Source organism: Trachemys scripta, chromosome 10 (genome assembly GCF_013100865.1).
Source record: "Trachemys scripta elegans isolate TJP31775 chromosome 10, CAS_Tse_1.0, whole genome shotgun sequence".
NCBI lineage: Eukaryota > Metazoa > Chordata > Testudines > Emydidae > Trachemys > Trachemys scripta.
The window spans coordinates 61844318-61988496 of NC_048307.1; the positions used below are offsets into that span (position 1 = coordinate 61844318).

Consider the following 144179-nt stretch of genomic DNA (forward strand, 5'->3'; position numbering starts at 1 on the left):
AGCTCTTAAGTGTTTACCCCTTGCTTATACTAATCAGACTTACATCTGCTGACCGGTTCAGATTGGAAATCATTTTCTTTGAATTCCCAAAGTGAGAAGAGAATTTTGCACTTTTGAGTGCCTTTCAGCTGATGCTAAAACACTAAAAAACAAAACGAAACATACAGCATGGAGACTTGTCAGTTCAAGGCAATTATGACTTTATTGATCTGCCTTGGAATTAAAATGTCATAGAGAACTTGTTTTATCCAGCAAGATGTTGATTTTGCTTCTAACAATCCTGCCTGATCCAAGAGTTTTACAGATGTGCATACAGTGATTATTTGTAACAAGAAAGGCCCAGATTGACCCTCACAAGAGGTGTTTTGTATTTCTATTCACATGATTCTAAATGTCCCTTGCATTGGAATGACATGCACAGTTCTATATAGTAAAATCTCACCAGTGTGTCACCCAACATGTATGGCGCAGAAAGTCACCCAGACATCATAGCTCTTTGTGCCATTAAATGTCCCTGGTAAGCCTGTGAATGGAGTGATTGTGTATTAGGTCTTTGCACCCCTGTGTTCCATGGAGGGGGTCTTCATGTCAGTCCTGAATAGGCTAGCACAGAAGGGCAGTTTGGAGATTGGCCCTGAAGGGTGAATAATTGCACATACCCAACAACTTGGAACCCCAGGCTTTCCAGCCAATTGCTGCCTAGGGAGGGTGACACTGCAGCCCTGAAGTCTCCTGCTAGATTAGAGGGAGGGTTTCCATCTTTCCAAGCAGAGAACTCCTGAAAGAAAGCTCCATTAGATGGACTTTATGCATAGGGAGGGAATTTCACATTGTATAATCTTTCTACCCTAACAGTTATGTTAGTACAGCAGCTGGTATTTTGCACACCAGTAGTTTACACACCAAGTCTCCTCCGACAGAAAAAACAAAACATGCAATTAGAAGAACGTGTAGAAAGGAAATTCTGCCTACTTCCTTTGTCCTGACTCAGAGGACCAGGCCTTCCATACTAACAGTGACAACACCAAAAAAAAAAACAAAAAAAAACCCTCCATCTTCTAAGGGCTCTCATAAAAAGCAAATAGTGATCAAGAAATAAACTGCCTTAGAAAATATAATCCTTACATGGGCCAAGCAAGGTGAAAAGATATCCTTGTTCCTCCCACCTGACTTGCATAAAAGCCAGTTGGAATCTGGTTGTATATGACTACCTGTGTAGTCAGTGTAATGGTTGTCACATGAGAGAAGCATTTAATGACAGAATTTGGTAAATCATACCCAGCTGCCCTCATTTGGCAAAAGATACCAATAGGGATGAAAAAACCTTAGCAGCCATGAAAGGGAGTGATTGTGGCTGACTGACATTTTATATTGTAAATGATATTTCATGGATTCTACTGCCAGAAGAGACCACTGGGTTCATTTAGTCTTACTGCCCTTTTGTCCACAGCATTGCATTGGGAGCTCATGTTCAGCTGATTACTCACCACGACCCTAAGGGGGTTTTTTAGCGTGACTGTTTCCAAGGATGGAGTCCCCTATTCTGAAAGTATGGCCTGCATTCTTTGTTCCTAGATGTATAGATTTAGAGTTTGCTGTATTAAATACGTTTGCTTACTAAGTGATCCAGATTGCTCTGAATCAGTGACCTGCCCGCACCCTTACTTAGAGTATATCTACACTTACCGGGGATAAACACTACAGTGATTGATGAACCAGGGGTCGATTTAGCGGTTCTAGTGAAGACCCGCTAAATCGACTGCAGATCACTCGCCCGTCAACTCTGGTACTCCACCGGAACGAGTAGCGTAAGGTAAGTCAACGGAAGAGTTTCTCCCATCCACCCAGTGCAGCGTAGACACCGCAGTAAGTCAACCTAAGCTATGTCGACTCCAGCTATGTTATTCATGTAGCTGGAGTTGCATAACTTAGGCGGACTAACCCCCATAGTGTAGATCAGGGCTTACTTCACCATTCTGTGTGTCACCTGCATATTTTATGAGTGACGGTTTTATGTTTTCTTCCGGGTCACTGATAAAAATATTTGAGAATCTGTGTTTGTGTAAGGTAAAAAAAGAACTAATTACATCCCACAATGCAAGACACACTGGCAACATCATCATGTGGGTTTGATAGTATTGTAACTACTTAAATGATTAGGTACCTTCCCCCATGTCATCTTGCTCCCACAAGAAAAACAGACACCAAAGAACATTCTAAATTTAATTTTTAATGACTGTGTAAAGTACCAATTTAATGATCCTGAAAAATTAGGTCTTCTGTTTATCCACCACAAAGGGATAGCATGGAAAGCAGTACTGAAAAAACTTTCACACACAACTCTGCCTGTGAGTCCTCTGTCCTGGAGGTCATCTGCTGTGAGGAGGGGGCTAGTTCAGTCCTCTGGCTCTGCACCCTACGTTCTAACAATAGTACCAGTTAGTGTTAGCTGTGATGTGGACAACTGTCGAACTGGAAATAAACTGAAACCACTAACTCATTTTCTCATCAGCCATTGAACTGTCATTAAACAGTAACTACTTTCAGTCGTTGCCAGCCTGTACCTGACTCAAATTAATAACCTACGGTGAAAAACTCTATATGCCACAACTACACCCCTGAGGTAACAAGTTCCCCAACATGAACTTTAAAATGTAAAGTCATATTCATTATACACTTCTACCTCGATATAACGCTGTCCTCGGGAGCCAAAAAAATCTTACCGTGTTATAGGTGAAACCGTGTTATATCGAACTTGCTCTAATCCACCGGAGTGCGCAGCCCCAACCCCCCGGAAAAAAAACAAAAAAAACCAGCTTTTCGGGGGGGGGGGGGACCTGAAACTCTGAAACTGCAGTTGGAATCACACTGAAAACTCCCCACTGACTTCAATGGAGTTCCACATACAGAACTACTGTAGCATTCAGGAGTGCATGTAATAAATGCCTTTCACTAACAGTCTGTAGATTCAATAGGCTAAACCCCGAAGCTCTTTTTTAGGCCAAACTCATTTTTTCCCCCAACTAAGGCTTTCTAGATTAAACTCAATGTTTCAGAAGCGATACCATTTTTTCAAACACACTCCAGTTTCTTGTACACTCTGAAGAGTGAAAAATATCAGTTTGCACTAGTTATGGGATTATTCACTTGATTCTGAAGAATACAGAATCTGTAACCGAATTTGCATTTGGGTATAGACTAGACAAAATCCCAGTACAGAGGTTAATATTATATACAAAGTGATATTATAATGGCTGAGCCTAATATTCCATTGTAAATACAAGTATTTCTCAATTGTATGTTATTTATAGGAAAATCTCTGACAAAAATATATCAGTTAAATATAAGGATTTATGTGCACAATATCTCTGTATGTACTGCTTAGGGAAAATTTCATATTATTTATTTTTAAAATAACTTGGAATATCAAACCTATTGAATGAACTTGCGCTGCAGTAATTTATGTCAGTGTTATACAGTGAAAGAGAAATACTTGTGTTTAAATAATTTATCCAAATCACGTCTTATAACAATTACATCTCCATTACATAATACTCACACTGTAGTGACTTCACAATAGCTGGGGAACTAGTAGCTTAAAAATAATTTGCTTTTTCCTCTGTGGATTTCATCCTGGAAGGCTGCAAAACTGACAAAAATGAAGTCTTATCTTTCTCTCCACCTGCTTTAGGGGCAACCTTCTTTTCCCTCCATTAAGGAAGGCTACTTCTGTCACCACAATTAAGATAAGAGTTGATCCTTAACTCTAAAAGACAACATTCCAACCTAATCAATGTCATTAACTTCACACATGTAAGGTTAACTATGTTCTGGGGGTGGGAATGGAGGAGAAAACTTAAACAACTAAATTCTCCATTGAAACATTTTAGCATCACCAGATACACAAGCATGATATTTAATCCAACTGGGGATTTGAGTAGTAAGGAGCTGGGGATGTACTGTATGTGTTTATAAGGTTTTGTTTCAGTGAAAAAGGAAAGTGTAGCCATTGCGCTCTTACTGCATCCCCTGCTGGCCACTTTATGGACTGGCACTGACTTCTTGTATGTTTATTTTGCTTTGCTTTACAGCTTGGAGTAATTTACAGAAATGATTGCATAAATATATTAATAATATGCTAATGATCTCAAACAAAAATGAAGTTATACAATCTGAAATATTAACATTGATTTGTCAGATCACATTACTTTTTCTGAACTAATCATGTGCTTAATACAGGAGGTGTTCAGATATTTGTAACTCAATACATTGTAACATCTGCTACAATACTTTAAAAGTCTTTATAATGAAACGCTTCCACAGTGAGGTACAGAGCATTGAGCCATACGGGGAACAATCAGACCCTCAATAGCATCAGAGGAGATTTTTTTTTTAATTTAAATAGAAGTCTTCATAGTAAAAAAAAATTGATTATTCAAGAATGGGAGACATTATCTTGACACTTATGTGTGTGACTTTTGCTGATACATAGTTCTAAGCTGCTTTTTCATTTTGGCTTTGGTGATACTGATGATTCCTGAGTTTTGGAGGTGATAACCTTTTTTCTTTCCCTGACAAACATACTCAAAATATCTGTAACCCACAATGTGGGACCAACCTCTGTTGGCGAAAGAGACAAGCTTTTAAACTGCACAAAGGTCTTCTTACCTGATTATTACCTTCCGTAAATACCAAGCATCTCCGAGTCACAGTTTCACACACCTGAAGAACTAACTCAAGCACACACAGGAGATGAATAAATGGGGTCTTTTACTTCTGAAACAATATACAAACGCTATAGACTTTATGCTCTCTCAATCATTTGCTTGCTCTGTGGTTTTTCTTTTTTGCATTTCTCCATTCTGTACATACTAATCACGCTCATATTACATTAACTCAGAGAGACTGCTCAATGTTTTCTCAAAGAACATTCCTCTAATTAGAGCTGCATTACTTTTCTTCATGTCCACTCATATTCTGACTCCGTTGCCCGGGCCATACGCATTAGGCAAACAAGAATTCTTGATAATCTGGTCCTTCTTCCTACAATCACCTACTTTTTCCTTCGTGTCTTTTGGAAGCAGTAGCCTGAATTCTTTAAATGGAAATTAGCAAACAGGCCAGAACTGTTCCTTCGTTTTAGTGAATTTACTCTGTGTTACTGTGCATTTAGGAATCCTGCTGTAATTATGATATCTATTGTGCTAACTGGCCTCTCAGGGGTGCGACTCTTAATTTGGGGTTTCACAAAAAAAAAATTTGGTGGCCGCAGAGTGCAGCCACCAACACTTGCTGGTGGCCACTTTGACAAACCTTCTCTCTGTCCCTGCCTCCCCCTGGTCCTTCAGTGAGAGCCATGCACACTAGCCCCACATGTCTTCAGAGGTGCTGGCTGGAGCCCCCAAAGAGGCTGAGCACTGCAGGGCACCCTGCTGGCAGCACCAGCACAAACACGAAAGCAGCACATCTCACTGCCCTTGGTAACAGCTATTCAGGAGCAACGGCTGAGTGCTGCAGGGAGGAGCTGTTGCTTTCCAGGAGGGGAAACTGATTGTAAGGGGAAGGGCCTGCCCAGGGGGGCTGAGACTCAAGCTGTTTGGGGGGCAGCCAAACATTTTAATTGTGCCCCTCCTCCATCAATGTATATACAGTTTGGCAGGGCAACTCCATCCCATGCCACACCCCCAATCTCCACCCATGCTTTGGAGGCTGTTGTGGCTGCAAAAAAAAAATCTGCTGGTGACTGCATTTGGGAAATGCTGTAGCAGCAGGCTGGTTGACCTGAAGGACATATTAGAAAAATACTGAAATGAACAACAGGGCCATTGCTTGTAGATAGTTAACAAAGCCAAGGTACTAGAATCCTTGACATGTAGGCCTGTATTGTTAAAGAGTCAAGAATAGATACTAAGTGTATTTGTCTTAGTATCTATGTATTTGTCTGAACCCACCTTCACTGACCCTTTCCTGGGTGGGGTGTGGTAGGACCCTGGGCTTCAAACACAGGGGCTTGAAGGGCCAGGTACACCTTGTCACAGTTATACAAGTCCCTGCTTTTTTTAAACTCCAGTACAGTATTTGATCTAACCTCTTGAAGCATTGAATTCCACAAATCTGCTATACTGTGTGCACAAATTTTTCCTTTTATCTGCCTAAAATTATCTGCCATTATTTTTACTGCATGAACACTTGTTTTTTATTTCACGTAGACTTATGGGAGTTAAATCATTAATGTTTGCAAAATATTTTGAGATATTTGGCAGGAAGACTCTACAAAGTAGCATTGTGTAACGGGCCATGGTGAAAACCAGAGAAGTCAATTTTCACTCTTCCACCCTTATTTCTGAATAGTTCAGTCACATTCCCTCTTTATGACAGGTAGAAAGAAACCTCAGCAATATGCAAGCATGTAGTACCTCTAACTATATTTTTCTCCTCTTTGGAACTTTTCAGTCTCAGCTCTGTGTGCGCACCAAGGCCCCTGTTCTGGGAAGCATCCTGGGTACAGGACAACACTTAAGCACTAAGTCCCATGCTTAAAATTAAGAATGTGCTTGAGTTCTGTCCTAAACAAGAATGGTTTTAAGCATGCACTTGAGTACTATCCTAGATTGGGGCCCTAAAACAGATTCTTCAGCAGTTGTGACATTGTCTAATTAAAATATAATCATTCAAATCATTATTGCTATCACAGTTATATAATTGCAACGAATCTTATGCGAAGTACAATACAAAGCCAATCTTTAAAGTCATGTTAGAAAGCATGCGAATGGTAACGAGGGCCATTCAATGTTAGATTGGCTAGAATTTTGAAATGCAAACCGATATTGTTAGAAGTGATACTAATTGTCTGTGTGTCCTCAAAGGTTAGCCATGTAAACAGATAGTTCCTATCTGTCACTATAACTATTAATAAAGAGATCAAAAAGGAATATTAACACTGAGATGAATCTTGGGTGAAAATGTCATTGTCTATATATCTCTTTGAAGTTTGTGATAGACTGCCTAATAGATAAATTGCCATATGTTAATTTGTGTAATTAGTTACCAGTAAGTTTTAGAAAACAGAAGGTTACATCAAAAACGTATTGTTTACCCAGGACTGTATGGTCAAGTGGATAAACTGTATAAAAGACCCTGGGGTCCCAATCCTTTTTTATCTCAGATCTGCTCAAGCTTCATCAGCGGAAGTTTGAGTCGTAAGATTGAGATCCCACTTAATCTGGAACACCCTGAATTTGATATTGGACATTGGACTATAACCTATGGACTAAATTCTAAAAGAACTGTTTGCAACTACAAAGCTCATCATCTCTGCTATGAATCTGCACCTCAAGAATTGAACTCATGTATGTATATTGATCTTTTAACCATACTCTTTCTCTCTCCTTTTTAAATAAATTTTAGTTTAGTTTATAAGAATTGGCTATAAGCATGTATCTGGGTAAGATCTGGAATATTCATTAACCTGGGAGGTAATGTGTCTGATCCTTTGGGATTGGTAGAACCTTTCTTTTTATATGACAAAATAAAGTTTTCATCATATCTGACTTGGGTAACTAGGCGGAGGCCTGAGGCTGGGTTACTTTAAGGGAACTGTCTTTCGGGCTTCTGATTAACCAGTAAGATATAACAGAAACTGTTAATGCTGGCTAGGTAAATCTAAGTATTGGAATATCCACCAGCTTTGTGGATTTTCTGCCCCATTCTTTGCAGTTCACCCTAATTGAGTGATCTCAGATGGCTCCCCTGGGAACCCAGTCACAGCAGTAAAAGAATTAAGAAAAATAATTTAAGCTTAAGAGTTACGCTAGCAGCGGATGTGGGCAGTGTGGTGCTGCATTTAGAAAGGATAGACGGATGAAACAAACAGAGAGGAGGCATCAGTCTGAAGAGGGATAAGGATGGAAAAAAGTGGGTAGCATCAGGGGAGGTCATTGGGAAAGGAGTGGGAAATACCAGGCCATGAAGAAGATGGAGCTGGCATTCTGTATCACTAAGGTTGCTTTAAAAGGTCACTGTGATACTGTTGCCAAGGCAGAGGAATGTATAATCTACCATAAGTATGGTGGCAACTTCATTTAAAGTGCCCTAATGGGTTTATGTAAATTAACAAGAAAACATTGAATTGTGGGGTCCTGGTTTCATCTTAAAGTTCTGGTGACTACATCAACCACTCACACTTTGCTTTCATGAGTCATGATTTCACCAGAAATCGATAATGGTAGTACAGCCTCATAATTCAGTGAGCGGTTATTCTCTATATAGATATGTACAAAACTCCACTATACACTGTTTACTAGATACTGCAAATCCATATGCAATCAAAACCATGAAACAAAAAAGAGAAAAATGTCAATTTCAATTAGAAAATGATAGAGACTTCGATTACACTTACCACAAGCTAATTAAATAAATTTCTCTTAAATAAAATCCTCAAACTATGGAAGGACTAGAATGTATTAAAATCTCCTCTATTTGCATGCAAGTACCTGAATGTAGCATATGTTTCAACTCCACGTGTCTTCAGCTGCAATTCTCAGGAGACACTTCCAAGTCTATAAACATCAGTGTGATGTCTGGGAGATCTCTCTCTTACAATTTGGTGTTCTGAATGTTTAGTAAAACAGGCTTTCTGCATAAAGTCTTAAGGGGTCGTATGCAGTACAATATTTTTTGCTTTTGAATGGCTATTGATTAATGGAAAACCTTGGAGCTTTCTGACTGGATGCCATATGTATTTTTATTAAGGACAATAAATACATGCATCTGACTAATTTCCTTCCTTTTATGCTTACATTTTATTTTGGTCCACTCCCTCTGGGGCACCTGGTATTGGCCACTGTTGGTAGACAGGATACTGGGNTATTATTGCCCTTATATAAATTGATGGTACGCCCACATCTCGAATACTGCATACAGATGTGGTCTCCTCATCTCAAAAAAGATATACTGGCACTAGAAAAGGTTCAGCAAAGGGCAACTAAAATGATTAGGGGTTTGGAACGGGTCCCGTATGAGGAGAGATTAAAGAGGCTCGGACTCTTCAGCTTGGAAAAGAGGAGACTAAGGGGAGATATGATAGCGGTATATAAAATCATGAGTGATGTGGAGAAAGTGGATAAGGAAAGTTATTTACTTATTCCCATAATACAAGAATTAGGGGTCACCAAATGAAATTAATAGGCAGCAGGTTTAAAACAAATACAAGGAAGTTCTTCTTCACTCAGCGCGCAGTCAACTTGTGGAACTCCTTACCTGAGGAGGTTGTGAAGGCTAGGACTATAACAGCGTTTAAAAGAGAACTGGATAAATTAATGGTGGTTAAGTCCATTAATGTCTATTAGCCAGGATGGGTAAGGAATGGTGTCCCTAGCCTCTGTTTGTCAGAGGACGGGGATGGATGGCAGGAGAGAGATCACTTGATCATTGCTTGTTGGTCCACTCCCTCTGGGGCACCTGGTATTGGCCACTGTTGGTAGACAGGATACTGGGCTAGATGGACCTTTGGTCTGACCCGGTACGGCTGTTCTTATGTTATGAAAGCAGTACCATTCTTTCTAATACTTCTATTATCGATTATCCTTTGTTTTTTATTTGTACTACAGGAATACCTAGGAAACTGAATTAAGGATCAGAGCTGTATTCTGCTAGGCGTTACACAGACAAGTAACAGAGACAGTTCTTACTGGCAGTGAGCTCACAATATACATGAGAAATGGGCTACAATATGTGGGTGAAACAGACAAATAGGATGGGGTGGTTTGGATCATTAGCTTAACCAATGTCAGGTGGGAGTCATTTGTAGTCATCCTGGCACAGACAGGCTTTAAGGAGTTTCTCAAAGGAGGATAGAAAAGTGGCTTAATGAAATGTGAGGAGTAGCATGGGACAACACATGGAGGTGCTTGAGGGAGAAGAGAATGGGGGGGTGATCAAAGCAAACATCATTGGCAGAGCAAAGGCAAGGTTTGAGGGCTTGCTAAACTAGCTGATCTGATTAATAGAGTTGGGCTAAATGATGAATAGCTGTAAAGCAAAGGCACTGAGCTTGCATTTAATGGGGTAGAGAAGGGGATGCTAAAAGAGGGATGCAACAGAAGGATGATGTGGTCAGAGCAATGAGCCATGAAGATTACACGGGCAGCAACTTTTAAGTAGACTTGAGAGGGGCAAAAAGGCAGGTGTGAAGGCCAGAAAGGAGGAGAGTAGTCAAAGCAAAGTAGTCAAAGGGCCTGAACAAAAGCCTTAGCAGTCTGAGAAAATGCCAAATCTTTAAAATTGTATATAGACAGGAGCAGCAAGACTTTGGATACAGATTGAATGTGAGAGTTTAGAGAGGAGGCTAACTCAGAGATGGCACATAGATTACAGGTCTGAGCAACTGGGAGGATGGTGGTATTGTCCCTGGTGATGGAGAAATTGAGGAGAGGGGGGAAAAAAATCAAACATTTGATTTTGGCTATATTGAGCTTAAGATACTGGATGGTCATTCAAGATGAGGTGTCAGAAAGACAGGCGAAGATGCGGGATTGAATGAAGGAAGACAGGTCTTTAGTGGAGAGGCAAAGTTGTGGGTCATTGGCAGAAAGATAGTATTTGAAGCCATACTTTTGGTTAAGAGCACCCAAAGGCAGAGTGTACACAGAAAAGAGCAGAGAGCCAAGAAATGAGCCTTGTGAGATCCCATTTAGAGAGAGAGAGAAAGAGAATCCTCCCCGCAGTACTCCCTCCATCCCCACTGAAGAATCAATCAAAAGAGAAGTAGGAAAGGATGGTGCCGAAACATCCTACAGAGGACAAGATTTTAAGAAGTGGAAAGTGATCTCTGGTATCAAAGGCAGTTAAGAGATCAAGGAGGATGAAGATGAAGCAGAGGCATCAAAATCAGGATAGGAAGAGCTCTTTTAAGACTTTGATGAGCACAGTTTTAGTAGAGTGAAGAGGGCTGAAATCAGACTGTAGGAAATCACGGACACTATTGGAGGAGGGAAACTCAAGGCAGTAGTTATTCAATACATTTGGAAGTAAAAGGGTAAAGAAGATGGGATGCTAATTGGAGAGGCAGGTGTGGTGAAATGTGATTTCTGTTAATTGATTCATAGATTCTAACGCCAGAAAGGACCATTGTGATCATGTAGGCTGATCTCCTGCATAACACAGACCATCAAACTTCCCCCAAAATAATTCATACAGCAGATCTTTTAGAAAAAACATCCCATCTTGGTTGAAAAATTCTCAGTGGTGGAGAATCCACCAAGACCCTTGGTAAATTGTTCCAATGGTTAATTACTTTCAATGTTAAATATTTACACCTTATTTCCAGCTTCCATTTCCAGCCATTGGATCATGTTATACCTTTCTCTGATAGACTGAAGAACCCATTATTAAGTATGTATAAATTATTAAATATTTGTTCCCCACATTTACAGACAGTATTCAAGTCACCTCTTAACCTTCTCTTTGTTTAGCTAAATAGATTGAGTGCTTTGAGTCTATCACTGTAAGGTATGTTTTTAATCCTTTAATCATGCTTGAGGTTCTTGTCTGAAACCTCTCTAATTTATCAATATCCTTTTTGAATTGTGGGCAACAAAACTGGACACAGCATTCCAGCAGCAGTTGCACCAGTAAAATAACCTCTCTACTCCTGCTTGAGATTCCCCTATTTACACACTCCAGGATTGCATTAGCTCTTTTGGCCAGTGTCAGATTGAAAGTTTCAGTTGATTATTTACCATGATGCTCAAATCTTAGTTGGAGTCACAGCTTCCCAGGATAGAGTCCCCCATCTTGTAAGAATGGTCTACGTTCTTTGTTCCTAGATGTATACATTTAACCATATTAAAATGCATATTGTTTGCTTACGCCCAGTTTACCAAGCAATCCAGATTACTTTGAATCAATGACCTGTTGTCTTCATTATTTACCACTTCCCAATTTTTGCGTCATCTGCAGACTTCATCAGTGATGATTTTAAGTTTTCTTCAGGGTCATTGATAAAAATGTTAAATAGCTTCGGGCCAAGAATCAATCCCTGCAGGATGCCATTGTAAGCACATCTGCTCCATGAGAATTCTCCCTTACAATCACATTTTGAGACCTATTGTATAGTCAATTTTATATCCATGTAATGAGTGCCAAGTTAATGTTTTAACCTTCTAGTTTCTCTAATTAAAAAGTTTTGTGGCACCAAGTCAAACTCCTTATAGAAGTCTAAGTATATTACATCAACACTATTAACTTTATCAACCAAACTTGTAATCTCATTAAAAAAAAGAGAGAGAGATTCAGTTAGTTTGACAGGATCTATTTTCCAGAAACCTATTCTGATTTATATTAATTACATTACCATACTGTAATTCTTTATTAATCAAGTCCCATAACAGCCATTCTATTATCTTGCCTGAGATTGGTCTAAGCCTGACAGGCCCATAAATATCTGGGTCATCCCATTTACCCTTTTAAAAAATTGTCCGCCTATCTCCGAGTGCTTAGGACTTTCCAGGAGGGAACGGGAAGGAGAGGGGAAATGGCACGCTCAGGGGAGGAGGTGGAGAAGAGGCGGGGCCGGGACAGGGATTTGGGGAAGGGGTTAGAATGGGGGCAGGGAAGGGGTGGGAAGAGGCAGAGCAGGGGCGGGGCCTCATGGATTAGAAGAGCAGTCTGAGGTATGATGTTCAGCATGTATGATTCTTTGCTGTGAGTAGTTGGGAAGAAAGTTTGTTAAAAGTGACAACGTATTTTATATGAATAGTTACTTTTAAAAGTTCCTGCCATTACAGCTATTTTGATAGACTGTTAGTGTAGATCATCATCAGTGTTACTGACCACATAAGGAATAGTTACAGGTGTTTATATTTTATTAAAACCCCTCTTTGCATTACAGTTTTAAAAGAGTTAATACATTGACTTTTAATAGCATACTATATTACTCTTCATTTTTTTCATTTTTGACTATACTTTTGTATCGTTGTATGAAAAGCTTTCAGTGATGCAGCCCTTGGCCCAATGTACTAGTCCTCATGTGGCCCTCGTGGTGATTTGAGTTTGAGATCCTTGCTCCAGAGGTAGTAGTGGAACGGAAAGAGTATGGTCATCACCATATTAGACGATATCATCTGTTTTTCCCCAAAATGCAGAACAGAAATGTTGAACACTTCTGCCTTTTCTGCATTATGATTGACAATTCTGTCACTTTCATCTAGTAATGGACCAATACCATTGCGAAGATTTTTTTTTTAAACCTACTATACTTTTAAAGCTTATTATCCTTAACTCTGCAACCATAGTTTTTTTCTTGTGACCCTTTGCTTCCCTTATCAATTTTCTACTATAACTAATTTTAATTTATATTAATTACTATCAAGTTCCCTCCCCCCATTTAGCTCTCTCTAATTTATGTATGTATAATTTTTTTTACAGCTGCCTTTACTTCCCCTCTGAACCAGGTCATTTTTTAAACCAACACAGCTTTCTTCCTCAGTTGCGGGATTAGGGCTTTGGGGGCACTTAGTAAGGTATTCTTAAATGATTCCCAATTATCATTCATATTTTTCTTATTAAACTCTTCCTCCCAGCTGATCTGGCTCAATTGTTTTCAGCCTTGTAAAATTGGCCCTATTAATGCACCAAGTATATATATTATTGGTCTGGACTTTATTCTGCTTACACATTATAAATGCAGTCAAGTCACAATCACTTGCACTTAAGCTAACATTAATTTTTAGTTCAGTGATCAGTTCCTCTAACTGTTAAGACAAGGTTTAATAAAGAATTGCCCTGTGTTAGCTACAACAATTTGAGTACAGAAATTGTAATCTATGAAGTTTCAAAATTCCAAGGATGTTTTAATACCACCAACATGAAACCTCCAGCATGTGTCACTCAAACTGAAGCCCCCCATGATCACACAGCTTTTTTCCCTACACATTATAGATAGGTGCATAAGGAGATGGCCATTCTGTTCCCTGGTGTGATTCGGTGATCGGTAGTAGACACCAACTAATACCCCATCTTATGTTTATCTATGTTAAGATGGAAGACACTAAGGACTCATCTAGATGAACAGTTAGTGCATGGCAAGCTGGGGAGTAAATCTACAGTGCACTAGCAAGCCGCACACAAGTGTTCATATGAACCCTGCTCCTGCGCACTGAATGCTCCCGACTGCACTTTGTTCTACAGGGTTTTGAAATGGGAGCAGGTCAATGCACTCTAAAGAACTTTTTGTGTGTGGCAGATTTACACCACGGCTTGCTGTCCCCTAAAGGTTCTTCTAGACAAGCCCTAAGGTGCGCTGGTATTGTGAGGGAAAGGAGCCTGAGGAGAGAGACCACTTAAGGAGAAGGATGAGACTGGGGGAAAGGGAAATAAGGAGGCAAAATGGAATGAGGTCCCTGGGGCAGGGTTGGGGGCAGGGCCGGCTTTAGCAAGTGCGGGGCCTGATTCCTGGGGCAGCACTTCGGATTGCCGGCTCGGGAAGAGGGGGGCCGCGAGGCTTGCCACAATCTGGCCGGCACTCCGGCTGGGAGAGCGGGGCTGGCCGCGCTCCGCCAGAGCTCCAGCTGGGGTCACAGGGCCGCGGGGCTGGCAGCGGTCCGGCCGGAGCTCTGGCCAGGGGAGCAGGGCCCCTGAAGACAACTGCTGCTGGGGTGAGCGCACGGGGCCTGATTCCTGGGAATCAGGCGAATCGGCCTAAAGCCGGCCCTGATTGGAGGTGAGGAAGAATATACAAAATAGAGTAAGAGAATGTGGTAGGAAGAGGGCTGCAATGGTGGGGGAAGAGTAGGTTACACTGGATCTTGTTGACCTTAAAACATCCTGTCCTGAGAGGAAAGTGGAGCAGGAGGCGGAGGAACTATTTAAGGAATTATTCAAAGGAATATTCCAGCTCAGGCACACACTTCCAGTTCTCTGAACTCTGCTTGGCTCAAATTGAGGTATTCTTCTAGATTGGGGTCTGTGTAGAGATAGTGTGTGTGTTCTGAATTAGCTTCACCCCTTCAGTTCTCTGAACTCTGATGTTCTGTATAGGAACATTGTTTAATTCCTAGGAAGCACAGCATAACATAATTATTTTGCAAAGCCCAGAACTGTGATTCTTTTGATAGCTGCATTAGGTCACCATGCTTTATGCTTGTCATTTTGGAGGGGAAAAAAATCAATAGTTAATAACAAGCAGCAACCAAAAAAATAAATAAAAAGAACGGCAAAAAACTAGTAAAAAATAACAGAAAAATGTATTAATCACATATATTTGAGAAACTTCACCATCATCTTTCAAAATATGTTAATACATAGCATTTGGCCAGTTACGGAGCTTGTTTGTCATTTTTTGTGACATCTATGAACAAACTATTAGAAGAAAAGCAGTGACCTTTGAGTAACATTCACTGAATATTGTTCCTTCAACTGTCATAGCAAGTTCTTCTGTTTGATAATTTAGTGAGCTGAAAATATAATGAAATCATTTCTACTGAGGTTAGTAATCTAACTATTCTGCTGAAACATACTGCGAAGAAGGTCAAAAAGAATTTCTGAAAAGATACAACAGCATCCTTTTGGATAGCTTGAATATTTTCATAAAAATGCCTTTGAAAGCATAAGGAAAGAGGTATCCAAAACCTGCAAATAGAGATTTTGAAAGCATTTCCTAATATTTTAGTATGTCAATAAAGACTGCTGCATAAGTTCTCCACAAACATAATACTGTTGCCATTCAGCCAAACAGAACACTTCAGGTTACTCTCGAAGAGGTGTGAGATAATTTTGTTCCCAAATTACATAAACAAACAGGTCATATGCAAGAGGAAAATATGGCTCGTTTGCAAAATGAATCTTTTGGAGCAGCTCTCTTTTAGGTAAAATATATTTGCAGAGTGTGGATTTTACTCCTTTAATCTTTCTTTAGAGCCGTGTTACTACTGCTGAAGATATCAGTACTGCTATGAATATATTGCAGTTTTAGAAGAGAATGCACTGCATGCTATGCGGATTGCTGGCTCACAATCTACTGGAATCTCCCCTCACCTCCACACATTCAGCACAACCCATAGTAAATTGAAATGTTCTGTACTATGCTGTATAACATACAGCACATTCTGTAGATTGTGACCTATTCCCTTACAGTCTGTTAATTGTTGTCAATTTTCACACATATCTGCAGAATATGTGCAGTTCAGATGATGTGCAAATGACTAAAGTTTCTGAAACTGTACAAACACAAAAAGTGGGCAAACATTATATATGGGCATATGCAAGTCTCAGCCAGTTTACTTAGCAATGGCTATGCACAGAATGGAAACACTCCTCTGTGTATGACTGGATGGAGATCTATTCAGCAAATTGAAGAGCATAAGAACAGCCATACTGGATAAGACCAAAAGTCCATCTACCCCAGTATCCTGTCTTCCGACAGTGGCCAATGCCAGGTGCTTCAGAGGTGAACACAACAGGTAATCAACAAGTGACCCATCCCCTGTCGTCCATTCCCAGCTTAGGGACACCATCCCTGTCCATCCTAGCTAATAGCCATTGATGGACCTATCCTCCATGAATTTATCTAGTTCTTTTTTGAACCCTGTTATAGTCTTGGCCTTCACAGCAGCCTCTGGCAAGGAGTTCCACAGGCTGACTGTGCATTGTGTGAAGAAAAACTTCCTTTTCTTTGTTTTAAACAAAGCAAACAAACAAACAAACAAACAAACAAACAGCTAAATTTTCAAAAGTAGCCTTTGATTTTGGGTGCCTATCTTGGGGCACATTGGGACAGATTTTCAGAGGTATTTCGCAACTGCAGCTTCCATTGATTCCAACCGAATGTTCAGCTGTGATGAGAGATCAGGCTGGGCACCCAAAAATTCAGGTGCCCAAAATCACTGTCTGATTTTGAAAATGTGTCCTTCAGTGTCTGATTTTGCTAGTTAGCTTTAGAGTAGTATAATTATTCTCTTATTTACGTTTGAGTGGTTTTCATTCTTCTCATTTCCTACAGTAGTTTAGGTAATTCCACGGAAGTTAGAAGAACTTGGCAGTTATCAAAAATGGAGTGATAATTTTAAAGTGTTCTCCCTCCTCACATTTTTCTCATTCAGTTTTAATCCAACATTATTTCTTTACTGAGTTGATACAGTTTGAATTTCACTGTACTTGACATTTCTGATTAATTAAATACCCAGTATGCAGGTTAGCTAATTGTATTTCAGTTACATTCTTCTCTTATAATAACCATTAGAATAATGAGATCTCAATTTGTTGAACATTCCTAACCCTTTAATCTTGAAAAGGGAATCGTACACAATGGAACATCTTACTAGATGTAACAATGGAGCATTCAATTATGAATATACCTAGGGGAGAGGTCAAGGTTTATTAACTGTAAACAATTCAAATGTTTTGAATTTTGCCAAAAACAAAAAAAACAAAAAACAAAAAAACCGAAAACCACAACCACCCTGTTTTGCATTCAAATGCTATGATTCTTGCAGGTAGCTTTCTAACTGAGACACAGATTCTCACATTCAAACTTTGGCCATGAGAAATCCACGCTGCTTCACAGCTCTCTAACTGTCAGCCTGAACACTCATAAGACACCCTATAATTCAACTATAAATATGCTCTGGGAGCCATATAATTCAATAACCCACTGACTCGGCCACAGACTGGCAATAAAACAGGCAATAAATCATTCAAGAAAGTTCAAACACACCCCACAAATCTCTACAACAAAAATAAATAAAAAAATAAAATAAATAAAAATAAGAACAGAAAAAATAAGGCTGCAGAATCTGTCTCTGAATTTTAAATCTATAAAAGAGAAGAATTGAGGCTGCATTGTGGGAACAAGGGTGCAAAGTCCATCGAGGACTATTTTATCGATATTGGATTAAAAAATTAAAGCTACATATGTGAATATTGGTTTATTGCATCCCAGTTTAGGACCCTCAACTTCTTCAGTAAACTCCTCCAAGCTCAGTTTTATGTTCATTAAAAGGTGACTTGAGACATGTAACAAGTTAGATGCTTGCAGAATGTCTGCCCTGCACCTGTAAGCATGGGGGTACTTGGCTAGCTGACTACTGTGCTTTATGGTGAGGGATATATCTATCTATCTCATAGAACTAGAAGGGAGTGTGAAAAGTCATTGAGTTGAGTCTAGCCCCCTGCCTTTATTAGCAGGACCAAGTACTGATTTTTGCCCCAGATCCCTAAGTGGCCCTCTCAAGGATTGAACTCACAACCCTAGGTTTAACAGGCCAATGCTCAAACCACTGAGCTATCCCTCCTCCCTTAAAAATGTCTGGAGGGAGATGAAAACTGCTGCAAAAGGGTCAGGATGGCGACTGACTCATCTTCTGGGAATGAGGGGCAGCCCTGTGCCTTAACCCGCCCTTTTGCAGAGAGCAGGCTGAGGCGGCATTTGTTCTACAAAACATATTTTTCAAGCATGCCTGAACGTACAGATGCTGCAGAAAACAACTGCTATGGTTAAATGGAATGGCAGGGAGCCATCCCCTCCATCATTATTATAGCCCACCTTAACCCTCCTACGAGGGTGGGCCAGTGAATGGTGAGGTCCTGGCAATAGATCTGCTGGAGGTATCTGAATGGAAAAAGAAGGGGAGCTGGTGGAAGCCCCTTGGTAATTACAGAATAAACAGGGGTTACCCACACTGTACACTTATCTGCTGGGTAGTCCCAGACATCTAATAAAGTTGCAGGCAGATTAAACCCATGTCAAATGTCCCAGTCCTTCTTTTGGTATAGACAGACAAAGCATTTTCACCAAACAAAAGGGAAGATAATCCTTTCCATTTCACAAATCCATTGTCTAAGGCCTGGTCTACACTGGGTGCAGGGGGGGGGGAAATTGATCTAAGTTACACAACTTCAGCTACATGAATAACGTAGCTGAAGTCGAGTACTTAGATCGATTTACTGTGGTGTCTTCAGCGCGGTGAGTCAACTGATGCCACTCCCCCGTTGACTCTGCCTACGCCTCTCGGTGGGAGAGTGCTTGGGGATCGATTTATTGCGTCTAGACTAGACGCGATAAAATCGATCCCCACTGGATCGATCGCAGCCCGCTGATCCGGCCGTAGAGACCGCAAGACCACCCAGAACACCCAGGAACTCACATTCCCCAGTGCCTTGCTGTGTATGAATACAGGTTTATATCTTCAATCACATCACTTATATCTAAAATTTCTCATCAACCCTTATCTCCTGCACCACACTGAAAAAAAAGTTGGCTTTCCTTTTATGAAGCTTAAGAGGGAACACTGTACTTCAATGTCAATCATGATTTTTTGGTAATGGTTTTTGAAGCAGTGCTTGCAAGCAGACAGTCATTTTTGGATAGTCACATACTCAGTTTATTTTCCCAGGCTTTCAAATATCTGGATGTGTGAGGTCTAGCTGTGCCCTCCATCCTGGCCTCCCAGATTCCTCAAATGATATTATAAGAAGCCCACACAAGACTCCTCCTGAGGAAATGCTCTCACCAACTTATCAAGAGCTTGATTAATTTAACTTTGAATTATAAACATTAAAAAACAACATTAATGATACCAATATAGGAAGATGTTAAAAAGAACATTAAAAAAAACATTCTATCCTTCTAAAAGGTACATAAAGTCCATTTGGGTTAAAGGCACATCCCCATTTTCCCATAAAGGAGTCAGACCGATTTTTATCAAATATTAGCAAACATGCTTTTCATTAAGAATCTCTGTTATGCCTTAACTAAGGAATTTATTACATGTCTTATAAAACATGAAATGTTTGTCCCGAAGCAGAGCTAGGCATTTCCTTACCTTTCCAGGTGATAATAGCCACTGAACAGAAACCTAGGGCAGAATGATCTGGTCAGGATGGAGAAAAGGATATGGAAGAATTTATTTTTAAAATAAAATTTAATTATAACTAATCTGGGCTGGTTGATTTACTAATTACCCAAAATCTGTAGTAACTTCTGCACAAGTAATTATTAGGCCAGATTATCATTGATCCCATTCCCTTCAGATCTCATTTACTTGAATAGAGTCACCCTGATTTATACCAGTTGAGAATCTGGCTCACTATCTCTACTCCTCCTCAAACAATCAAGACCACATTAACTACTGAACACAAGAAATGATCATGCAGTTCATCCTCTTAATGCTTCAGGGGTAACAATGGGCCCTTTGCCATCAATTTTTAACCAGAGTTTCCCATTGAATTAAAGAGAATTCTGCTTAAAATCAGAACTTCCTCATACCACCAGTTAAGGTCCTATTCTGATATATCATTTAACATTTCTACCACTCCCTTTCCTGCTCTCCAGGATCATTTAAAAATGACAATTTGAGCTATTGAAAGGCACTTGGAAAAAATGAGGATACATTTGTCCTTTAGGCATAAATATTAGCATATGTAAATTGACTGTCCTTCCAGCTCAGCCTGTAAGACCAGAAAAGCACCTCTTTGAAAACCAGGCCACTTTTATTTAATTTAATTTTGAATTTAAATTCCTTAATTTAGGCACCCACATTTGAGAATTTTGAGTAATGTTTTCAATTGGGTTGCAATACTAAGATGTCTTTTGTTACCATATCTCTAACTTTCATTTGATAATATATTTAGAAAATTAAAAATAAATCAAAAACACTTTTACTCTCAAAATAACAAGCAATATTGGATTGAGAGCAGTTTTCTTCCTTATTTCAATAAAATTCAAGTTTTAATAGGGTGACAAGAAGCCTTTATATTAAGAACTCAACTTAAACAATATACATCTACATCACAGGACAATCATATTGGCAACTTACTAATTGCAAACTCATTTTGTCCCTTTAATAAAAGCTCTAGCCCAATAACAAGGTGGTAAACCTTTTCTACAGGCATTAGGGAAAAGCACCCGTTACCTATTTCACAGTCCTTTAAATCATCAACGATTTATGCTCTCATTTAATTTTTGATCCTTAAACTAAATTATCCAGAAATAAGAGATGTAACCTGTCTGCTGACAGTCTTTAGACTCAATCAGTATTCTCCTGGTAGTTTGAACATTTTCATTGATTCTTAAACTGACTCAAGATATGCAACATCCATTACCAATGATTTATCTAAAAAATAAATAGCTATTTATTCCTACTTGGAAACCTACATTTGCATTCAAACTGTAACCTGGGGCACACTAACAATGTTAAGAATCTATTTAGCCTTCATGTGTGTGAGAATGATGTTTTGTATAATTTCTGTAGGCTTATCATGGTATGTAAGCCATTCAAGAGGAAAATTTGCCTTAAATTCCATATCCTCTTGCCTACTAAATACAATGTTTTTTACTTTTTAATCCTGGTAATTCGGACTGCCATCACTGAACAAATTCACCCTCAGTGTTCATTCATCTAGTTTTGTTTCTGAATAAAACAGCAAATCAATATTGTAGACAAAACTAAAACTTCAGTGGATTTTCCCTCTAAGTCTGTCTACTGCATTCATCCTAATGTTGACCTGGGAACTTATGGAAGAGTAGCAGAGAAAATAAGCAAATGCTAAGTTCTCCGTCACTGTTATGTTGGAGCACATAATTTTGGACTTAACCTTACAAATATCCCTATGGTTTTATTATTCCCCTTTTACAGTTGAGGAACTGAGGCACAGAAGGATGAGGTGATTAGCCCCAGGTCATCTAGGATGTCTGTGGCCTGATGTCACTGGTAACTCCTTGGTACAATATTAACAGTGTCCTGCATAATGCTTCCATTAGAGCTCAAATTGCCATGTTCCGCATTTTCTAATGCCTTTTCGATCATAAAGAAGTGGTAGTTTTGTATTCAACTGATTATAGGTCAGCAACCAAAACAGGGAACCGCCAGTGCATAATAGTATTAGTAGCTAATAATACAGTCACAATTATATAATAAAATAAATGGAGATATACCTAGCTCATAGAACTGGAATGGACCCTGAAAGGTCATCGAGTCCAGCCACATGCCTTCACTAGCAGGACCAAGTAGTGATTTTGCCCCAGATCCCTAAGTGGTCCCCTCAGGATTGAACTCACAACACATTAGTAGGCCAATGCTCAAACCACTGAGCTGTCCCTACACAGTGAAGAAGGGGTGGGGGGCAGGGGAGGAACCATTTGATTTAACTCATGGCTAATCTTTATTTTAAAGGAGAAAAATCCCTTGAATATATTAAGTCATCCATTATTATTCTACTAACAGTTTGTTCCAGTGATCTACTACTGGAAGAAATTGTCTCTGCCCACAGATTTAGGATGGCCTTTTTTTCCCTTTAAAAACAAACAAACAAAACCACACACACTACAAGGAGCTAAAATAAGAGAAGCTTCCTTATTCCCATCTTAAATCTTTTTAACAGACCACCCCCGTAAATACATGCATTTTAGCCCGGTTCAAATTCTTTTTTAATTATTATTTCTTTCAGAATGGAGTTCCAAAATATTTTTACCATCCAACATTCTCATATCATGTGTCTGAAAGAGGTCCTGACTGTTTTATTGTCCTAGGTCTCTGTATTTATTGTACAGAGATGGAGAAACATTTTGCGAACTAGAGTGTACAATTTCATTACTGCCTGGTCAGTATTGGAGCTAATATAGTCTGTATGATCTCATTCCATTCATTTGCTGTTATTTCATATATACAGTTTGCACTCAAACCTAATAGCATTATTCAGTGTGTCTTAAAAACAGCCATGAAGTTAAATGCTCTAGATAAACTAAATTACTGAAACTTGGAGCCCTTGGTATGAAATCATCTAAAGCGGATAATTTGAGGGTTCCTTTCTTCTCTGAAAGCGTTTTTTTAATAAAATAAACAACTGGTATAAGCTCATTTTGCACTTTGTAGTCTCTCTTTCTTTTTTTTTTTTAAACTATACTGCCTACATCTGTTTGTTTTAAGGGTTGTCCATCCCTGAAGAAATCCCTCTGCTTATAATAGTGATATTTGACCCAACATCTAAATACATTGGTGTGAAAGCACTATTATTTTTAATATTACTGAGATCTGCTCTTTTCGATTGGTCAAATGTCTCACATATGCCCAATTAGTAACTGTTCTTCTAAGTAACAAGTGATGTCTCATGGGTGCCCAGCATTTTGGAACTTGGGTTTAAGCATATAATTATATAATGAGATCATGCTTGCTAGTTTCTGTTCTCTCTCTATCCACGATGGAGACTCTCCATTAGAGATCAACTCCAGCACTGCTATGATTTGTGCCACCCTAAAGTATTTCTTGAAATGTGACAGTGTCCAGGACTCCCACCTCCAATGGACATCCCAGCCATTCCATTCTGATATTCTTGGTTTCCAATTTGAGCATAGAATTTTTAATAACTTTTTATAACTTGTCATCTTTTAAATACCTTTGGAGCTGAGACATGCTATCTCTGATTTAGAGTAACTCAGTCTGTACCCACTTCCTGATGAAAGCTTCAATTATTTCTTCTAATATTGACAAACTTGTGATTATATTTTGTATGAAACACATAAGCCCATCAGCATATAATGAAACTATTCTTTTTTACCAATACACTTATTTCCTGAATTTCTGATCTTTTGTGCAAATGGTTTCATAATTAAATCACATAGCAAGGGTGATAAGTAACATACTTATTTTGTTCCTCTCTATAATGGTATCGGCTCAGTTTTTGCAACATTTCCACAAATACATGCTTTAGGATTTGTATAGATTATTTTGATCTGCTTCTGAAATTGTCTCCCTGAACCATGTTTCTCCAATATTCTGAATGTAAATAGATATTCTCCAAGTCAAATGCCTTATCTGCATCTATAGTTAGAAAGGAAGCTCTTTTCTAGCGCTGTATCGCAGAAAACGTTTTTTGCTTTATTTTTGATGCACCAGTTTAGGCATTATTGTCACTAATCTGGATGCAAGTATCAGAGTCAGAATCTTACTGTTTATATTTATTAATAAGATAGGTTTGTAAGATGCTGGATCCAGTAAGTCCTTATTTGGTTAAGGTATCAAAACTATTTGCCTGATAGAAGGTATCCAGAAGACTGAAATGCACTCTAATGAGGGAATTACCTATATTTAAAACATTTTATAGGATTCACAGGTGAATCCATCTGGGCCAGGACTCTTTCCTGATTCTAAATGATGAAATTGCTACCTATTTGTTCCTGTATTATTGGACCATCTAGCACCTTTCTTTCATTGTGTGTCAGTCTGGGTAGTTTAAGATCCTGCAGTATACTAGCTCCCAATATTTTCCATGTATACGTATCTGCTTGTGTCTATGTCCTGGAGAAATATTTCACTGGTATTTTGTTAACCCATTTGTTTTATTTGGAGTGCTCCATTTTTGCCCATAAAGTATGGTATCGCTGTTCTGATCCTTCTATTAGAAATCAATCTGGTTAGTACTCTGCCTGACTTGTTCCCCCATTTGTAGACCCTTAATAGGCAAACAGGAGAGCTGTCTGGTTTTTTAAATGATCAGTACTTCTAATGCTATTTTCACATTCTTAATCTCTGTGAGCAAGTTTGTTAGTAGTCATTTAAAATATTGCTTCTGCAAATCATAAATTTGTTCCTCTAAGTCAGTCTGCTTTTGCCTATGCATTTTTTCCTATAACTGTCATGAGATATTATGTCCCCTTAAAGGCTTCCCAGCTAGTTCCCGGGGATATAGCCTGTAAGGGATTGTCCTTAATATAATTATCAATATGGTTTTCCATTTTATTCTCGAAGCCTTTGTCTTTCAGTAACATATTACTAATTCTCCAGCGTCTTTCTCTTAGTCCTGAATTGGATTTTATTTTTAAGAAAACAGGTGCACGGTCAGAGATCTGTATCATTCCAATTCTAACATTAAGGATTTCAGCTCAGAGACATTTTGATATCAGAATTCAATCTATTTTACTATGTGTTTTGGCAGTTTCAGAGAAAAAGAGTGATGCCTCCCCCCATTAGGATGTAGGAACCCTTCAAATATCCATTGTGTCCTGTTCTTTAAATGCTGATTCCAGTATTTGAGCTTTTTTGAGTATGAGGTTCTTGCCCAGTTGGTTAAATCTCCAGTGAAGAGCTTTGTGCAGCCCTACACAGATGCTCCTGCCTTTAGCTGAACACCATTTTCAGCATAGTCAGGTACAATTCAAGCTCTCTCAAGATTTAGCAGAGATTTATTCTTTGTGCCAGTTTATTCCTTAGGGTTTCCTGGGCAAAGACTGGCACTTGTGTCATATCAATTGTACTGATTCTGTGATGTGGACTAAATGATGATTGGGATTTAAACAGAGATCACAACCAGACTGCAAGCCAATTTAAAAGGAAGTTCCTAAAGGTGACAGTTCCAGAAATTTACTTTAAAATAAAGCCATTGCTTTCTAGACCATTTCACTTAACTTTGTTTCTAACCCAAAGGGGACTTACACTTATTTCAAGACACTTTAAAAATATGCTTTGACTTAAGATCTATCTTCTATGTCAGATTGTTTGCCAGGTTAATTTAGGGCTATATTAATGGTCACTGTAAAACCCTTGGATTCTGTAATCACTGGGCATTTCTTCTAAGTTCATCAGAGCACAGCCCTGCAAGCAACACACCATATTCAAAAGGACCCCTAAGTCTGTGTTCCCTTGGGACCAAGAATCCAACACCTTTCCTTCACCACCTCCCCCTTAGAGGCTAAACGTGGTTTCCTCTTTCTGGAACGGCCTGCATGAAATTCTCAAACAGCAGCCTAAAACTCAAGTAGTGTAGTTACAAATAAGAACACAGAGACATGATCAAATGAATGCCGAATAGATGACTTACAGAACATGTCTAGTGTGAGACGCAAACGCAGCTGGTCAAAACCTTTATTAGAGCTCATCTAGATGGGTTTACCTTAACTTTAGTTACTGTGAATTAAAAACACATCATATTGCTAGTGGCTCCCTCTTTCTCCATTCATTAATGGAGCCACTAGCAATAGAAGATCTTTTTAATTCACTGTAATTGAAGCTAAGGTGAACCCACTGACCCATTGTGTTGCGTAAGTGTAACAAAGAAGAATGTACCTTAACTTGCTGAAAAGTTGCTGTCAGGAAGACATGCTTTAGCCAAATAAAAGTTATGACATACATACACACAAGATATTGGGCTCAATTCAGAAGTGACAGGGTGTAATTTAATGGCCTGTGATGTACAGAAGGTCAGACTAGATGATCTAATGGACCCTCTGGCCTTAAACTATGAATCTATGAAAACAGTATTAGATCAGAGCGTGAAAAATAAGAGATTGTGTTTTGTTGCTTTCATACTGCACACTAGCTGAGGCCTGGCCTGACAGGAGAAGTTAACACCTGGAGGGAGACCTCATTTCCTGCAGGATAGAATTGGGGAGGTAAACAGATCATTAGCACAAATGTTTTGTTTTCAGTCTAAGTCAGATAAGTAAACAGGTCAGTAAGGCTAAAAAAGACAGATTGTCTGAGCCAGCTAAGATAAGAGGGAGAACACCCAGGGGACCACTTATTAACAGTGGACAAGGTAAATTAGGAAAGTAGAGATGATGTAAAGATCAGGTTTTACATGAATAGCACATGGACAGAGCATGCTGTATAGGAATTGGTTCCTGAAAAGTAACCAAGTCAGTCATGAAGAATATGATGCAATGTAATGTATATAAAGGAAGGGGATTTCTGTGTAACTTTGGATATGTGGTACAACCTATATCCATTCCCTATGTTGAGTCTGATCAAATCAGCATAGCTTTACTATATGCCAGATAGAGGAACCCTAGTGACAAAATCTGGAGTCAAACTGCATTTTTTGGATTCCAGAGATTAAGTGTTTCCCCAGAACTGGACAAGGTGTTCTAGACGAGCAGAGTGGAAAAGGTCTCAGAGGGAATCCCAACACACACTAAAGTATTCCTCCCAATCTGCTGCAGATAAACACATACTCTATACTGAACTTTATTGGCTATCTGAACTTCAAGAAAAATATCAAAAGGCTGAATTATTAAAATAAACTGGTTTATAATCAACAATAATACTAAGTCATAGCTCATGTGTGGAGCCTGTTACTCTCAAGAGACTACAATGCAAGTGTGGAAATCAAAGTAGCAATAGCATTCTTCATTTCTCTTCACTAGGTCGACGAAGTGACAACATGGAATCGGTTGTAAATATATTACAGGAAACCAAACATTGGTAGGGCTTAGTTCTAAAGGCACTTACAGTATTACCATAGTCTCTTCACTACAGGTATAGAACACCTTGTTGGTATTATTATTATTTGTACTGCAGTAGTGTTTAGAGGCCTAGGTACTGCACCAACACACAGAATGAGATAACTCTGCCCTGCTGAGCTAGTAATCTAATTGGAGACAGGACACAAGTGAGATGGGGAAAATGACTGTAATGGAAATACGGTCACATGATGTTAGAGATGACTTGCACAACTGGATGATTTCTAAAGGGAATATGTTTTTATATGTTTTATAAGTCAGCTGTCATCAACTGATGCACAGCAAAACCATCCTTGATTGGCTGATTTCTTGAGGGCATCACAGCAAAGGTGGGTCTAGAAGAGGGGTTGGAAGGAGGAGAGGGCCTTATGGATTACTTCAGGGAGCATGTTCCATGCATAAAGAGGATTGCAGAAGACAACACAGACAGTTGTGGAGGAAGCTGACAAACAGGCAAATGCTGGCTTTATTGGCAGAACAGAGAGGCAGGGAGGCTAAATGGCAACAGGCAAGAGAGGACAAATAGGAAAGGACCTTGATGCAAAGAGTAAATGACCCAAGTGCTGTAGAGCAGCACATCCTGTCTTCCTTGAAGCCTAAGTAAATCATAGAATGTCAGGGTCGGAAGGGACCTCAGGAAGTCATCTAGTCTAACCCCCTGCTCAAAGCTGGACCAATCCCCAGACAGATTTTTACCCCAGTCCCCTAAATGGCCCCCTTAAGGATTGAACTCACGACCCTGGGTTTAGCAGGCCAATGCTTACACCACTGAGCCATCCCTCCCCTAGAATGCATAAACTTTGCATCGCCCTGGTCCACAGCCCATTGAAATCAATGAGTCTTTCCATTTACTTTAGTGAGCTTTGGATGAGGACTTATATGATCTCAGCTCCAAGATAATCATTTAGTAAAGTTCTACAGAAGTTAATGTGATACCAAAGCTAGAGACATTTCTATTAATTAAAAGTATGACCAAAATATTGTGGGTCACAAACAAGTTTTTTCCCCCCAATACAGTATATTAACAATACACTGAATGCCATACTAATAAGATCCAATAAGAAACATTGTAAGCCTGGATGTTTTAACGTTTCACTTTTAAATAATATAGGGGAAAAAAACACTTTAAATGTCCCAAAATTAAAATTCTAAGTGTGCTAGACAACTGCAATCTAGCTCAATGGACAAACGTCAATGGCCATGTTGTTTCATTAATGGGAATTTGTATGGAAAAATATAAAAATCTTATGAATCATTTAGACAAAATTGATAATCTTCTTAGATTTTGTGTGGTAATCAATAGCAATGTATCACAGGAAATTTAGCATCCTATTTCATTGGTTATTGCAGTCTACTCTATTTGTACTGTGTACTGCAGATGAAATGTCACCTTGGACTGGAGAGAAGCCTAGTAAAGCAATCAATCAGTCTTTCTAAGAAACTATCAATACCAGTAGGTTAGATAACTGCACAAAAAGAATATGTTGTGCACGCACACATACACAGGGGCGGCTCCAGGCACCAGTGCAACAAGCGCATGCCGGGGGCGGCAAGCCACCGGGGGCGGCCTGCTGGTTGTTGTGAGAGCGGCCGTCAGGCTGACTTTGGCGGCATGCCTGCAGGAGGTCCACCGGTCCTGTGGCTTTGGCGGCGGGTGCGCCGAAGGTGCAGCACCGGCGGACCAGGCATGCCGCCGAATCCGCGTGGCCAGCAGACCACCTGCAGGCGTGCCGCTGAAAGCTGCCTGCCTGCCGTGCTTGGGGCGGCAAAAACCATAGAGCCGCCCCTGCACATACACACATTTTTGAAAAACATAGAAGCTGAGATGGCCTTTTCTAAGCAGAGTACGAAGCTACTAAAGACTAATATACTTGCCTGGCCTTCGCTTCTAGTTTCTGAAAGCAGCTGGGACTCTGAGCAGTGCAGCGACAGTGGGCCAGATGCTGGTCTCAGTTTCACCAGTTTAAATATGGAGTATTTACACTGACTTCAATAAAACTACTCAGGAGTTACATAAGTGTCACTGAGCTCAGAAGCTGGCTCAGAGTGTTTACTCTGTGGAGGAAAGAGAGCGCCTGCACATCAGTCAACAGAGGTACTCAGTCAATCACAGAAAAGCTGTGATGAGCTCAACAGGAGTCCAATCCAGTCCCACTTAGCTGATGCAGAGCCCCAAGAGTGGTGTGATTTAAGATAAAAAAAGAAAGAGAGGGGTCGAGGAGCAGTGAAGTCTTAAAAAGAGGAGAGCAATTACTATAGATAAAGCGTAGATATTTTAGCATTTGGACTTTTGTCACAGGGTCTTCTGCCACTGCTTTGATTTCAAATATAAAAAGTTCCTTAGAAGTACTAGATATATGTAAGATGCGCTCAGTCTAACAAGTTGGTGAGCACTTTGGCCCTAGCCCAGCAAAGCACTTAGGCACTTGCTTAAATTTGAGCAGGTGAGAAATTTCACTGACTTCAATGAAATAAGTTCGTTATTAGACCAACATTGCAGAGCTGTTAAGGACAGAGATCTTCAAAGGATTAATTGAAAATACATGCAAAATTGGCCTCTTTTTGTAACTAGAGAACTGAGTTTAAAGATCTCAAAAAATATTGTGCATAAAATCATTTCACTATGTGAAAACCAAATTCAAAATTAACTAGTAGGAAAAATGGGAAAAGGACAAATTTAAATACCAAATCTTTAATTTCTACAGTAAAGGTCCAATTGCAAATAAATATTTAATGAGAGGTCAAATTGTACATTTCATTTTGCTTTCTAAGAAATTACTTGGAATGTATATATGCCCAGGGGAATACAGAAACAAAGTTCAAAAAGTGGTGAAATGTAATGAACTTTGGCGTTTACACCTATTGTACATTGAAGGGGGTGGTTTAGTTTACTACACTCCAATGGCCAAGTTTTCAATTGAGTTCAAACTAACCTCCAACATTGCACTCACAAAACCATGCACACATTTTGTACCTTTCGGGGCACAAACTACACCATTTGTCCAACAAAATGTCCATTTTGAGTTGTGTAGAGAGCAACATATGGCATGCACAGTATCAAAGATCAACCTGAACATCAGGTCATAAATGTGTCAGAACTATCATTTTAGTATGCCCCTCCCCCTTTCTCCAAGGCAATCTGGCACCCTTAAAAGCCACAATTCCACGGGGTCCCCACTGCCCAAACTTATCTTAAACAGTGGGTGTAACTAAGATGTCTGGAATCACCTGATGCTATAGCTTCACAAAGATTTAAGCTTATGATATTCCCTTAACTTTTAATGATTACAAGTCTTCCACCTCTTTACAACACATGCTGCAGACAAGACTTTGGCTTAATCTCTTTGTTTATCCACCTTACCCTTCAATTCCTCAAAGATTGTCAGTCACCAACATCACAGTCTCCATCTGATCCCGGAATAACCACTGAGCATCCACTCATGATTTTTATACATGGTGAGTGATCTTGACTACACTGCTATAGAAAACAATTCGGTGACACAATGACAACTCAGTATCATGTTCCCAGTCATACTGATGTGCTTCATATTCTATAATCTAATTTAGACCTCAAACTGACTTTGAAGCAGTGGATAGCAGGAATTAGAGCAGTTTTTATGTAGTATCTCATCTAAGTGAAAAGAATACTGTTTAATGATGCACATAACTGAAGTGAGTATCACTGACTCATCAAGTGAAGACTAGTGAAAAGGGATAAACATTTTGCTTGAGATAAGAACTGAAGTGTTATAATGATTGCAAAATGGCACCTTGCAGTTGTTGTTGTATTTTCTACTTATGGGCCAAAGCTGGTCCCATTGATGTCTATGGGAATTTTTCCTTTGATGTCAATGGGATGAAGTTTTGGCCAGATGCATCTTGCATCTTCTCAGTCATACCTGCTTATTACCAAGTTACCACAGTTAGTGGTGGATTTAGGTGTAGACATGGAGAAGGCCTCACTCTGCCCCCTTGCCAGTCAGAGCACCCTCCCAAGTTCTGTTTGATTCTAGCCCCAGTCCATATTGAACTCCCTTGCTGTGCTCCTTCATTTCCTGCTTGCAACACCATCTCCTGTATTCCCAGTCTAGGGAGAGATGTCATCAAGGGCACCAAGACCTGAAAACAGGTACAAGGATTTCACTCCTAGCCTGAGCAGGTCAAAGGAAGGAAGGAGACAAGGTGGGTGTTAGCATGAGAGACAGGGTGAAACCTGTTCATAGGAGGGGACAGGGCCCAATAGGAGTTTACGTATTTCACAAAGGTCTAGTATAGCAGTGGAAGAGCAAACTATATTATATTCTGATTTATCAGTCATTTCTGTGCTGTCAAACATTGCTTAGGGCACAAACAAGGCTCTGCCTACCCTGGGCAGCTTTTTGTATGTCCGCTATGTTAACTCTAACATATTATCTGTCTCTAAGTACTGTTTGATGGAGAAATTCTTTCAGCTGGCCCCATGCAAGCATACCTCCAGCTGCCCATTGGCATGCCTTCACGGCAGATGTTCTGGCTTCATTCCTAACATGTCTCAAATGTTTCTATCTTCTTTACTGGGGAATTTTGGAGATAGGGTTGTTGAACATGCTGATGAATCTCTGCATTTGTTATAAATGCTGAGATTATATAAATACATATGTTATAAATCTGATTTATGGATCAGATTAATTGCCAGCTAAATTCTGATTCCAGAATCTCTATCATTGGTGTAAGTGGGGTTATAACATTCACAGTAGAAACAACACAGCTTGATTTTCAGATATCAGACTGAGCCCCGTACGTTAGTAGCTAGACAAATCTTGTTTTGACTTGTGTGCTAAGGAACTATGGAAATCTGGTGGGAGCAATGATTATGATGGACAAAAGTTCATTTTTATGTTTACTTTTCTAAAAGGGAGCACCTTAACATTTACCCTGTCATTAATCGAAGGAGAATTTATTAAATGGAATCGAATGGCATTTTTCTACTAGCATTATTTTTACTTTTCAAGCGAGACTTTTGGATTTTTTGAAATGCCAGTCAAATAATTACGTTTTTGCATGGACACTACTGGCTGCATTTTCCTCTGTATGCTATTCCCTTGATATTCCAAGAATAAAGATACTTATCTCCCTTGTAGGTATGGTGCTCTAGTGTAAGGGGTATGAAGAACACAATATTTACAACAGATTGCACTTTATTGTGTTAATGGTTTTAAAGTATCTTATGTGATTGCCCCACAGTCCCTTTATCAGAATAGAAAGCCTTTAACCATCCCTACACATAGTACATTACACAGTGTTTACTGTGGTAAGGAGCCAAGAGGTGAACATCTACTTACATCTAATATTTCTGCAGATACATATTAAATTATTGACACCAGGAGTCAAATTCTCCACCACAGAGCCCAGGTGAAGTGACTCATTCTCTTACATAAACCATGAAATGGAAGCATCTATAAAGGTGATCTGTTGCCATTCAACCTTTCTGTTTATTTACACGTTGTATGGCTTTGGGATTGTTTAGTCTCCAGAAGAGAAGAATGAGGGGGGATTTGATAGCAGCCTTCAACTACCTGAAGGGGGGTTCCAAAGAGGATGGAGCTCGGCTGTTCTCAGTGGTGGCAGATGACAGAACAAGGAGCAATGGTCTCAAGTTGCAGTGGGGGAGGTCCAGGTTGGATATCAGGAAAAATTATTTCACTAGGAGGGTGGTGAAACACTGGAATGCGTTACCTAGAGAGGTGGTGGAGTCTCCTTCCTTGGAGGTTTTTAAGGCCCGGCTTGACAAAGCCCTGGCTGGGATGATCTAGCTGGGAATTGGTCCTGCTTTGAGCAGGGGGTTGGACTAGATGACCTCTTGAGGTCCCTTCCAACTCTGATATTCTATGATTCTATGATTCTATGATTCTGCAGAAGAATTGCTCATCTCACACAACACACAAATTTCAGTGTAATTCAGTGCAATATAGTCCCAAGCTAGTATGTTCTATATCGTGCCATTTGGACAAAGCCCCGCAGTGGGGATAGTAGGCAGCTGCACAATTCCCATGGAGGGAGATTCCACACGCGCAGTCACTGAGAAGACTTTTGTGAGGTGCAGCTTACTCGTACATGCCTACAGGTGGAGTCAGAGGTTGGCTCCATGGCTCTGCCTACCATTCCCTTTCCTCTCTGGGTCAAAGTGCACCCTAAAGGGAGCAGTCCCTGCACTCTTCAGAATGCAGAGGGTGAAAATTTATGAAGCCCTTGTACAAGCCAGCCACGGGTAGGAAGCCTGCATATGCCATTCTTCACTGTGTACGTATACAATCTGTGTTCTAACGCCAGGCAAAATTCCATTCCCTCATCTAGTTTTCTCTAGTATGTTATTCACAGTATGTGGACAGTGTACAGTAGCAGTTTAAGAAACACTCAGGGGAAGATTTATAAAGAAATCTAAGGGAGTTATGTTCAAAGCTCTCATCGAATGTCAGTGTGATTTGGGCACCTAATTGCCTTAGGCATCTTTGAAAATGCCAGCCTAAAGGAATTTCTAGAAAATATGCTCCACTTAAAAGTAAACATAGTCAGGTCAGATGCTTTATTGGGACATCTCCCAGGGAACTGATTAATCTGTAGATGGTGAAGTAGTGAAAGGTGATGACCGTAACTTAATCAGGACAGTATGAACATAAATCCAGCTTAATGGGGACTCATTCAGCCAATGCCAAGGGATAAATAGAACTATTTTTTTAACAAGATGCTAAAGAGGAACAAAATTCTAGGCATCAGTCTTTTAATACAGAAGTTGTGTGATGAAGATTAAAGGAAGAAGAAGAAAATGAAATTCAGTGAATATCATTTTCACTCATGTAGTATTATTCAGGGCAGTAGTTTACTGTATTTTAAGTCTTCTGACTCTCCCTCCCCCCACTCCTCCCTTTTTTCCTTCCCACTTTTTATTTACAAAGAAAAGGTGAGTGGGCAGCAGCTGCTCAGGGAGACCTGCTGTGGGAACAGAGAGAGAAACTACAGGAGGGCTGAATATCTCCCTGCCCAGATATAAGCAAATCATGCAGCAGGGCTGTAAAATTAAGGCAGGAGACCTGCAGGATGTGTCTGAGGCAGCTGCTCTCACTTAAGCTTTGAGGGAGATGAAGAGCTGTAGGCAAGACCCTTAGGTGGTCTTAACCCTTTCCTCTGCTTGCTATGTACCTTTGAGTGAACAGATAGTGCATCCGTTTGGAAGGAGCTGTTGTGAGCCTCTTTAGTCAGCTGCTGGTCACAGGCATCTAGAGAGGAGTGTCTTGCAGGTGCCAAATACAGCTGGGCCTGTCGTGTTAATGTTGCTGGAAACAGGTGGCCACCTTGGGATCCACCCTAAGGGTGGGTACATTTCTGAGGGGCTGTCAGGGCATACAAGGCACCATTCACCTTGTAACCATGGCTGGATGGTAGGACTAGGGGATCCACTCTAAAGTGGGGTGAACTGAAGAGTGCAGGTAGTGGCCTGTCACTTGAAAGAGGGTCCATGGGAGAGATCACAGGTGAAGTTCACCCCTAAAGCGATAGTGATATTCGCTGTTTTATAAACTTTCCTAAAGCTTTTCTTTTGCCCAGTCTCAATACTGCCTCTCCCCGCTCTCCCACTTGTGATTTTATTAAAAATGTTTCTTCACAGGTGTATTCTCCTGTAGGAACAGCTGTCATACAATCTTACAATAGCAGACTTCAGTATGACGCAAACAATGGGATGCCCCAGTTCTGCACCAGGATCTTCTAGTACAGTCCCACTGCAGAAGTAAGACTTATGGTCAGAACAGCAAGGAGTCTGGTGGCACCTTAAAGACTAACAGATTTATTTGGGCATAAGCTTTCGTGGGTAAAAACCTCACTTCTTCAGATGGTCAGACCTTCATTCTAAAATAGTAAACAACACTGAGAACTTTCAATTGCAGTTCAATTTACAATGCCAAGACTTAAGATAAGACAACAAAAGTTTATGAAATGTTGGTTCCTATTTAAAAAACAGGTAGTTTACGCCATTTATTTGGATTGCAAAGACAGAAGCTTACTTTCCCTAGTTAGTAATGATTTTAGGCAAGAATGGTGAGGAATGGGCATACCATATATAAAAGACTGACAAGATAGTATATTTTATTGGACTATCTTACCTAACTTCTGCTGGTGAGAAAGACAAGCTTTCAAGCTTACACAAGCTTACCTCTACTTCAGATCTGCAACAACATTGCAGATATAAGGCTGGTCGTGCATTTCCAGATCCAGAGCTGGGATGTCCAAACACAGCTCCAAGTGCACATGGCCTACCTATGAAATACTCATTCCAGAAGTTGGGAGAAGTTAAGGTCAGGCTCCAACAACTGTATTTCCTGTGGAATTTGTAACAAGATGATTTACACATCTCTCTCTCTCCCTCTCTCTCTCTATATATATATACACACACACACATACACACACACACACATACATACATACACACTACTGTAAAATAAATGCAGTAATGTGAATCAAGGAACCATTTGTGTAATCATTAAATGAATGATAATGGAAGAGCCACAAAACAAAGATGTAATATATCCATTACTTAGGTAATTTTTATACAGAAATCCTTTACAAAACCTGCAGTCTTGTAAAGAAATGAATCATAGGCAATTTCAGCAGCCATTTTGCTGTACAATTAAATTAAAAGTGACAGGGGATTAACTGCACAACACAGATTCTGTCTCAAAGTAGGATGTGTAATAATAGGAATATTACAGAAAAATTACTACAATGTTGTGTGTAAATTTGCCTAATGTAATAAATGTGGAAAAAGCAGCCGCAATTTTCTGCAGGTACTAAAGGAAGTTTGATAGACTTCAATTAAGGAGATAAAAAATAAAACTGTACTTTCTCACACTGTACTCTCTACTCAAGGGCTTGCAAAGAACCAGGGTGCCTTGTGCCAAGGGAAGTATAAAAAGTCTCCCTAGCTGGGCTGGGACCCCCTCACCACGCCCAGTTTCCACCATGGGGTTGGCCTAGTACAGGCCACAGCATCTTAGTCTTGGTAGCAACCTCACCCTTGTGCGCGCCTGCCTAACTTTACTTCTGGGTGGGGGAAAAGCAAAAGTTCAGGCCAACAGAAAACAAGTCCCTCCTGAGGTCAACAACAAGGCAAAAAAAAAAAATCTGAGGCACCGCCTTACTTCAGGGATGCCTGGAGAGCAGCTTTATTGGAGTCCCTATGGCTGGGTAGCCACATTAGCCCCTCCCTACCAGGCTTGCCCCTGGGATTTGCTGGATTCCTCCAAGAGCCAGAGTATATGCGGAGATCACAGAACACCAGTTGCATTAACCATTGTAAAATGATTTGTGGATGTCTCATCCTAAGTTTAAAGGGTTTTCTTTGTCTTCTGTCTCATTCAGCTTTTCTTGGGGTGAGATGGAGAGGGGAATAGTGGTTAAAATATCATAAATATAGATAACGGGGTTGACGCTTGGAGTAATAATCTTATCCCCTGTATGCTGGATAAAAGGCTGGAACAGTGGAAAGTGGGTCTAAAAGCCCTAAATCTCATTAGTGCAGACTCCTGTGGTGGATGTTAACCCCACACGGACAGAGAAGGGGCTTGGGAGAGTTTGTGTGCACTGAAGTAGCCCTACCCCTCCAGCACTATCAATCATGCATGGTAGGGAACTGGGCTTTAAAAGGAGGAAACTGCATTACATAAGGGGGAAGCCCTGAGAAGGGAGCAAGTAGAATAGGCCCTGGAATGGCAGGAGGACCCCTTACTGCAGAAACCTCCTAGCTCTCGGAGGAGTCCACCATGAAGGAGGAGAGTCCCTGAGCCCAAGCTCCGGCCTGTGCCCAAATATCTACACCACAATTAAACAGCCTGTTAGCTCGAGCCCTGTGAGCCTGGGTCAGTTGCAGGTTTTTAATTGCAATGTAGACATAACCTGTGGCACTGTTATCAATATGCATTTCCAAGTTCTTGGATTGAGGAGGGAGGTGGACCTCTGCCTCTCCTCCTCAAAACATTCCCTGAGGCTCTTGAGCTTTCCAGTCACCCACTCATTTCTCTCCTTCCATTTTTAGAGAAGGTAAGATTTTTTTAGCACCAGCTACACATCAGTACCAATGGTATTCTGGTAGGTTCTAGTCTGGGCTCAAGTCAGGTTAAGACTTGCCAGAGAAAAGGCCCGTTTTCTCAGCAGTTCACTCTCTGCTGTGGTAGCTCCATGCCAAAAGACAGAATAACCATGAAACCTATCTTCAGAACAAACAACAAGACTCACTTCTTTGCATTAGAATTCCAATAAATAATAATAATAATAATAATAAGAAACCCTGTCTACGTGTGCCTAGAAAAAGAGAAAATGGCCAAGAGGACAATTTTAGAAAGTCTACACAGACTACTCATTTATGACCTTAAGCACATGATCTGTCCCATTAAAATCAATAAGACTAATATATTTAAAGTTGAGTACTTTGCGGACATGGGGACGTCATGATTTGTGGAAGATGTTCAGCTGTCCCAGCAACGAGTGTGATATTAATGCTTAAAAGATGCACACAAACACTGCCATGTAGTAGCCAAACTAGAGATGTACTTTTACAGGCTCTATTTCTTCATAAATACATGATCAGATTGAAAATGCTTTGTCTGTTTCTTGTAGCTGAAAGCACAGCTGAATGGCGTAAGTGTGGGGAAAATGCATTATCCCCAGTGAGCTAAAGAGCAGAGAGCTCTTTGGGACTGATATCCAGTTATGATATGGCCTTTTGGCACCCTATCAGAATCACCAGCTACTCAGAAATTCCCTTGGTGGCACAGAGCTGATGTAGCAGCTTTACCCCCTCTACACTTTGCAATCCTGGATGGTGTGGTGTGTCTGGGGGAAAAGGCACAGTATCAGATACCTCTGAGCTCTGGCTATGGCTGTTTGATGGAACAGCCTTTGGCTAACTCAGAATTGGGGTGTCACAAAAGACGACATAAGTGTTACACTTACACTATGGCTAGTTTATAGAGTTTGAAATTTATTTCAGTACAGAACCATGTAAATCTGGGACCAGACTCTGGTCTCATGGGCACCAGAGTAAATCCAGGATAGCTACACTGAAGTCAGTGGAAGAAGTTCCTGGACTGGCCTTTGAATTTCTTGATGGATGCAGCAGCCATTTAATTATTCTTCCCTAGCTCCAAACAGTCAAAAACTTTCCACTCAGAGAACATACTTTCCCACTTCAATACATTAGTTTTGTGCTAAATATTACAAGTGAGTTTATGACATAGTATTTAACTGAGTCCACATTTCTTCAATAGAAAACTTCCTAATCACAGGTTTACACAACCACCCAGAATTGCATGAAGCAGTTACTTGTTACTTTGAGGAGAAACCAGCCAGTAGACTACAATATGACTAATGATTGTCTGAAACTGCATTTTTGCTGCATGTTGAAGGATTAGTAACTTTCTTACTGTAAATATAAACTCAGTTATACCGTGAAGAAGATTTCATAATGTTAACACTTAGCATGCTGGCACCTTCAAGACTGCCTGTCAAAAAAATGATCAGAAGAAGATATAAATGGACACACTCCCCAGCCACAGTTTGCAATGGACTAAAGTTCCACAGTTGAACATTACAAAAAGAGAAAGGTTTTCAGTTTTGTTTTATAGTAAATTCTACAGGAGATTCTCTCTCCTAAATATCTAATGCATCTCTAAGTTTTATATTTTCTCTATCTTTCCTTAAACACATTCCTGAGATAATTAAAAGCTGTCCTGAATATGAAATGAAGAAAGTGCCTAACAGGGAAAAAACAGAATATTAAAAGATGACACAAAACAGTTTAAAAAAAATCAATGTCTATCCCAACAAACTTTTTAAAGTGTCTGTATTTTTTTCCATTGTTTGTTAACATTTTTTAGGGAGTTTAACACGATTAAGAGAAATGCAGAAAATCCTCTTTGCAAGTCACAAAGAAATGAATTTTGAAGTTAACTACACAAATTGTGTCACAGGAATGTGACCCATAAGAATGCAAAGCAGAACGTATTAGAATTCTAACAACAGTCTTAATTATAAAGCTGATTTCAACACTGACAATTTTGTCAAAACACGGCTCTGGATTCTGCAATGGCTTAGAAATACCTTTTCAAGCAAATATAATCTTACAAAAAAATCACACAGTGTTGTATAAAACAGACGTGCAAAAGGCACAAGTATCTGCTATTCACACACTTGTTTCCCTATTCTGAAGCGACACCATGATACAAGTGACATTTTGTTCTCTTCTTCTGGGCTAAGAGCACTCAGAAAAAAAAATCAATAACATAAATAAGGATTCTGGATGAGATTTTACCAGAGCTTGCTCTCAAATGTCTACACACAATTAAGCAGTAATAGGCCCCAAAAGTGATTTACACCCATAGATTAACTGTCAAGTATCATGAATCAGTGATCTTTAATGGCAGAAATTAAACAGTCTTCGACACGGCAGAAAGCTGAGGATCTGGCTTCATCAGCCTGCCAAGCATCTTCCCTACCTCTCTTGAGAAGGATGCTGATCGTATATCTGGCAGCCAACACTGTAATGAGCTCATTTTTTTAGAACCCAATTGGCTTATAAGACCATAAAAACAGCCATACCGGGTCAGACCAATGGTCTATCCAGCCCAGTATCTGGTCTTCTGACAGTGACTGGTGCCAGATGCTTAAAAGCGAGCGAACAGAACAGGGCAATTTATCAAGTGAGCCATCCTGTCATCCAGCCCCAGGCACTGGCAATCAGAAGTTTATGAGCACCCAGAGCATGCGGCTGTGTCTTTGACTATCTTGGCTAATAGCTATTGATGGACCTATCCTCTATGAAATTATCTAATTCTTGTTTGAACCCAGTTATACTTTTGGCCTTCACAACACCCCCGGCATCAAGTTCTACTGGTTTACTATGTGTTGTGTGAAGAACAAGTCTTATGCTTGTTTTAAACCTGCTGTCTATTAATTCCATTGGGTAACCCCTGTTTCTTGTGTTATGTGAAGGGGTAAATAACTTCTCCACACCATTCATGATTTTATAGACCTCTATCCTATTTCCCTCCTTAGTTGTCTCTTTTCCAAAATGAACAGTTACAGTCTTTTTAATCTCTCTTCCTATGGAAGCTGTTCTATACCCCTAATCATTTTGCTGCCCTTCTATGTATTTTTTCCAATTCAAATATATCTTTTTTGAGATGGGGTGACCAGAACTGCATGCAGTATTCAAGGTGAGGGTGTATCATGGATTTATATAGAGGTAATCCCTTTCCTAATGGTTCCTAACATTCAGTTCATTTTTTTTTTGACTGCTGCTGCATATTGAGTCCATATTTTCAGAGAATTACCCACAGGGACTCCAAGATCTCTTTCTTGAGTGGTACCAGCTAATTTAGACCCCATCATTTTTGTATGTACAGTTTGGACTATTCATGAAGCTTTTTAATTTAGAAGAAGGCAAACCAGCAGTTAAAAATGACAAATTACAAAGTTTCTTCCTTCTCTTATAAATATAGCTCATTGCTTCCTACAGTGCTGTGGGACAAAGTCTGCTCTTACTTACTGTTTGTGAGGTAGCACCAACAGCAGAGAATTTCTTTTTCAGAGTAGCAACAGGACCTGGGATCATCACTAGATAATCAATAGATGCTGATTGTCTGCTGCCTCTTCTTTCACAGTAAGCAATGAATCCAACAGATGCCTGGCTTTATGTGCAGGCTGAGGCTATTTCTTGGTTGCTGAACATTGTATAAGTGATCAGACTGTGGAAGGTATGTAGCAGCAGATCCTGCCCCTATCTTTGTGGTTGTACAACTGGCATTGGTGTGCTCCCATTGCATAAAGGTTGGGGGCGGAATGGAAGACAAGATAAAGGAAAGCAGACAAACCTTGAATGCTATAAAGCCTCGTTCCACAGGGGCTATCCATACCATCGTCCCAAAGATGGTAGGCATACAGATGCTACTCCCACAGCTCCACTACTCTTCCTTGGCCACAAGGGCAGATTCCCGTCAGGCAGTGTCTCACCCCGAGACAAGATAATTGAGCTAGGCCCTAGCAACTGAATTTATCCTTTAAGCAAACTCTCCAAACATGGTAAAATATGTAATGAGGGCCAGACCATGATAACCTTACTCACTTTGGCAGTCCCATTGACATCAGCAAGGCCGCTTGTGGAGTAAGGAGCGGCAGACGCACATTCTGACACTCAAACATGAGCTCAGCAGATTGCCACCTAAAACTGGCTAAATGGTTGTTTGGAGCAACACAGCTCAACTCAAATCCATTCTTGGAGAATAGAGATCAATGGTGGTTGTGTTGCCAATGAAAGCAGTGAAAAAACACATCATATGCTAAACATAATCTCTCATTTAGGCATGAGAAGCTCAAAGTTTCAACCAGCTATGGCCATCTAGGATACAACAAGGGCTGCTGACTCCTGGAGTCAAGTGATTACATGAGAATCTCAGCTTTCAAGAAGGAAAAAAAGGAGTATGTTTCTAGCCCTCATGATTGAGCATTTCTCCACACTACATCACCACCTGAGTCTACTGTAAAGACTCAACAGCCAACACCGCCCCACACTCTATTATTCTTTTTTAAAGAGTCTTATGATTTTAAAATCAGTCTCATAATTTGAGGCCTGACTCATGATTTTTAGCAAAACTGTAACTCAGTGCTTTCCTGAAGGAAACATCTCTACAGATGAGCAGGTAGTTATCTTTCAGCACTGCTGAGTGTACCACGAGATGCTAATGGTGATAGGTGAAGAACCTGATGTGGACCACCATGCTCTAGGAACTGAATTAATACCATCACCTTTCTCCAGCTGGACCACCCTTTTCAACCATTAGATAACAACATCAGAGAGTACTACTGAGTAACTTGTGGAAGATATGAACTGCTGACCCAGAAATGACAAGCTTTGTGTCCCGGGGCCCAATCATCTGAGGCAACCAAGTTACATTACTGAGAACGCAACTTAGAAATGGGCAATGAGAAAGCACTTAAAGCAATTGAACTCTGTTAATAAATGATATTGTCTGTGCAAATTCTAATTGCTATAACCAGCAGCAAAATGCATTTTCAATTGATGACATTTTCAATACAGCTTTATTAAATATTTGCTGGATAGAACATCTCTTGCAACAATTTATTTTAAACATTAAAATGAAATACATCATATTGTTTGCAATCTCTTTATTTGTTCTGCTACCGCTTTCGGTAGAGAGTTTATGTTTCTGACTCAAGTTGAATTGCAGCTAAAATGCTCTAGCTACAATTGACATTATGGTAAAAGATAACCTTCAGAATCCTAAAAAAAATTATCCAACAAAATAAGTCATTAGATTATCTAGCTTTTCAAAAGACAGTGAGATGTGTTCCCGTGAATCAAAGATATCTGAACAAAACTTCTCCAGAGCCAGATCTTCAGCTAGTGTAATGGAGCTGCATTCAGTTACAACAGCTGCGGATCTGAAGCTCAGATTTTCCTACATAAGAAAACAAAGTTACAGCAGCACATGATATAGCTAGTAATGATAAGAAGTGCCTACCTTCTGAATGGCTCTGGTCCATCTTGCTTTTGCCAAACTACTTATGTAAACTTGATCTTTATTGCTAGGAAAGAGGAAAAAACCAATTGTTACTGAACATATATAAATATCAGAATATGATCAAATAATGTTATCTATATAATGGAATTTAGGCAGGTCCAAAACCAGCTCTGATAAAGCATACATTGGAATAATCATCATGAGGCTTCTGTGATCAAAATGACCAAGAACTGACATCTGTTTTGTATATTTAGTTTTGCTATAGGGTACAATATATTCAATTTTCACAGACTGTTACTGTACTTTCTGAAGTACTCGTTTTGTACAAAAAATTCTCTGGCAATCATTGTAACAGGTGTAATATCTTGAGAATGAAAAAGCTGGTCCAGAAATGCAGGCAGAATCATCAAACTACTCTGGTTTGAGGAATGTAATTGTTTTAGCTGTGTCCTCATCAACAGAGACTCAGGGCAGGTCTTCACTACAGGGGGGGTGTCGATTTAAGATACGCAAATAGCGTAGTTGAATTCGACGTATCAGAGCCGACTTACCCCGCTGTGAGGATGGCGGCAAAATTGACCTCCGCAGCTCCCCCATCAACGGCGCTTACTCCTACCTCCACTGGTGGAGTAAGCGCGTCGATTCGGGAATCGATTGTCGCGTCCCGACGAGACACGATAATTCGATCCCCAAGAGATCAATTTCTACCCGCCAATTCAGGCGGATAGTGTAGACCTAGCCACAACTGGTGTAACCCCCACCCCAGTGTCACAGCCAGAAAATGCATGATGAAACATGGAGAAACAGCCTGGTCACAAGTGGTGCACACCACTCACAAACTCCCATAATACAAGACAATTCTTTTTTCCATGAAAAATGGGCACCTTGTTTCACGAGGTAGATCAATGGCAATTATGATCAATAATTGAAACAATGTTACCATGTCTCCTTTTTTCCTACGTTTCCCTCTGTGTGTCTGTATTTTTCTTAATCATGTCTCTCAAAGCCATGCTTCAGCATGCTGTTTAATTTTACCTGACTCCAGCCTTTCATCTCTTGTCTGTTACTTTCTCTCGTGAGATTTTCTACATTTTCTGTTTAGTTGCTTATTTTATTTTTCCTTTTTTTCCCTGGCAGCTTCTTTTATTATCAAAATTTTAAATTGATTTCTGTGTTTCTGTTAAAGGTAATTGAAACTGTTTACAATATAAAGTGTTACTTTGCATTTCCTTCCCCTCCTACTTACCTTCTCTGCACTCTCTGTTCCTTTGTCATTCTCTCTCTTCTCCCTCAAATCCCCAAGGAAACAACTCTCCCCCACTTTGCCTGCCACTCTCACCTTCCACCAAACCTCCCTTCTCAATCCCAAACTCTCCTTCTGCCTGGAGGAACTCTGCTTTCCTTCCCCCACTCACCTCCACTCCCCACAAAGGTTCCCATCACACATTTAATTTTGCCCTACTATTTGTCCAGTCCCCTCTTCAATCTTTTCCTCCAACTTAGAGAATATGTCTCAAAGAGGCTAGAAAATTGCTGGTGCTCTGAAATTAGCTTGTTTAATTTCAGGGAGGAGGTGGGGAGAGGGGAAAGAGGGCACAGTGGAAGTTCTCTTTTCCAGAGCCAGAGAGTATTAAACACCTAAACACTGGCAGTCCAATGCACAAAAATGAAGGCAGACAGACCTCTAGATCATAAGATAGCCCCAAATCATGAAGGCTGAGAGGTCTGATAACTGGGAAAGACTAGCAACATAAGGGGACTGTTTCACCATCCTCCACCAATGGTGGACAATGAAGAACACATTAAGTATGATTCTACCTTAACAAATCTGATGAACAGAACAGTGAGTCAGAAGACTTGAGTTCTATTACTGGTTCTGCCACTGACCTTCCATATGACCTTGAGCACCTCAGTCAGCAGATCTGTTCCCACTGTATATGCAGAGTTATATTGAGTGACAAAAGCAAGTTCTGTCTTATGTATTGCAGCACTAACATAAAAGGGAACAAGCTGCACCCTATTCTTTCATTGTTGCTGCATTGTTAATTAATTACCAAAAAGTTACCCCTGTGCAATCTCCCTGAAGGCAACAGAGTGACCTAGGGGTCATGGGAGGCTTACTTTGTGCACTTGTTACTAAGGGTCCAATTTGGCATCCAGAACCTCTCACTACATCACAGTGAAACACCGTAGCTAGACCCAATCTCAGAAAAATCAGATTTAATTAGGACAACCTCCAGGAATCAGAGAGGTGATTATGTATACACACATGAAGTGCCTGCACTTATAATCTTGGGTGAAGTTTTAATGCTTCCTAATGGGAGCTGCCTGCCCAACCGCCTTGACTTTCAATGGCAGTAAGGCACCTAACTCCTTTAGACTATTCAAATTCCTAGCCTTGGTCAATTGCCTTTGCCACCTACAAAGCATCATCTGAGCCTCTGCAGCATTACTCAGTTTCTATAATAAGCATAAGGAATACAGCCAATACCAAAGTAACATTATATAGTTAACTTTACAGTTTTGCCTTAGATCCGAATAATGGCTATTCTGTTTGTGCGCATAATCTTTTTATTTTAAGTATCAGGACAAGTTCCTCCTTAGACTTTGTTTAAAAATCCAAATCACTTCAAAGCTATTAGAGCACAAAAAAGCATCTAAAATATCAAATTTGTAGTTTGTCCTTTATAGACAAGCCTTTTTGTTCCTGTTGCTAAGCCAATCCTGCAAAGACATACACATGTGCCCGTGAGTTCAACATGCTCAAAGTTAAGTCCAGGCATAAGTATTTGCAAGATCAAGATGCCAAATATTCAGCTCAGAGCAGATTTCTACAGCCAACTTGCAAACCACTGAAAAACAGGGGAAGTCTGAAAATGCTTACAAGAGTCTTATGGGTAGCTTACAGTCTAGTGTTAGTCCATTACAATCTAATGTCCAACTACCAAAGTTAAACACTTCAACATTTTACCAAAAAAATTGTTTAACACAATGTTATGACACAATTTATGTGCTGGGAGAAAAATGTAATTTCAGAGAAAATGGTCCTGTTACGTCTAGCTGGAGAGACACAATAGTTATTCAAAGTATGATCTTCTTTGGCAATTTAATGGTAACAATAATAGGAAATATGAGGAGCACAACACATACAACTTACTATAAGAAATAGTCAGATGGAAGCCCTGTTCTCAGAGGTGCTATGTACTCAGCAGCTCCTGTTGAAGTGACTGGGGGCTGCCAGGTGCTCAGAATCTGGAAATTGAACCCCCTTGCCTTGCGTCTTATGTAGTCCAGCTCACACCTGTGCAAAGTGGGTGTAAAATGATTCCAAATCCAAACTGTCACAGCAGTGACTGGGGAAAAGGCAGGCAAAGTATTAATCCACGGGCAAACTGCAGTTCTGAGATAGCGCCAATAGATCCACATAGAAGAAAAAGTTGCAAAGTAATGATCTTTAAAGGGGGAAAATTAAACTACTCTTACACCTGTAGGGTTCTATCAACCCAAGAAAGTTACCTGGCTTGGCTAGCACTGCAGTTCAGTTATAACCTCTGTTCAATGCACAGCTGTGGTACAAAGAGGGTAGAGCGTTAGATGTTAGAATGCAAAAGGCGTAGGATGGAGAAGAACACTAAAACTATCAGAATGCCTTTTTATCAATCAGTGGTGTGGTCTCACCAAGAGTGCAGGATATTGCAGAAGTGGAACATGCTCAGAGAACAGCAAGGAGAAAGATCAAAGGCATGGGAAAACTCTCATATGAAGAGAGATTGAAAAGATTGGAGCTCTTACCTTAGAGGACATGTCTACACTAATACATACTGCACAGCAAGGCTTGGATGTAAATCTACAGCACTGTACAGCAGTGTGTATTAGGGAACTTTTAGTGCACAGCAGCAGGATCCACATGGACAGTTAGTGCAAGGAACACTGGAACACAGTAGATTTACACGCCAGTGTGGCACGCACAGTGTTTATGTAGAAATGCCCATAGAATTGAGATAAATAAGATGATAGAAATATGTAACAAAGAATGGTCTAGAGAAGGTAGATCTGTTCTCCCTATCTCATAACACAATAGCAAGGGGACATTCAATTAAATTAAAAATAGGGAATTTAAAACTAATAAAAAGAAATACTTTTTTGCAGAACACATAAAAAACCTGTGGAACTCATTGCCACAGGAACTTGTTGAGGCCGAGCACTTAACAAGATACAAAAAAAGGATCGGATATTTTCATGGATAACCAAGAATATCCAGATTTTTCATAACTAATGACAATAAACATTCTGGAAGTGATATTAAACCTTGTGCTTATGTCAATTGCTAATTGTTACAAATCAGGATGAGACCAATGTGAAGAGCAGACTATTCCACAGCTACCTACTGCAGGGTTCTTACACCATCTTCTGAAGCATCTAGGTTTAGCCATTGATTTGGTTAGGATACTGGAGTAGGAAGTCTGCTGGTCTGATCCAGAATGGCAATACCTATGTTCCTGTTACACTTACAGAGGATTCCATTAAGAGCGCAACATTTACCACCCTGAGTACGCTATGTATAGTAAAGATATCTGCCTCTGCTTAAATGTTATTATTGTTTTGCTATTTCTATCGCACCAACAGACTGCTACATGCTTTACAGACCAGTAGGAAGATGTGCACAATCCCTGACCCTATATTGAAGGAGTGACACACAGCAGAGTTGGTAAGTGACTCTATTTCCTGGCCCCATTCACCTGACATAGGTCAGGGTAACAAAAAGTTCTATATCCCAGTCAAATGGCAGGAGTTAGTATAAGGAGTTAATAATCTACAAAAGCAAGTTGTAGGAGGAATGGGAAGCAACACGAGGTCATGAGGTTGAATATCAGAGTGATTTTTGTTTGGCTTTTTAATTATGATGATTAAGTCCTAATGTCTTTAGACATTTGCAGAAAGGTAGTCTGGTTTGTCAGCACTTCATAGAGTTTCCAGATAATACTTAGAATAACAGATAGTGCTGAGCTACTGCAGCATGGAAAATATTCACTCTTTAAATGGTTCCCACTGTATCCTGAAGAACCGGGAAGGCAATTAAAAAACAAAAACTATATCAACAAAGAAACATCTGCAGGTGGCAACCTGTGGGAGCATTAGACTGCCTGGCCTATGTCTGCGTGAGCCAAAGTGGCAGAAATCATGGGCAATCAAATGACTGTTGTTTTTAATGCAGGTTAGAAAATAGATCTAGCGTTTGAATCTCTTTAAAGTCTGGTGGTTATTATTCTGTGTACAGTGCTCAGAATAAGCACAGCACTTTACAAAACACTGCAGAAGACCAGCTTCAGGCCTGAGGAGCTTGCAGTCTGAGTCAGACTAATATGGTCCACAAGTCAACAAGGCACGGATGCCATGACTGTGTGTAGATCGGCCTAGAAATGCTTCATAGCAGAAGTGAGTTTTAAGGAGAGATTGGAAGGAGACCACTGGGAGGCTGTTACAAGCATAAGGGATTATATGCAAAAATGTGCAAAAAGACTAAGAATGAGGGGCGAACCCTTGATCCAGCAGTTCCTCAAAGAATTCTAATGGGGCAACACCAAACTCCCTTTGACAGAGGAAAATCCTTAGGTGGCGTATAGCTGGCAAAGACACCTACTCTAAGTTATACAGCAAGACAGTTTTGGACTCCAGCAGCCCAGCATGGGTGGAGCAGAAAAGGTGGTTTAGAACCATGTGTCACTTCTCCTTAGTTGTGTCAGCTGTAAAACTCAGCACAACTGAGGACTCAGCCCAACCATTTAAAAGGGAAGATATGGTCAGAGGGAGTATAGGATGAAATGTGAGCAGAGTTGAGAAGAGCCTTGATAGTTACAGATGAGCTTTGAAGCGAGCACTCAGAAGGAAGGATATGGAATGACAGGGTGTATAGGATGACATGAGGACACAAGGGGATGTTGTAAAGAACCTGAAGGTGAAATCAAAGAACATGAACTGCCAATAGAAGGAGAAAATACATAATTTTGTCCATACATGTAATCAGTCTGGACCCAAAATCCAATTAAGTGACAAACACCATCCAGAAAGGCAACAAGGCTTACAGTTATCTAAAAACAATATAATATAACCCAAAATTTCCATCTGATTCTAGCATCACTTAGGTTAAGGGGATTAAGATGTTAGCACCAAACATTAATATTTCTTTGATTTTGTTAGCATCCAGCCTAAAAACCCAGTGGTTCTCTGTGAAGCAAACCAAATTCAACAGTAATGGTAATGAAAAGAGACAGACAATTTGAACAAATATAATACACAGCATATCTTTATGGACACACTACCAACTGAAAAAAACAGCTTTCAAAGCAGATCTGGATCTCAAGCTGATAAGCAGTGAGATCTGTATTTATGATGGTTCTATTTTTAGACCTGACCTAAACAGAAAACAATTGAGTTCAGCTGTGGTTGTAAAACCAGCTTGTGGCCCAATAGGGTTATAACACATTTGGTCCAGCCTGTGTGAACGGGGCAAAATTCAGCTATAAACAGCTTTCAAATGAGTATTGCATCTAAGTAAAGTATGTCGAAACAGATATATATTTGATCAAACTCTATAGTGCTGTAAAGGACCCGTTGTCATCATACAAACAAAACTACTACAAAATGATTCAGCATTTGTGGCTATAGACAAAAAGAAAACTGTTTCTTTTTTAAGTAAATGAGAATGAATGATTTCTAAGTCGTAGATCCTTCCCACTCAGCCACTAGACAAGACCCACTTAATCCAGTCGAAATCACAGGTTGAAAACAAGATACTAACGAAATCCAAACAATTAAAGTGACATACTAAAAACACATTACAGAAGAAATCTAAAATATAAATGTCATTGAATGTGTGATATGGTGAAATTTAGAGGCTGTAGGGTTACGGCTACAGTACAGAACTGCAGCTGAGACCCACAAAGCCTGAATTAGACACCCAGGCTCCCTATACAATGCATGGGGAGAGATAAGTGCCTAAGAATGGGATCCATAGAAGTGAGCAAGCTAGGTAAGGAACTGTCTAAGTTAGCCGATAGGAGATGCTGACAAGAAGAGTGTGTGCTAAGCTACTTAGGTGCCTAACGCCAGGCAGACACCTATCTCTGCTTGCAAGCCACAGCCAGGAGCAGTAAAAAGCAACAGAGGGTCCTGTGGCACCGGTTTCCCAAACTTGTTCCACCGCTTGTGCAGGGAAACCCCTGGCGGGCCAGGCTGGTTTGTTTACCTGCTACGTCCGCAGGTCCAGCCGATCGCGGCTCCCACTGGCCGTGGTATGCTGCTCCAGGCCAATGGGAGCTTCTGGAAGTGGTGGCCAGTACGTCCCTCGGCCCGCACCGCATCCAGCAGCTCCCATTGGCCTTAGTGATCGTCGAATGTATATGTTTGCTGTAAAATCAGTGAGAAATTATGTAAATATGGCTCATGTATAGATATGATCAATAGTTAATATTGGATAGTCATATATATATATATATATAAAAAAACAAAGAGTCTACACCAGCTAGTGAAGTTAGCAAGTCTAATGGGTTTCTCTGTACATCAACAAAGCAAATAGCAAGTGGCAGGTAGGTGTCATTTGCAGGCTATCAAATGACTTATATGACATTTACTTTTGCAAACCTGCTTGAAGTTAAAAAAAATGTGACAATTCACAGCTGTGTTCCCTAAAACCAAGGAAAGCAGCTTCTGAAAAAAGTTGAATCTCTGCTACATGAAATGCAGGTGTGGAGGGACTCAGCTGTCATGAAGAAAAATCTGCACCACATGAATGAGTAATTTATCAATCAATCAAAGGGAGACCCATGACTAGTAAATAGTGTAGCTCATCGGAAAGGTTCAGCAAAGTATTTATGCAAGTTGGAGTCCAGGAAATCTTTGGGAGAGGGTTTGTTACTTAGATCTGAAATGGTGCTATATGTAAGAGGAGGATGTGAATAAGCAGCAGCCACACTGCTACCAAGAGATTTTTATCTGGCCTGTGTGTCTATGGCCTAACCAATGAAGCAGGTGGTCTTTGTCTATTAAAATTTATATTTACATATAGCTGTTACCCCTTTTAGCCTGAACAGTTTGCCAACATTCAGGAGCTTGTGGGTTGTTTCCATTAGGAGGATAAATTGGTGATGGAAGATTGTATCAAAGAAATACTTGTTTATTTGCAAAAAAATAGACGAAGTCCTGTTTTCCTGAACATGGTGAGAATCAATCAAGAGGAAGCAGTTTCTTTGTTCACAGTTCCAGGCCTCTTTACAATCAGTGCTCTGCCCAAAAAGCTTATTCTCTCTCTCAGGGCCACGTTCCCAGTAGTCCCCTTTCTTTCTTCTCAGCTTTCCTGTTGCATGTTGCTGTCTGTCCTTCGGCTGCCTCTGCTCACAGAAACCTACAAACAATATCCAGCAAAACCCATCAACACACCAGCTCAGTTTCTGATTGGCCTTGCTGGTGGTGGGCCTGTGTTTTGGATGGTTGCTCCCATTGTTTCAGCTACCTTACTCCAAAAAGGAGCTTATCTGCTTTATATATTTATCTGGAATGAAGGCTGGTGGTCGCACAGACCAGCTTCAGTGAGGTTTCACTCAACCTTCATCATAACACAACAAATCTTGAGGGAAGTCTCCTCATTTTTAATGAGAGCTTGTATGTTCAGAAATGTTTATGATCAAGTTGGATTCATACCAAACATTTGATGACAATCATCATTATACATCCCTGAAATCCTCATTTTGTGTGAATTTAGGAACTGTATGAGCGATCAGACTATTCTGTTGTTTACCCCATACTTGGACATGCCAAGATGGGAATGTCACAAAGCATGAGCTAAATAAAATCATACTGGATAAGCAGATGTGTCTTAGTGTAGTTTTGGAACACATACAGAGGTGAGTTCCATTTAGTAGCATTATAATCAGGGCTCTCTGAGAATTTCGGCACTTTTCCAAAGTTATGAGCTGAAATATTGTGCAAAATGAGTGTTTCCTTGCATTCGCCCAGTTACACTGTTGCTGACAGAGTAGAACTCTGTGTGTTGCAAACCTTTGAGGTAAGTAGTTGAGTTTATGCATTCCAGAGAGGAATGGACTGTAAAAGCGTTGCTGACATTGAGCTTTATCTGAAAGTCTCCCACTGTTGTACACTGGTCCAGCTCCACCAGTGCTAGCAACAGTGGGAGTTGTCATGGAGACCAATTGCAGGTGTTCTTACCATTGTTATTTAGACCTGTTCTGCAAAACAGTGGTAAAAATTCCAGTAGCTGCTCTTTTCCCCTACGTTCAAAAAAGACACACAGGCCAGAGAAATATTATTCTGATATTTTATTCAGATATTTTATCATATCTGTGAAAAATGTGTGGGTTCTACCTATGAAATGCAAATTTAGTTCAATGTTGTTGCTGCCTGTCCAGAGGTTGACAATGAAAATGTAATACGGTTCCCATCATTCTTACGGAGATCTATAGATCAGTGTTTCACAAACTTGGGACGCCGCTTGTGTAGGGAAAGCCCCTGGTGGGCCAGGCCAGTTTGTTTACCTGCCGCGTCCACAGGTCCGGCCAATCGCGGCTCCCACTGGCCGTGGTTCACTGCTCCAGGCCAATGGGAGCTGCTGGAAGTGGCGGCGCCGGTAAACAAACTGGCCCGGCCCGCCAGGGGCTTTCCCTAAACAAGTGGTGTCCTAAGTTTGGGAAACACTGCTATAGATGATGATTCTAAAAATTCATGTCTTAATGCTACTGCATTCATGGATTGCTACTGGCCTAGGTAGATTGAATGTATTAACTCAATTAAGGGCTTTTTTTGTACATTTTGGACCTGACCCTAGATTTCTAGATTGATTGAGTTGAACTAAGCACCTGTGCAGGGGAATAAGGACTCTCTTTACACCTCTGTGCAGTGGTTCCAGGCCTGCAGGAATAAGCACCTGCTGCTCCCCCCCAGCTAGGTGCAGATGGATGGGGAGTAGGAGTGGGTAAAGTTTTGTCTTTGTCTTTCCCCCTTTCCATAATGCACTGGTCAGCTCAGGCCTTGGCTACACTTACCCGGTAGTTCGACGGCTGGAAATCGAACTTCTGGGTTCGACTTATCGCGTCTAGTCTGGACGTGATAAGTCGAACCCGGAAGTGCTCGCCGTCGACTGCGGTACTCCAGCTCGCCGAGAGGAGTACCGCGGAGTTGACGGGGGAGCCTGCCTGCCGAGTGTGGACCAAGGTAAGTTCGAACTAATTCGAACTAAGGTACTTCGAACTTCAGCTACGTTATTCACGTAGCTGAAGTTGCGTACCTTAGTTCGAATTAGGGGGGTAGTGTAGACCAAGCCTCAGTTTAGCCAATTTGACAGGTGTCCTTATTTGCTGTTGATATAGGCCATCAGCAAAGTACTAGCTCCCTGGGCCAAAAGGAAAGCAAGGAGGGAACTGTGACTGTGACATATGCAACATTTCTTGCTCTGGGCTGTGTCTAAAATCACAGTCTAGCCTGTGGGTAAAACCTCATTTAACTCAGGTCAGTGAATTATGGGACTGAGACTTCTGCATGAGGAAGGATTGGATGGAATGTTGTTCTGCTTGTATCATCAGACTGAACTTGATAACCACAGAGAACATACCTCAGGGAAATACATCTACTCACCTTGTTTGTTTGCTTTTTAGAAAAACCCCTGGAAGTGAAGGTGTTAAATTAACTAACTGTTTGAACTGAACACAGAGGGCTACATTGTCCGCTTAAGGCAAAGCCCCATGTTGAAGGGATTGGAATTATCCTATGGCACCACACTCCCACCCTGAATTCTCTGGGGTGCATAAGGGCTAAGCAGGCTGCTCCATCTTTTAGGATGATGCAGTGTGCTCCCCACCAGTGTGGCTGGCCTGGTTGGTGGGCTGGTGCAGAGACGGGCCCTCTCTTCGGAGTGCTGTATATCACCTGGAGTATCCAAGAAGAGCAATCTTTTAGATTCCCTAAGCCCAAGGACTGAAACTGTGACTGGCTCTTCTGCAGTATCTGCAAGGGAGAAAGGAGGATATTTTTACCCAACCCCCACACGCCTGTGAACACATGTAAGGGCCTTTCGCAATCTGGCTTATTGAAAGCTGAAGGCTTTGATAATAAGACAGGAAAAATATGGAGCATGGAGCTTTATGACATTTTTAATTAACAAATTTGTTTTCCATCTCAATTAAGTTGGCTAAATACATTAAAATTAGTCCAATATTTCAACAGTGATTTGCATTTTCATAGCATTTGTGCAAAATTAAATGTCATTAAGGACTTTGTTGCAAAGCTGTTAATTATCTAGCAGCCAAAGCATGGATGTATGCAGACAAACAGTGGTGTCCTTCAAATGCTTATCTGTTTCCTATACACAGCCCTGAACATCTGCATCGATTTCTGGCATTAACAGTCAATAGTTAATCTCGTCAGTTTTGAATATAAATGGAAATAAATCATGCTAATAGAGCACAGTTATCCCAATTCAATTGTTTTTCTCACAAAGTAGAAACTCACTCTATTACTGTACATTCTTTTATACAAAATATAGGTTGTTTTTTTTCCATCTAGAATTATAATTATTTATAACAAAATATTTTGACAGGATATTAAACCTTGTGCTTCAGGGCTTAAGGCAATCTCTAACTATTAGAGCTGAGGAGGAGATCTATGCAGGGAGCTGATTATCCCATATTTACCTACTGCAGGTTTTTGGTTTTTTTAAACACACACTCCTCTGAAGCATCTGCTACTGGCCACTGTTGGAGACATGATACTGGACTTGATGGAGCTTGGGTCTGATCAAGTCTGGCAATTCCTCTGTTCCTATAATATTTCTCAGTGATTTTGTTTCCTTCCTTATTATAGGGAAAAAACCCTAAAACCTTTTGGTTCAGTTCATGGTCAGGTTTCCTATTAAACTATAAACTGAGTTTGAGCAGCAGAGCATTTCAAGGAGGAAAATATTGCTGTTGCATTTTTCAGAAATCAAGACTTTTTCATAAACATTAATAAAATAGGATGGATAAACTGGGGTTCTGAAACATGCATATTTTAATCCTAGGGGTGAATGAACTGATTTAGATGAATAAGATGATGAATGGGGATCTGACAAAATTCATATAGCTTCTGCTTACAGTTGCCTTTATTTTTCACTGACATGGTATCTACATTCAGCTTTTTCTGAATATCACCCATCACTAGTGTATGAGCATGAGTGACAGTGATGGAAGATAAGTATGAACTGATGGTGTAAGTGACAGGAGCACTTGTGTAGAGCAGCTACTGGAATTTTTACCATTGTTTTGCAGAACAGGTCTAAATAAGAATGGTAAGAACACCTGCAATTGGTCTCCATGACAACTCCCACTGTCGCTAGCACTGGTGGAGCTGGACCAGTGGTACAACAGTGGGAGACTTTCAGATAAAGCTCAATGCTTTTACAGTCCATGCCTCCCTGTAGTTTCTTCCCGGAGGTGTTGAAATTATTTCCAACTCAACTAGAAACAAAAAGTAAATCTTATGAGACCTCCCCACCCTGTTCTGTGATAGGTTCCATCCAATTTATGGACATAAGAGTTGAATAAGCATCCAAATTTTTGAATGTTCATTCAAATAGAACCTTCAAATGATGGGCCAAATCCTAAAGTTCTTACTTAGTTTCGAGTCAATCTTCATTGACTTTCAATGGCAGTTTTATCCAAACAGGAGCTGAATAAAAATTTCAGGATTTGGTCCCTTGTCTGGTTTGCTCACACAGGTTAACCACGTAACTTTGGCTTGTTAACCATATAACCCACCCCTTATGTTCACAAGCTCATTAAAAGGCTGAAAAAATATTAGACAAAGCACCTTTGGGACACTTTCATCTATTATTATGTTCAATATAGACTGTAGAAATCTGTTGGATCTTTCAACTTGTAGATAACAGAAAAACATCAGCTTTTATGCATTTAATGGAGTCTTCTTCTGCAGACCCATTGCAACTGACATGTTTTCTTTTTCCTATTATCTATCTTTAAATGGGTTGGTTGGAATGGATTCAGTGTATTGAAAATATTGTTTTAAAAAAGAGTTTGAACTCAGGCATCTTGTATTCTTAGGGACAAATCAAGATCAGGTAGAAGTCAGTGGTACTGCCCCCATTCACACCAGACTTGAATTTGGCCCATCGTGCTTTAAAAAAGCACTGATTGAATTTTGAGGTCAAATCCTGGCCCCACTGAAGTCAATGGGAGTTTTGCGATTGGCTTCAATGGAGTCAGGAATTCCCCCCAATGCAGTACAGCTTTAGTCAGTGAAATACTACAAATCTGGGAGGCCTGAGTGGACCAGCAAGTGGGCCAGGAGACAGCTGGATTAAGTAGAGGCTTACTTACTTAATCAACCTGTCAGCTACCATCAGTGGTAAAGGGGGGAAAACTTTACCAGAGCAATTCTTTTTAGGATCATAATCAGTTTGAAAAAGAAATTATGCTGATGGGTGAGAAGGAGAGTCCAGGATTGTTTCTTATTGAGAAATGGCTCATCAAAAGGGATGAGTTGGAGGAGGGGTGGGGAAACTTAAAATGTTTTCAATTTTTCCCCCACCCCAAAAGATCTAAACCTTTGGAATTTATTTTTCATGCTTTAGGTAAATATTTTTCATGGCAAAAAATAGGTAGAGGGGTATAATGCAAGTTATCATTTAAACTCTCTTGTTGGCTCTACTGTGAAATAGCTGAAGTTATATTAGTTTTATATGTTGTGACAAACTATACAACCTCTAGGGCACAAATCTGCAGTATGACTGAAGTATTGTGTTTTTCTCACTATCAAACCAGAGCGCTAAAAGAATGTTCTTTTATAGAGTTCTAATGGTTGGCAAAAAGAGCAAAACACCTTACAGAAAAGTTTGAAGTTACCACTGAAATCTATATGGTATTCATATGGAGATCAGCTAGATTGATATACAATTACATCTAGAGTGCACAGAGGTGTGATGTTTCTGGGTTAACTGCAAAATTTCCCAGAGGTACAAATCTCCTAAGACTAATAGATTCTGACATCCTTGAAATTCTTTCAGAAGTTTGGCCTTCAGAAAGTCTAGGTATGTTCTGGCCCGGGGATTTTCTGTTGATGAGTTACTTGTCTTAATTACTGAAATATACCTTTTCCATAAGGTATTGTTTTATATCTCAAAAGTAGGCGGGCAACTTGATTAGTATATGCTGGGAGAGAATGTTCAGCTAAGCAAGACATCTGACCTTCTCCTACTTAACTACTATACAAAAAAGCATTGCTTAGTTAAAGACACACAAATATCCCAGGTTTGGGATAGTTAAACACCAATTCATATCATTCAGAAAGTCATGGACTGGATTCCGCCCCCCGCCCCAAATTAAGCAGTTTGGAAACCGTTGCTGGTAATCCTGATGTAATATCTCATATTTCCTTTTGACACCACATGCCCTACAACAAAGACTGGTTCTTATTTGTTTGTCATAGATAGGAAATAAGCAAATCACAAAATTTTACAAGCACAAAATAACTTCCAGACTTGTCTGTTGGATGTGGAGAATGCCACAGTCAATCCTGATAATTGGGCAATCCTAACTTAAGCTGCATTATTTTTTCAATGCTGCAGTGTTATATTCATTCTCTCACCAGTCCCAGTTACATAACGCAGAAGGACACATAATTAGAGCAGACAGTTGGCAGGACCCAAGACTAGCAGTGGGGATTGGAAGCTCAAAAACACATGTAGGTGTCAATAAGACAACAGCAAGCTATTTGGGCTGTCCAATAATGTGTCAGCTTCTAATCAATCTTGAATCCCACTGTGTCATCACAACAGATCACCTTGTGGTACCTACAGGGAGAAAACAAGGACTAAGGAAGTTAAGGAAGTTTTATGATGCACTGAAGATCATGCCGATATTAAGCACTGTACAACTACTTGGCACCCTGTTTCCAGCTATTTAAACACCTTCTAGTCATTTTGTCATTAAAAATTGTTGCATTCCTAAGCCTTACTCATCTGGTCAAGAATATTAGGGATCAATTTTACACAATATGCTTTTAAACAAATTTAGAGGTTTGTTTTTTTCCTGCATGTAACTGTTTTCTTAAAACTCCCCTCTACACTGTCACATCTCCATGGTCATAATCACAATATTACCTTTTATATTGTGATTTCTAAATATCACAGTTGCATATGCATAACACATTTAAACATCATTAGAAAAATGAACTTTGATTCTGATATTTTTAATTTTAATGATGGAGGGGTTGAAGTCGAACCTTCAGATATAAACCTGTCTCCCTGGTTTTAGAAGGTCAGATCCCAAACCGGAAGGATCCTATTTTCCAGTTCCAATTCAAACATAGCAAAGGTATCCAAGAACAATCTCACAAACCTTCCATCATTAAAGAGATGTCATGTGAGATTTCTACCCTTTGAGAATGAAATCTCATGGGAACTGCTTAGAAGGGTGTCATTTAGGTAAATCCAAATCTTAGAACTGACTTGGTTTAAAACCTAATTAAATATTCCAGACTTGTATTAAGGCGCATCTCTAAATGAATCCACTTAATTTTTTTATTCTAAAACCAAATGGTATCTACACTGTTGTAATTATTCAACTCATAGTCTATTTTCTTGAATAATTGTGATGTTTTAGGGTTACTCTTGTAGGTGTTAGATATATTATGTTACTTATATTATTTATCAGCAACAATAAGGACAAGGTTAGGCTCCATTCAGTCTAATTAGATGTTCATCACAATAACAAAATCATTACTCTGCAATTTCAAGCATTCAGAAGTGTGCTAATGCAGTGTCCCCTTTCAAAAGGTGTTAAGGAAGCCTGTGTAGGCACAACTGGCCATTCATTATTCTAGTTCATTACTGAAAAGTGCTAGATACAAAAATTATTATTCTTTGTTTTATTTTTCAATGCTTTAAAGCATAAAACCGATCCTTAAATCTGCTTTAGTAACTTCAATAATTCTTCCTCTAAGCAATTTAAACTCAGCTTCATTCCCAAATACATATTTTGGGGATGATAATTAGGTTTGTTTGAGTATAAAGGTGGGATATATATCAGCGTCAAAAAGATTTTTCTTACAATGTAGATATATAATGTTTAATAACATGAATTGTGTACCCCAGTTAGTTGGCCTAACCACAAGGCATTATTTCCACAGCTCAAAATAATTCATGCTAATGGTATCAGGTTATCTGATAATTACATTATTTATATGTTATCACTGCAACTAAACTTTTGGCTTTAATTCTTTTCAGCCAGTAAAGGGATGAATGATGTTAAGAACAGACTCTCCAGCTGCTCACTTTTACTTTCCGCTGATTCTTATTATAAATATTCCTTTCACTGTTATCTGGAATTTAAAAACAAGTCACACAAAAACTAGGTCATCATGCTGGAAGATGAAGTAGACTGTGGATAACTGGTATCTATGATCACCCTCAAATAGTGTGACATACCATGGGAGCAGGGTATGCTTGGGACTCTAAACTCACACAAGTCTGGCTTGTTTCTCTTCTCATTTACCCTGGTTTAGATCAAGAACAACTCCACTGAAGTCAATAGCATCAAACACAGATTCCAAAGATTCTGCTTTCCAAAAGTCAGCAGAAAGCTGATTATATAATTATCACAAACACCAAAAGGTGATGCTTGGACATCACTAATGTATTATTTAGGTACTTTTACCTGGCTGCTTTCTGGCTTTGTAGGGAATGGATATTTGCCTCAGGCCACATCTACACTACAGTGACACAGCTATGGTGCTGAGCTGTAGCATAGATGCTCCCTACATCAATGAAAGGGATTGTTTGTCAGTGTAGGTAATCCACCTCACCTAGAGGCAGTAGTTAGGTCAATGGAATAATTCTTCTGTCAACCTAGCTGTGTCTATAGATCAACTCAACTACATTGCATAGAGTGTGAAATGCTTCAGTATTGTAGCAGCAGTTGCATTGTCATTATTTCAGTGGCAATATCATTTTTATAGATATATAAGAAAACAAAGCTGGCATCAATAATGTGGAGTCTTACTGAAGATGCCAATGACGGACGTCACATAGAGCTGTCAACCTAGAGGTGGTCCCTGTTGGTCAGACAAAAATACATTTGCAGGTGGTTATTCCATCACTGGACATTTTAAAATCAAGCTAAGATGTTTTTTCAAAAACTATACTGTATGTTCAAACAGGAATTAATTCAGGGAAGTCTATGGCCCATGTTATACATGAGGCCAGGCCAGATGATCACACGGGGCCTTTCCAGCCTTATAATGTATTAGTCTTTTCTGCAGCTAAATAGAGGAAATAAAGGATTTCAGCCTCTAAGGCTGTCAATCCTACATCATTAACAACCTAATTGAAATTGCAGAGAAACCTATGTTGTCGATATGCTTTTATTATGCTATTGTATCTTGAACTACAAACCGTCACTTAAGTACTAGTGCTGCTATTTTCACTAGAATTTAGGAGTGTGATTTTTAAAAAGCACTCAGCATTGACCTAACTCTGCAGTCAGTGAGAACAGGGTTAGGCTAGTGCTGGGAGTTTTTGAAAATCTTGTCATAGATGTATAGACTAAACATTATTAATATGCTCTCCTCATGAGCTGCTGTACTATACAAAGCTCAGGGAAAGGCTCTGTTGAAGCAAAGTGAAAATATAATGAAGGCTCCTTTGGGGAACGTCTCAGTTTTCTCTGAAACTTACAAAGCAGCACATTGGGAACATACATTGCTTGGAAGTCCAGAAGCTTCCGTTTTAGTCCCAATAGAGGATGATTTTTTAAGCTTCATGTGTGCTGCATTAGAGTCAGTCCAACAGCTGAATGTTTCCATGGCAATAGAAGTCTATTACCTGTTCAACCCACACGCAGCATGTATGATCCCCAGAAGAAGAGAGCTATAAAAGGTGTAGCGGAGGGGTTGGCAAAGTTTGGCACGTGGCTCGCCAGAGTAAGCACCCTGGTGGGCCAGGCCAGTTTTATTTACCTGCTGACGCGGCAGGTTCGGCCGATCGCGGTCCCCCCGGCCGTGGTTCGCCGTCCCGGGCCAATGGGGGCAGCGAGAAGCCGCAGCCAGCACATCGCTCACCCGCGCCGCTTCCCGCCGCCCTCATTGGCCGGGGACAGCGAACCGCGGCCAGTGGGAGCCGCGATCGGCCGAACCTGCCGCGTCAGCAGGTAAATAAAACTGGCCCGGCCCGCCAGGGTGCTGACCCTGGTGAGCCGCGTGCCAAATGTTGCCGACCCCTGATGTAGTGCTATTTACACTAAATATCTGAATAGATCCTCCTTTGCCTTTTCACGTGTTCATTGATGGTGTTTGGTTTAAAATTCAGTTACATTTCATCAAGCAAGCAGATGCTGGTGAATCTGTCATATTAGTCTCAAATAAATTAAATGAGAAACTCAACAGAACTTCTTTCTACAAGTAGAAAAATTCTAATATTCCTGTAACAATCTGGGAATTATGGGTCTAAAAAGTAACCTATGAAACAAACCAAATGCCAAATGGAGCCTTAGCTGATGACTCTTAATTAAGTGAGCTCCCGCATTATTATTAAAAACAATTTATTTTGCACTGTATATTTATATAGCACTTTGCCAACTCAGCAAGACAGGTTTCCTACCAAAGAGATTGCAGTCTAAGGGACACATTTTATGGGTTGACAGGGGGATTGTACAGAAAGCATCACTGCCTCTTTCATTGCTTCTGTTATAGGCCAGCCATAATTGTAGTCATTCCACTTAGTGGAGACCAGGGGATAGACCCAAAGGCATTAGGGCGGAGGTCTACTCATGATCAAGCCTGCATATTCCTCCTCAGCACCATATCACTCAGGGAGGGATTGTGTTTGCCTGAGGGAGAATTTCTCCCTAATCTCCTCAGGGGACAACACAGTTCCACACTGCTCCCAGTGCAGACACAGTTGGAAAAAACACACACAGGCAAGATAAGACATGGTGAACCAGCCCAGGTAAGGGAGATGGAGGAGGAGGTCAGATGTACTACAGATAGACTTTTCTCCATAGATTAGGAGGCTTTGGGGGGTGGGGATCAAGTTAGCCCCAAATCATCGCTCATTTAACTTGATCATTTGGACAGATAACCCCTTTCCAACATAGCTGATTTTTAAAGATTATTGTTATTATTTTGGTCAAATTCTTACAGCCAATCTTAACCAGGCCTCCATTTTTGTCCTTGTACTATTTGCGTATGTTACAACCGGAATAACTTAGATCAGGCTCCATTCCACTTTTTTCTCACTTCTTGGCAGATCCTGCACTGAATGCAGCTTGGACAGACTGAGAAAGGCAAATCCTGCAGCCTTTAACAAGGAAATCTCCTATTTAAATCAACCAGTAGAAGTTTTGACTGAATATGGCCAGAGAAATGACTGCAACATCTTATCACAGTATTTCCTTGAGGCCTGGTTGTATGGCCATGCTCTGGCTTTAAGGGGTTTAACCTGCTTTCCCCCCCCACCCCATCCCCTTACATAGCCTACCTAAACCATGAGTTTGGGTACATAGGGGTAAGAAGGTGCTGCTCATTCTCTTCACCCTCCCTTACCCCCTAAGCAGATGGACATGGAAAAGTGGGGAGTTAACATAGCATTGGTTCTGCCTCCCCAATATGTCAGCTTGCGCAGCTGGACTAGCAGGGGGGAGATACGTAGCAATCTTCTATTGATTACAAGAAGATTTAGACTACTTCCTCTTGGAGTCTAGGGGAGTAGCTTTCTCTTGTGCCCCTTAAGTAGGGCAGATTACAGTTGCTCAAATTAGCTCTCAATATTTTCAGGGAAATATCACAAGCTCTCTAAGGGTACATCTACACTACAGGGGGGAGTCGATTTAAGATACGCAAATTCAGCTACGTGAATAGCGTAGCTGAATTCGACGTATCGCAGCCGACTTACCCCGCTGTGAGGACGGCGGCAAAATCAACCTCTGCAGCTTTCTGTCGGCGGCGCTTACTCCCACCTCCGCTGGTGGAGTAAGAGCGCCGATTCGGGGATCGATTGTCACGTCCCGACGGGATGCGATAAATCGATCCCCGAGAGGTCGATTTCTACCCGCCGATTCAGGCGGGTAGTGTAGACCTAGCCTAATAGATGTTAACAGTCTTGCTCTCTTTTTAATTTCTTGACTGATTACAGTGATAGTTTAGCCACCTTGGATTATATTCTGATCTACCTGCATATTCTCTTTGTCTTAAATGGGAGTGTCAGTGTCAGAATGACCAAAGACTTTGGTCCTTTTTTTTTTTTTTTTTTAACAGTAGTATGCAAAGGAAAGGTAGGAAGAATAGTAAGAGGCCAATATGGCTGCATCAGGAACTTTTTAATGACCTGAAAATCAAAAACAAATACTACAAAAAGTGGGAAAATTCCCTAGGATGAGTACAAAACAATAGCACGAGCATGTAGGCACAAAATCAGGAATTCTAAGGCAAAAATGAGTTACAGCTAGAAAGGGATAAAACAGGTTAAAACAAGAGCAGTGGTTCTCAAACTTTTGTACTGATGACCCCTTTCACATAGCAAGCCCCTGTGTGACACCCCTCTCCCCCTATAAATTAAAACACTTTTTTACATATTTAACACTATTATAAATGCTGGAGGCAAAGCGGGACTTGGGGTGGAGGCTGACAGCTCACAACCCCCCATGTAATAACCTCATGACCCCCTGAGGGGTCCCAACCCCCGTTTGAGAACCCCCGAACAAGAGGCTCCGTAAATACACTAGGAGCAAGAGAAAGATGAAGGAAAGTGTAGGTCCACTACTTAGTGGGGAAGAAGAGTTAACAACAGTCAACAGAAAGAAGGTTGAGGTGTTTAATGCCTATTTTGCTTCAGTCTTCACTGAAAAAGTTAATTGCAACCAGATGCTTAACACAGTTAATATTAACAACAGGGAGGAAGGGCACTAGCCAGAATAGGTAAAGAACAGGTAAAAGAATATTTAGATAAGTTAGATTTATTCAAGTTGGCAGGACCTGCCAAAATTCACCCTAGCATACTTACGGAACTAGCTGATGCAATCCCAGAACCAATACTAATTATCTTTGAGAACTTGTGGAGGATGGGTGAGGTCACAGAGGTTTGGGAAAGGGCACCCGTAGCACCTATCTTTAAAAAGGGAACTAAGGAGGACCCAGAGGATTATAGAACAGTCAGCCTAATTTTGAGACCTGGAAAGATATAGGAAAAAGTATTAAACAATCTGTTTGAATGCCCCTAGAGGATAATAGGGTGCTGAGTAATAGCCAACATAGATTTATCAAGAACAAATCATGTCAAACCAATCTAATTTACTTCTTTGACAGGGTTACTGGCCTAATCACTATGGGGAAGGCAGTAGATGTGATTTATCTTGATGTTAGCAAATCTTTTGACACGGTCCCACATGACATTCTCATAAGGCAGTGTTTCTTGAACTTGGGACGCCGCTTGGGTAGGGAAAGCCCCTGGCAGGCCAGGCCGGCTTGTTTACCTGCCACGTCTGCAGGTCCGGCCGATCGCAGCTCCCACTGGCCACGGTTCGCTGCTCCAGGCCAATGGGAGCTGCTGGAAGCGGTGTGGGCCGAGGGAAGTACTGGCCACTGCTTCCAGCAGCTCCCATGAGCCTGGAGCAGCGAACCGTGGCCAGTGGGAACCTGCAGACGTGGTAGGTAAACAAACTGGCCCGGCCTGACAGGGGCTTTCCCTAAACAAGCGGCGTCCCAAGTTTGGGAAACATTGTCATAAGGGAACTAAGGAAATGTGGGTTAGATGATATTACTATAAAGTAGGTGCACAACTGGTTGAAAAACATACTGAAAGAGTTATCAGTGGTTTGCTGTCAAGGATTTATCTAGTGGGGTCCTGCAGGGGGTCTCTCCTGAGTCTGGCACTATTTACTATTTTCATTAATGACTTGGATAATGAAATGGAGAGAATGGTTATAAAATTTGCAGGTAACAGCACTCTGGGAGAAGTTCCCTGGCACTTTGGAGGACAGGATTCAAATTCAAAATGACCTTGACACGTTGCAGAATTGGTCTGAAATCAACAAGGTGAAATTCAATAAAGACAAGTGCAATGTACTTCTCTTAGGAAGGAAAAATTAAATATACAAATACAAAATGGGTACAGGTAATGCTGAAAAGGATCTGGGAGTCATATGGATCACACAGTGAATATGAGTCAACAACATGATGCAGCTGTGAAAAAGGCAAATATAATTCTGGGACATTAACAAGAGTGCCATAGCTAAGACATGGAAGGTAACTGTTCTGCTCTTCTGATCACTGGTGAGGCCTCAAGATGGAGTATTAGTTTTGATTCAGTTTTGGGTGACACACTGTAAGAAAGATGTGGACAAATTGGAGAGAGTCCAGAGAAGAGCAACAAAAAATAATGATAAAAGATTTAGAAAACCTGACCTCTGAGAAAAGGTTAAAAAAAACTGGGCACGTTTAGTCTTGAGAAAAGAAGACTGAAGGAGGTCCTGATAACACTCTTCAAATATATGTTAAGGACCGTTACAAAGAGGACAGCGATCAATAGCCCCCCTCCTCCACTGAATGTAGCTTAATTTGTAGAAAGATATTAAGAAAAACTTTCAAACTTTAAGGAGAGTTAAGCAGTGGAATAGGCTGAGGTTATTGGAACCTCTGTCATTGGAGGTTTTTAAGAATAGGTTAGACAAACACCTGTCAATGATGGTCCTGCCTCAGTGAGGATGTGGGGGGAAGGTAAGAGGGGTGGATTAGATGAACTCTCAAGGTCCCTTCCAGACCTATATTTCTCTTATTCTATATCAAGAAATGCAATTCCAAGGACAATGCACTAGGGAAATACATGGTGTTAATACACATCAACATTAGAACTTCTGGACGAAAAGCTAATGTCAATAAGCAATCACTTAACTAACTGGAGAGAAAAAAAACAACACAGTGTTATAGACTGAATAGTTTTCAGGTGACTGAAAACAGCTAGAAGCTATCAGTTTGGATCCAAGTAAAGCTGACCCCAGAGTGGGTGGGTGGGTGTGAGAGAGAGAGAGATGCCAGAGGACACCTTAAAAGATTAGAAGGTCACATGGCACCAAAGATCTAGGAAGCCCTTCTCTCCCCCACCCCAAAGTTCTGACTACAATTTCTTCTCTATTATTGTGCAGTTCACTTGCTTCTGCCCTTCTTCAGTGCCCACTGTTGCTAGTTTATTCTAGTCACACACCACTAAGTTCAATAATGGCCCTTATAGTTTTTTCCTGCTTCTTAACATACAATCAATACTGCACTGAGGTCTATGACAGAACATCATCCAACCTTGTTCAAGATTATGTTCTACATCATCTCCTAAGTAACTTGATGTCTTATCTTCCTGCCTTTAACAGTCCATGTAACCTTCCTCACATATGTACTGAAGCTCTAGCCACTTAAATACTCTTCAAAAACTCTTTAGAAGGATTTCTTTTCTCCAATAGTCTCTAAAAGAACTGCTTTGATTTCAGTCAGGAGCAGCAGTTCTAAGTTACAGAAGTTCAGAAGGCAAAGCCCAATCCAGTAAATCAAGGGAACAGAACTGAACTAGGGAGAGGCAGAAGAGCAGAAAGGACCACCAATGAGCAGAGCCAGTCTGATCACCAGATGAGAATCAAGCCATGGAATAACTGAAAGAAATCTCAGTGTTATTCAAGGGAGCTTAATTTTATATGCAATCTATTAAGGCCCTATTATTACAATTCTGGATAATAAAAATATCTACTTTGCTGTAACAGAAGTGGAGTGTGCCACTTATTAACATTTTTTTTAAAAATTGTCAAAGGACAATAAAGTAAAAACAATATACTTGGTGGTAAAGAAAGAGCATGTCTGGACTTTTTTCTAAGTAAATGGTATACAAGGCTAAGTCAAGCTTTACCTAAGGCAGATTAGCTTTCCTATCCACACAGCTTCCAGTAGTTCAAAGCAGCAAACCCAGCTGTTCCAAACTGCTAAAAGGAACTATGTTTAATATTTGAAAGTGATTCACATCACTGGGGAAGTCATTCATTTTGATATTCGATGTAAACAGACACTTTAGTTTGCCTCTGGAACAGGTGTTACATATTGCAGAATGGCATCTGGTTAAAAATTAAAATATCTCTAACTCCAGTAGAAAAGCAATCAAAGCACAAAGAGCTGCAGCCATCTCTTATCAACATACTGGTTTTCTCCTTTTGAAATATTCTGGCCACCATACACTTTTTTTGTGTGTTCCCACACCAGGATTGTTTTTGTACAAATGCTAGTTTCTGAAAAATATATCAGTATCTATTATTACCAAAAATACACATACTGGATGCTCAGAGTATACTAGTTTCATCACAATACTCTGGGATATACTGCTGTATGGGCCAGATCCTCAGCTGGTGTAGATCAGCATAGCTCTATTGATATCTAGGAAACTATGCAGATTTACACCAGCTGAGGTTCTGGCCCTATAAAACGTCCCTTTTCCTCCTCCTTATTAACACTAATCCAGACTGGGATTCTGCAGTGTTAGATGCTGTACAAATGTGAAGGTAAACATGGTCTCTGTCTCAAAGAACTTATGGTTATTTGTACAAACGCAGCAAAAGCTATCAACTTTAATGAAGAGCCCATATTTTTCTTCACTAAACTGCTAAATAAAACATCCAATACTCATAAATGTCAACTACAGCTTATACATCCCAGGTACTGGCATTATTTTAAAAGTGAGACAGACACCATGTTTACCTTCCCAGGATCCCAGTCTGGATCAGGAGCTCTCTGTGCTGCTTGTACACTATTTGAATTTAGAATTGTTTTATCTCATAAAGATACAAATCTTTGCCTGGATTCAAGTTGTGGAAGATGAGGGTAGAAAGGGGGGACTGGGTTTTGTTTTGTTTTTTTGTATCTTTTAAAGGTGGTAATTTTGTCCACAGAAGTTCAGCATGACAAACAGAATAAATTAAACATTTATCTCCTGAAATGAAATGTAAAAACAAATCCTCATGCATACTGAACTCCCATGGATATGTCTAATTTACATGCTGCCCCCAGACAACATTCCTTTACAACTTAAAACAAACATATTAAAGACAGCTCCCAGAAAATAAAGGACAATATTTTCAAACCTGGATGCCTAAAGTTAAGCTCCATGAGGCCTCTACAAGTGATCCAAGGAAAGTCAGGCAAGAGCTAGAGATCAGAAGTGTGCCCAACCCCTTTGGGGATGTCTAAACTGCATCTAAACTGCAAGCCTCCTAGCCAGGGTCGACAGACTAGTGCTAGTGTGGCTTGCACTCCCATGCTAAAAATAGCTGTGTAGACATTTCTTGGATCATAGAATCATAGAATATCAAGGTTGGAAGGGACCTCAGGAGGTCATCTAGTCCAACCCCCTGCTCAAAGCAGGACCAATCTCCAAACATACATATATAGCTCAGGCTCTGAGTCAGTGGCCTTAGAGAACTACATGACATTTCAGGGGAGGGATAGCTCAGTGGTTTGAACATTGGCCTGCTAAACCCAGGGTTGTGAGTTCAAACCTTGAGGGGACCACTTAGGGATCTGGGGCAAAATCAGTACTTGGTCTTGCTAGTGAAGACAGGGGGCTGGACTCAATGACATTTCAAGGTCCCTTCCAGTTCTAGGAGATGGGATATCTCCATTCATTTCGTTTAAAAGGCTTGTGTGTGTGTGACATACCTCTCACTTTAGTAGCATGCCTTCCCTAGTAATTTCTTTTGAGCCTTAGCTGTTGTTGACAGTAAACATGAGTGGATGGGGGATCCAGCACAGAAGTCATGCCATGTTTAGCCATTTTGTTATGTGAATTTGGGGGATAATGCATTGGAACAACCACATTATTAAAAGTGACTGTCGTTTTGCAACACAAATCAATATGAACCAACAATATCTGCTTAAATAAAACCCCAAATATGCAACTAGCTATGGGCTGTACAGTGATCCTGTGTTTAAGTATTTCCCTCCTACAGCCCATCCACAGGGAGAGCTGCATCTGAGGTGTAGGAAGAGATTTCCATGGATTTCCACTGCTTTTCTGACTGTCTATCCACTGTTGCGGTATCTGAGCAGAGGTGGGCATGCACAAAGATCCGCAGACAAAACAGGAAATCTATGAAATGATGAATTTCAAAAGGTGAATTTAGATCTTAACAAAATGTATCAACCCTCCCCCACCAAGCTCTATGTCTAAAGAGGATAGACTTTTTAAGCATTCATTTGGCTCTCAATTTGATCTAAGTATTAAGAAGCTACTTAGAACCAATTTATCACATTGTTGCTTTCTTTTCAGTTTTAGGTTCTTTGCAACAATCTACATGTTGATGTTGTATCTTGTTAATTATTTTAATGAACATCAGTTTAATGAAAGCAATTATATAACAATCAACATTGACAATGATTGGAGTGAAGTCCCATTTTTGTAGTGATCTGCTCATTATAACACTCAGCAATTACAGCCACATGAGCATTAAATTGGAGGAAACAACACCAAAAAGTCAAAACTGTCATAGAATCGGCCTATGCAAACCTAGTGGATTGTGAATGTTACCTGTATAGCTCTGCTATGATTTGGTAAGGACTGCTGTACATAAAATACAAAGAAAACTTTAACTAATAATGGCAGCTATTAAAGGACTGTCTGTGTACCATGACATCAATGAAGCTACTCACATACTTAAAGTTAAGCACAGGTTAAATAGCTTGCTGAATTGGGGCTTGTGTGCATAAATTAGATTTATCCAGTTATATGACTGGTTTGCACATCTAGACTTACGTGTCAAAATACAAGTAAATATACGGTCCTTATAATACCACCTTAGATTATTACTTAGAAAGAATTAATTCATGCTGGCAGGGGTTTTTGGTTTTATCTGTTTGCTTTCATTTCACTCAGTTTAGAAAGTGAAACTAGACTAATCAATTTGTTTCTATCTGCTTCAGTTTCTATTTGTCATGCACCAGCCTACTAGTTTGTGTATGGATTCTCAGCCTTGCTGTGGAACATTCACATCAGCTGAGAAGTGTTTTAATTGATTTTTTAAAAATATAATGAACATTTTTCTTTATAAGGTACAATTTTCAAAAGCACCTAAGTCCTACTTGAGATGTGGGAGACTGCTGGTTCAAGTCCCACCCATTGCCTCATAGGGATTAGGTATTTGAACCTAGATCTGCCACTTCTCAGGTGAGAGCCCTTGGCACTGGGCTACATCCTCTTTCTCTGGCCCAAGTAATATTTAATTAAAGTGGAACAACTTCAATGGGAGACCCACATCAGACTACCCCATAGCCCAGTGGTTACATTTAACTGAGAGGTGGCAGATCCCTGTTCAAATCCCTTCTCCTTATCTGGCAGAGGTGGAACTGGTACTACAGGTTTTTCACATCCTGGGTGAGTATTCTAACAACTAGGGCAGTGGTTTTCAAACTTTTTAGGCCGTGTACCCCGATCTGAGATAGGATCATAATATACCTATCAGTAAATTGCCAAGTCTTAATAAATAAAACGCATTGTCTGCCATTACAGGATTTTTCTCATGTACCCCCTGACAAGAGCTCACGTACTCCTAGGGGTACATGTGCCCCAGTTTGAAAACCACTGCCCCAGCTGTTTTATGGAGTTAGGCAGCCTCTGAGCATCCCTACTGACTCGGACCCCACAGGCAAGCTAAGTGGAGGAACACCTATCTTTCCCCAATTCATGGATTGCTCTGAAGCTTAGGCAGGAGACAGGCATCTGGGCCCCTAGAGTGGGGCTGCAGTGCACATCCTGAGAGGCAGAAACATAGGCTCATAGGGAACTACTGCAAAAACATAGGCACTAGGTGAGTTTAAGCACTTACAAAGATAGGTGGCAACCAAGTGAGGGTTTTGTGGATTGCAGTGGAGCCTAAAAACAGGACTTTGGGTCTGATCTTCAACCTTTTTCATTTGCAAACCCCTACACATTTTCAAATGGTGGTGTGGACCCCTTTGGAAATCTTAGACATGGTCTTCAGACCCCCAGGGATCTTTGGTTGAAAACCACTGTCTTAGGGTATGTCTACAGCTCAATCTGGGGGTGTCATTCCCAGCTTGAGGACACATACCTGTGCTAGTCTGATCAAACTAGTGTGCTAATAATAGAGTGTAGCTGCAGCCACATGAAGAGCTAGTGGGTCCCAGCACATGTGTAACCCCCACAGCTCCTGGGTGTGGTGTTCTGCCCCATCTGAGGCACTGAGACCACTTAGAGAGAGAGATTAATGAGTTTGCTCTACAGCCTTAGCTAACAGCTAGTTGGCTTTTAGCTCATCTGGTAGAGGCTCATGCACTAAGCTCCAGAGATCCCTGGTTCAATCCTGTCTGCCAGCAAGCGGCATCACGTATGTCCATCAAAGACATTAGGTATGTACTCGGGGAAGCTAGCTCTTCGTACTGCTGTGGCTACAATTTATTTTTAGCATAGTAGCTCGATCAGAGCTAGCATGGGTATGTCTCCTTGAGCTGGAAATCACATCCCAGCATCAAAGTGTAGACATACTCCAAGTCTGTGGGTTAGGCACCTAAGTGGCCTTTGTGGATCTGGGTCAGTGTCCCCCTAACTGTGACACAGAGAACTGGCTAATTCCTAGTTTAATGAAAGTCTTTATTTTATTCTGTGAACACTACTTGTGGACTGACTAACTCAAATTAATAATAAAAAGGCTTCTTGCCATAACAAAATGCAACTCAACTAAAAATATATTTTCAGAGTAAACACCATATAATTATTTAGAGCACCTGCATTCATTGTACCATTTTCCAGTACTCATGTGTTTCAAATTACTAACACAGCACGCGGAATAGACTATTTAATTTTTGGTCTAACATACCTACCTAGTTGATAGAATATATAAATGTCAGACAGTTTTTAAAGAAAATACAATTTTTCATTACCTTTATGTTTAAATTAATGTAATATTGTCCCTGCTACCATTGTTTCTCTGCAGTAACAATTCAAAGCTGCTAAGTATTAAAATATTAGTCACCTGTGCTTCTAAAATCACAGATGTATATATTGCCTGCTGGATATGATAGCACAGAAATGAAGCTCATGAAAGGTATTATTTTATTTTAAAATACAAATCAGTTACTTAAACACATATATTTCCTGAAGAATCAGCATACAAATACCTGAAGCACTAACATTCACTGTGCTATTCTCCATTGCTCATGTGTTCCAAATTATAGGCCATTCTGTTATTAACTATTTTGGTGTAAAGTCAGAATAACTCCATTGATGTCCATGGCATTACTTTGGATATACACCAATATATCAGCATCCAATATTAGTCTTGTCCAAAGAGTGTGATCCTGGCATCTTAAGTCATGTAAGTAAGTCACTAGTTTATGACATGTATGGTGCACAGTGTAATATGGAGCATATTAAATATTTGGATGCTAAATAAAATAGTTTGCATCTATGATTTAATGTGAATTCTATTTGGGGAGTAAAAGACAAAAACATTTTTAAAAGTAGCACTTAAACTTTAACAACTCTTCTCTTTTTCTTTAAGGATCTGTGAGACCATAACTAACGTAATAAAGAGTCATATAGCATACAGCAAAACTAAAATTCTTTCTCCCATATGGTTTACTTATGTTCTGATTTCTATAGCAAATGTTAATTAGTTACACTATGTTAGCTATCAATCTATGGTTCTTAGCTGTAAATTCAGATATGGAAAGTTGCTCTCATACACAGTGAATACTGTAATGCTCCCTTGGTGTTATCAAGCACCTAGTACTTCTTAGTGATCTTTCATTTGATTTGTATGTAAATGTATGTGTCTTTTGAGAAATCTCAAATTGCAGACAGAAAGCCATTCAAAGCATTTAAAAAATGTAACAGTATGCAAAACTGAGTTTTCATTTTAAAAGTATAAATATGTAATTTCATTCTCTGGATGCCACAAAAATCTATAGGAAGGAATCACTGGTCTGTAAGCAATAATCACAACTACAAGTGCTCAGAAAAATATACACACTTATTATGAACTGCCAAATACCCTCACTAGCAAAATGCACTCAAAATATTCAGAAATATTTTATTCATACACTAAACAGACATCTATAAAAATATGTATAATGTATAAAAGGAAAATCTAATTTCTAATTGTATATACCTTCATATAAGCCACAATAATTCAATTTCTTATCACAGTCATCAGTTACACCTATTTCAAGTTATTTGGAAACTTAAAATTACCTACAGCGGGTCGATCCACTGTTCCTCAATGCTCTAAATAAAAATATTTCCCATTCCACTTTTTTTCTCTTTCCCATTCCTCTGTATATATTGTGCAGATGGTGCCTTTCATTCCTAGATACACACTGAAATCTTTGAAAAGTTGCTGCAGCAAAACTCAAGTAGCACCATATCTTACAGGGGCACAATATTCTAGTATGTATCTGAGACCAATGGCCTCAGGGACATTACTCCATATTTACACTATTGGAATTAAGAGCAGACCTTGCTCCAGAGATAGTGTGCGTGTTCCAGAGTGCAACTCCATTTTAGGCTCAACAAAATCATATAGAAAACCCAGTCTAATGCAATTCCCCACTTTCTTGTGTTTTCTTCACTTATGTATCTTCAGTCTTTGTCCAAATGCACTTACTTTGAATAAACAGTAAGCTTTATCCTGCATTAATCAATTTCATTATGATTATTCTTCTTTTCTTGCTCACTGATGTTTGGAATACAGTTTTTGAATTAGTTTTTTGTATTTTGGATGCCCATATGGAGTGATCAATTCCAAAAGTGCATTTAAACTTAATGACAGGTTTCAGAGTAGCAGTCGTGTTAGTCTGTATCCGCAAAAAGAACAGGAGTACTTGTGGCACCTTAGAGACTAACAAATTTATTAGAGCATAAGCTTTCGTGGACTACAGCCCACTTCTTTAAACTTAATGCAATTATCTGTCATAATCAGGGGAAATTCAGGGCTCTGTAGCATTGGATATGGAGGCTCAGACTGTTCCTTTAGCTAAATCTGTTCAGGGAGGCTCATATCTCTGCAGGAAATTAGGTGTCAGCCAGATGACATGCTAATGATTGGACATGTACTAAGAAAATACATAGGAGACAGCTCTCGGATGCCACATCACTGGCAGCTATCACCTATATTTTCCACGAATGTTGATCAAGAATGTGTTAACCAGTGTAAACAGGCCCAGGATCACTCTGTAACATCCTGTGCCTGCACACTTGTTATTGACTGTATCTGAGAACTAAATGATCTTTTCATTAACTCACTTATTCCCTAACAGTGTTCAGAGACGATATTTTTTCTCTTTGCTCCACCTGAAAAGGGTGTGTACTTCATAGGAGGAGGCAGCTGTCAATGTTTATGCATCTTAAGCTGGTTATCCATGTCTTTGAGTGACTGCAAAACTTGTGTGTTAAACGTAATTTTCTTTATTTTCATGTCTGAGTTACCCCTCCCGTGAGAGTGTCCATCAAGCACTTGGCTTCAACACAGAGTGCCTGAGAGCACTACACATGCCAATTGTCGATACTCCGTATATTTCTTAATGAGTTTTCCAACTGTATCCTTCTTCTGTACAAATATCTTTTTGACAGTGTCAAGTGCCCATAAAGTATGTCTTTCCTATGTTAAAATGGACTGAAAAGAGGGGAAACACCTGTTAAGAAGCAGGGAGCAGGGACCCATGGAGTTATCTTTATCATATATTTATTCCACAGTCGTATTGCTTGTTCAAAGCAAACAGATAAGAACTAATTTTCCTCTCTGGCAGAAATCCAAAAAATGTGTCAATCTGTCTAAGTAAATACTTTGTAGTCAAAGAGGAGATTGAATACCCTGTAGCAACTGTAGAGATCACCATTAGATGCAATGGCAGGAGTGATCCCCTCAAGACTTGTCTCCTTTCTCAGACTTTGGTATAGTTACAATCAAATTGCTGACTTCATTCTATATGTTGGGACCCTGTCAGGGCCAGCTGTAGGCACCAGTTTGCCAAGCAGATGCTTGGGGTGGCCACTCCAGAGGGTGGCACGTCCAGCTATTCGGTGGCCATTCGGCACGGTCCTTCACTCCTGCTCGGATCGCGGCTTTTTTTTTTTTTTTGTGCCACTTGGGGCGGCAAAAACCCTGGAACCGGCCCTGGACTCTGTGGTCCACAGCTTTAACTGAGAACCTGACTCGGGTACAGAGTTAAAGGTCTTACAAGCCAGAACAGTCAATAACCGCACTTTAAATAAAGAAACATTTATTCAACTCGCAAAGAAGAGACAGAATTGTTGGAGATTAGAGTCACAGAGCTTTCTGTACGTTCAAAAGCGTGTCTCTTTCACAAACAGAAGTTGATCCAAATATCAGAGATTACCTCACCCACCTTGTCTCTCTAACATCCTGAGACCAACATGGCTACAAAAACACTGCAAAATAAAATCTTGGGCTTGTTCACTTAAATTACCTCAAAACATATTGCTAATAGCCCCTCATTCATGAAAACTGTCTGCTCTGACAGTTCCATAACAGCATACCAAACTTGGAATCATACTTCAGCCATTCAAAATTATGCAAAATGAACTTCTATCAAAGAAACTTCTTTGCAGACAGAAACTCAAACTGCCAGCATGAGACACTTTTGGGAAGCTGCTGCCCAAGTTGACCTTATTTTGGGAAGTCATTTGGAGCTGGGTAGGTATACTTGAGAGCAGAACTTGGCCCTAGAAATGTGCATAGATCAATGATAAAATACAACACTAGAAAGTACCACTGTGCATACATTTTTCAAAGTTAAATGCAGTCCCTCTGCTATTTAATTAGAAAGGAGAGTAAACAGCACCAAGCTATACACAGAACAAAATATCTACATATTTTCTGTTTTTAAGATTCATCACATTTTTTAGTGAAAGAGATAAACAGATTGGCAGTGACTAGAGACAGGTGAATAATTGAACAAACATTCATCAGATATTTTATATAAGAAATAATGTCAAATAAATTATCCAATAAATATTGACTAAGCAGCTCTTCTAGTGATTGCAGGTGTGCCAACGGATGACCGTTTAGTGGCCCATTTGAAAGAGGCTGGTGGATTCAGTATTTTTCCATGGATAACAGGCCACAAAAGCTAGCACCACAACAAATACTAATCTGTAACCTTGCTGGCAGTTTTAGCTGAGAGGCTGAGAACTGAGTGATCTCATTTCTAGTGGTGTTCTGTCAAGGTTGGGAATAAGGCATGTTGGCTGATTGCTGGGAAGGAGGAGGGAGGTAAGCCTATCCATGCTCTAATAAAAGATGCTAATCTCTTTTATGTATTTCTTTAAAAAAAAAACTACCAAACTTAGCACATAGAGCCAGATTCTGAAGATGGGTTACAGCTCTGTTGTGCCAGTTAGATGAGCTGCAAATGTCCAGCAGGGAATTCCCCTGTCAAAGGGAAAAACTCTTTGCTGGTGCATCCATGCTGCAGTAAGTCCTGGTATCACACTTCCAGGATGGACAGGAAATCAAGGGAGGGAATAGGTGTATCTGAGCTCTGCTCAGCAACGCAATTCTCCACTGGTATAGGATTCATTAAAGACCTATGCCAGAGGTAGAACTTGGAAATCTCTGGAAGCAGCTCTAAGCATGTTCAGGAATGGCCCTGAGAATCGGGGAGCCAAAACTGGATCCCTGGTGTCTTCCTCCTCCCCACCCCTATACGATAAGCAAAGCAGAAGAGAACCTGCCCCTTTCTACCAGACCCTGGTCATGTGGGTTTAACTCCCACAAGGCACCAAAGCTAACGTAGCAGGAAAAATAACAGTTAGCAGGGCTTTTTGTGACATATACATTGCAACACAGATTCTGGTCAAGGATCAGCAAATCATAGGTAAAATATGCTGGAAGCACAAATCTATATGTATTATTAAAATAAATTCTGTCATCTAATTAACGCCCTGTGAGTGTCAAGCACAGTTGCACTACAGACAACTTCAAAATCAATTTCTGTTCCTAGAAACAAGCTTGAACTAATTTGTGCATTTCTATTATCTGCAACACTTACATCAAGTAGGATTCTCGACTTTTGAAAATATAGAGGAAAATAAACCCAGGACTGTTCCATTAGTGCTTTTCAATTTTATGCTGCTCTGGGCTTTGCAATTTAGTATCTTATTGCTCTGACTATTAACTGTTATCTTATACAGTACAGAAGTTTATATAACATATAGACATAAAGCAAATATTTGCAAAATCCACTGTTCTTATGACGCATTTCCCTTTGATGGACTGGGGTATAGTTTGAAGTTTGAGGCAGGGTCTGGAATTTGTATGCCTTGTATTGTATGTTTTTTCACTTTTATACAGGCTTCTTTCATAACTAGGGCCCTACCAAATTCATGGTCCATTCTGGTCAATTTCACAGCCATAGTATTTGAAAAATAAGTCAATTTATATTTTCAGATGTTTACATCTGCAATTTCACAGTGTTACATAAGAATGGCCATACTGGGTCAGACCAAAGGTCCATCTAGCCCAGTATCCTGTCTTCTAACAGTTGCCAATGCCAGGTGCTTTAGAGGGAATGAACAGAACAGGTAATTACCAAGTGATTCATCCCCTGTTGCCCAATCCCAGCTTCTGGCAAACAGAGGCTAGGGAGCCCATCCCTGCCCATCCTGGCTAATGGCCATTGATGGACCTATCCTCCATGAATGTATATAGTTCTTTTTTGAACCCTGTTATAGTCTTGGCCTTCACAACATCCTCTGGCAGAGAGTTCCACAGGTTGAACGTGCGTTGTGTGAAGAAATACTTCCTTTTGTTTGTTTTAAACCTGCTGCCTATTAATTTCATTTGGTGACCCCTAGTTCTTGTGTTATGATGATGTTTTGTAACCGTGGGGGTCCTGACCCAAAAGAGGGTTGTGGAGGGGGGGGCTCAAATCTGTTGTAGGGCAGTTGCAGGATTGCCATCCTCACTTCTACACTGCCAGAGCTGGGCTTTGAAGGCAGCAGCCATGGCGCTTCCTGCAGCCGGAGGAGGATCCTGGATGGGGAGGTGGGTCTGACCAACCCTGTGCTGCTGGGAGTGCTCCAGCCGGGGGCTCCTAGCTGCTAGTTCCAGCCAGGCTGGGGAGGGACAGGACTTGCTCTTCCCCTGCCTGTCTGCTTTCAGGGGAGATCAGCCTCACCTCCGGATACCTCCTCCGGGTGCAGGAAGGGCCAGGGCTGCCCCTCTGTCTTCCCTCCAATAGCTAGATTTCACAGGAGAGGGCTTATTTCATGGTCTATGATACGTCCATGAATTTGGTAGGGCCCTATTCATAACTCGGGGCTAGACTGTGACTACTCCTTATATGGCCATGCAGTAAGAGGAAGGAATAAGGAGCCTCCACCCCACTATTGCAAGACCAACATAAAGGTTGATTACAATCATAGCTGCTGGGTCAGGGAAGTGCAGAGGTTGCTACTGAGTTGCTTTCACTTACTAGATATGGGTATTTACATTGAAATCAAATTTGCTTATTTAAATATTGTAGCACTGTAATTTCTGCAGCTCCTGAGGGCAAATGATCTGGCTACTTCCAAGGCCTTTGTAAAGGGATAGTTGCAGCAGCTTTCTAGTGCCATAGTTCTCCAGTTTCCAGGGCCCTGGCCCTGGTGTTCATAGAAGCACAATGTGGTGTAAAGCTAGGGTAAATCCTCTGTTATATAGTAACTGTGATGAAGATAAGTCATGATGTATAGGATCCTTAGGATAGTAGTCCCTGGTAGTCCAATAGTGTTTGTAACAAGGAGGTCCTCACACACAGGAGTGCTGGCAGGAAATGGAAACTTTATTTCCTAGCCCCTGTGGTCAGGTTTCTGAAGGGAACCCTCCCAATCACATAACAGGAGTCACTCCCAACTGCGTCCAATGGTTCCCTGTTGCAGAGTTTTAACCAAGGAACTCTAGTGAAATCAGTGAGAAATAAGCAGCTAAAATCCTGCAAAATGATTTGACCTGATTCAGATATGGTTCTGATTCATCAGATGTATTTTAAATGTTTAATTTCACTGAGATAAAAATGAGATATATTATGGATGGTGTACAGTGATGCCTATGGTTAAGGTTACCTGACATTTCCCATGATTAGACCCTGTTTTCAAGTAGCTTATAACTTTAACAAACTTTAACTGCTAGGGCTGAAATTTTCTATGTCAAGATGTGTGCCTGTAAGTACTTAGAGCCTGATCCTGTATTCCTTATATAAATAAAACCTCTCATTGATTTCAGTGGACTTTTTGTGTATACCAAGAAATCAGAAGTGATCTTGTACTTTTATCATCATTAACTCTTCCCTAAAGCAAAACTCTCAGGGTGAAATCCTGGTCCCACTGAAGTCAATAGGAACCAAGCTTTCACCCCTCAATGATTTCAGTGAGGAAGGACTAAAGACTTCAGGATTTGGCCTTTGTTAAACAGTAAAATTAACAGGACCCAAAATTCCATCTGTCCTTGTATTATGACTGAATATCGGTATGCACTTTGACTGTGTTCAGTCTGTATTGTGCCTACATATTTTAAAGCTCACTCCATTTTTGATTTACATACCCCTACAGAGTATAAAACTGAGGTCTAATTATACATGGGAGAAAAGGAGCTGCTGAATTGCAAAACCAATTTTATGGGAGAGAAATTACTTTTAGTAATTCTCCTCTATCAAAGTACATAGAGAAGCTAATCAATTGTACAACCTTTAGGATGCTCTAATTCTGAAATGTAAAAATGTCATTGAAAAAAATGTATGAAAGGGTTTTGTCATTCATATCACACAAGTATGAACCTATGCTGTTTTCTATGAACACCACCCATCCATATTTTATTGCTGCTTCAGGCAATAGTATTAGGCAATATTTTTATTCTATAGGAAGTTAAAAAATAGGTCCCATGTGAAAAGCTGGATTATCTTTAACTCCTATATTTTCACAGACTGCACCCCCACTGCAGACCACTGAGGATCCGCTGTCTATGGTGTGCATATTAAGAAATCAGGATGTTGCAAAAGTATAGTATTGCTTTTAGGGCTGTCAGTTAATCGCAGTTAACTCAGAAAAATTAATCACAATTAATCACTATTTTAATCATGCTGTTAAACAATAGAATACCAGTTGAAATTTATTAAATATTTTGGATGTTTTTCTACATTTTCATGTATATTGTATTTTGTATTTTAAATCAAAGTGTATATTATTTTTATTACAAATATTTGCACTGTAAAAATTATAAACAAAAAATTAGTATTTTTCAATTCACTTCATACAAGTTCTGTAGTGCAATCTCTTTGCTGTGAAAATGGAACTTACAAATGTATATTTTGTTTTGTTACATAACTGCACTCAAAAACATAACAATGTAAAACTTCAGAGCCTACAAGTCCACTCAGTCCTACTTCTTGTTCAGCCAATTGCTAAGACAAACACGTTTGTTTACATTTACAGGAGATAATGCTGCCCTCTTCTTGTTTATAGTGTCACAAGAAAGTGAGAAAAGGCATTTGTGTGGCACTTTCGTAGCTGGCATTGCAAAGTATTTACATGTCAGATATGCTAAACTTTCATATGCCCTTCATGCTTTGGCCACCATTCCAGAGGACATGCTTCCATGCTGATGACGCTCATTTAAAAAAAATAATGTGTTAATTAAATTTGTGACTGAACTCCTTGGGTGAAAATTGTATGTCCTCTGCTCTGTTTTACCCGCATTCTGCCATATATTTCATGTTATAGCAGTCTCAGAGGATGACCCAGCACACATTGTTCATTTTAAGAATACTTTCACTGCAGATTTCACAAACCGCAAGTAAGGTACCAATGTGAGATTTCTAAAGATAGCTAAAGCACTTGACTCAAGGTTAAAGAATCTGAAGTGCCTTCCAAAATCTGAGAGGGACGTGGTATGGAGCATGCGTTCAGAAGTCTTAAAAGAGCAACACTCCAATGCAGAAACTACAGAACCCGAACCACCAAAAAAGAAAATCAACCTTCTGCTGGTGGCATCTGACTCAGATAATGAAAATGAACATGTCAGTCTGCACTGCTTTGGATCGTCATTGAGCAGAACCCGTCATCAGTATGGACACATCTCCCCTGGAATGGTGGTTGAAGGGACATATGAATCTTTAGCGCATTTGGCACGTAAATATCTTGCGACGCCGACTACAACAGTGCCATGAGAATGCCTGTTCTTATTTTCAGTTGACGCTGTAAACCAGAAGCGGGCAACATTATATCCTTCAAATGTAAACAAACTTTTTACATTTGTCTGAGCGATTAGCTAAACAAGAAGTAGGACTGCTCTTCTTCACACAGCGCACAGTCAACTTGTGGAACTCCTTACCTGAGGAGGTTGTGAAGGCTAGGACTATAACAGGGTTTAAAAGAGTACTGGATAAATTCATGGAGGTGAAGTCCATTAATGGCTATTTGCCAGGATGGGGAAGGAATGGTGTCCCTAGCCTCTGTTTGTCAGAGGGTGGTGATAGACGGCAGGAGAGAGATCACTTGATCATAGATTCACTCCCTCTGGGGCACCTGGCATTGGCCACTGTCAGTAGACAGGATACTGGGCTGGATGGACCTTTGGTCTGACCCAGTACGACCCTTCTTATGTTCTTATGACTGAATGGACTTGCAGGCTTAACAAGATTACCTTGTTTTATTTTTGAATGCAGTTTTATTGTACATAATTCTGCAATTTTAAGTTCAACTTTCATGCTAAAGAGATTGCACTACAATACTTGTATTAGGTGAATTGAAAAATACTATTTCTTTTGTTTTCTTACAGTGCAAATACTTGTAATCAAAAATAAATATAAAGTGAGCACTGTACACTTTGTACTCTGTGTTGTATTTGAAATCAATATATTTGAAAATGTAGAAAACATCAAAAATAATTTAAATAAATTATATTCTATTATTGTTTAATAGTGCAATTAATCGTGCGATTAATTGTGATTAATTTTTTTAATTGCTTGACAGTCCTAATTGCTTTATGGAGACACTTCTGTTCCATACTGTAGGTTTCCTGACCTTCCTACTGATAGGGAGAATAGCAGATCCCTATAATCTATCACCCTAATGATGGAAACATAAGGCCTTACATAAATTGCAGATTATATCCTTGATTATATCATACACACACACACTAAATGCTATCCAGTGACAATAAATGCCACTCTACATGTTTGATTTTACTAAGTACAATACCTTAGTTCTTTTTCTTGCACGCTGAGAGCACTTTTCATGGGTGACAGGCTGCTGCATGTGTCCTGATGTGAATGACATGCACCTTGGAGAGAAGCCCTCCTGTAATAGCTTCTGCAATCCGAATCTTGATAGTTGGGGGAAAAAATAAATTAGAAATAGCCAAAAGGCATGAAATCAGTTTCATAGAAAAGAAACCATTTCTTATAGTAATTGAAAATACCAGTGTTGGGAAGTGATCATCTAACTTCATGGCATCAAAGGTTTTATGAACTTAAGTAATAGCTAATAAGCAAGTTGGACACAAATTGATTTTTAGTTATTTCTATAATTAAATTGCATTAGTTTCAAGATCATCAGAATTACAGCATCAAGATCACATTCTGATTTTCTGTATCCTTCAAATATAAGTTAGAGATGTTTGGGGCACTATCTTTAGCATATTCACAAACTAAGGAACAATTTATGTTTCTCAGTTAAGGAACAAACTAGCATTTGGAGATGTAGGAAACTGAATCTCAGTTTTCCAATCAAATTTGAAAAGGTATTTAATTGATGATGTCTTAATTATGTTTGTGTTTAAAGCATGAGTGCTATGTGAAGTTTAATTCCACCTCCTATAGGACCACATGGTCACTTTCCTGATAGGATGTTGATATGTCATTTGTACTCCACAAAGTATAGATTCTGATACCCTTTTTTAATATTGTTAAGCAACATCTTTTAATCCACAAGTAGTTCCACTGATTCACTATAAGTAAGGGTATCATAATCCAACCCTAAGTCAACAGAACTTTTCTTCCATTGTTTAGAAGAGTTCATGTGATACCCCCCCACCCCTTATCCTTTCCTTCCCTCCACATACATTGTTCTGATCAGTTGTTATAGGGGGTTAGTTTAATTTCCCTTCAAAAGTATTCACTTTGGGAGACTGCCAAATTGTCTGGTTGGCTGCCAGAGAAGGAAATTAGGTCTTATCTTTTACTTTGAATAAAAGAAACAAAACAAAGATAGCACTTTGGAGACAATGGGATCTTGTTCATTTCCTATTTCATGAGCAATACTCCCTTAAAAGCTGTTCAAGTTCATGTGAATTTGCCTTGATCATCCCCTACTGTTTTCACTTCCTGGAGCAGCTTGATAACCTTCCCCCACTCATGCAGTGCATACAATCCCTGGCCCACAATGATACAAAAATAATTCACACACTTAATATAATATAGTCTCCCAAAGACATTGCAAAAAGTTGCCCTATCTGTCACAGGACTATTCCTACATTGTTCAAAAATGATCAGTAGAAAACATGTTAACTGTTGATTTTTCTCTTGAAATGAGCAATAGAATATTTCCTTGAAAAGTGTTTGTTGTCCTTTCTTACCATGGAAGAACAGCACAACACTGACTACAGTCCAATGTCACTCCTATACTTAAAAAAAGTGTAAACATTTACAATTATATTTATGTATAATCAGGAAGCCACTAAAAGAAGTGTTCAAATATGTAAAAGTCAGTCTACCACATGTAAAATGTAACAGTGCTAAAAGTGTGACTTTGGATCCCAGTGTTAGAATGACACTAATTTTTTTTAACCTAACCTTTTTTTCCCCTGAGCAAGTTTATTGTTTGCAAAATGTACTATATTGACTGCTCTGAGGAGCCGCAGCCCAGGCTGAGCCCAGCTCATGTCAGGGCCAAGGCGAAGCCCAAGGATGAGCAGGGCTAGGATACAGCAGCAGCCCCAACCCCTGACCCTGGGAGCGGCGGTGACCGAAGATGATTCCACCTCAGGCCTGATCCACAGCAAGGTAAGAGTCGGGCCAGGCGGGAGTGTCCCCAGGATCCCTGGGGAGCTTCTGCCTGCTGGAGCCCTAGAGGCTGCTGCCTCCCTCCCCAGCCCCTCACAGCACTCCAGTGCCTGGAGTCTCCTTCTGCCTCCCCTCCTGCAGGGGGCGAGCAACCTGGCAGAGAGGGGCAGCATCTGCCCAGCAAGCTCAGCACCTCTTCCTTGGCTCCTCCAGCCACAGAGCTCTCTCCATTGCATGCCCCTCGGGCTCCCAGCTGGGCAGCCTCAGCGCTGGGAAAATGCCAGCAGGGCTGGGTCCAGTGTGTATCCGAGCTCGTGGGGAGTGCTCTCACCCCAATGACTAGCGCCTTACCTACGGCAAGTACAGTAGTGCAATAGGAGTGTGACGTGAAAAATATCAAATCACGATTACGTGTGTGTACTGTGCTGCCCTATCGGCACCATTCACGCTAATTTCCGTTTTGCGTTGGTGCCAGTGGTTATAGGGCTAAAATGCTGGGACAAAAACGAAAATGATTTTCTGGTGCTGCTTACTGGCAACAAAGAGAGAAATGGCAAAAAGAATTAGAAAAACTATCTCGTACTTCAAAAAAGTATTTTAAAAAAGTCGACAATCAAGGAGAAAGCTCTCAGCAATGCACTGAAGGTGATTATTCATCAACTGATGAAGACCGATCGAACCAAAGATTACCTTTATCAACTGATAAAGATGAACAACAATCTGACCAAAGATTATCTTCACTAACTGAGAAAGACGAACAATCACAATCCATCCAAAGATTTATTACTTCAGCTGAAGAGTCCAGAAATGAAGAACTGTTATCCAAGTACATGGCCGACAATAATTACTGACACAATGCGAATTATTATTGTGAAAAAAGGTCCTTCAAAACTAGATCCTACATTTGAATATCCATTTAATGAGTTGAATTGTCGATTTATGCCATCCAATATGAAGAAAAAAATGAAAAATGGGGAACAAATTAATAGATCGTGGTTAGTGTATTCACAGACCAAAGATGTAGTTTTTTGTTTTTGCTGCAAACTGTTCTGTAACTCGGACATTTTTCTGGCAATTGCAGGTTTTAATGACTGGCAAAATTTGCATCAGCATTTGAAAGAACATGAAACATCAAAAAATCATTTACGCTCATTGACAAATTGGATTGAGCTGTCAAACCGGTACAACAATCGATGCAGTACAGCAACGTCAACTAAATTCAGAAATTCTATGTTGGCAAGCAGTGTTGGAACGTTTACTGGCAATCATTAATTTCCTAGCCAAACAGTGCCTCACATTCCGTGGATCCTCGGATATTTTATATGAGAATAACAATGGAAATTTCTTAAAATTGGTTGAGTTATTGGCAAAATTTGATAATGTTATGGCTGAGCATATACGAAGAGTGAAAGATGGAGAGATTCACACCCATTATTTGGGTAAAAATACACAAAATGAGATAATAGAATTAATTTCTAATGGAGTGCGTAATGAAATTTTATCGAATTTGAAACATGCCAAATATTACTCAATTATAGTTGATTGTACTCAAGATCTGAGCAAAACTGAGCAAATGTCAATAGTTTTACGATTTCTGAAAATTGATGAAAATGCAGAAGTGAAGATTTGTGAACACTTTCTAGAATTTATACCACTGAATGAAACTACTGGGAAAGCCCTCACAGATGTAATTCTACAGAGATTGGAACAATATGGAATAACTTTAGAAAATATGTGCGGCCAAGGGTACGATAATGGCTCAAACATGCGAGGACGACATGCAGGTGTACAGCAAAGAATATTGAATTTAAACAATCGAGCTTTTTTCATTCCTTGCCATGCACATTCACTCAATCTGGTTGTCACTGATGCCGCCAAATCATCTAAAGATGCCGTTTCATATTTTACCACAGTGCAAGCAATTTACAACTTTTTTAGTGCTTCCACACACCGTTGGGCAGTCTTGAAGAAGCATCTTGAACAAAAACTCACACTTAAACCTCTGAGTCAAACTAGATAGGAAAGCAGGATAGAAACTATTAGACCATTCCGATATTCATCAGGAGAGATTTACGATGCCCTATTCGAAATAAGCCAGGACTTGTCGTATGATCCTTCATTTCTACATGAAGCTGAAACATTGGCTCAGAAAATGATGCAGTTTCAATTTTCATGTTGCATGGTTATTTGGCACAATATTCGAAATTAATTTGACCAGCAAAGTTATGCAGAACATAACCATAGACATATCCGAGGCAAAGATGATTTTGAATAAAACGCTGGAATATTTAAAAAAATACCGTTCAGATGAAGGATTTGAAGAAACTGTCAAAGAAGCAACAACAATAGCAGAGGATCTTGATTTTGAACCAATGTTTGCACCTCAAAAATTCATTCGTCCTCGGAAAAAAAACAAGACAGTTTTGTTATGAGGCTCATGATGATCCTATTCTCGATCCAAACGAAAGGTTTAAGGTTGAATGTTTCTATTGTATTTTGGATGTAGCTATAACTTCCATTGAAGAAAGATTTTGTCAGTTGCATGGTCATTGTGAAACTTCGAATTTTTATACGATATTGGAAATATTAAAAATCAGTTTTCCAAAGAAGACCTCATGAAGCAGTGCCAAGACCTACATTTAGCGCTCAGTACTGATAACACTGCTGACACTGATGCAGTAGAATTGTATGATGAATTAATAGCTTTCTCTGAGCTAATAGGTCCTAAAACTTCTCCTCTAAAAGTATTAGAATTTATAGCAAGAAATTATTTTTTTACTCCAAACACTGCTATAGCATTATGCATTCTTTTAACATTACCAGTATCAGTGGCTTCTGGTGAGTGCAGTTTCTCAAAACTGAAATTATTAAAAAATTATTTGAGGTCCACCATGTCTCAAAATCGTATGTCAGGACTGGCATTAATTTCAATTGAAAGTACTATTGCAAAAAAATTAGATTTCACTGACTTATTAAAAGACTACGCAAGTATAAAAACCAGAAAAATTCAGTTCATATAAATTCTTTTAATTTATGAGAAACTGGAAGACACTAACGTTTTTCATTACAGTGTATAGTTGAACTCAAATTGTTTGTAATTGTGTTTTTGTTAAAATTAAATGTTAAAATTACACTAGTACGAAATTATTTTATTTCACTAACTACAAATTCTCTGTTTTCATTTTTTTTTAATTTTTAAACAGTCAAAACAAAACTGCAAAGTGCAAACATGTGTAAAAGCCAAAAAAAAAAGTGCGCGGGGGCGGGGGGGCTCTCAAAAATTTTTTTGCTTGGGGCAGCAAAAAACCTAGAGCCGGCCCTGAGCATGGTGCCAGGACAGGTAGGGACTAGCCTGCCTTAGCACCGCAGCACCGCCAACAGGACCTTTAACAGCCCGGTCGGTGGTGCTGACCGGAGCCGCTAGGGTCCCTCTTTGACCGGATGTTTCTGTCGAAAACCAGACACCTGGTCACCCTAGACAAGATCACCTGACCTAGTAGTGTCACAGTTATGTCTCAGGACATCCCCTAGGAGGGAGAGAGATTACTATCTTCACAATCTTGTTGTTTCTTACTAATGGCCCATCAGATCTGACGGCTGTTGTCTGGTGGGTGGCTTCCCAATACACATAGTCCATATTCCTAACTTTAGATACAGAAATGGTACATGCATACAAATTGGATAATCACATTCAGTAAATCATAACCTTTCCAATGATATCTTACATGAGCCATCTTGCATGAAGTATATCTCAGCTATGTCAAATCTATATCATAAGCATATTTTCATAAAGAATATGGAGTGTAACATCACAGGAACTTCTGGGCCCCAATAAAGTCATTGGAAAATCTCTCTCTGACTTCTATATGGCCAGGTTATCAGACCTGGATTTTTATCCACAGAAGAAATAAAGCATGGACAATTTAAATGCTGGCTTCTGCATGCTGCTATACTAAGCTGTATGCCAATATGCCTTACAACGACCTGGGGAGAGCCCTTAAAAAATCTAATTCTTTGCATTCACCAGTTATTGGATCAGAGATTATACAGAGCTATATCTGTGCCAACTGGTAACATGCAGAGGGGATACCCAGAAATACTGGATAGGAATCATATGAACACTGGATCATTGAAGTTTGCCTGGGTATATAATCCCAATTCCCACAGACTCCAATAAGAATTGGTTTCTGTGCCACCACTTGTTTTCCACTATGGCCATTGTCATCTTTGTTAACCTTCTGAGATGAGACCTTGTACCTGATAGCATTAGGAGTGCCGCCAGCTTTTTTACCGCCCTAGGTGGCGGAAGGTTCCGCCCCCGAAATGCCGCCCCCGACAGAGGCAGCGGAAGGTCCTGCCCCCGAAATGCCGCCCCCGACAGAGGCGGTGGAAGGTTCTGCCCCCGAAATGCCGTTCCCGACAAAGGCAGAGGAAGGTCCCACCCCCAAAATACCGACGACAACCGGGGTGGCCAAAGATCCGGCCGCCGCGGTTGCTGCCTCCCAAATGTTAGTGGTCACCTAATGGGTTGTGCCGGCCGTGGATAGCAGTCACCCTCAGCCCAGGCCTGTGACTGACATCCATGGCACCATGTGTCTCTGTTCGTCCTGAATCCCTGATTTAGTTGGGAATTGGTCCTGCTTTGAGCAGGGGGTTGGACTAGATGACCTCCTGAGGTCCCTTCCAACCCTGATATTCTATGATTCGATGAACTGTATGTGTGTGTGTGTGTTTGCTTCAGCTTTCTCCCTGTACAGAAACCTGATCAGAATTTTTTTTCTTGGAAGGGAAATTAATTTCTTTCTTCCTTAAAATCAGAATTATTGCTACCATGATCCTGGAGACATCCCTGGGAGCACATGTAACATCAAATGGTAATTATCAAAGCTGGGATGAGAAAAAAAAGACTGTCATCCATCTGTAAAACTTTAAAATGATCTGAAATGGTAAAATAAGAATGCTTTGAATACAAGTTTCCATTAGAAACTTAGCCATTTCAGACAAGGCCCTGCTCTGCTTGTCCCTGGTTCTCTGAGGCTAGAAATAGGAGGGAGCCAGGGTTGTAATACTCTGATCTGAAGTAGATGATGGATAAGAGTGGGAATCAGATAAAGTTGGTCCGGAAATACTTGCATAGATCGGTAACATAACCCCTCTGGAGAATGTCCAGCGACCTCATTTGAGCAAAGCTAAATGTAGCCCTTTTGCTCCCAAACTGAACGAGCCTGGCCCCAATGAGGGGTCCAACTCCAGAAAGGGCTGGCTGGGAGACCTGCAGAGAGCTCTGTGGCAACAGATGGCAGCATTAATTCTATCTACCACTTGCAAGGAGGTATTTTCTCCGGTTGAACTTTATGGATTGCTTCAATTTGCCACATCACCTGTATTCCTTTCTGTAATGTACGGCAAGAGACAGCACTGTACTGTCAATTTTTCTGATTACTCTAAATAGCCCCACTTTCCATGACATTTCCCATTAAGATAGCTGGGAACTGATCTGTCTGAGGGTCTGATATCAAAGGCCAAAGCCCCATATAACTGCATGGAACAGATCTGAATTTCACTCCCAACACACCAGGACAGTTTCATGACTAAAGCAAGTGGTGGCTGTTCTGTTTTTAATATTTGATTTCACTTTTCCTATAGTAGATCTGGCAATTCAGACCTTTGTTCTCCTGTGGCTCTTGCAATGGTCTGTTTGTTCAGTCCTCTCCCCTCCTTTGAACACATTCTGCTCCCCCTCCTTCCCTCCCTCTCTTTCCTCTTGGTCTTCCTTGATTTTTCCTCTCTCTCAAGCTGATCTCTCTGCCCCTCCCTGGTTGCTCTATTCATCCCTAGCTCAATTTCACTTTCCCTCTCCAATAATCTACCTTCCCATGTAAATCATTTGATACCAACCCCCACTTTTCCCACACCACTCTGATCAGCATTCTGCTTCCTATTCTGCCTGTGATAGCAGAAGAGATTAGATCACCAATCAGAGGCTTCTGGAATTGCAGCAGCTGAGTTGGTGATAAAGGAACAGAGCTCTTAAGCTGTGGGCAGTTGCACAGGCAGGATGAGGAGACCGCAGCAATCCAGAGAAATGTTCTGACTTATTCTGTCGCAAATAAAGTGCAGAAGCACTACTACAGCAGCACAAACATTCCCATCCCCCCCTTTGAAAGTTTTCCAGATGTAATAAGCACTCTATATACTGAATTTAGTCTTTTCAGTTCATCTGTACTTATGAACAATTTAACTCCTGCTTCAGGGAAAATCATGGATTGCATATGTATATTTTTACATTAACTAGAACTTGCTACTGAAATATCAGTTCCGGCTGTTAATGAGAGGTGCCACACTGTCAGGGCCCCCTGTGACTGCCATGTTTTAAAAAATGGGCTGTGGACACTTGAAGAAAGTGGTCAGTTCAGGAAACAGCGGATGAAAGGTGTTGAGGAGTGTGAACTACTTGCACAAAGACTTTCTAAATGGGTTGGAAGAAATTTCTTCCACTTGCTTTCCAATGCTTCATGTGTATTGTGAGAAGGAGCCAAGTGTGGGTATGGAAGTGATGGGAGTGTCACACAGGCATATGTTTGGACAATTTTTTTTAAAGAGATGGTAGTGGGAGCCTTCCACCCTCCAGGTACAAAGAAGAAAGGAATAAGCAGAAATGTGGTTAATAGTCATGAGTGTCAGCGTAATAAGAACTTGTTCAGTGCTGTGTTCCCCCAAAGCAGAATGTAAGAGGCTCTGGACTTAACTCTTATTTGCACAAGGGCAGCTTTACTTCACTCTGACAGCGCAAAGGGGCCTTAAAATAATTTACATCTACGTTAAGGCCCCTTTACTCTGCCAGAATGGTGTACAGTGATCTTTGTGTAAATAAGAATCAGAACCTCCATACTTAAATTTATGGTTGGTGGTATTTGGAACCACACATGTCATCTCTGCGTGAAAGCAATATTTATTCTATTTAGATTGGAAACTCTTTAAAGCAGAGACCCTGTTTCATACATCTCTAAAGCTCTATGTGCCCTTTTGATGCTATATAAAATCAACTTCATTTATTAAAAGCATGAATCCAAGTTCCTAGGCACTTATGAAAATGTGAAATCACAAAGAGTAAATATTCTTACTACAAAAATCTCTACTACCTACACCACTTTGCAGCTCTCTCAAAAAGCATACTAAGCCCTTAAAACACATGTAAACAAAGATTAAATAACATGGAACAAAACATTAGGGTATTGCTTCCATAATGGATCAGGCAGTCCAATTGTGCAACATACATGGCAGTTTTAGTGTTTTCTCAACTATATAACTAAATGCTGCTTTATGAGATGAAGAGCATGCTTCATTACACAGTGCCTCTTTAATGAATGCATTTCATTATGTAGTGTCTATAATTTTATTATTTGATAAATGTGAACGAAGATGATTTATGCCTTCCACAGCCCCTTTTAGAAAAAAACAGAGCACAATGCTTATATATTTTTCATTTCAAGATTAGTTTCTTCTCTCACAAGAACACAGTTTTACAAGACCAAATAAATTGCTGTTTTAATCAAAATGTCAAATTATCTAGTTCTAATAACCTTTTAAAAACCGACTCAGTAATATCATGATGTTCCTAATTCTACTGAAGTCTTCATAGATGGTCTAGCATACTGTTTTTTTGTCACTGTGTATTTGCATGCAGAATTTCAGAAGTATGAGATATTTTCAGTAGCCCATGTGACATGAATACAGGTCTCAATGGACAAGTGACCATGTCACAAAAGCACTAGCACAAATGGCAATAACACTCTTGGAAGCAATCACAGAAAAAGAATGAATTGGTATAGAGACAGAACTGTGACCTGACCTCTACAGCTGATTCTTCTAGTTCCAGATTAAGACAGATTGGTCGGGCAGAATGGGGCACCCTTGCATTTCTACTGCATGTATTATACCTGTCTGTAAATAAACAGACTTCCGTCTTTGGGATTGGTACCTGTCAAACTGGCACCTTTCATGAATCAATGAAAAATATTTCTCTGTCTTGCTCAGATCCTCAATTGCTGTAAATCATCATAACGCCGGGGCCACAACTGAAGATATGGAACCAAATGTTTAACAAACAGGCTGAAAACCAGGCATAAGATCAGAGTCAAAATGTGATGCACCAAATGTACTGCAGAAAAAACAAAGGCTGAAGTAATAGACAGGGCAGCTGAGCATCTGAAAGCTTAGTGTTTTATGCCTGTTTTCCCCTGCCTATGTAGAAATACAATGTTACAGTGACCTCTGCAGGATTTCCACAAGCATTTGACTATGTAGAATACTTTCTCTGCAGTTTCAAATATGGTCTCTTAAAAAAAAGTTAACTTGCTTTATCTTTCATGCTTCTTAATTTCTGCCCATCTGTTCTTCTGGAATCAAAACCTCAGCCTATGAAAAATTAATTAGTAATTGGCTGAGCCAAAAAGAGAGAAAAATAGTACCTGTAAACACACAGCTGGGGCAAGTTCTCTTGATGCATTTGTGTTAGGCCTCAATCCAGCAAACTACTTAAGCACATGCTAAATGCTTTCCTGATTTAGGGCCATAATGAAGGATGTAGGTGTGGCACTGAAAAACATATACCATCAGCTCTCACTTTTTCCTAGTGGATGCTGTGGCACAAAATTCCAAGGACTTGGAGTCTCTTTAGCCCACCCCAGACTGGAGTGTTCCTTTTTATAATATGCCCCCTTTGCTTCTTTTATAGTTAGAGGCTGAATTTCCCTGCTAAAGTCAGTGTACTCGTTCCACTGAATTCAATTGGAACTAGATCAGGCCGGTGGCGAGGAATATTCTAGACAGAATGACACCTGAATAGCAAAAATAAAAAGTTACTGTATATGTAGTTTCCTATTTGTTTGAGGTTTCATTACAACATACAAATGGAAGAGTGTTATCCTTAGAAGGGAACGTTTACCAGTGCTATTTTCTTGGCTATTAGAAAAAAATAAATGTAGTCCTCGTGAAAGTAATGGGAACACTATTGCCCCAACAATCTATTTTTCCCCTCAGCAAAAGAATTCTCTCCAATGTTGACCTTGTGGGCAAAGTTTCATCTTACACATGGTTTTCTACCCCATCTCCAAGCCACTGGCTGGATAAGGTTCAGGCCAAAATTCAGTCTTCCAATATTACAAGCTTGTATCACTCTTCTCCTGCATATCAATTTATTTTATATTTCTCTTATGGTAGATTTTCTGTTACTCTTGTATCCACATCAGCATTTTTGTCTTTTAATATGCTTTGTTAAAAAGACCCACAACATTTTACTCCTAAAGTTTATTATTCGTTTTTTATTGTGAATTTGATTTATAATGGAAAACTTAGTGAAGTGTTACAATTCGACTGGTGATCATTTAAAAAAGTTATTTCTTTGTCCGTGTTACTTCCAATGCCTTATATTATTAAAAACTAGAAGCCAAGATTTCCAGAAGTGTTCAGTGATTCTGGGTGTCCAACTTGAGTCACCTGAAAGGGACCTGATTTTCAGAGCGTACTGAGAATCAACACTGTAAAGAAGTGTAGATGTTCTTTCCATTATATTACTTGGGTCCCATCCTAAATTCCCTCTAAGCTGCGCAGATGCCTATTAAGCCCGTGCAGGAGCTCAGGGCTGCGCCGGGGAGAGGCGCTCCTCCCTGCCTGCCCCAGCGCAGACCTGCATCTGGTGGGGGAGAGGAGCGCCTCCCTGCCAGCCTGGCCCAGGCCCGCTGGAGCTGCCGGGGAGAGGAGCTGTTCCCTCGGCCCAGCCCAGCCAGAGCTGCCGCAGCGAGGCACCTCTCCCCGTACCCCAATCTGCTGTAGCGAGAGAGGGTTGGGGAGAGTCCTCTCTCCACACTGCAGCCCCTGATCAGCCTGCATCCTAAACTCCTCATCCCCAGTCCTGAGCCCACCCCTCCCGCACCCCAAACCCCCTCATCCCCGGTCCAACCCCAGACCCACACCCCCTGCACCTCAACCCTCTGCCCCAGCCCTGAGCCCCCTCTCACACCCCAAACTCCTCATCCCCAGCCCCACCTCAGAGCTTTCCCCCCCAGCCAGTGCCCTCATCCCCCCGCACCCTAACCCTCTGCCCCAGCCCTGAGACCCCTCCTACTCTCCAAGCCCCTCGGCCCCATCCCCAGTACATGAATTTTGTTATGTGCACCAATATGAAGGTGATGTGTCACAAATCACCTCCATATTGGTGCACATAACAAAATTAATTCCACACATGGATGTAAAAAATTAGAGGGAACACTGGCCCCATATCTTTGTACCTTAACTACTAGGGGTGTGCACAGGAATTTAAATTTGGCCGCTTTTGGAGGGGCACGTTAAACACACACAAATGAAAGGTTCACGTGACACCTCCCCGCCCCCGATTTCTCAGGATGCCTCTGTCAGGGATGCCCAGCAGCGAGGAGGCAGCGGTTCCCCTGGGCAGCAGCACTCCCTGTGTCCCTGCAGTCTGGGGTGGGAGGAAGCAGCAGGGTGGCTGGCTGCTGACTAAGCTCTTCCTTCCCGGATCCCTACAGCTGCTGCTTCTCCTTCCCGGCTGCTGGAGTCCCAGAGCGTCTGCCTGCTCTGCAGACCCCCCCACTGAGGTGAGTCAAGGGGTGAAGGCAGAGGCAACCCATTGGACTCCAGCAACAGGAACGGAGAAGCAGCTGGCTGCAGATTATAGGGATGGGGGGAGAAACTCAGGCAGCAGCCAGATGCCCTGCTGCTTCCTCTCTCCTCGGGCTGTGGGGAGACAGATTTTTTGGGGGGATGCCCCTGCCTGCCCCCCCTTGTGCACACCCTTGTTAACTACAGAATTAGACCTATTGATGTCAGTGGGAGCACTCAGACAGCAAAGTCCAATTCAACATGGGTAGTAAAAGTGGCAGAACAGGGATATTATTTTTGCAGTTTAACAGCCAAATTGTTCTAGTCATTGTCCAAATAGGGGGTGCAGAGCTCACCACTCAAGGTGGCACATCTGGAGGGAGGATGCCGTTCCTTCCTTGATGTCCACGTGGGGGCACACAAAGCTGTGCTATCCAGTAAGCTTGCTTCCCACACGCTGTGCCTCATGCAGGACTATGGCAGACAGTAGACACCAGGTCCCTGGCATCGTTATTGTCAAACCTGGACAGTGAGCTAGCAGGGAGGGAAGTATTTAAATCCAACCAGATAACTCTTTTAATGGCTTTTATTTAAAAATCATGAAACAGCACAGACATCAGTAGTTTGGGACTCTTATTTTTTAAAAAAAAATTGTTAAAAAGGCCATTACACTTTGGGGCTGATCTTCCTTATAGTGTTCCTTTCACTAATACTATTATCAGGTGGCCAGATACTATAGTGACAGGCAGCCCTATAAAAGCCTAGAGACATGTGATATTTGATAGGACATTACATGAACTTAAATGAGTGGGTATCTTCCATCTCATACTGTTTAATTTTTTACTTGGTTATTAGTGTGTAACTTACCATTCAGTATTGCAAAGTAGACATCCAGTAAAATCTCATGTCGAGTTGGTGTTTTTGTGCCACAGATTTCATTTCCATTTTTTATGACTTCAGAATGTAGTATCCACCATGCACCTGAACCTTCCTACAAAGGATATACTGAAGTTTACCTTGGTAGGCTTTATGTTATCCACCATTATCATTCTGCTACAGAGGACTGATTCAAAACCCACTGAAATCAACAGAAACCTTTCCATTGACTGCAATAGGCTTTGGATCTGACAGTTGGCAATATTTTTGGCCTGATTCTTCAAACTTTTACTCATGTAAGTTATCCTTATGTGGACTATTCACATGAGTAAGTATTTGCAGGATTAGGCTGTTTGATTATACAGCAATTCAAGGGTTGTTGAAAGAAACATGAGTACTGAAAGTTACAGCTCTCACTCTGAAGGCCCCAGCATAAGCACTACTGACAATTTCCCCTGTGTATGCCAACCAGCAAGTACATCCTAGAAAGCTGAAGTGATTAATGTACAGTAACTATAATAGGAACCTATCCCACCCACCCCCCAAAAAAGCAGCTTATGCAACTGCTGTTCTTTAGAAGTTACACAGGCCTCATTGATAATTCCATGCAGAGGCTACTTCTGCTTCAGAGAGGATACTGAGCCCTGGTAGTAGCAGCTGAATGTCAATTTAGACAATATATGGTGTGGTAGAATCGGCTTCCACAGCACTCTTCTGTGGCCTGCCATGGCACCACTCATTCCCACCTCAGTTTTCCTCCTGGTCCTCAGTCTTCCTTGGTTTGGTATGAGACCCCGGTCAGTTCTGGTTCCAAAACAGCATCATATATTCCAGTCCTTAGCTAGCTATAGCCCTTCTACACAGGGTCTGTCTTCTCAAGTTAATATGCATCAGTGTTCCCTGATCTCAGCATCCACTGTCAGGGTCTTGATATCAGAATCAAACAATAGTCCCAAAGGAAACACAAAAAAGCATCTTCCCTCATGGGCCACCCTTCCACCCCACTTTCTCATCTAGTGCTCAGCCTTAGGACTTTGTCCTTGGAAACCTAGCATCTACCCAAACCGCTGACCCTCTAGGCCTCCTCCCTGGAGTCCTTTGTCCACTTTGGTTCTCCACAGACTGGACCCTTATTCCCCTCTTCCACCACGCCATGTGCCTGGGGTGCTGGCTTTCTCCAGGGCCTGCAACCGGATCCTCCTTCTCTCCTGCCACTTTATCTCTTCAGGATCAGCCTTAATGGAGCCTTCCTCCCGTAGATCCTCTCCCTAACTAACCTCTCCCAGCCCTTTATGGAAATCATCTGACTCCACCCCAGCTGGGTCTGATAATTGAACCAAGCCATCTGATCCCCACCACATCAGGATCATTTGTGGGGGTAGCTGTCCACCACAGGCAAAGCTGTGCCTGACTCTCCTTAAAGGGCCAGCCAATGACACACAGACACTTATGACCCTTAAGACCTACTTCCTCTCCCCTAAAAAGAAATGGTGACTGGGGAGAAGGGGAGGAACTGCTACATCGTGGGGGAAGGGTGAACTGTCAGGTTGGAGGGAGGTTACCAGTGGAGTTCCTCAGGGTTCGGTTTTGGGACCCATTTTATTTAATCTATTTATAACTGACCTCGGAACCGATTGCAGGAGTGGACTGATAAAGTTTGCGCATGATACGAAGGTGGGAGGCGTTGCCAATTCGGAGGAGGATAGGGATATTCTGCAGGGAGACTTGAATGAGCTTGTGAATTGGAGTATCAGAAATAGGATGAAATTTAATAGTGAAAAGTGTAAGGTGATGCATTTAGGGATGACTAACAACAATTTTAGTTACAAGCTGGGGATGCATTGGTTAGAAGTAACAGAAGAGGAGAAGGACCTAGGGGTTCTTGTAGACCGGAGGATGACTATGAGTTAACAATGTGATGTAGCGGTGAAAAAAGCCAATGCGGTCTTGGGATGCATTAGGCGAGGTATATCTAGTAGGGATAAGGAGGTGCTGCTTCCGTTGTATAAGGCGCTGGTGAGACCTCATTTGGAGTACTGTGTGCAGTTCTGGTCTCCCATGTTTAAAAAAGATGAACTCAAATTGGAACGGGTGCAGAGAAGGGCCACTAGGATGATCAGAGGAATGGAAAACCTGTCGTATGAAAGGAGACTAGAGGAGCTCGGGTTGTTTAGTCTGACAAAACGAAGGCTGAGGGGGGATATGATTGCTCTCTTTAAATATATCAGAGGGATAAATACAAGGGAGGGAGAGGAATTATTCCAGCTTAGTACTAATGTGGACACGAGAACAAATGGATATAAACTGGCCGTGGGGAAGTTTAGGCTTGAAATTAGACGAAGGTTTCTGACCGTCAGAGGGGTGAAATATTGGAATGGCCTTCCGAGGGAAACGGTGGGGGCGAGGGACCTATCTGGTTTTAAGATTAAGTTAGATAAGTTTATGGAGGGAATGGTTTAATGGAAAAACATATTAGCTGAGGAATACCGAGCAATGGCAGGTAAATAGTATAATGGTTAACAAGGGTCAGGCTGGAGTCGCTTGCCTACATGCTCGGGGTCTTACCGATCGCCATATTTGGGGTCGGGAAGGAATTTTCCTCCAGGGTAGATTGGCTGAGGCCCTGGAGGTTTTTCGCCTTCCTCCGCAGCATGGGGCAGGGATCGCTAGCAGGAGGGTTCTCTGCCAATTGAAGTCACTAAAACACAGGATTTGGGGACTTCATCAGCAGAGTCAAGGGAAGGGTAGGGACGGTTTTGTGGCCTGCAGCATGCAGGGGGTCAGACCAGATGATCATAATGGTCCCTTCTGTCCTTAAAGTCTATGAGTCTATGAGTCTATAAAATGGGGACCAGCTGGGGCCACCCCACCGTCCAGCATGCTCTTGGACCCAGAACTGTGTAGGGGAGACCCTGCCCCACAAACTCTAGGGTCATGAAGACCCAGGTAGGTGGTGCCTTGCCTCTCCCCTCCACATGGCCATGGGGGAAAACTGCAGAGGATCCAGCCACAGACTCCAGCCAATAAGAACAGAAGCAGCCAAAGCAGGGACCTTTTTCTCCTCAGGACATTTCAGTCAAAACTGAAGAAAGTTCTGACTTTCTCTGCCGTGTGCTGATTTGTTTGTTCCAACCCTCCCTCTCTGATCTGTCTCTTCACCTAAGCTTCACTCAACATATACCTCTCTTCTCCCCTCCCCTAACCGCCTCACCCTGCTTCCCTTCCCTTCCCATTTAGCTGATCCCCTTCTAACTAACTCCTCCCCCCAAAAATCTCATGGAACTAACACAATGTTTGTTGTCATATCGTTCACTGGGTTCGAGTCTCATACCCCTCCCCTAAGCCTGCATCTTTCTTGTCTATTTAGATTGTAAGCTCTTCTGGGCAGGGACTGTCTGCTACTCCCTATTTGTACAGTGCCTAGCACATTCTAGGTTATCCCTACCATAACAAACATATAAATAAACATAAAAAACAACAACAGCAGCTGCCTTTTGAGTGCAGTTCCCAGTCACTAGTTCTTGAGAAGAGGGAGAGAAGGTACATAAATTGCTGCTATTTTTTAAAAGTGTCCCAGGAGCTGGTTTGGACCCAACCTCTCTACTGTTGAGGCAGCAGAGAGCATTTCTGTAGCTCCCATGGGTGGTGCAGAGCAAGACAGATTGTGGAGTATTTGAGATAGGCTCCTTCCCTTCCTGCCCCCACGCCGAGGCAGTTCTACATTGCTCTGCCATGCAGCCTCAGGATTCCTAGCCTCTCCAGCAGTGACCTGCTTCCTGAATAAGTTGGCCTGTTGGGAAGCCAGACTGCTTGACTCATCTCTTTCCCAGCCTGTTCCACAGCACTCTGCCATGCAGCGTCAGAGTTCCTATTCTCTGCAGTAGTCTGAACTGTTTTCTGAGCAAGACAACCCACCATGAACCCAGCCCACTCAGCTCCAAGGTCCTACATAACTATGTACCCAGCACAACTATTCTTGAGTGCAGCCCATCTCCTCAGTCTTCCCTCTCCCCGCCTCCCCACACCCCAAGAAAAATCTTATCTCTTTTCCGTCCTTCAGCCTATGACCTTTCCTCTGTTTTCACTCCTTCCCCAATGTCAGGAGTTAGGTTTATAAAAAGGAAATGGAAAAACTGCTTAAAGCCATGGCCAGGAGGATGTGTTAACTGCTCCTTCTCTTCAGTATTTCTACCTAAAACTAGGCATGGTTAACCACAGATACCACAGCTATGGTCTGGCCTAAGGACAGACAGCTATCGGAGATGGTTGTAATAGCAACCATTGCATCGGAGAGTTGATAAATGCACTCAGAGAAGGCATGCTCCATAGATCCATAATCATTTTGGATCTGATTTTTGGAGAGGCCCTCATAAAACAAGAAATCCATCTTAGCTGTGGGCCTCACAGGATGCAAGTTTCTGCTCTATGAGACAGCCCTTAGTTTTTAAGAGGGCCCTTTCTAAGCAGGGCCGGCTCCAGGCACCAGCCGGCCAAGCATGTGCTTGGGGCGGCACCTTGGGGCGGGGCAGCGCTCGGGTTTTTATTTATTTATTTATTTATTGGTTCGTCGGGGCAGCACTGGAGGGGAGTTTTTTGTTTCGGCGGCGTGGCGCTCGGGGGGGTTGGGGCTTCAGATGGCACAGCGCTCAGAGGGGGCGGGGCTTTGGGCGGCGCTCGGGGGGTGGGGGCTGGGCGCTGGGGGGGCAGGAGTTTGGTGCGGCGCAGCGCTCAGAGGGGGGGCGGGAGCTGGCGCGGCACGGCGCTCGGAGGTGGGGGCGGGGGCGTGGCGCTCGGAGGGGGTCGGGGGCTGGCACAACGTGGCGCTCGGAGTTGGGGGCAGGGGCACGGCATGGCGCTTGAAGGGGGCGGGGCTTCAGGTGGCGTGGCACTGGGGGGGCAGGGGCTTGCGCGGAACTCGGGGGAGCAGGGCTTCGGGCGGCACGGTGCTCGGGGGGCGGGGATTTCAGCGGCGCTGCGCTGGGGGGGTTTGGCTGCACGGCGCTCGCGGGGGGTGGTACGGCGGCGCAGCGCTCGGGGGCGGGTATGGTGGGGCGACGCTCTTCTTTTTTGCCTGGGGCAGCAAAAAAGTTAGAGCCAGCCCTGTTTCTAAGGCCTCTTCTGACCATGCTGCCAGCTAGTTTATCACTTATTTTTAACAGCAATTAAAAATGGAACAAAATAATATTTTTCAGCCATAGAGTGCCTTTAATCCAAAGATCATAACACTCTTTGATTACTGAAGACTTGCAATTCCCCTGAGAGGTAGGTAGCTTGTAAAGTGCCCATTTTATAGATGTGTAAGGTGACTTATCCAAGGTCACAGTGAATTAGTGGAAGAGCCAGGCTGAGAATCCTGACTCCAAGTCTCCCTGCTCTAATCACATAAACCACACTGCCTCTGCATTTCTCGTAATTAGTGAACCCTGGTAAACTTTAACCCACTGACTGAATTACACCTGATTCAGTATTTGAAACACTTCTGCAGAGAATAACAGCTTATGCATATCAACTATTACTTTGAGAGTTGCATATGCACTGTCTTAGTATTATTTTATATATATATATGGAGCTATATCTATCTCATAAAACTGGAAGGGGCCCTGAAAGGTCATTGAGTCCAGCCCCCAACCTTCACTAGCAGAACCAAGTACTGATTTTTTTGCCCCAGATCCCTAAGTGGCCCCCTCAAGGATTGAGCTCACAATCCTGGGTTTAGCAGGTCAATACTCAAACTACTGAGCTATCCCTCCCCCTGGAAGCAATTGAGATATCAAGCAACTGAGATGTTATGGCCTGAAGCAACTGAGATGTCACTTATGATTAACCATAAGCTTAATTACAGTAGGTGAGAGACTGAAAATAAGTTTTTAATCAGATTTTACACAAAACATTTTTGCACAGCAAGTCAACTTACATCTGTTGCATATTCCACAGTTGTTAGGGGAATCCATAAAGTACCTAAAAGTTTGTCCCATATCAAGCCTTTCTTCCACAGCTCCACCACGAAGCCCTTTTCAACATCACTGATTTCACTAAAAATAAACAAATTTAAAAAACAACAACAACAAAAACAGATATTGTGAGTTGGGACAGCAAACCTGAAAATCTGAAAATGTAATCTTAATGGTAGTTTTATTACTGTTCCACCATAATACTCTGAATCTCTGCTTTCTAACCACACACAATTATCATCATTAATATACAATAGAACCTTACTTTTACAAACACCAATCTTACAAATGACCTGTTATATGAACGCTTTCTCCTGACCAAAAATAAAATAAAATCACAAACAAAAGTGATATCAATAAAAAACAAGTTGACGTCACCTCACATTCTGATAACTTCAATTAGAAACGTTTTGCAGTGCTTTCGAAGGGAAAGAAAAAAGCAGTCCAGTATACCATACTGCAACCTATGCCCTGAACCTACTATACTTCTGAGATGTTCAATTTTGTGAACTTTTTGATTTTATGAACAATCTCCAATTAGATAATAAAATATGGGTTCTACTGTGAAATATGAAGTAACTGGCACTGATATGAACATAACCTCCATGATCCAAGTCAATAATACACTTGAATACTAACTTTCAGGCTCTTGACTGATTTATTTCACAGCTCCATACTTTGTGTGTCAGAAAGTCTGCCAGGAGTGGGGCAGCAGACTGGTACCAACAGCCAATATTCCTGCTTTGCTGGAAGACCTAGAGACGTCTGACATAGCCCTGAGAAAAAAGTAGGTGTAAGCAGAAGATGCACTGATTCAGACCAGTGTTGCTGCTCTGACCTTCCAATGGATTTTGAAGCTGCCCTCCTCAGGAGGAATCCCAGGGCCAGTGTGCTATAATGAATCATACACCCAACCTCTAGTGCAGCTGCTCACATAGGTACAGGACTTACCTGTGTATCTAACCCTTAGTTAGTTAGTTGGCTCTCCAAAGAGTAGTTAAATATATTTTAATAATCTAGGGCAGGGGTCAGCAACCTTTCACAAGTGGTGCCAAGTCTTCATTTATTCACTCCAATTTAAGATTTTGCGTGCCAGTAATACATTTTAATGTTTTTAGAAGGTCTCTTTCTATAAGTCTATAATATATAACTAAACTATTGTTGTATGTAAAGTAAATAAGGTTTTTAAAATGTTTAAGAAGCTTCATTTAAAATTAAATTAAAATGCAGAGCCTCCCGGACCATTGGCCAGGATGCAGGCAGTGTGAGTGCCACTGAAAATCAGCTCGCATGCCGTCTTTGGCACGCATGCCATAGGTTGCCTACCCTGATCTAAGGAAATACCTGCTCAATTACACACTTGTACAGTAACTTAATTCTAAGCCTCCTTACAACCCATATTCTAGTTATTTACTATTTTTAAATATTGGTAGGTAACAGCACTGTAGTGCTTCACAAAAATCTAACTTTTCAACTTGATAGCATCCCTGAGACATAGCTAGAGAAACAGATTGAAAGGGCCAAGCTGGGCTCTCGTCCAAATTGAAAAAGCTATTTGTAAACAAATCTGTGATTAGAAACTAACAGTTCCTAGGTTACCGAGGAGTAAATCTGAAAACATTCCCCTTTAGTTATATGAGGGGGCTGGTTAGAGCCCAATTGTCCCATTATCATTGGGGTGAGGAGGAGGATCTTTTGGGTTAGCTCCATCTGTGACTTTTTGGGGGGGTACTTGACAAGACACTGGCAACAGATTCCTTACAACAGAACCATACATACATGAATAATTAATCAGCCCAGGTATTTAGTAATCACAAAACACAAGGATAAAAATAAATAAAACTTTCTGAAATGCAGAAGTGATCATAGCAGAGATTTTGCATAGCTGCTGGTAAAGCTACACCTGCATCATGGTGTCAGAAAGTGAGCTGGCCTTTAAGGATTATGGCCTTAATTCCACCTGTGCTCAGATATTTGACTCCTAGGAGATGGGTTTGAGGCCAGGGCTAAGAACCGCCATACTGGGTCAGACCGAAGGTCCCTCTAGCCTATTATGATGCAAGGCTAGAAAGGGTTAAACATCCTGCAAAATAAGTAACCCTCAAAAGACACGTGGGGAGATAATGTTTGTGTTTTTGTGTATTTACTTATGTATGAGTAGGGTCAACAATGTAATCCTATCTGTCTATCCTATATTCTGATATTTAAATGAATTGTAAACATGGGATATCTCGGTATTCATGTCTCTTTGAAATGTAGTGTGAATGGTGGAGGAACAACCAAATGGCCTTATTTTAATTCTATAACTAAGTACCGGTGATGGACCTCCTTTAAAGTCATCCTAATTACCTTTTGTTCCCTGAGGACAAAAGACATGAAATTGTATAAAAGATCCTTGGGTCCTGATTCTGTCATCTCAGATCTGCTTAGGCTTCATCAGGGGAAGTTGGAGTCACAAGACTGAGGTCCCGGTTATGCTGGTAGGCCCTGAATATGATATTTGGACATTGGACTATAACCTATGAACTATTTCTGAAAGAACTCTTTGCAACTACAAAGCTCACCATCTCTGCTATGAATCTGCACCTAAATGAATTGAACTCATGTCTGTATGTACATTGATCTTTTAACCATAATCTCTCCCTTTTTTTTTTAAATAAATTTTAGTTTCGTTAATCAGAATTGGCTGTAGCATCTATTTGGGTAAGATCTGAAACATTTGTTAACCTGGGAGGTAATGTGTCCAATCCTTTGGGATTAGTAGAACCTTTTCTTTTATTTGATGAAATAAGATTTACAGAAATTTTCATCATATTTAACATGGGCATCTGGATGGAGGCCTGAGGCTGGATCACTTTAAGGGAACTATGTTGTTTGGACTTCTGAGTAACCAATAAGGTAATAAGGAAGCTGATGTCGTTTTATGCTGGCTTGGTAAATCTAAGTGTAAGCAGAATCAGGATGAGCTCTACCCTGACATCTGTTGGTGAATTATGGCGAGTGTGGAAAAGAACTTCAGGGGCTGATCTTGTTTGCATAGGGACACCCACCCTGCCTAGCATGAGCCCACGGCAGCCCAAAATGGTCACTCTGGCTGCTGTGGGATCCCCAGTTTCTCTGTTATTGGGGCAGGAGTAATAAAGTATTGTTACCCTGATTATGTGAATCAAGGGCAATGAAACTGTTTTATGACAGATGGTCTCACCATCACCTAAGTAGCACTCGCTAGACAAGGGACATGGGTTCCATAACCCAGTGAATTGAGAGAGGTTGGGGACAGGTATTTGTACCTGGTGGTATGGCTCTCTCTTGAGGGTCTGAAACATCAATTGCACCATTTTCTCTCTCTCTAGTGTTGAATAGCAGAGCTAATTTTGATTCTATTAAGAGTCTAGTTACAGGCTGCTATGCTGAATTCATTTTAGGCCAATGGTGCACCAGCACTGGGGCTCCCTTACTACAAGCTGAAATCACTGAGTGCTGTGTTAACTAGTGGGGGAGCCTGAAGATTTATTGCTAAGTGGCTGGCAGAGCGTTGCAGTTTGCGGGACGGTTGGTGTGGCCCACGGGATGACGAGTGGAGCGGAGGGGAGCAGTTTGTGGGATGGCTGGAATGGCTCATGGGACAGCTGGAGGAGCAGAGCAGCTGGTGAAGTGGAGCAGCTTGTGGTGAAGGCTGCAGCGGAACCCCATGGAGAGGCGGGGCAGTCGGCCTCAGACAACATAAGGTGCCCCTTAATACCCCACATACCCCTTTCTCCTTCCCCCCTTATTTCCACCCAGGCTGGGGGTGGGGGTAAGACTCTGCAGATAAACTTTTGAACTCTGGGGCTGCACTGACCAGGGACAGAGACTTTTGGATGATTCTTGTGTTGCTGGACTCAAGAGACTTTTGGGGGTTTGGACTTTTGGGACTTTGGGGGTGGGTCTTTTGCTCATGGATTGTGTTATGAATCCTGTTTGTGGTGTTTTCCCAATTTAATGCTGATGTCGTTTACCTCGTGTTATTAAACATTTTCTGCTGCACTCAGACTCCGTGCTTGCGAGAGGGGAAGTATTGCCTCTTAGAGGCACCCAGGGGGTGGTATGTAATTGTCCCTGGTCACTGGGTGGGGGCTCAAGCCAGTTTTGAATTGCGTTATTGAAACAGAACCCCTAGATACTGAACCCGGCCCTTGTTGCTGCCAACTCAGATGGGCAGAAGGGTTCCATAAGTATTGGAATAGCCACGAGCTTTTTGGGTTTTGCTGCTCCATTCTTTGCAGTTCACCCTAATTGAGTGACCACAGCTGGCCCCCACTAGGATCCTGGTCACACCTAGTATCCTGTCTTTCGACAGTGGCCAATGCCAGGTGCCCCAGAGGGAATGAACAGAACAGGTAATCATCAAGTGACCAATTCCTTGTTGCCCATTCCCAGCTTCTGGCAAACAGAGGCTAGGGACACCATTCCTGCCCATCCTGGCTAATAGCCATTGATGGACCTGTCCTCCATGAACTTATCTAGTTCTTTTTTGAACCTTGTTGTAGTCTTGGTCTTCACAACTTCCTCTGGCAAGGAGTTCCATAGGTTGACTGTGCATTGTGTGAAAAAATACTTCCTTTTGTTTGTTTTAAACCTGCTGCCTATTAATTTCATTTGGTGACCCCTAGTTCTTGTGTTATGAGATGATAACCTGTAGATCACCTGCTTCCTGGATGAAAGGCTAACATACAGTAACAATTTATATCAGATGAAAGGGCTGTCTGGAGTTACCTGCAGTAAAGGGCAGATTTAAGAAGGAAAAGGCTCAAGGAGACACCAGAACCCCAGTTTGGAAGAGAAATGTTGAGTCCAGCAAGTGGTGAAGAAACTGTAGAGTTGTGGAAAGACTTGTTTTGAATTATGCTGGCATTTGAAATGTGATTTTTTTAGTACATCAGCCCCCACCACACAAAAAAAGTATTATGATTTACAAGCATCTGGGTGTTTGAGAACCCCAAGAAGAGGAAAGTGAGGTAGTGTCAGAGCCTGATGCTAGATGGGTTATGACACTGTAATGGCAAGCACTCATTCCTGGAGCCCAGTGTGAACCCATAGTTGGGTCCCTGCCTCAATTTCACCTTATGTGCTATCAGTAAATTCAGTGAGGCTTTTATATAGTAACTAGTGCCCCTTCAGGGGTCTTTAATGAAAAGCTGAACACAGTATGCAAACATGCCTTCACTTAGAGGGGTCTTTCTTAGTTAGTCTGCCCCCCATGTAACTCCCTCCTTCTTCTCTATCCAGGCTCTTCACTAGTAAGGCCCTCTCAACCCAGGACCCTTTTCTGGAGTCAGACCTCCTGCCATCACCTGGGGAAGGGTTCCTTCTCTGGACCAGCACATAGTTCCCCAGTTACCTAAACACTTTGCTGCTGTCTGGTAAGGTCCTTTTGCTGGGACCAGGTCTTCCTAGGGCTTTACCACTCTTCGACCTTTTGGAACCAGATGTCTTCAGTAGCATCTTTCCTAGGTCCCCTTTTCTGGTGAGTTTTCTAACCAGCTCCCCCCAAAAGTCCCTCTCCTCAGGAGCTACCTCTGTGTGTTCTAGCTTCCTGACTAAGCAGTCCTCATAACCCTTTATTAAGTGCAGTTAACTGCCATTCAGCCACCTACGTCATTAACTAGTCACAGGTGTGACAGGCTCTGCTAAGGAGAATCCAGATAGACTGGGTGCTTTATACCCTCAGAGGCCACCTATTCTGTGACACACTGACTCTGTTTTTTTAACAGGGGAGGGCTAAGCAGCAATACCAACTCCAGAAATTAAAAAAGAATGATTCAGACTGCAAAACTCGGAAGATCTTTTTAAAGACTAGACATGGTTTTATTCTCTTTGTTGATGTTTAAACTTCTCCCTCCCCCACCCAATGCATGTTTGGCAGTTATGGCCCAATGTCTATGAAATCATGAGAGTTTCCAACACTGGCTCAGGTGGTTACCCCCATTCTATCAGAGAGCAGCATCTGTAGACGATTAACATGGGTATTGGGGAGTGCTGCCCCTTTCCCTCTCAGACACCTGGAGTAAGGGGGACCAGCCCCAATATATACTGACCCTATCACTTGCCTTCACTGTATAAAGGAAAAGCTAGGACAGGTTTTCTAAACTGTCATACCTGGCTAGAGGTGACAGACTGTCATAGTAGAAGGATTTCCCTTGACTTCAATGGGCTTTGGATTAGGACTTTTTTTTTCTACCTATGGATTGTATGTGTATTTTATTATTTGTTGTTTTAAATATAGAAATGTTTGTACCAAATCTTTATCATGCACTTCTGCCTTGGGAATTCATAACTACATTTAGGTATTGCCATATGGTTTACCTCTGATACAAAATCAATACAATAAAGCCCTAGAGAGAAATACAAGTTATTTCATGATGGCACATCTTGCCATCTTGTATATTTAGACCACTAACAGCTATGAACTATTTTCTTAAGTGTTAGTAATAACAAACAATATGTTACATTGTTTGTTATTACTGTTATAACTGTGCTGCTGCTGGTATGAGTGATGATACTTTTATTTCTAATAAAAAGCAACAGAGGGTCCTGTGGCACCTTTAAGACTAACAGAAGTATTGGAGCATAAGCTTTCGTAGGTGAATGCCGACTTCATCAGACACAATTATTTATCATTTATTTATTTATTTCTAATGTTTATCTGACACATTAAATCAAACAGGAATAAATCCTGAGATTAAATAATAAATTATTTCAGTCAATCACAGTGAAATCCTGTGAATTCACATTTACGTGTAAAAAGAAAAAACTACCAAAGCAACAAAGGGTGGTTCACCTGATTTGTGTATTAAATATGAAAAAAATATAACCAATGCATGCTGCATTGCACAAGCAGTTTACAAACTGTATGCATTTGGGTTACCTGAAGAGTCATGGCCTGATATTTCGCTGCCTTACACATTGTGTTGTCACTAACACCTGTCCAAAATGGCTGTGTTATATTTCTATTCTGATTCTCACTTTACACGGGTGTGAAGAGCTACCCCAGTAGCAAAATCCTGCCTTTCATTTCCTCAGTGCTATGATGATGTTAATGTTGCATTGGCAATCAAAAGGCAGAGCCATATGCTGAAGGCTTGAACTGCTGTGTACGTTAAAAGAAGCAAACTTGTTGACTCATTGTGTACTGGTTTTTGCTCCTTGTGATACATCTGAAGAGAACGAGCACTTAAAGAAATGGACTAGAACATGACTCTGTATAAATGTATTTGTAAGTGTCTATTTATAGGGCATTTTAAAAGGCTGCTCCGTTGTATGCGTCAGTGAGCAGCAGATGGAGCCACAGCAGGCTCAGAAGAAATTTCCTCTAACTTTTAGCTAATGAGCTTTACTTATCACAGGGCAAACTGTTTATTTTCTTTGCTGCTAGAAAGGTGTTTTTGTATCCTTCTGTCAGATTTAAACTGCAGCCTAAATAACACATTTCCTTGCATCTATTGCAATTCGCCAGTGATGTTTCTTACTAAATGGTTAATTTACCACTGCAACTGTAGTTTCTTTGCCATGCGACAAAGACACAATGTGACTGAAAGCAAAAGGTTTTTACAGCAGCTAACACAAATTCACTAAGAATTGAATTTTCAACAACTGTTATAGGAAAGTTAGAAGACTTAGGCCATAAACAGCTCTCCTCCTGTATAAATAGCAGAGAGACATATTTTTTAAGGTAGCTTCTGCATTATGGACAATGGAGAGGGGCCAATGCTGAAATTTAATGTCTATTTTTCCTCATACACCATACTTACTTTCTCATGTCAAAAGGAGTAATACACCTCTACCTCGACATAACGCGACCCGATACAACATGAATTCGGATATAATGCGGTAAAGCAGTGCTCTGGGGAGGCAGGGCTGCGCACTCTGGTGGATTGAAGCAAGTTCGATATAACGCAGTTTCACCTATAATGCAGTAAGATTTTTTGGCTCCTGAGGACAGCGTTATATCGAGGTAGAGATGTACATTTTTAGTAAAACTAGTATGTCTAGATTAGTAAATATCATAAAAATCCTCTAACACAGTATTATATACCAATGAAAGTACTGCACCAAGACATGACAACTTTACTACAATTTGCAGACAGAAAACCTGATCCTGGTTTAAAGTAGGGCAACTCTAGCAGTACAAAGGAGCCTTAAAGAGGATGGAAATGTACCTTGCACACATTTAAAGACCCTTTTACACTGGCAGCGTGGTGTAAGCTGGACTTGGTGTGAATGAGAATCGGGCCCAGAAACATTAAGATTCTCAAATTGAAACAATGATCTTAGACTATTGTTGTTATTTTAAAAAAACAAGTCAAATTTGTGAAATCCTGAAAATGCTAAATTAAATTAAAATTTCAAAAATGAAAAGTTATTTTGGGGGGGAGGAGCTTACGGGAGCATAAAATAAAGAGATCATGGAGTTTATTTCTTTGAGACTTAGCAGGAAAAGACAGAAAGGGGATAAGGTTGTTAGTAGAAATGGCTGGAAAATGATTGGGGTGGGAGTTTTCACTGAGAATACCAACTTTTTGTCAAAAAACTGAGAACCTGAAGACTTTTTTTTTCTTTTGGTAACTGAGCCCAAAACATTTTGGCAAAAAAAAAAGAAATTTTGGTTAAAGGTTTTTAGATTAAAAAAAAATCAATCATTTTTGAGGAAAGCAAATACTTTTCCCAAAAATTTCTTTGCATGAATTTTCTATCTGAAAAATTAACACTGAAAATTTTTCACTAATCCTAGTTGCTAGGAGTAAAACTGATATTGCTGTGATGAGAGGAGAAGGCAGCAAGATGTGATGGTGCATATGAGGATATGACCAGATGTCATCAGAAGCAAGGATGCAGAGGAAAAAGTGGAGATGAGGAACCTAAGGGCATTAAGCACCCAAACCACACAGGAATTCAATGGGAGCCAGATAGCTAACTTCCTTAGGCTCTTTTGAAAATCCCAGTTGAGAACAGCATCTGTAACAATGAGCTGAGGTGAGGCAGAATATGTGCCTGTGCCCATCTAGCTGTGGGGAGCCAATAAAGCTCATGAGTAAAACAGGGGTGATGAGATGGCGGAGAGGTGGGGTGGAAAGAGGAGAAGATGGCTCAAGCAAGGGAGATGGCAGTGGGCAGGATTTGGAGAGAGACATGAGGAACAAGATACAGGGTCTAATATGTCAGCAATTAAAAGATAATCTCAATGATCAGTGAAAATAATATGTTGGGCATATCTAACTGGCAAGCAGGAGTATGGAATGGAAAATAACAAGTTGTGTCTACTTGAATCCTGTCTCCCATCCTAGAGCTCCCTATTCACTGGGGCTAAAATAAGCTTAATGAAACTGGATCACAAAGGCTTCTCCTCCCCTTGATCTGTATTCTGGCAGAACAGCCCACACCACTGACTTCTGTTGTTCTGGGTCCTGAGGCCAGGAGGCTAGCCCACATTCTCCCTGAGCTAGATTTTCCCTTCCCTGAAGCTCCTGGCTGTGTTTGGTCATAGAGTTCATTATCAATTTTCAGTTGTATAAACATAGCTATGACACAATGCAAACTAATTGACAAGAAATCTCTGTTACTTACAACATAAAGTCTTGTTCCCAGCAAGGTTCGCTTCCTTTTCTGTTTATTGTGGTGCTTTTTAGATTTTGGACTTTTAAAACAACATAGGTGTTAAATGTGTCTGAAACAGAAACAACAAACAAATTAACTACATGTTTCATTGTTTTGTGCTAGGAGCTGGGAGCATTGACTCGGGCTCGTGGGGTTCACACTATGGGGCTAAGAATAGCAGTGTAGACTTTCCCACTTCATTGGAGCCTGGGCTCTGAGACCCACCCTCCCTCACCAGGTTTCAGAGCCAAGGCTGTAGCCTGAGTGCGAACATTTATGCTGCTATGTTTAGCTCTGTAGTGAGGGCCCTCAAGTCCAAGTCAGTTGATCAAAGCAATGAGACTCGCAGCCACAGTATTTGTTTGTTTGTTTATTTTTGCATATTCTGAAAATATGGCTCTCTGTGTAGCAAAATAAGTTAAAACAAAACATTCCTAAAGCAGCTAGAGGTATGGATTGAGGTCTGGTGGCCACCTTATAAAATTTTCATAAATTGTTTTTCTAGCAGGAGCATATTCGATAGGAAGTAGTTAGTTCTCTAATAGTTAGGTGTGTACAAAAGTGGTGCATTATTTACAGAAGGAGAAGCCTTCCTTGTTTAGGTGGCAGTAGCTACAAAACATCATGAGAAAAGCCCAGCTCCTCAAAGGTATTTAGGTGCCTAGCTCCCATTGAAATCAATGAGTAAATAAGTTGTACATGCATGTTTGCATGTGCAAAAGTGGAGGCCACATCTAAAAATCTGCCCCACATTATGCATATTAGAGTAAATGTAACTTTGAGATATTTCCAAATCACGTTAAGTTACATTATATGACTGTCTACATTGCAATGAATGGAATGAAATCACAGAAGTACAAAAATAGGCACCAATGTAAATCTAAATGTGGAAGCAAAGTTGTCCCTTCCAATAAATGGTAAGATGCTTTTGGCTCAGTCCTCAATTGCATCGCAGCAGAATTTGGTGCTGCTGTTGTGGGAGGATGCAAAGTTGGCTCTAAACTAGGGGTCTTAAACATGCGGCCCGTGGGGTTCTTTCGTGCGGCCCGCCAAGCTCCCTGCACACCCCCCTGCCTACCCCGTGTCACCGCTCCCTGAAGCAGCTGAACTACTGTATGTCCCCGCAGCCCCGGGCAGGGGGGTGGGAGGCGAGTAGAGGGCTCTGTGCTCTTGCAGCTCTCATTGGCCGGGAACTGGGAACCACAGCCAATGGGAGCTTTGGAGGAGATACCTGGAGGAGCAGCAAGAGCAGCACATGGTGCTGTTTCCCCTCCCCACCCCCCAGGGACTGCGGCTGCTTCCTGGATCAGTTGCCTAATTCTAGTGATTTTGAACACCACCATCAAAAATCTAATCTTCTATCTCCAAAAAACAAATATCAAAAACATAAATACCTTTCATCCAACATTAAAGCTAACATCTTTTCAAATATTCAGTGCAATTTGCAAATGCAGCCACAATGGATGAGAAACAGAGCAATTAGACAGGCAAATTAACCTTTAAAAACATGTATTTAAGAATCTCTGTTAAATCCACCTTTAACTCCAAGCTTTCATCCACATTTGATGGCTTCACTCCCCTCTCACACTGAAGTCTATCTCACCAGTATTCAAACCTGGCTCACATTTCTGTTGCTTCCCCAGCACCTTTTCCCACATAGCTGAGTGCCTCTGAAGAAAATCTTGACTTGTTGAACTATCATTTTTTCTTCTCTTACTACAGCTCTGTTATCTGCCGTGTTCAAGCAGCTGCTTCTCCTTAATTGACTCCTTTGCTTAAGACCTCAGTGTCTCTTCTCTGTATTTGAATGTCCTCACAGTGTTTCTCCCCCATCTCTCTCTCTCCCTGAAATCTCACCAGTTACTTTTGAAAAAGAGAGACAAGATTAGTGAGGTAATATCTTTTATTGGACCAACTTAGGACTAACTTAAGAAAACTTAGGAGAAAGAGACATTTGCAATACGTCTTTCACCACATGCCTCCATGTACACACAGAGACATACACAAAGCCCTTAAATTATAACAATGCAGATTCTGAGCCACATTCACTGGTATACCCTGGTGGTGAAAAGCAGTGGTAAAATCCAGTTAACTAGCCACTTGAAGATTGGAATCTTTGGTAGCCCAAATCTGCCATAGTACTTTCTATGTCACCTCCCTTTCTGTCCAATTCAGGGTCCATAGTTGGGGGAAAGGGAGCACTATTGGGTCATCCCTTTGCCTAGCTCATTCCTGACTATTGTAATGGCCCAGTGGAGCTATGGCCAGCCAACACAAGACAGAATAACCTTACAGCTGCTCTAACTTATGTGAAGGAGAGGACTGGCAGGAGTGGAATAGTGGGAATATATGGGTAGCTTAAGACCACCTCTAACTCCCACATATAGGCACCTCTTCTGCAGTTCCTCAAGAATGGAAACTCTGGGCCTTTATCTCTGAAGATATCTTTCAGTCTATATCACTGTTAACTTTGATAATAGCTAGTGCTAAATAACATTCAAAGGTCAATTTAAATGTTTTATTTAATTTACATCAAGCAGTGCTATAATTGTAAGCATTATTGTAAATTAGAGCACAGATGAAACATAACATTTGCTGGCTCTTGTGCAATCATTTTATGTGACAGCATTATGCATTATGACGGCGAAAAGAAATGTTACCATGTTCTACACTTCAGAAATGTGGATGTAACTAATAATGACTGTGCTTCTCAATGAGTTAAATGATAATCATATTCTGAGACTTCTGTGGCTTAAAAATGGTAGTTCAAATGACCTCAACTTTCACCTTTCTTTAATCCAAGTAATTTAAAACAATTTACAAGGGTTACCACAGGGTGGCATTAGTCAGGACTGCCATATTTTACTACATTTATCGATTTATAGATGAGCTTTTCTAGAGAACTAATAATTACACAGAATTAGTTTACTTCAAGAACCTCAGTTTTAACAACAGGCTGTTCATTGAATTCCAAAGATGTTATGGAATTAAGCTGTCTTCAGAGGTACCTAGCAGGGAATTAATTTATGCACCACAAAAAAATGAGGTAAACTTTGGAGACTGAATATCTGCTTATTCACTAAATATGCAAGTGGTGTACAAGGCCATAGGTACGCTCAAAATAACTGATACAAGTGGCAATGTCCTAGTCTATTGTCAAGTACTATTCATTCTTGTATGCAAGAGGGCATACATTGTTTCCTAAGAATGTCCTGGAGTGCCCCAAGTTAAAGGTAATGTATCATTTTATTTTATTTTATTGTTATGCCAAATCTTTAAGTCCTTACTCAGGTTTTAATCTGCATTTGACTACACAGATCACTGAAATGTTTGTGTCTGCGTGAGTCTGGTCTTGCCTCTCTAGCCATTGTCCAGCCCTTGACCCTGGAGGCTGACTGAAAACAATCCCAGGCAGTCAGATTTTGCTCTAGGTCATGGGTTAGTGCTGCCATCTGAACCAGCCAGCTACAGATCTATGGGGCTTCTGCTCCCATCCATACTTCTCCATTGTCCTCAATGGGCACATTCAGGCATAGTCCCTGCCCACCTTTGAAGAAGCTGCAAACCCTGAACCACCAATATCCCCCGCCACCATCACAATGGTTTCATTTGTCTCAGGACCTTCTGGCTGCTTTTTCTCATGCAAATATACACTTCAGGCATTAGTATAGTAGAAAATAACATTAGTAAATGTTATGTCATATTATAGACTTTAATCTTATTTGGAAAGTGCTGTGATTCATTTCTCTCCTTGTAAATAGTAGAAAATTTTGCATAGCAAACTTGCATGTCCTTATTTCTTTTACCCCGGATAGATTGAGAACCTACCACTATTTCTAGCTTAAACAGATTTACTTTAGCACAATGCATATTTGCTCTTAAAAGAAAAAGAAAGATGCTTATCTAAATTTAGAGTATGGGAAGTCAAACTTACCAGCAGCTCCATTCAACCTTCCTTTTTTCACTATTAAAAATAAAAATAGAAATACATGTAACTATATTAATTCCTATAATACTTTTAGAAGATTCTTAGCTGTAAATATTCTTTTAAAAACTAAGAAATTTCAGTCTCTCAAAAAATTATTCATCATTCAAAGATGCAAATGAGCTCTATATCAAAGTAGTATCTGTATTAATATATCATAATATAAGATAAATTACATAATCAGAGCAATCTTGTATCACAATGTTGTCCACATTTTTGTCAAGAGGATAAGATCTCTAAATATCTCGAGGAAAGATAAAAAAATTGCCTTAAGTAAATACCTGGTATATAAATACAACATAACAAGCATTGATTTAATGACATAATAAACTATGCTAAACAACTGACTTTAGTAATAATTTATTTCAAACACCACCAGCCTTTGAAAGATCCATACACCTTACTGGCTCTGGAGCTAAAATTTTAACTGGAAGTCATGAAATGCCATGTTAGCTTTTCCATAGCAGCATAAAGATTATACTGCCTACTTCTTTTCCAATTACCATCTATGACAACTACTGTATGTCAGGGGAACTCAGCAAAGCAGCATGGTGGTGAGCTCTCATTGGCATACCAATAATGATGATACTGGCTGAGATTGACTGAAGGCCATTGGAGGGTGTAAATACGAGGATGAATCCCCACCCCCAAATAGGATGGTTGCGTACAATCCTATGGAGTTAAGAATCAACATTTGGGCCACTAAGATTTTATAAAAATGCTGCTGTGCTTCCTTTTAAAATAAATTAGATATTTTAATAGGATGTCGTTTACAGCATGACATTTTTAGAAACAGCTCATATGTGGCAAAGCCACACTGCTGTGAAATTAATAAAACTCCAAGGATTTATTTCTCATTACAGCTAAAAATAGGCACCATTTCAGCAAGAATAGCTTGTGACATGAACAGAAGCCAAAATTGCTTGGCTACCGCTGTACATTTATTGTTCATAAACATGATATATGGGTCTGAGCCGGAGTCAAGCCAGGATCCAGGGTTCAAGCCCTATTGCTTTGCAATGTAGATGTAGCCCCACTTGGACTCTTCCTCTGGGAGTTTGCCAATATATCCCATAATCCTACAGGCTGAATTTCTTTGTTATCTGGATAGTCAAGTTTTCCCATGCTGTACCATGAACAAAGTGCTAACGCAGCAACATTTTGGGAGGGCAATAGGAAGTCTTGGATGTGGGTGGTTGGACTTGGGTCTGCATAAAGTAGTATGGACACTGGAGCCTCAGGTTGGGACTCAGTGTTTAACAATTCTTAGCCTGAGGATATAAACACATGTAGACACTCAAGCCCTAGATTAACAGGCCAGGGTTCTACTAACCCTGGGCTTACATTGCAGTGTAGACCTACCCAAAGTGAGACTTACCCAAGGCTCCACAGACTCTGGGGCGTAGCATGCAATTGAACCTAGGTTTCTCAAGTCCCAGGATAGCGTTCTAACCATTAGACTATCTTTCTGATAAATGCAATAGGACTTATTCATCACTACAGGGGATGGTACCTCCAGCATCACTGGCCATGTTTCTACCAGGTTGAGTTCTGATTTTGTCAAAACCGGTCTATACTGGGGACAGGAGGTCGATGTAAGATATGCAGCTTCAGCTACGGGAATAGAGTAGCTGAAGTCGACGTATCTTATTTTGACTTACCTCCCATCCTCACGGCATGGGATCGACAGCCGTGGCTCCCCCGTCGACTCTGCTACTGCCGCTCGCCCTGGTGGAATTCCGGAGTCGACGGGAGCGCGTTCAGGGATCGATATATTGCGTCTAGATGAGACGCAATATATCGATCAATCGCTACCCGCCGATCCGGCGGGTAGTCTGGCCATACCCCAAGAGAGAGCTCAGATTTTAGTAGCCTATAAACTGAGGCATTGGCTGTAAGGACCACTCTCCTTACTGGCCACACCATTCCAAAGCTACTTATTGTTACTACAGGAAACTTTCAGCCAGGTTCTCTTATGAAAAGTGACTGTGTACAGAAAGAATTGTAGTATTCCATGCTGATTCTCTCCCAAATATTTCTAGATCAAGTGTGCTTGGTTTACAAGTAAAAAGATGAGGGGTGGGGGTTGTCTGGCTGCCACCTTCACATACTTGATAATTCTGTTGATGATGCATAAAGATAAATAGCATCTATCTCATTCAGTTCCTAGCTCTGATGCCTTAGCAGTGGTATTAGGGGCAGAAAGCAAGAACCTGATTTCTGTCAATAATGTAAGCAGGTATGATAGAAGCCCATAGGGACCAAATCTGTGGAGAATAAAGTGTATGTTTACATGTTAAAAGGCGTACAGGCTAGAAAGAGTCAAGATTTTTTTCCAGGATTGTCTTCCCCACCCATCAGTTAATTGCATTGGCAAGATGCCATGTTTGTAATATGCATAAGGATACACAAGGCTGTTACATACTCCTCCCTAAGTCTCTGGACCAATATTTCGTTTTTGTGAGGAGGTGGAATTAAAAATGAGTATGGTCTGGAAACAGAGACAGAAGGTGAAGTTTCTCTGAAGTTTGAGTGCAGACTGAAGGGAGACAAATGCCATGAAACTTGAATGACTCTGTGTCAGAAAGAATGAAACAAGAGCTGTAAGATTCTATTAGCATTTAATGCTTCCTGTCTCTGCAGTTGAAAAAGAAGACTGTATTCCAAAGACATGTAAATTCTCCCTCCTCAGAGTCCCATCGCAAGAAGAAACATTACTATGGTCAGGGAACGAAGAGTCAGGTGGAAAAAGCAGCATATTCTACATGTCATATTGTGGCTGAAACCCTGGGCCTTAGAACGTCAACTGTACTGGGTCACTATGGTCTATACTGTGCCTGGGGCAGAGTGGACAAGGAACTTTTCCTCCCAACTGTGCTATCCTCCCCATATGCAATCCTGCGCTCTGGGGAGTCCAGGGAGTTCTGTCTGAGTGGAGAAAGAGGAAGGCGGTGGCTTCATTCCATCTTTGCCCCAGCAACCGGAGCTGGCAGCTGTGAAAAAGAGAGCATGCAGCACCAGTAGAGGGTGCTGTGCATACTCACCTTATGTTCCCTGAAAAATCCAGGGGGATTTCTGATTTCTGAGGTACAGGCCTCCAGTAGCTTCACCTGGGGCAGCATGACTCCATGCATCTACAATATTGGGCTAGGTCTACACAATATGGCCCCATGAATAAACAGTTTGTACACAACCTAAATAAACCTCATATGAGACTCAGCATCCTATAAAGACCATTACAAGTCCTCACTTATAACTGTAGGTGGGGATCACTTACACTAAACAATGTCTAGGTGGAAGTAAACATACTGGGCAGACCCCGTGAAGCCTAAAACAAGAACTGCTGGTATCAGACAGCTGGCCCTTTAAATAAGTGAGATTCCCAGCCTGCTTGTGACGGGCTCCACGGAAGAGAACAAGCCAATCCAAGACAACCTGGGCATAACTAACTGCCTAAATAGCTGGAAGGCAGTTAATTCAGTAGGGGTACCTGGGCCTAATAAGAGGCTTAGGAGAGCTTAGTTGAACAAAGGTCCTGAGGTGAAAGGAAGCTCCAAAGGAGGGGAGCGTGAATGAGGCAATAGCTTTTCCAGGTAGGGAGGTCTAGGAGAGACTGAACAAGCAACAGAAAGACTACAAAGCTTTCCAGGCAGGAAGGCCTGGGAGAGACCCGAGCATATGGGGGAAGGACTGGAGAGCTCTCCAGACAGCTCAGAAACCTGAGGCCTTCTACCAGTAACTCCTTCTGCTGTAAACTAGAGACTTTTGGTTTAGAACTCTTAATTTTTATCCTTACTCTGAGGTAAGAGCCTTTAAACCCCATGTACAAGTGCTCCTTTCAGAAGGCTTTATTAAAGGAAGATATTCTGCGGCAAAATGGAGTGTTTGGCTTCTCCTCGATCAGGGTGTTTGAGTGACCTCATTGTTACCTCTTTCAGGATGGGAAACTGACATGGGTCACAGCATGTGACAGCACACTCACCTCTCAAGGGGTGCTTGGGAGGTGACAGTACCCCTTCTACAGCTTGTGGCCAGCAGACTCTTCTTGCTATGTGACACAATCCTATTTAATATTCAATTTATATTAATACCTATGCTCTATAGACATGGCCATAGTATTGTGTAAGTGACCACTTCAACTATTTAGCAGATGGACATAACGTGAAGCAAGGTCAGAGAAATAGTGAGTAAGGTGTGACATCCATCAACTGTGGGTTTTGAGTCCGGTGTCTATCTCAAGAACATCTATGGATAATAATCACTCAAAAAAGCTCACAGGCTTTGCATAATCAAAATAGCTCCCATTGCCATCTAAAGATGTGGGCTGTAAATAGGTATTTATATGTCTGTGGGGAAAGATGATATCTAGCCTTTACCAACTAGAAAACATACATATTAGGGTCTGACTTGTAATAGATCTGCTTTCTTGTCACTTCCATTGATCAAGAAAACCCCAGGACTATCAGCAGCGCTGCTCATATAGAAGTCACACTTGTTAAAGTCTCACCGTGTCATCATTTCTAAGTCAAATATGTCTATTAAAGTTTACTAAAAATTAGATTTTAAAAACAGGAAGAGAGTTCTAAACTTCCCCCACCAATCCAATCTATGAAGAGACAGATTTAATGGGCACAAAACAGCTGCCACTACCACCATGTAAAAGTAAAACTTGTGCTACACATGCATTAGTACATAGCCATATATTTCACGATTGGAATCTGTCACTGCAGAAGGTAATTGTCAATAAATAAGAATAAAATATCAGGACTCTCTGCTGAAGACCCCTCTAACCCACCAATGCATTCTGTTCTGCTTCCCTCACCTACCACTCTAAACTCTACATTTTCCCACCACTCTCATCTCTACATTTTCCCACATCTCTTCTCTTTCCCCTTCTCTTCCATCCTTTTTTCCCTGCAGCCCAAAACCACCTCCCAAGTTGGACTACACTGGCAATACCGCTCTGTTCAACAACCTGAGCATCCCCATCGGTTCTCAAACTCAGTGAAAATTTTCATTCTCAGGCCTCAGGGGGAGATGGTATCAAACTGTTGCAATGTGAGCCACATGCAAATCCTGGAGCAGAGCCCAATCAAAGCAGCCGTTCAACCAGCCTGCAAGTGCTTAAAAACTTTGTAGAATTTACAGATGCTTGGAGCCCGTCTCATGGGGAAGCTATGCAACAAACATTCCCATTCTCTTTAATAAGCAGTGCACATCTAGGCTTCACAGAAATGTACTTAGCAAGTGCCTACAAAAAGCTTCCTACTCTGATGAATGATCTGGTTATTAAACACTTACCTTTTACACAAAGAAGTTCCATTCCAGCAGATTATTTTAAAGAATAACAAATAAAAAATTAAACCACAATTACAACAGGATGAGGTTTATTCCTGCTTTGATGATCACTGTTACAGAGAGAGGGAGGATGGAGAGAAAGTGTGTGTGTCCCTGTGTTTCCTTCTTCCCTCAGCTTCCTCTCATGTTTCACCTGGACCAAAGCCAGCCATTTGACCAATGGGTTTAAAGACCAAACCCAAATCCTTCCTCTCTGTATATACAGTCTAGGAGATGGGAATGGAGTAGAGAGAGATTACAGCTGTTTCCTCACCCTCCATGCTCCATTTGTTGTATACAGCTGCCTTTAGCCTAAAGACAGTTCTGGGTGTCATCTTTGCCAGGAATAATACAAATGCAGTGTGAGATGAGATGACATGTTTTAGTTCAGTTACTTTGCAGAATATTTAAACTTTGATTTTAACAAGTAAAAAGCATTTGAGCTGGAAGATGGGATGGTTAAAACAGTTTATATAATCTAGATAGATCTTTGCATAGAAAACCCTACTTTTGCTACAGTCTATGCCATGCTAAATCAGGTGGCTGGGCTTGTTTTTCTAGAGTACAGCACAAAGGAATGCCTATGCAATCACATGGAAAAACAAGGTGAGTTTAGTGGTCTTCTCAAAATCCATTGTCTCCCTTTGCTATTCTAAAAGGATATAGCATATTAGTTTATAAAAATATAATAGTATTCCACCATGAGGGTTCAAAACTTTATAAAAATGTGATTGTAAACTGTAGTGTTTTTGCCCATTCTTGCAGCACACTGTCATTTTTAGTTTTAATCGGGAGAGATTGAATCTTGCAGATTTCATTCCATAAATCTGTCACATTTTTTCTTCTGTTTTTTTTTCATAATCCATGTCTCCCATTCAATGATATTCATATCACAATTTCATGGAGATCTCTGGTCCTACTCCAGAATCTTGTATGTCCTTGGCTTTTTGTTTTTGTTATTTTTTTCCCCTCATTAGGTAAGTCTTTATTACTTAAGTTGTTTTTGGATCACACTATCATGCAGTATGAAGAAGCTATAGCTAATATACTCTCCTGGTGGTATTGTTTGTGCTGGATCAATATCTGTTGGTATTTTTCACTTGTGGATTTTATTTTGAAAAAGTTTTTCACAGCAACCTAGAATATTCAGGGCCAGATTCTTATCTTGCATAGCTCCTCTGAAACCAGTGGAGCTATGCTGATTTACATCAGTTGAGAAGCAGGCCCTTAACTTGAACTTGTGTCAAAGAATTTAGTGACTCAACATAAGAATGTATCCATTGCATGATGTGTAATAGAGCTGTGCAACTAAATGAATCAAACTAAAGTGAAATTTGAAACAAAAAGTTATTTCAAACTGAAAAATTGAAACATGAAACCTTTCAATTGTTCAGAATTTGTTTTGATTTTGTTTTTTTCCCCTGACCAAAACAATTTGCAAATTTAATGTGAATTTGCCTAAATGTTTTGGTCAACCCAAATCTACATTTCTCCCACTCTAAAAATGGGTCCCATGCTACAGTACCCTGTGTACCAGCCACTGCTCCTGCTTGTGTCTGCCTGTTCCCCACAAACAGTTCCTGATAACTGCCTGTCCTCTGGACAGAGAGACTTTGATTAGGGTCCTTTTGATCTGTTTGTTCCCAGCCTTGGCAAAACAGTTGTGTTAGTTGGCTGTTAAGGAATCAGATTCTTCACAATTTATAGCTTAGGTATTGTCTCTTAACTTTCTGATTTGTTTACTAGGGAATGTTTTATCTGGAGCCATTGTCTACCTGTTTTTCCAAAAGCCCTGCTATTCACTAAACCAACATGTGTATACAGTAAACATTCCAATAACCAGGTCACATACAGTATTCCTAAATTATTACATATCAGCTTCATGTCCACCACAGGGCACACTATGCTAGCTGTGTACAAACACATAAAAATATATTTGAAAACACAGTTCCTTAGTAATCCTGAAAAATCAGAAAATTGAAAATGGCATTCTCAGAGCTTGATTACCAACATGGCAGTAATACAATGTAGTTGTATCCTTGGATACTTACATGAAAAAGGCTATAAAATGATATATTGCATCGTGGAATCTGTCATAGAACCTGCTTTGTGTTCTATTGACACTCTGCTATGTCTTTCATTTTTTGTGACACAAATTCAATACATATGTCTGCTTTTGCAAAAGTCCAAACTTTTTTTACTCTCACACAATATTTTTAAAGAATAGCTCCGTCACGGAAACTGTTTGCCTTTTAAATTTTCAGACAATGACTTCTTATAAGTGACTAATCAGGAAAAAACACAAAGAACCATCATAAACCAGACACCATTTCCAGTTAAGAAGTGAACTTTTGCTGGATAATGTATAAGGAAAAAATCCTCTTCTTCCTTAAATACAATTACTTGAATATTTAGGCTGACAGAGCTATAGCAGCCCTGCAATCTCTTTACTTCACTATGAGGCTATAAATTACTATTGTAGCTGTATGCAGTGTAATTGTAGCTGTGTTGGTCCCAGGTTATTAGAGTAATAAGGTAGGGAGGTAATATCTTTTATTGTACCAACTTCTGTTGGTGAGAGAGACAAGCTTTTGAGTCACACAAAGCTCTTCTTCAGGTCTGGGAAAGGTACTCGGAGCATCACAGCTAAATGCAAGGTGGAACAGATTGTTTAGTATAATTAACGCATATTCCAAGGGATCATTCAAGGTAGCTCTCCTTTGGGCCTAGGAAAAGGACATGATTACTGTTGGAAGGGAGCTGTGTAGAGGACTTTGGAATGGAGGCAAGAGGTTGCTGCATGATGAGGACAAGATGGCTTTGTAGTCAGCCGGGAGAGCCAATATGGAGCGAATGAGAAAGAAGGGAATAAGGGGTGATTTGGGGGTATGGGACATAATCTGATAGAGAGAACCCAGATTTTTCCTATGTTGGCAAAGAACACTCACAACATGCACTTTGAAGACAAGGGATCAGATCATCGACCAGAAAGGATAATTACTCAATATGCTTCTCACTTGCCAGAGGAAGGGGAATTATTTGCCTTGCATTTTTACCCAAAACAAACAGGGGGAATTGTCCTTTTTTTTTTTTTTTTATACCTCATCTAAGGTACCACAGTACAAGGCAGTGACTAGGTGTAATTATATTTCTAAGTATGTGGACCTACACCAGTACCTGACTGTCTGAAGACCAGCTTACCAAAAACTTGTGTTCAAATATTTGTTGTAAATGGGCCAGATCCTCAGCTGATATAAATGAGAGCTGCTCCTTTCACTTCAGTGGAGCTACATCGATTTACAGCAGCTGAGAAGCTGGCCCATAAGCAGATTTACATAGTATATACATTGAAAATTGCATTCCTCACCAGTGCAACAACATGACTGACTGTGAATTCATCAACAAAGTAGTTTCAGTCTGATGATCTATTTGGCTTTAAAGCCATGTATTGTTCTTAGCAGGAAATATTTATTTTACAGGATACTGGTAATAAGAAAAGTATGCACATCAAAACATATGAATACATGTTTTGAATATAACTTATTGTTTGGTGAACAAGGAAGCAAAGCACATTTGAATACTGGTCACAAAAACATGTGAAAGATAACTTCTCAACTCTCAGAAGGAAATGAAAATACAGTAAAGTTGCTGATGACTTGAAGGCTTCAAAGTTACAGTGAACAGAATGTGAAGAAATTTCTCTCTGGAAAAAAATGTTTGTAGCAGCATTCAAATTAAAAACAGAGAGTGCAGGTGTTGGGGAAAATTTCATTGCTTCCTATACTTTTTTATCTCTGCATATTAATAAAATATCATTTCTAGTGATTACTTTTCCCCCAACTCCTAATGATTCATTTCTTATGAGCAAATTTGTTTTTGGAAACCCCATATTCAATCTTTGCTTTTTAATGTAGCTTTTTATCATAATATATAAAAAATACTCAGTTCCAAACAAAAGAAAGAATTACATGGACATAACAAGTCAACACAAGCAATACAATGTAACCAAATTTTGGTCCCACCAACTTTGACCAGCATCTCTTAAATAACGGATGGTTCAATATGCAAGTGGCCTCCCAACACATATAAAAGACACAATCTCTGGTTTTTAGCCCTGCTCCTGCAGTGCAGCAAAGAGCAGGCTTTGAGCAGTAGAGAGTTCTTCATTCATTGTGGGCAGGGGCGGCCCGTCCATATAGGCAAACTAGGCGGTCACCTAGGGTGCCAAGTTAAATGGGGCACCAAATTTGAGGGAAAAAATCAAATAAAAAAAAATTAAAAAGATGAAAAAAATACAAATAAAATAACGAAGATGTCACTATTTCAATTCCCGTGCACGGTCTGTTCCGTGGTTGGACAGACAGACGGATGGACAAACCGAATAATTAAGCCTCTGTTTAAAAAAAAAACGCTTAAAAAACATTAAAAGGAAAAAAGGGGCAAAATGTTTCCCAGTTTACCAAAACTCTTGGCCTAGATCTGACCTTGGGGTTTGGGGGTGGGGGTGCCGATTGCATGGTTCGCCTAGGGTGCCAGTTGCTGGCAGCTAGTCTAGGACCACCCCTGATTGTGGGACTGCTTTAGCTTGACTCGGTCTTCATGCTGAAAACTTTAAAGATACCCAGCAGTATTTATTAGAATGAATAAATAATAATAATTAATAAATAAAACATTTAGCAAAAGCTAATGAGAAGGAAGTAAACCCAGCAAAATGGGCAAGGTCAGCATTGGCAGCTAGTCCATCACTATCTCCTGGAAATATGGATTCTGCATTCCCCAGATGTATACTATAATTTTCAGGAGACTCTACAAGTGATAAAAGATGGAAATAATGAACTCAGTAACAAAATGTGCTATCAGGAGATACATCTTCAAAGCGACAGGACATACAGAAAATCAATCAGCTGATTTCTGACTCTGAGAAACTGGTGAGCAATAGTGCAGAGAAGAACTACTAATTAAATCAGCTCAGTCTTTGCCTCCAAAATATAGGTACAACTTTGGCTCCGGATAATTGGCAACGTGTCCTGGATTCCACAAATATCAGAATGGCACATGCAAAGTAGCAGCTTATCCATTTTAAGTATGTACACCGAATTTATCTCATATCTACTATATCAAAATAGTCAGCTGCATGCAAAATATTCTGAATTGTTCTATCAATATAAAACAGAGAAGGGATCTTTCTTAAAAATGACATGTTCATTACCTTTTATTAATCATCAACTATACAAAAATATGCTATTTTAATTAAAGATATATTTAATAGTGTTTTAGACCCCAAACAAATACAAAATCACCAGGATAAGAAATACTAAAATAAGTTTTTACCAAACCATCCAACCAATTTCTCACACCATTATCTTAACTGGTATTAGTGGGTTACTCAAAGGATTAATTTGCCCCATAATTTTTATAGAATCATAGGACTGGAAGGGGCCTTGAGAGATCATCTAGTCCAGTCCCCTGCACTCAAGGTATTATCTAGACCAGTGTTTCCCAAACTTGGGACGCCGCTTGTAAACAAATAGGTAAACAAACTGGCCTGGCCCGCCAGGGGCTTTCCTACACAAGCGGCATCCCAAGTTTGGGAAACACTGACCATCCCTGACAGGCATTTGTCTTATCTGCTCTTAAAAATCTCCAATGAGGGAGATTCCACAACCTCCCTAAACAATTTATTCCAGTGCTTAACTGCCCTCACAGGAAGTTTTTCCTAAATCCAATCTAAACTGTCCTTCCTGTAATTTAAGCCCATTGCTTCTTGTCCTATCCTCAGAGGGTAAGGAGAACAATTCTTCTCCCTCCTCCTTGTAACAACCTTTTACATGCATGAAAACTGTTATCATGTCTCCCCTCAGTCTTCTCATCTCCAGATTAAACAAACCCAATTTTTTCAATCTTCCCTCATAGGTCATGTTTTCTAGACCTTTAATCATTTTTGTTGCTCTTTTCTGGACTTTCTCTGATTTGTCCACATCTTTCCTGAAACGTGGCACCCAGGGCTGGACACAATACTTCAGCTGAGGCCTAATCAGCATGGAGTAGAGCAGAAGAATTACTTCTCGTGTCTTGCTTAGAACACTCCTGCTAATACATCCCAGAATGATATGTGCTTTTATTGCAACAGTGTTACACTGTTGACTCATATTTAGCTTGTGATCCACAATGACCCTGAGATCTCTTTCTGCAGTACTCCTTCCTAGGCAGTCATTTCCCATTTTGTATGTATGCAACTGATAGTTCCTTCCTAAGTAGAGTACTTTGCTTTTGTTCTTATTGAATTTCATCCTATTTACTTCAAATGATTTCTCCAGTTTGTCCAGATGATTTTGAATTTTAATCCTATCCTCCAAAGCACTTGCAACCCCCCCACAGCTTGGTATCATCCGCAAACTTTGTAAGTGTACTCTCCATGCCATTATCTAAGCCATTAATGAAGATATTGAACAGAATCATACCCAGGACTGATCCCTGTGGTACCCCATTCGTTATGTCCTTCCAACATGACTGTGAACCACTGATAACTACTCTATGGGAACGTTTTTCCAATCAGTTATGCATCCACATTCTAGTAGCTCCATCTCAGTTGTATTTTCCTAGTTTGTTTGAGGTCATGTGAGACAGTACCAAAAGCCTTACTAAAGTCAAGATATACCACATTTACTGCTTCCCCCCACCCACAAAGCTAGTTACCCTGTCAAAGAAAGCTATTAGGTTGGTTTGACATGATTTGTTCTTGACAAATCCATGCTGACTGTTACTTACCTTATTTTCTAGGTGTCTGCAAATTAATTGCTTAATTATTGGCTCCATTAGCTTTCCAGGTACTGAAGTTAAGATGACTGGTCTGTAATTTCCCTGGTTGTCCTTATTCCACTTTTTATAGATTGGCACTGTGTTTGCCCTTTTCCAGTCCTCTGGAATCTCACCCATCTTCCCTGACTTTTTGAAGATAATAGATAATGGCTCAGATATCTCCTCAGTCAGTTCCTCAAGTATTCTAGGATGTACTTCATCAGGCCCCAGTGACCTGAAGACATCTAACTTGTCTAAGTAATTTTTAACTTGTTCTTTCCCTATTTCAGCCTCTGATCCTACTCATTTTCACTGGCATTCATTAAGTTAGAGTGCCAACTTTCTAATCGCACAAAACCGAACACCTTTGCCCCACCCCTTCTCCGAGGCCCCACTCCGCTCACTCCATCCATTGCTCACTCTCCCCCATCCTCACTCACTCGCTCATTTTCACCAGGCTGGGGAGGATCCCTTTTCGACTGGGTGTTCCGGCTGAAAACCAGACACCTGGCAACCCTTTGGTGAAAACAAACAAAAAAGTCATTTAGCACTTCTGCCATTTCCATATTCTCTGTTATTTCCCCCTCCCATTAGGTAACGAGCCTACCCTGTCCTCGTTCTTCTTTTGCTTCTAATGTATTTGTAGAATGTTTTCTTGTTACCCTTTATGTCTCTAGCTAATTTAATATAATTTTGTGCTCTGGCCTTTCAAATTTTGTCCATACATACTTGTGTTATTTGTTTATATTCATCCTTTGTATTTTGACCCAGTTTCCACTTTTTGTAGGACTCATTTTTGAGTTTCAGATCATTGAAGATCTCCTGGTTAAGCTAGGGTGGTCTGTTGGCATACTTTCTATCTTTCCTATGCAGTGGGATAGTTTGCTCTTCTGCCCTTAATAATGTCTCTTTGAAAAACTGCCAACTTTCTTGAACTGTTTCCCTCCTTAGACTTGCTTCCCATGGGATCTTACCTACCAACTCCCTGAGTTTGCTAAAGTCTGCCTTCTTAAATTCCATTATCTTTATTGTGCTGTTACACCTCCAACCATTCCTTAGAATCATGAGTCGAGTACCAACACTCCGGAACCTAACTTCAGCCACTGCATCCTGCTGCTGGTATACCAGCAAAGGTTCCACCATGAGGTACCTCTGCCATGGATTATGCTGACATTAGCAAATCAAATCTCCTAGATGCAGCATAAACCAGAAGAAAATATACTGTCAACTGTGCAGAGAGAGGTAAATATCTGAAAGAAATGAAATGCATATAGTTTTGAAGATTTTTAAAAAGAAATGTTCCTTATTTAAAACAGCACATGATTTTTATATTCTAGTGCTGAGTTGTTGTTTTTGTTGTTGATAGCTTTACTCCTCTTCATTTATTATATAGAAGTGGTATTCATTTATTTATATTTAATTTCATAATGAATTGAAGAGATTGATATTAAGCTTTATTCTCCATTATTTTTGGTAAGATTGTCTCTGAGTCTTGAAAGTTTGGAGATCTTTTCAAGAAGAAACTTTGGTCATTTGGGGAAAATCGATTGGGTAAAGCATGCAGATCTACTCCCTAGGAAGTATTTTTGAAGGTGTAACATCTCTGTTGCTTATACTCAGACATACAGATAAACTTATCTGTCTTCTTGATTGCTTGTATTTTCAATTTAGTGACACCTAGTGGCTAGGAACTGTTCAGCCCTGGAGAAGAGCAATGAATTTTGTCTAGTGAACTTCAAATGTTTATAGATCTTTTTTAATGTTATGTTCCATAATATAGTAGTTATGTTGCACTTTACAAAAAAAAAATGGAGGAGGACATGATTTTAACAGTATAAGTCATCTACACACTCCTGACAAACATAATGTTGCCCCAATATTTCTTACAATTTAAAAATTTCAAACTGTATCTCATACTGCCTAACTTCTTAAAATTACTTAACTTACTAAGCAATAAAACATGCACTAAAATCATGTAGCTTCTATATTCTCCCCTGATAACACTCCATCATCCTGTTACAACAGGCAATCATTCTTTAAAAAAAATCCAGTCAGATTGCAGAGCTGTTGGTGTGTGGCATGATAACCTTATACCAGTGTTCCCCGTGTGTAAGCCAGACATGTCAAATCCTTATGAATGATTCTTATAAATGAGAAGTTGCAAGTCTTCCTATAAGTGCATGTAGTATTATTCTTGAATAGGACTGAGCTTTACTGTCATGACAGCTAGCATAAGTGATATCTCAAGACCAGTGATGAATACATGCTGAATTTTTTAGAAGATTATGGGGAAAAGAGGCAAAGGGAAAGGATTTATAACAACTGTAGCCTTATTTGGGGCCTGATTTTGCAACTGTTTTTCACTATGAGTAGTATTTACTTGTGCAAATAGTCCTATAGTCTTCAGTGGAACGATTGACATGAGTGAAAAATACTCATGAGATAACAAACACATGTTAATGACAAGAAACTGGAGTGAAATCCTGGTCCCATTCAAGTTGATGGGAGTTTGGCCATTAATTTCAGTGGGACCAGGGTTTCACCCCTGGAGCAGAAAGCTCAGTTAGTGAATTCTGCAAGGGGTGGCATGTGTGTCAGATAGTTGAAGGCCTGGTTACACCTCTACCAGCAGACCAAACTCCCTTGGGGTTATGCAGCCTAGGCAGATATAATACTGGTAGCCATTGTCCCTCCCTAATACTTCCTTCTGCCCTGCTCCTGTGGAGAATGAGGGATTGAGAGAAAGAAGCTACTTACTCTCTCTTCTCCCATTAGCAGAACAGGAAGAATTTTGGTTTCTGAGATAATGGCAGCTAAAATAGCTTTTTGATATCAACTTAGCTAATAATAGATAATAAAGATTTTTAGCCAAATTCCGTGTTTCAAAAAGAGTCCTGAAGATCTTAGCATTTCTCATATATTAAACAGTGCTTTAAACAAAGGTATTGGAAGTATAATCTCAAATATTCATTTGTATTATGCCCTTCTTGGTCCCCATGTGTAGTTTCGCTGCTGCCAACCTGAGTTGCCTGCAGGGTTCAATGATGTGGTGGACAAGATAAAGTTCACATATTAAATGGAATGATCATGTAATGTCCAGAATAGAGGATATATTGAAGGGCATTATAGAAAAACATTTAAAACACTTAGTCCATCATATGGATGCTCTAACCCTGCTAAGGGGACTCAGATCTCCCAATAAGCAAATGAGAACTATTTGTGTTCTTGTCTTCTTGGCTAGAAGAATCTTTTCTTGCAGGTGGGAGGTGAGGGTGGAGGAGAGAATTGAGATAATTGAGGTTTACCTACATTCTTATTTTGGGCCCTGTTCTGCCACTTTTATTCACATGGAGCAGTGTTACTGAAATCAGTAGCATCGTTGAAAGCAATCTATTCAGAAAGTCAAATTCAGGAGTGATGGTTGAATGCATAAGGATACTCCCCAAAACCAGGGGAAATGCAGTTTGAAACATAGCATAGGTGAAATGAATGCTCTGGAAATAAACTTGTATTGAGTCTCACATATATCTGTTGGACTACTTGTGGAGTAAGGTATTCCATATGAGTGAGGGCAGGAGAATCTGACCCTAATAAAACACAGTACAGTGTAAAATGATTATCCAAATCCCAGGTTATACAAAACATGTTTCTGTTTCCCAAATCATTAAAAATAGTTACACCTGTGTAGGATTGACAACTGAAACTTATATACAGAATTTTTATGGAAACCAAAATTTGTCATGATGTTTGTGACGGGTTATCCCCCCACACCAGGGTGCCACCTGATGTACTGGAGTCCCACTGAACTTGCCTATTCCACCAGCCTGGGCTCCCTCACCCTGTCCTGCTGGGCCAGGCCCTCAAACCTCCTGTAGCACACACACACACACAGGTAGGGCAACACCCAGCTACAAAAAGACACAGACACTGAGATCAGTTGTGTGTGGGAAGACTCAGCTCGGGGATTGCCCAGTACTCAAGTGCATACCCCCTCTGGAGTGTAAACCCAAAATTGTATTGTCTTGCGCTGCACATAAATCTATACAGCGTAAGTTCAGGAAATCTGCCCTCTCCCTCAATGTGGAAGAAGTTATGCACAGCTTCTTCCTCCCCTCCCCCCGCAGTTATGAATTACACAAACTGGTTTTAGAATAAACAAAAAAACAAGTTATTAACTGCAAAAGGTAGATCTTAAGTGATTATAAGGGATAGCAAACAGATTAAAGCAGATTACTGAGCAAATAAAACAAACACGCAAGCTAGGCTTAATACACTAAAGAAATTGGGTAAAAATAGTAATTTCTCATGCTAAATGTTGTTTTAGGCAGGTTGCAGAATTTCTTGAGGACAAACTGCCCTTGCTAGCAATTTAAAATACCTTCACGGGCCAGACACCATTCCTAGCCCGGATTCAGTACTCCCCCCCACACCTTCTTTGTCTTTGTTTCTTAGAGCTTCTCTACACTGGCACTTTGCAGCGCTGCAACTTTCTCGCCCAGGGGTGTGAAAAAAAACCCTCTGAGCATAGCAAGTTTCAGCACTGTAAAGCACCAGTGTAGACAGTGCACCAGTGCTGGTAGCCGTGCTCACAGCGCTGATAGCTACGTCTCTCGTGGAGGTGGTTTTATTAGAGTGCTGGGAGAGCTCTCCCCAGCGCTCTTCCACAACTACACAAGCTAGGTTAAAGCACTGCCACAGCTGTTTCCAGCAGTCATCCTGGTGGGGATTCAGTGAAGAAAGAACCCAGGTTAACTCACTCCCCAGCCTTAAATAGGATTTGCAAAGGGCGGGAATCCTTTGTTTCCCAGTTTGATCCCCACCTCCCCTCAGTGGAAAAACACTAGAAGGCCAAGATGGTGTCCAGTACCAGATAACATGATCACCTGACCCTGCAGTGTCAAAGCAGCATCCCAGAAAAATTCTCAGGAAGGGGGGAGATTAGCATCTTCAAAGTCCTATTGTTCTCCCTAATGGCCTATCCAGGCTGATTGAATTCCTTCTGGTGGGTGTTCCCCAGGTGCAAAAACAGTTGTAATTGTTACATAGTTCATAGTCCTAACTTTAGATACAAAAATGATACATGCATACAAATAGGATAATAATATTCAGTAAATCATAACCTTTCCAATGATATCTCACTTGACTCATCTTGCCTAAAATATACCTTAGTTATGCCATATTCATATTATAATGATAGTTCTATGAAGAATATGGGGGTGTAGCATCACAATGTTATTCATTATAAAAATCCTGATATCTATACTCAAAGCATTTGGCCAGTTGGAGTTCACCTATGTTAAGAAGAAATGAAATAGAAAAGAAAAAGGAAGAGAGAGACAGGGAAGATAAAGAGAGGAAAAATAGGAATGAGAAGTGAAAACCAAGGATGAAGTGGAGATGTTGTAGCAATTAATTTAGCAGTAGGCTCTGGAATCAGACTATTTTGGTCATTTTCACACAACTCCTCCTATTTCAAGGATAATAAACATAAGGAATAAGTTATTTGGCCAGATGAAGTGAGTAAGAAACTGCCACATATCAACAAACAATTTATTTCACCAAGATTTCACCTGATTTCTAGAGACACCTATTTCAAGAAACACTAGACCTCAAGGGATTTCTAAGCACATGGCTTCATTTATGAAGATTGAAATGTCTGAAGAAGAAATAGGGGGAAATGTGATTAGGGTAAACATTAAAAAGAACCAGACTTATTTATTCTGGCTGGCTTTATTCTCTGCCAATCTGAATATGCCACAATGTTATTGCCCTCTTTCGGCCTTTCCCTAGACCTTGGATACATTGTTGGTGTCCCTAATGATTTCCAATACCCCCCCAGGCTAAGGCCCATATTCTGCAATCATTACTCATGTTGAATGAGTATTATTATCCAGTATTACATCTGCCTAGACTGCATAACCCCAAGGGAATTTGGCCTGCTGGTAGAGGAGTAGCCAGGCCTTCAGCTATCTGACATACATGCCATCCCTTTCGGAATTTACTAACTGAGGGATGCTTTCTGCTCCAGAGGTGAAATCCTGGCCCCACTGAAATTAATGGCCAAACTCCCAACAACTTCAATGGAGCCAGGATTTCATCCCAGTCTCTCATCATTAACATGTGTTAGCGATCTCTCCATTCCCACTGCCAGCATGAATCCATCAATGAAAGGCAAGATTACATGCAGCAAGGAAGCGGTAGAGGTGGAAATAGAATCCAAATTACCTGACTTCCATCCAATGACCTATTTACTAGATCACACTGATCTAGTTGATATACCTGAAATGGCATCTCCAGTCCTTTAACTTCACAAAACATTGCATGTCCTCATTTCCAAAAAGTCTGTGAGATTCCCTGCAGCAGTGGGGTAACTGCAGGTGCTTGAGACTTTGTTATTTTGTTCAGTTATTCTGATTAGAGCGGTGTGCCTGATACTTTTCAAAAGGTGGTGGATCTTTGGTTTTGACTTTAGGTTTCAGGGAGAGACGAAGTTGGGCATCTGGATAAAAGAAGCTCTGTGGTTCTAAGCTACTGAGAAGTCAGGCCCATCAATCTGTCGAGTCCAAGAAAAATATAAAAGTGTAAGACAATCTTCATGTGCCCCTTGGAACTTTTCAGAGACTGAGTTGGAGGATTTTCCCGAAGTCACCCAAAGAGGCATTACCAGTTGAGAGTAAGAAAAGCAAAGGACATTACTATCAACATATGAAACTTGTTCTGTCCTATGGGATTTTTATCATTCTTAATTAGTATTATTTAGCTACCTGACAGCAAAATACTTACATGAAAACCTTCAACCGTAAATATATGGAACAAATTTCATATAAGATACAAACATTAACTAGGCAGTATACCATGCTATATTAGCATGATAGAATCAAAGTACTATGTATAGCAAGTAAACCCACATTCTTTATCTGGATGACAATGTATATTCACACAATATTAAATAAACCATGTAAATATCATTACAACTATAATACAAACTGACAAAAACAAGATCATTCAAACTTAAAAATGACAGTGTGTAATTAATTAACCTATTCTGTTTTCCTAAGTGCAGCTGTACTAAACCAGTGTTCAATCCCACACTCTGTGCTGTGGAAACAGGGTTACAAAAATTTAAATATAGGCCTCTCAGTTGTAAAAAACAAAGCAACTGTCATGCTAAGTCTTAGCTTAATAACGCAGGACCTGTGAAAGCAGGGATCACGTCAAAAGCGGATAAAAAAACAGCAAAGTAAAGTCACCATGACCCAGCCTTAAAATAGCAATGTTTTAAAAACAAAAGTAAAAAAATACAAAAATGGGCAAAACATAACATAAACAAACCTCAAATATTTTTAATTAATACATGCCATTAAAATGTATAAATGCTTGTGTAATATTGCTTATATTTTGAAGAAACTGAGGCAAAGATGCTCTCTGTCAGCTGTGTTCTTCCCTTGCAATTCCATGTCCTAAATAAAGCTGTCTCTGATTTTGTTGCTTCCAACCTGAAAGTGAAGTTCATTTCTTCCACAATATTTGGTGCCGTGACTCGGATGGCTACGCCCGGCTGAGGCAGTGACCGCTACTATGGACCGTCCCCCTTCGAACCCCAGATCCCAACCCAGAGGTAAGAGACCTTTTGAAATCTCTACTGGGGTATCGGAGGAGGACTGACCGTGGGGCCGTCTGTCCCTTTGGGCTCACACCATGCAAACTTTTGCATATGCAAGGAGATCAGACACAGAACGGTGTTGGGAAATTGGTTGCTCCATGTAAGGTTAGTTGTATGCATACGTGGGGCTCGGAAATGTGTGTTGTTGCCCCAGGGTAAGCCAATGTGTGGCTTAGGTCAGACCTATTAAGTTAAGGGGTTGTGGTGATGTCCTCAAAGAAGAACACAGGTGTGTTCAGTCCGGACAGAGGGGTTGTGATGACGCCCTCAGGTTAAAACAAAAAAAAGAAAAAGAAAAAAGAAAAAACAATGTATCGTGGTACGAAGAAATAAAGGCCTTGGTGGGTGTGTGTGCCAGTGTAAATAAGGGTCACCGAAAGATGCTCAAAGTTGCCTGCGAAGCCTACAAGCTCATGACCGGGGATATCTCTAACACAAGCTCAGTGGCTGCATCTTAGGGGATCAGTAAAAGATCCTGACTAAGGCAGCTCTCTCTGCCTGGCATCATCTGGCGAGGGGTCTGCCTGGGTCTAGAATTGTGTGACCTCATCTTCCCCCACCCCCTCCTCCCCGAATAAATCACTGACTGATCTGATCACCTTACCGGAAGCAATTAGAGTACGCGGCATCGTCTCTCTGAAACTAGCCAACGCCCTTTGCTGAAGGAAGGTGTAGAAGGGTCATGGACATCCTAGATAATCTTTCCTGTGTGAGTGCCCAAAAAGTGGTGTGGTAATTTTAGCTTTATAAGCCGCTGTACTCAACGGACACAATAAAGACGTGTCTTAGTTTATGAGCCGCTGCAGTGGACAGGGCACCCCCACACGCTTAAAAAATGGGTGAAAATCAGTCTAAGGACTTGTAAGTACTTCAAAAATTGGAATTTTTACACGCGTAATAATCCATCTAAACAATTCCCACTAAAAGGTACCTTCCATTAAAATGGGATCATACGTCTTAAAGGTGCTCTCTAAGACACAAAGTGTAGGATTTAAAAAGCATACGAATGCCTCCCTCCCAAATTATTTTTTGTTAACCCCTCGTCTTCTTTACATCCCCAATTAGTTAAGGCTAAAAGGGGGGGAAAAAAAAAAAGGTTAATTTAAAAAGGCAGCTTGGTTTCTTCCACAGTGCCTACTGCAATATCCTACCAAAACAAGATGGTTAATGACTGAAGGAGGCCTAGATGAGTTCTGGATTCAAACTGTGGATAACTAGTATTTGAAGAGCTGCATATAAGATTATATTTTGAATTAGTAACCTACTACAAACTGCTTTGTGTCACTATATGTAATTACCAAATTAGGACTGATTAGACAAAGTTGGCCATCTCTAATTTTCATTTCTGAGACATCTTACTGAAATGTATCCTACTCAGAATTGCATCAACATTTCATTTGTGGGGGCACAAAAAGATCAAAGAGGCCTGGCCTCCACCTGACTGAAAATATGCCCTTAAAAGCTAAGCTATTTTGAATTATAAACAAAATAAATAAATACAAACATACATACGAAGGACTCTGAAACAATTGATTTCTAGTATTTTTAAAAATGGGTTTCTTCTGTTTTTCATTCCCATTCCTCACTAAAATTGAGATTTTTTTAAAATCAAAATTTAATTTAATTTCAAAATGGGAAAATGACATAAAAACTTCATTGTGTTTTTTTCTGCTGTTTAAGAATTTTTAAATTCTAAATGTCATCAATTTTTTTTGCCCAGCTCTACTCATTTCCAGATCTATGCATTTGTTCTGTAAGGCTACAGCCAGAGAAAACTACTTCTCTAAAAAGAAAGTATGTCCCTGGGGTGAAATCTTATTTAGCCAGATTTAACCTCAAAGTAAACTGTTAGGGCAAGTTAAGAACCCTTTAAAGAAGGGTGTATTACCATGGACAAAATCAGGTCTAAATATAATTCAACTATAACTAACAGCATCCATACTTTAGCTGAGCTAAACAAATAGTTACTAAGGATTCAAATAGATTCTTTATTCAGCTAAACTCACAAAAATGCAACAGTTAAAGCCATCTTATTCCCTTCAACCATTTTCCTGTTGCTCCCTCTAGTGTCTTTCAGTATGTATTGTATTTACTTCTCATGAATCTTTACAATTAGAGTAGATACAGTAAAGTCATTATTGTATTTCTTGTTATTCTGGAATTATTCAATGTGCTTGGACTCAAAGGTTATTGCATTATTATCCTCTCCAAAAATCATGATAGCTTGCAACAAGTAAATCCACTAGAAGAAAGAGAGGAAAAGCAATGGGATTCTGTATTGGTAGGCATTTCCTTACTTTAATTCCAGAATGTAACAAGAAAAAAAGACATTTTTCATCCATGTATCCTACCCCAATTTGTGAAATTACATTTATTCTCATAAAAACAGTGATTTAATCAACAGCATCCTTAAATATTCAGAAGTGTATCCGGTGGTATATATGCCTGTAGTTTATCTTTGCAAAACAATAGCTTTATTGACATGAAAATGTGACATATTTCATCAATATTTCATCACATTAGACATATAATAAATCCTCAGACCTTGAGAACTCTGCCCTGATGTAATCTAAGCTAATGCTGTTTTGTTACAGTATGCTGACATCTGTCAACAACATTGTTAACCACTAATTGCTGTTCTTCATCCCAAGAACATGTCCTGATTGCTAATGGAGGCCAGACGAATATTTTACTTTACTAAGAGTTACTTTGTCTCCTGCCCATTTTGGTGAAGGGGGACTCCTTAATTTAAAGGGAAGATAGCATAGGAAATGAATTAATTGATTACAATAATTATGACGAAGAATATGATGAGAATATAAGGGCTGAAATTTAGGTTCAATTAAGTCAACTGAGAGGTGTCTTTCAATTGACTTCTGCGGGCTTTGGATCAGGTCCATAGTGCTTTCCACTTACATAGAACCTTTAATCTGAGGATCTTGTAATATTTTTCAAAGCTACGTATTATTAACCCCAGTTTACAAATAACTAAATTTAGCTAAAGAGAGATTAGGAGCCTAAATTCCTTTGCTCATCTATCTCCTAACTGCTTCCTCAATCCCCTTAATCCAATATTTAGGCTCCAGTATCTAGGGCTGACCTGGGTTAGGTGCTTAACTCAAGGAGAGGGCTCACAGCTGAGAATCCCAAGTGGAGGGAGGTGCCTATGGCCCAGATCCGTTGGGCCCAGATCCCCAAAGGTATTTAGATGTCTAACTTGATCTGAGCCAAGATGCCTAAGTTCCTTTGAGGATCAGGCCCCTAATGCATCTCACCTGCTCACAAGTGTGCCAGAATAGGTGGAGTTAGGGGTCTATGGGCCCCATCACTTTTTACTGGCCATAAGGGTGACTGATGAGGGGCGAGGGTGGAGAGCAGCAGGGAAGACGCAGGATGGGAGCAGGATCTTGGGGAAAGAGGCGGGGCAGGGACTCACAGGGAAGGGGCAGCACAAGAGCAGGGACTCACGGAGAAGGGGCAGTGCAAGAATGGGGCCTGGGAGGGTGGAGGCTTGGGGAGAAGGGGTGGTGCAGGGGCAGGGCTATGACTTGGGTGCCTGTGACCCCTCCACACACACACTTTTAGGGTGCTTTTGCCATTTCTGGCTACTCATCTTGCTCGCTTCTGAGAATCCCTATCTAGGTACCTAACTCTCCCTATGCATTGTATGGGGAGCCTGGGCACCTAAGTCAAAATTGGGAACTCCAGCTGGACACCTAGTTTGCAACACCTAAGGGCTTGTCCACAATGGCACTTTACAACGCTGACATTTTCTCACTCCCGGATGTGAAAAAACACTCCCCTGAGCGCTGCAAGTTTCAGCACTGTACCGTGCCATTACAGACAGTGCACCAGTCAGTGCTGGTAGCTACATCTCTTGTGGAGATTGTTTTTTTTAGAGCTGCGACTATGTAAGCCAGTGTTTCCCAAAGGACGTACTGGCCGCCACTTCCAGCAGCTCCCATTGGCCTGGAGCAGCGAACCGCGGCCAGTGGGAGCCGCGATCAGCCGGACCGGCGGATGTGGCAGGTAAACAAACTGGACTGACCCACCAGGGGCTTTCCCTACACAAGTGGCGTCCCAAGTTTGGGAAACACTGACAAAAGCCACGGCAGCGCTTTAACGTTGCCAGTGAAGACATGCCCTAAGTCCCCTTTGTGAATCTAGCCCCAAGTGTCTTGCATATGATCATTGTTACTGTGGTGCCAACTGGCAAAAAGCTCACTGTTCTTTACAAGCAACTCCTGTCTCAGACCTGACAAAGTCACTACACTTAAAATATCACTTTCATGTTACTTATCCATAAAGGGTAGCATGTGAGGTCTCTACTGAGAGCTTGCAACCTATTGATACTCATAACCATTGTGAGATGTGTGTGTGGGTAATAGTTAAGGAATATTTAAACTGATGGTCTTGTGGTCTTGAAGTGAAGTGAGTTACCAGAGAGTCACATGTCTTAGTGAAGGCCCATTCAAGCAGGAGAGAATTTCACCCCTCCCTGGCTAACTGATTATGTAATGTATTGCTCAATTGTCTATATTTGCAGCAACCCAGAAAAGTCAATTGAAAATCATCAAAGGCAAACTATAAACATCAAAACTACTTGGAAGTGAAAAGGAATGAAAGGACATTGAGGGGAGTGCCCTATCTGTGAATAACAACAAGAGACTGAGTGGAGAAAGACATTCTGGATCCCTCACTTTAGGAGGGTTCCAGGGTTGATTCATGAAAGACATGGTCCTAGCTCCTTGGGGCTAACATGTCCTGCAAAAGACTGAACTTTGGGATGAGAATCTCTACTTTATTAGCTAGGAAAGGTAACTATTAATAAGTGTAGGCCATACTTCACAATTTATTATTTTGTTTTACATGTAACCATTTGTTTCTATCACTCATATTTGTTTTTATCTGAATCTCTACTCTTTCTTAAATAAATGTCCTTTTGTTTTATTACAATTGAACTCAAGTGCTATATGTAATACAGGAGCAGTAGTCTAAGGTAAAACTATCAAACAGGGGTACATTGTTCCTTTGGGAATACAGGATCTGGGAATTCTGTGGCTGTGTGGTGATCAGGGGCTGGATACCACATGGGGACACTTTGAAGGGACTTGGGGGCTGCGGTGCATCTATTGTCAACCTTCTAGGCCAGGGGTTGGCAACGTTCGGCATGTGGCTCGCCAGGGTAAGCGCCCGGGCAGGCGGGGCCAGTTTTATTTACCTGCTGACGCGGCAGGTTCGGCCGATCGTGGCCCCCACTGGCCGCGGTTCGCCATCCCGGGCCAATGGGGGCAGCGAGAAGCCGCAGCCAGCACATCGCTCGCCCGGAATCTGTAGATTCTCTTTGCAGAGAATAGTGGGCTGCAGCAAGGCTGGTGGAAAAGAGCGTTGGGAGGGAGGAGCATTTCAGAGCAAAATGGGAGAGGCCAAAGCATGATGCACTTTGGTGACCCGGGCCAGCAGAGAAGCCCTTTGAGAAACATTATGCAAAAATGAATGGACCCATTATGTGGCCAACTCTCACAGTTTTAACATAAGTCTCATGATATTTGGTGTTTTTCTTAAAACTCTAGACTAGTCCTGTGAATATACCAGAATCTCAACTTTCATTTTTAAAAAAGGTAAGTTTTTAGCCCAAAGGCTGTGGACATGAGCTTGTAAATGTGAACCCTAAAGGTGCGAAAGCAAGAAAATAAGCAAAAAAGAACTTTAATGTATTATTTTTAAAATCTCATGACTTTTAAGCCAATTTCATGATTTTTAAATGCTTGGATCTGGTAAAACTGCAATTCTTATTGAACTCTATGGAAAGAGTGTCATTTACTTCAATGGGGGTTGGGTCAGGCTTTACATGAGCACTTATGACATACAGAAGTTGCAGCAATTTAACTCAACCACTTAGCCGAATTGGCGCAACTTGCTGTATCTGACCTCTAACAGTTTGGGGCAAGCTTAACAGATGCACGCCGGATTTAAATGTACGTAAAAGTGTCCACACACAGAGTTCCACAAGGTTAGATAAATTGGTCTAACATCATACTTTTAGTTAAACTGGTGCAACTTTGTGTGTAGACCCATCTGCATTGAACAACTATTGTATAAACGCTATTTTAATCACTTAGAAACTTTAGCTCAACAACAGTTATTTGGTATTACTACAGGAAGGATGAAAATGAAAACTTCAGAACGGGACTATAATAGGTATTGGAGTTTTTGGTTTTGCCTAGGATCAGTACTAAAAAAAAATTCATTATATTATATTGATACTACCATGTTGCATATTATATTGAAACTTCCAAAAATATACTATTGATGAGGAACAATATATTATTTAAATAGAATGCCTTGTGCTATACAGTTTGTGAATGTAACAAGAACATTTTATTTTAATACCAATCTTTTAGTATAAAGGAAATGGAAATAGTGAATATATATTTTGTGGGACAGACCAAGTTTCTACTGGATATTAGGTTACAGTATTCATATGCATAGTACACCTCTACCCCAATATAACGCTGTCCTCGGGAGCCAAAAAATCTTACCGCCTAATAGGTGAAACTGCGTTATATCGAACTTGCTTTCCACCGGTGTGCGCAGCCCCGCTCACCCGGAGCACTGCTTTACCGCGTTATATCCAAATTCGTATTATATCGGGTCGCGTTATATCGGGGTAGAGGTGTAGTTATTTTTATGAAATGACTAGTTTTCCCCAGATAAGAAAATATGGTGCTGAAGACAAAATAGAGACTACGGAGTTTTTGACCCTCTCAGTGAGATCCAATTAAGTTCTGAGCAGTGACCTTCCCTTTGTGTCAAATTGTGTTAAAATGTATGTGACAGCTTTTCTTATGGAAACTTCCATCTATCGATGATTAAGGAGAGGCTGTCAAACTCATTTATTTGGGATTACAGGCAGAATTCACAAGAAGTTTCCAAAAGCAAAAGCTACATTGGGTTTATCCATTACATTACATGGCCTCATACAGTTGTTTCACTTTCACAATAAGTGTCTATTGTTTATAAAACGTACAAATGAAGTTTCTGTTAGCACCGACAACTTCAAATTACTACAATGTTTACCTTTTCTGAGAAAGAGAATTCTATTATTTTTTAAATAAACTGACTTCGGTTATCTCATTTTGCTTTCAGTGTGGATACTACCAAAATCCAAATAAATGTATTTGACCTTGATAGCTTGTGCAGAAAAAGCTATATCTCAATGTTATATTTAAAATATTATATTTAGGGTTGTTCACTGGCACAGCTATAATCAAGAATCTGTCATCATTTCCATTAAACTTATATTTTATGGGGTTTATAACTTGCACACATAAAATCTCTTTGAAACTGAAACTTGGCATAAAAGATCTTATCTCAGAAGTGAAAGGGGTTTTGCTTTATTACAATTTAAAAAAACCCTGTTGAGATATTTTAAATTATAGAACTGCAAAAACAAACAAAAATTAAATGTAGATAGAAAGAAATGTATATTTCAAAGTTTCAGATGCATTATGGATTTCTTTTGATTACATTAAATAATTCACCTCCAAAATGTACATTATCTGAGACTATAATTACATCAGTTCCATTCAGACTATGATTACATTCCATTCAAATTCAGTTCTTAGTGTTAATCTGAAATAACCACAATAACTTTACAGTGCAAACAATTAAATCATGTGTAATGTGATGGCGTAACGTCAGAATGGAATGAGATATAAACCCCAAATGTTATTTCAGAACACCTTTTTTGTCCTTGTAACCTAGCTTGCTCTCTAACGTCATTGAAACCCAGAACTCTGCCAGGAAATTCAGGATAGTTTGTAAATAAAGAAGGCCAAATATTTTTTCAAAACTATTTATTTTATATATACTATAATGCACTATTTGATTAGTATTATTCAACCAACTCTGCAGCTTTAGATAAATATCTGTAGGTCGAGAGTTTCAGAATTTACTACCTACACTGAACCTGCAAATGATCATTTGTGCAGTCAAAATAGGTTTATGTGCACATTGTCCAAGTTCCATTTTGGTCTGTTCTGAAATTTAAGCCCATAATGTACATCTCCAACTGATTAGTCACAAGGTGTCCTCACCCTATGGGCTTGGCTACACTTACAAGTTAGAGTGCACTAAAGCAGCCCAGTGCGCCCTAACTCAGGACGCGTCCACATTTGCAAGGCATGTAGAGCGCTCTGACTCCGCGGCTAGAGTGCTCCTGGTACTCCACCTCGGCGAATGGAATAATGTGTGATGCGCCCCCGCTGGAGCACCGCAGCACCAGTGTGGACCCCCTGGTCTGTTAATGAGCTCTGATCAGCCTCCAGAAGTGCCTGTTCTAGCCACTCTGGTCGTCACTTTGAACTCCACTGCCCTGCCCTCAGGTGACCAACCACCAGACCCGTCCTTTAAATTCTTTGGGAATTTTGAAAATCCCCTTCCAGTTTGCTCAGCCAGGCGTGCAGTACTCTCAGCGAATCTTTCAAGGTGACCATGCCTCCGCGCGCCAGGCGATCCCCAGTATGGAGCAATAGCGAGGTGCTGGACCTCATCAGTGTTTGGGGGGAAGAAGCTGTCCAGTCCCAACTGCGCTCCAGCCATAGGAATTACAATACCTTCGGGCAGATATCAAGGGACATGATGGAAAGGGGCCATGACCAGGACACACTGCAATGCAGGGTAAAAATGAAGGAGCTGCGGAACCCCTACCACAAAGCCCGTGAGGTAAACCGGCACTCCAGTGCTGCCCCTGTGACCTGCCATTTCTACAAAGAGCTGGACGCGATACTTGGGGGCAACCCCACCTTCCCTCCAAGTACCACCATGGACACTTCAGAGCCCAGTTCAACAAGGCAGGAGGAGGAGGAGGAAAGCGGGAGCGAGGGTGCCAAGGAGGAGGAAGATACTCCGGAATCCCTAGATGCATGCAGCCAGGAGCCGTTTTCAAGCCAGGAGAAAGGTAGCCAGTCACAGTGGCCGGTGCTTGGGCAAGGACAAACACCAGAGGAGGTTCCCGGTAAGCAGCTTTTATTTTGGGAAGGAAGTTATTAGGTGTGGGCTCTTGGGACGAGGACGGTTAGGGCTGCATGCCTAGATGCGGAATAGGGCATTGATGTGCTCTCTCACATCATGGTAATCGGCTTCAGTGATCTCTTCAAAGGTCTCATCCAGAACTTAGGCAATGCGCTTGCGCAGGTTTCTTGGGAGAGCTACTGTGGTCCCTGTCCCAGTCAGGCTAACATGTCTGTGCCACTGTGCTGTGAGGAGCAGGGGGACCATTGCTGCACATAGGCAAGCCAGGGCAGAAGCCACATTGTAGTAGAAGACCCTCCCTTGCTTCCCAGGTCACCCTCAGCAGTGAGATATCTTCCAGGATGAACTCCTCTTGAAAATGTGGGGACAGTGTTCAGTATAAGATGCCCCCTGCAGCTGT

At 40.7% G+C, this 144179-nt stretch overlaps 1 protein-coding gene across 1 annotated transcript; it reads right to left on the reverse strand.

Annotated features, from left to right (window-relative positions):
- Positions 1-42492: 42492 nt before the first annotated feature.
- LOC117883647 (protein unc-13 homolog A-like) lies at positions 42493-120386 on the reverse strand. The gene is made up of 8 exons (XM_034783192.1): positions 120247-120386; positions 114895-114924; positions 110931-111030; positions 101291-101408; positions 95368-95491; positions 82079-82202; positions 42793-42856; positions 42493-42729 (listed from the first exon to the last, which is right to left on the reverse strand). The coding sequence occupies exons 1-8, from the start codon at positions 120266-120268 to the stop codon at positions 42562-42564; spliced, it is 750 nt and encodes a 249-aa protein (XP_034639083.1). The 5' UTR covers positions 120269-120386; the 3' UTR covers positions 42493-42561.
- Between the last annotated feature and the right edge of the window lie 23793 nt (positions 120387-144179).

Coding starts and splice junctions, on each gene's coding strand:
- LOC117883647 (XM_034783192.1), bottom strand. CDS start 120,268: ATGGAACTTCTTTGTGTAAAAG. Junction 114,925..120,246: donor GGAACTTCTTTGTGTAAAAG/GTAAGTGTTTAA, acceptor TATTTTTAATAG/TGAAAAAAGGAAGGTTGAAT. Junction 82,203..95,367: donor CTACTTTGCAATACTGAATG/GTAAGTTACACA, acceptor CCAACTATCAAG/ATTCGGATTGCAGAAGCTAT.